This window comes from Barbus barbus, assembly GCF_936440315.1.
Source record: "Barbus barbus genome assembly, chromosome: 11".
NCBI classification, from domain to species: Eukaryota; Metazoa; Chordata; class Actinopteri; order Cypriniformes; family Cyprinidae; genus Barbus; species Barbus barbus.
This window is the reverse complement of record NC_136739.1, coordinates 16,418,352-16,562,530: the sequence shown is the minus strand read 5'-3', so window position 1 is coordinate 16,562,530 and position 144,179 is coordinate 16,418,352. Positions and strand designations below refer to the sequence as shown.

The 144,179-nt window shown below is 38.1% G+C and overlaps 4 protein-coding genes across 7 annotated transcripts in view; 1 reads left to right on the top strand and 3 right to left on the bottom strand.

Annotated features, from left to right (window-relative positions):
* LOC306877407 (mediator of RNA polymerase II transcription subunit 4-like) overlaps window positions 1-2,640 on the bottom strand; it is a 6,218-nt gene extending 3,578 nt beyond the window's left edge. Inside the window, exons 1-3 of one of the 2 annotated variants that reach the window (XM_079429181.1) lie at window positions 2,345-2,640; window positions 339-405; window positions 1-89 (exon numbers count right to left, since the gene is read on the bottom strand). The exon at window positions 1-89 is cut by the window's left edge and continues 82 nt beyond it. In XM_079429181.1, the coding sequence (XP_079285307.1) occupies window positions 1-89; window positions 339-405; window positions 2,345-2,415 (227 nt within the window). In that variant the 5' untranslated portion in view covers window positions 2,416-2,640. The remainder of the gene's footprint in view (window positions 90-338; window positions 406-2,344) is intronic. The other variant, XM_079429180.1, reaches the window with a different exon arrangement.
* A 3,414-nt stretch (window positions 2,641-6,054) lies between these two features.
* On the top strand, window positions 6,055-20,475 carry LOC306876966 (integral membrane protein 2B-like). 2 transcript variants are annotated; one of them, XM_079428452.1, is made up of 7 exons: window positions 6,055-6,259; window positions 13,830-13,961; window positions 14,339-14,401; window positions 17,759-17,959; window positions 19,105-19,215; window positions 19,347-19,497; window positions 19,694-20,475. In XM_079428452.1, the coding sequence occupies exons 1-7, from the start codon at window positions 6,185-6,187 to the stop codon at window positions 19,780-19,782; spliced, it is 822 nt and encodes a 273-aa protein (XP_079284578.1). In that variant the 5' UTR covers window positions 6,055-6,184; the 3' UTR covers window positions 19,783-20,475. The 2 variants fall into 2 exon arrangements, with proteins under 2 accessions (XP_079284578.1, XP_079284579.1); XM_079428453.1 differs by lacking the exon at window positions 14,339-14,401 and having other exon boundaries at window positions 6,056-6,259.
* Window positions 20,476-21,290: 815 nt separating this feature from the next.
* Window positions 21,291-44,965, bottom strand: LOC306876965 (enhancer of polycomb homolog 2-like). Of its 2 annotated transcripts, XM_079428451.1 has the most exons (15): window positions 44,583-44,965; window positions 43,045-43,194; window positions 42,657-42,816; window positions 42,395-42,540; window positions 41,241-41,447; window positions 40,775-40,923; window positions 40,425-40,554; window positions 40,133-40,342; window positions 39,944-40,027; window positions 34,507-34,646; window positions 34,041-34,342; window positions 23,399-23,520; window positions 23,155-23,293; window positions 22,618-22,906; window positions 21,291-22,200 (listed from the first exon to the last, which is right to left on the bottom strand). In XM_079428451.1, the coding sequence occupies exons 2-15, from the start codon at window positions 43,141-43,143 to the stop codon at window positions 22,128-22,130; spliced, it is 2,250 nt and encodes a 749-aa protein (XP_079284577.1). In that variant the 5' UTR covers window positions 43,144-43,194; window positions 44,583-44,965; the 3' UTR covers window positions 21,291-22,127. The 2 variants fall into 2 exon arrangements, with proteins under 2 accessions (XP_079284577.1, XP_079284576.1); XM_079428450.1 differs by lacking the exon at window positions 43,045-43,194.
* A 9,138-nt stretch (window positions 44,966-54,103) lies between these two features.
* Window positions 54,104-117,341, bottom strand: LOC306877217 (activin receptor type-2A-like). Its single transcript, XM_079428838.1, has 11 exons — window positions 116,230-117,341; window positions 88,413-88,623; window positions 81,753-81,904; window positions 72,133-72,287; window positions 62,395-62,538; window positions 60,869-61,012; window positions 60,173-60,306; window positions 59,797-59,911; window positions 58,736-58,874; window positions 57,484-57,614; window positions 54,104-57,389 (listed from the first exon to the last, which is right to left on the bottom strand). Exons 1-11 carry the CDS (start codon window positions 116,282-116,284, stop codon window positions 57,195-57,197), a joined length of 1,575 nt encoding a protein of 524 aa, XP_079284964.1. The 5' UTR covers window positions 116,285-117,341; the 3' UTR covers window positions 54,104-57,194.
* Between the last annotated feature and the right edge of the window lie 26,838 nt (window positions 117,342-144,179).

The following is a 144,179-nucleotide window of genomic DNA, read 5'->3' as shown; positions in this document are numbered from 1 at the left end:
TTCATCTCCTGGTGCACTTTGCCCTGCTCCACCGCCGTCTGCATGAGCTCCTGGAACTCTTTATCTCTCTGCACTAACAGCTCCAGTATCTGCTCACAGAGTCAGCATACGGTTAATTCATGCACTACACAGCAATTCACAAGGCAATTTTAATACTAATGCTAACTCTAATTAAACAGAATGCAAAATGTATTTCTTAGGATTTCTCAGGATTTTTTTCTTTTTCCCAGGCCAAATCAGAATTTTAAAACCTGTAAACATCAGATACAAATCTGTCTTCTTGAGATTTCAGTGATGTACTTTTGTCTGTACTTGTATGTGTAAACAGTGTCTCTCACATCCGTGTCCTCTCCAGGCTGGGGCAGTTTCTGTGTCCTGGACAGCGCCAGCATCTCTATCAGCTCTCTGCAACACAAACAAGAACTTATTGAAGGGGAGCTGTGTGTGAATAGTAGTTGTGTATAATGTGTTAACAGTTGTGAAAAAAGCAGACTCGAGTGGACAAAGGAGTCTGTGACTTATTTATTCCATTATGATCTAATCCAGCAACTGTTAGCAGGAATCACTGGGAATTTCATGAATGAACTAGCAGTTTAATATAATTCTGCTTTGTAACCACTAAAAAAGCAGACAGAAATTACATCAAAGTTTATTTCTTCTTGTAGATTTAATGGCGGTTGACAAGCCAACTTATGGTGTATTACAGCCACCAACTGGACTGGAGTGTGAAGCATTAACAGGAAGGAAAAAAATAAAATAAATTAAATTCTACTTTCTATTCTTAAAACACATTCTCCCTCTGACAACTTGTTTTTGGATATTGTATAAGTGCCTGCCTTTTAAATCCTTGTCCCACATTTCCTGCCACTTTTTATTCATGTGTTCTTTAATTCTTCCTTTTATTTCTACTTTACTCAGTGGAATTTGTACCTCAAGGTTTATATGTTTCATAGCTTGTTTAGCCAATTTATTGACTATTTCATTTCCTTGTACTCCTACAAGTGCAGGTACCCATAGGTACCTCAGGACTATACCAATTTCCTGAATTCTAAACTGATTTATAAGTACTTCATATATTAAATACTGTCTTGATGTTGATTGTTCACTTATTATATTATTTAAAGCTGACAAGGAATCTGAACAAATGACTACCCTTGTAGGCTTAACTTCCTCCACCCATTGAATAGCTAATCAAATTGATATAAGCTCTGTTGTAAATACCGATACATAATTAGTTATCCTTTTCTGAATGTTGACTTGTAATCTTTGGATATATACAGCTGCAGCTGAAATTCCTGATGTAGGATCTTTAGAACCATCTGTGAGATATGGAGCATTGAAGAGTAATTTAGGTGTAGATATTGTTGAACAATAACCTCCTTAGGTATAGATTTCTCATTCTTAACCATATATTGAAGATGAAAATCTACTTGAGGCAAAGGAAGCAACCAAGGAGGAATATTCGGTATTACAACACAGGGACTAACTAAGATTTCTTTAATATTCAAAATAGAAGCATCTCTAGTTGCTGTCCATCCAAAACTTTTGATTGTATTATTCCCATATTCCCAGCAATCCTTCAATATGTCCTTTACAGGATGTAATTCTGAATTACCTTTTACATTTATCCAATAATTCATAGTTAAATTCAACTTTCGTAAACTTATAGGCATTTCTCCCACCTCCACTTGTAAGGCTGATATTGGAGAATATCTGAAAGCTCCACAACATATTCTTAAAGATTGTGCCTGAACTGTTTCTACTTTTTTAATCAAGGATTTCGATGCAGATCCATAAATTATGCATCCATAATCAAATGCTGACCTAATCAACGCACTATATATTCTTTGTAAAGATTTCCTACTAGCTCCCCATCCCATTCCTGTTGCATTTATCTACCAACTTCTGTATATGTATCCTAAAGGTCCATCCATATTCCTAGATATCTAATCTTTAACTTGTTCAATTACTTGCCCATACAACTTCACTTTTATTTCAAGGATATTATTTATCTTCGCACAACAGACTAGTTGAGTTTTAGTCACTGATAGTTGATAACTCTTGTCACATGAGATATATTACGACCACTTTTCCATATCGCTCCATCGTCAGCATAGAGATACCTTCCTATATCTATCTTGACATTTTAGAAAACATAATTTAACATGATATTAAACAATACTGGACTGCACACACTTCCTTGTGTTGTACCATTATCTATTTTATAAATCCTAGAATATGCAGCCCCAACCCTTACCTGAAGAGTTAAAACATCTTTAATCCAGTTAAACATTCTGCCTTCAAAGTTTATTTCATCTTACGTGCAGAATATATGAAGACAAACCTGGATAAAACTTCAATATCATGCAGAGTGGATAAAAGCCTGTCTTTCGTCGGTTTCTCTGCCGCCGCCATGCCTGTTTCTCCTCGCTCTGCGCATGCGTGAAAAATAACACAGAAGTGATTCAGACAGGGAACCTCCGTGAAGTTGGCCCCCCACCCAAAGCAAAACGTCGCAAAAATAGTCTCATTCGCTTGTGCTCCTTTGGTTTGTTAGATATAAAACATTTATTCAAATGTCATTCTGAGGTCACTCAGCCCCCCACATGCGCCATGCACCCCAAATAGCCTCGTTTGTTTGTGCCGCTTTGGTTTTTTGCTTTGATTTAGCATTTTATTTTGGGTTCCTCACATTCACTTTCTTGCCAAATTATTATATTCTAGTTATGTTTAATACAACAGCAACTCTTTATCAAGGTTATTTTTTGTACTCGTTGTGTTTGTTAAAAGCAGCTCAATATTCACCTGCTGTCGGACTCTTTTTCCGTCACTTTCTCTCACTTAAAATGGTTTTGTGCGCGAGCGAGCGACATCAAGTCGTAGCTTTATGTAACTTCAGCGCTTTTGTTCTCACCTTTTTTACCTTATTTACAAGGAGTATCATCTGATACACTTCACTCCCACCACGAGGTCACACTTCTGTTCAAGATGCTCTTATGGAAAATGAGTTAGTGGAGGAAAAGTTGATACAGTTACAAACTCAAATTTCTGGCCAATGTAAGTATGTTTAAATGTCAGTTCACAATGTTATTAGTTACCCTTACAAAAAATAACCATGGTGTTAGTACAAATAAAACCATGGTAACCATAAATTAACCATGATTTTTGCTAACCATAGTTTAGCATGGTATATGTAGTAAAATTGTAATATAATATATAACATCCTTATATATTATCCTTATATTCAGGACAATACAGTAATACAGGTTTATACTATACATTACATTTTTGGAGTCAGGATTATTTAAGTGGGTTATGTTTTGCTTATGCCAGATGCCCAAGAAACCAGCAGTCGACAGGGATTCCATTTTCACAGTCCTGTGTTCATCAAAAGAGGACATAGTCAAAAATGGCAACATAGCTACTCCTAATCAGAGCATCTGGACAGAGCTTAGTAAGCTGCTACAGAACAAGATCACCGCAAAGGCTCTATACACTTTTGTTAAATTAAACAGACTTTAGGGTTTACTCATGAAGGTGTTAATGAAACAAGTGGCAGCAGTGATGACACTGACTTCGAGCCAGGGTCCCTTTCCCCCAGACCAAAAGATTGCTGGACTTTTGATCTTGAAGTTCCATTTCAGAAATGGATTGAATTTATGCCTGAAACAGTTCAATACAAAAACAAGATCTCTAAAACACAAAAAGGGAATACACAATTTTGAAGCCTGGCATCTGGACGCATGTGATAAATCATATCTGGCAAGAGGTGAAGAGTCCCTGCACATTTGCCTTTAAAAGAGCCAAGGTCTATCCATCAGCCACAGAGAAATGCATAGAAATCAGAGGCACGTGCACGGAGTGTCATGGCCACATTGGTAGCATTAAAGACATTGGACTGGGCAAGTTATTCTGTCACTATTGGAGTCAAACACAAATGTATATGTACAAGTCATTATCAAAGACATCTACTAACCTCACTATGAGTTTTGATGCAACTGGCTCAGTAGTGAGGAAACTACAGAGACCAAACGGCATGTCTGGCCATGCATGTCTTCTTATATCAGGGTGTTCAGGTGATGAGAGCTCAAGTGTTCCAGTCGTGCAAATGCTGTCAGAGAGACATGATCTTAATGCAATAACACATTGGCTGAAAGAACACCAACTCCAAAAGAGGTTGTAAGTGACTTTTCACTGGCTTTGCTCGGAGCTTTGGTCAAGGCTTTTACTCCGCATCCTGATTTAAAGACCTACATCAATGTGTGTTGTGGCATCTTACTTGGTAAACAGTCTGCAAAAGTACCACCTTGTTTTGTCCGGGTTGATGTTGCACACTGCATCTAGATGATCTGCCAGTGGGACTGCTTGAAGAAAAAAACATATCGCATTAAAGATTTCTTTGTGAGGTCAATGGCACAGCTTCTTAAGTCACAATCCATGGACGATGCTAAAGAGCTACTACGGAGCATTACTATTGTGGCTCTCAGTGAAGCAGAGGGCAATGACAGCTCGGGAGTCCCCCTCATATCAGAAAGGTGCAAGACATACCTGAAAGCCCGAATTGCAGAACAGAATGTCGTCATTCCAGATGTAGAGGGTGAGGACCAGGAAAAAAGCGGATCAAACGCTGTGGGTGGGTGACAGAAATATGTGAGGAAAGCAGGTCTCTTGCCGTGGCTAATGGAGATCATAATATGCACTTCCTCCCTGAGATCATTCCCAATATAATCTGGCTTGCAAGCTACTTACCACTCTGGACAGGGGTAATGATCCCTCACTTCCGAAGCACCAACATCATCGCAAGTTCAATGTTGAAGCCGAGTTCAAAAACATTAAACGTGGCCTTTAAGTATGACAACTTGCCAATTCGAGTGGATCGATTCATTGCTCGACATCTGTACTTCGAAGGCAACACGCGCATTTGTTCTGCAAAACGCATTGTGCGCATTTTTTTCTTGATAGTGGAAACAACTTCAAATACGACGTAATTTTTGCTCATAAAGGTAAGTCGACAGAATACGGGACGCATGGCCTATAATTTACTGCTGAAATGTTTGCGGGGCAAATCTCAGGTCAGTCTGAGCTGCAATGTGTGACAGCACATTGCATGCGCCACTGCACAGACGTAGCGTGTATAAGCACGGAGATACAGCAGACATATTATGGTGTGTATTTATGACATACTATTGTTCTTCACATAATGACATACAGTAACAAGTAAAAACATTTACCTTGGAGTTGGTGTTATTCCACACATCTGGTGATCTGTTGGAAACACACAGTCTGTCGGTAAGTTAGGGTCTTACTTCAACTGTATTGTTAAAAAAAAAACAAAGCAGCACAAACAAAACTTCTATCAGTACAAACCAGCACAAACAAAGCACTAACGTTTGAGCCTATTTTAGGTGAGTTTGGAGCGTGTAGGGGGGCTGGTGACGTCATCGCCTATAATATAATGTCTAATATGTAAAAAACCAAAGCAGCACAAACAAACAGAATGACCTTTAAATAAATGTTTTCTATCTAACAAACCAAAGCAGCACAAACGAATGAGACTATTTTTGCGACGTTTTGCTTTGGGTGGGGGGCCAACTTCACGGAGGTAGACAGGGTTGGCAGAAGGACCACAACAACTATCGCTCTCAATCGTTGGCTGCTACAGGGGGGCTAGCAGGTGCTCCAGCACCCCCAAGAAAAACCAAAGCACTCCCATAATTTTTTTTTTAAATTGCGTTTAGTCCAATAAGATGCAAATGAACACCATTATAATTTCCATTAAAACCAATACAATTCCCATTATAACCATTAAATCCATTACATTTCTTATTGTGTTTTGGGCAGGGTTCTGTTTGTTTCAGCAGGGACAGCATTGTGGTTCTCAAGAATAACTCCAGATGTTAGCTACCATAATTGTTTCCTTATATTCTACATTTAACTGTAATTAAAGTACTGGTCATTTTAAAATAATGAATTATAACAATGCATTGAGAAACAGAAAGTGCTTGCCACAGTGGTACTTTCCAAGTTGATTTTCTAGTAGTTGTCACTAGAGGCAGTGAGCTGCAGATGCTGTGATCTGACACACAGAGACATCGCTGCTGATCAGGAGACTGTACGCTTTCATTTTGCGCTGTCTTTTCTTTCTCGATCTCGCGGAAATAACCACTTACAGAAACTTTTCATTATGGTTAAAGTTTCTTTTAACAAGGCTTTCGCCATAAAGGATCCAAAGAAGGAAAATCTCATTTCTGGTGTACAGGTACAACGTTTCTAACAAATCTTGCTGTATATTTACTTATATTGAATTGCGTAACCGTATTTTAATGTTTGGGTTCAATATTATCTCGTAATTAAGACTTTTTATGGAAAAGTCCAGTTATATGTGCACATTGTTTTTTTTTTATATTATCTTGAGAAGTATAGAAATTATCCCAAATGCAGAAGTAAATGTGTTTCTTTGTTTAGGTTTGCTCATCAAACTTTGATCAGGTTGAGTGAAAATAACTAAAAATGGCTGACGGCCCAAAGTTTGTCAAAGACGGGTCTTGTAAACACTAATGCCCTGGTAAAAAGTTACCGCAGTTCTTTTCACCTCCTTAAATTGATATTAAATTTAACTACCTGCCCTTTTTATATAAAGAGCTGTCTTAGTCCACAAAGTAAAAAAAAAAAAAAAAAAAAAATATTCAGTAACTTATTTCCCTCTTTTTTTGTCTTTTTTTTTTTTACTTTAATATTTTATGTATTTAATTGTAATGTATTCCATTATATGTATTATCATTATATGTTTCGATAATCTAAAAACAAATTAATTTATACAAGCCCCTATGGGATCTGATACAAAGTTCACTTAGTTAAGTGAAAATAAGTGCAATGAGTTGCTACAATATTTTGACAGAAACCTTGGTTACCATAGTACGTTTTTGTAAGTGTAATAAAATGTTAATAAACACATAATTTCCTGCTATTGTTGGGTGTGAGACTACCTGAACAGACTGTACTGGGCTGCTTGTTTGTTGGCAGCTGACAGCCTGCTGTTGCCTCACTGACAGTTTTTCTATTTTCTTTATTATATTTGTATGCGTAATTACGGATAAAAGAAAAAAAAAGCTCTTCACTGATTATGTTTTATTAAAAAAAAAGATTAAATACTTGTGATACAAGTGACAGAAAAGAATAGAATAGAATAGAAAAGAATAGAAAGAAAATGGATGACAGACTTGACCCACATAGAATTTATGTGGGTGGGCTGCACTAGTTAAAAATGACCAAAACAAGGCTAGACTGGGCCAGTGGTGCGGTTACCTCTGGCTAAAAGGGGGGCTCTTACAAATGTAAAATTGAAATTGATAAGCAGTAGGTGCATTCCAGTTGACCAAGTGTCCTGCGAAGTAGACTTAACCATTTTGTGTGTGTATGTGTGTGTGTGATGGAAGCTGTAAACATGGTTGTTTCGCTGAATGGTATTCTTTCAGAATAATTGAACTGTGTTTCTCACAATACATTTTAGAAATACTTTACGCTCACTACCGGGAGACTTATATGTTATATGTGAGTGCTTTTCATGGTTTGTGGAAGACAGATGTGTTGAGACATGTTTTATGTGTGCACTTTCAAACATGTGATACAGGCAACTTTGAAAATTAGTGTATTGCATAAGGAGACAGAACTGCAAGCCAAGAATAAAAAAGTTAGACTTCAACTTAAAGGGATAGTTCACCCAAAAATGACAATTCTGTCATTAATTGCTCACCCTCATGTTGTTCCAAACCCATAAGACCTTCGTTCATCTTCGGAACACAAATTAAGATATTTTTTATTAAATCTTAGCACTCTCTGACCCTCCATAGACAGCAATGCAACTGAAATATTCCCAGACCCAGAAAGGTAGTAAAGGACATCGGTAAAACAGTCCATGTGACATAAGTGGCTCAACTTCAATTTTACAAAGCTACGAGAATACTTTGTGTGCAAAGAAAGAAAAAAAAAAAACACTCTCGGTTACTCACGTAACCCCGGTTCCCTGAAATGAGGGAAGGAGAATCTTGCGGCAACTAGATGATGTTGCGTCACACCAGGGGCGGAGTAAACTCCGGTGAAACAGAGAATGTGAAATGGTGGCGGCTTTGGCACTTTCACATATAGATTAGTTGAAATTTTTTTATTTAAATGAAATCATGTGCTATGATGCACGGCCGTAGCAGTGCTCAATAAGCAGAGTATGATGGTGATCAAGTCCTAAAAGACGTGGTGAACTATTGTGATAAACTGTTAGGGACATACAGGGTGTATACGACCTAGTCGAAACCACTGATACACATCTCAGATCATAGCTGAGGCTGAGTAGGCGCGTGCGCTGCTCCTACTGACAGCACATGCGTGGCAAGCGACGACACATCTAGGTTATAAAACCTCACGAAAGTGCTGCGTGACGACCAGCCTGCCGCCATATAAATGTCCTGAATAGACATGCCATTTGCCCAGGCCCAGGATGACGCAAGTCCGCGGGTTGAGTGGGCCCGAACCCCTATCGGACATTCCGCACCCTTAGAGCTGTAAGCCAAAGCAATTGCGTCGACGATCCAGTGTGACAGCCTTTGCTTGGACACAGGCAGTCCTTTTGTGCGTCCACCAAAACATACAAATAGCTGCTCCGAGAGTCTGAACTGTCTAGAGCGCTCGATGTAAGTGAGCACCGCACGTACAGGGCACAGCAGGAGTGTATTAAGCGGCTCCGTCCCGGTCGGTGTTTCAGGGCGGAAAGCAAAGAGTGTTATGACCTGCGCTTTAAGTCGAAAGCACTTTAGGCACATAACCTTTTCTAGGCTTCAAGGTGAGTCTGCAATCACCTGACCCGAATTCAATACATGAGTCGTCTATGCGCCTGCAGGTCTCCAACTCGCTTAACAGAGGCCAGCGCGAGCAGGAGCGCTGTCTTGAGAGAGAGCGCTTGCAAGCTCGCTGATTGTATGGGCTCAAACGGGGGTCCCGTGAGAGCGTCAAGCACAAGCGCCAAGTCCCAAGTGGGTAGAGTAGAAGGGCGTGGAGGGTTCAGCCTTTTTGCTCCTTTCAAAAAACATATGATCAGTTCATTTCTGCTGATCGGGCGACGTGAAAGGCTGCTATAGGGGCCACATACACTTTCAATGTGGATGGCTTACGACCACTATCAAATCGCTCTTGGAGGAAGGCAAGAATTATTGGTATTGGGCAGTTGATTGGGTCTTCGCCCCGTGATACACACCAACTTGAAATTTTTTTTCCATTTATGTGCGTAAAGACGCCTCGTGGAAGGAGCCCTAGCCTCAGAGATAGTATTCAACATGCGCTGAGGAAGTGCATCTGGTACTGGCAAGCTCAGTCGAGCGGCCAGACATGAAGGCTCCATGACTAAGGATTTGGGTGCCATATCGTTCCTTGTGCTTGAGAGAAGAGGTCTCTCTTCAGTGGGATAGTCCACGGGGGGGCTACCAGCATCTCCACCAGTTCTGGGAACCACGGCTGATTGGGCCATTTCGGTGCCACTAACAGAACAGATTTTGCAAAGCACGCGAGGCAGAAGTTTCACTGGAGGAAAGGCATACTTGCGTACTTTCGGCCAGCTGTGAGCTAGTGCATCCACTCCCAGGGGAGAGTGTGTCAGAGAATAAAACAGCGAGCAGTGAGTGTTCTCCGCTGATGCGAAGAGGTCCACCTCCGCCCTGCCGAATACACTCCAAATCATTTTGACTGTCAGAGGGTGTAATCTCCACTCCCCGTGGATTACCCCGCCCCTCGACAGTAAATCCACGCCATAGTTCAGGCATCTGGGGACATGTACTGCCCGGATGGAGAGGAGGTGTCGATCTGCCCACAGAAGGAGGTCTCTCGCCAGCCGCAGCAGTGGCCGCAAGTTCACACCGCCTTGGTGATTTATAAACGCTACCACTGTCATGCTGTCCGTCCTGATGAGAACGTAACTTTGAAGAATGTCTGGGAGAAAGCACTCGAGCGCTAGGTATACAGCACGGAGCTCCAGAAAGTTTATGTGCCATGACTTCTACGTTTCTGACCATGTCCCGAAGGCTGGTCTGCCTTCGCATACGGCTCCCCAGCCCGTGCTCGATGCATCTGTCGTAACATTCTTTCTCCTGATCACTTGGCCAATACGAACACCCCAGCGATACAGAGTCATATTGCACCAAAGGGTCAGCGTATGCGTTCTGTGGCACCCGGCTCTTTAGCCAGAGCTGAAGCGGTCGCATATGTAGGAGCCCTAGATTGCACACTGTCGAGGCAGCAGCCATCTGCCGAGCGTCCTCTGAAAGCATTTTAGCGGGGAAGAACGACCTAATTTGAAGACTGCGAGAGCGCTGATAAGTTTTTGTGAGCACTCCTCCGACAGACGTGCTCGCATATTGATCGAGTTCAGTTCCACTCCTAAAAAGGAGATGTTCTGGCTCGGTACCAGCATGCTCTTTTGCATATTTACAGTCAGCCCTAAGCTCTGAATATGAACGAGGAGCCTGAGTTTGTCGCTGAGCAGCGCGCTCTCTGATTGGGCTAAGACTAGCCAGTCGTCGAGATAGTTCAGGAGGCGCATTCCGCTCTGTTTCAGAGGAGAGAGAGCAGCGTCCATGCATTTCGTAAATGTGCAAGGGGCCAGACATAAGCCGAAGGGCAGGACAGTGAATTGGTACGCTATCCCCTCAAATGCAAATCTCAGGAAGCTGATATGTGAGTGGATTTGTCTCAGCGTAATCATTTTGAATGAGCGCTTTGAAAGTGCGCGATTCAGCGGTCTCAGGTACAAGATTGGGCGGAGTCCGCCGTCTTTCTTTGGCACCAGAAAATAACGACTGTAGAAGCCGCTCTCGCGGTCTGTGAGGGGGTACTGCCTCTACAGCGTGCTTTGTGAGAAGATTGTGCATTTCCTCCTTTTTTATCTCATCGTGCACCTCGGGGAAAAAGGGGCCGGGTCTCCGCGGGGTGTCTTTTTGGCCGCGATCCGACTGGAGGTACCACTCATCCAGATGGCTGTCCCCCGCGTCGCTGCCGTGGAGTGCAGTGTAATCCAGCGGTGCTGTTGGACCACTCCTCTCTCGCAGACGCTGCCCCCGAAATGGCATCCTCCTCCTCGTCAGCGCCTACCATAGCACCGAAAGACACCACATCTTGAGCGTTGGGGGAGGGGCGGAGATCAGCAGTCATGAAGCGCACTGGAAAGGGACCTGCAGCAGGGGGGTTAGGAGCACGTGGGCACTGAGCTGGCGCTGGCTTGTCACCTGATCCTGACAGAACCGCATCAGAAACGGCACTTTCCTCCTTGGATAGAAAGAGGCTGCAGAGTAAGAGCGCGGCAGAGTTAGTTGGGTGAGTTCATCGCCTTGGACGATGGCCACACGGCGTCTGAGAGTCCATAGACTCATATCCCCGCAGTGGGGGCAGTCCAACCCCCCCAAGCGCCACCTCTACGTGGGCGCGACCAAGACAGAAGACGCACGATTCGTGGCCATCAGAAGATTCGATTGGCTCCGTGCAGGAGAGGCAATCGCGAGTCATCCTTGATTCCGAAGCTCACCGCAACACAGCAGGGGACGAGAAGGCGTGTCTGCTGCAGCGTGTAGTTCGCGGTGAGTAGTTCTTTCTTGATAGGCTTCTTGCTTCTCGTAGAAGGTTGGCTGAAGAAAAAGATTCTGAATGGATAATGTACAAGCACTGCCTTATATAGAGTGGGATTCCCGCTCATATTTCGCGCACTTGAACGCCATTGGCCAGTTTCACTGGCATGATTCAATAAGGCTTCAGTAGTATTCGAGGAAAATGTATTTCCCATAGCAATGTAGAGTGACCGAATTGAAGGGGAACTTCAATGAGTAACCCTGAGATACCACATTGATTTTGTTCTGGGGAAAGCACATGTATACGTTGTGGTACTCTCCAACATGGCGAGGAATTTCCATTTTTGGGTGAACTAACTCTTTAAGCTTAGAAATAAAAACTATTCTACTGCTTGTCTATACCATATGATTGTTGCTGTTGTTAATTTTCCTGCTGTATCTCAACTGTAATGTCTTTGAGCTATGGAAAGGCGCTATATAAATTAGGCTAAACATTATTGTTAAAATAAAAGAAACCAAATTGCAAAATACAAGCATATAGCATATGTAAATATAGTGCAATTGTATCTGATTTTACTTTGGAACCAGGAAATGCCTGATTCATGAGGCATTCAAGAAGCATTAAAAAGACTCTCAATGGTAATTTCTGGTCAAGGCCATCCAACACTCGCCTCCATGTACTCAATAAAGGGCCGTGTGGTTACATTAATGAGAGAATGTGCCAATAACCAAAAACAAAAAACAAATCAACAACTAGGATAAACTATTTTGGCTATTTGGATTATATAAGTACAGCACAATGAAACAAGTAGCTCTGAATACATTTGGTGGCACTCTATCTCCTGCATTATTGCCTACATGTTATCTGTGTCTCACTTATATTCCCCTTCTGCTATTGAAATAGAAACTGTTTGATTAACTTTCTCTTTCAATTCATATTGCACTTAGGCGTGCAGTTATTGTTTGAGTGAAGAAGCATTTTTTTAGATTAGAATTTAAAGACATTTCCTCTTCGTGACTTTTTGCAGAAGTTGCTGACATCAAACTGTTTTAACGCCTCTTTGACTGAAAACCAGGAGAGATGCAGTGTGAATCTCACTTCTTTTTTTGTTCTGTTTGTCTCATAACTCCCATTTGTCATAATTTATGTTTAAAACAGACTCTGAATAGACTAAGGTTTTTCTGGTTTCATTTGTGGTGTGTCTCATGTCAGATGGCATCTGCTGTCTGTGAGCTGTGTGTGAATGTCTACAGGGACACAACTGAACGTTTAGGCTGAAGGTCAGGCTGGGGAGAGTCAGGCCCTGTTGTATACTGTATATTTTACATAATGCTTAAAATAAGGTATTCATTTGAACAAGGAAAATGAATCTCTATCCAGTAATATTCATATTTTATCCTTTATTGCTTTGAAAAATCACTCTCTGTAACTTCAATAGATGACTAATTCTCGTGTTGGCCTGTTCTTTTGATTTAAGCCTTGTTTAATATGCTTAAATGGCTGCATTTATTTGATTAAAAATACAGTAAAATTATAATTTGTTAAATATTATTGGTTTAAATAGCTGTTTTTTATTTTGATACATTTTAAAATTTAATTGTTATCTGCGATGGCAAAGCTGATTTTTTTTCAGCAGCCTTCCAGTCTTCAGTGTTATGTGAACCTTCAGAAATTATGATTTTTGATGCTCAAGAAACATTTCTTATTAATATCAGTGTTGAAAAGAATTTATTGGAATTTTTTTGTAACATTATAAAATGTCTTTACTGTCAATTTTGATCAGTTTAACGAATCATTGTTGAATAAAATATTAATTACTTTTGCGGGAAGGGGGAACTGGTGTGTGGCCAAGTATGGTGACCCATACTCTGAATTTGTGCTCTGCATTTAACCCATCCAAGTGTACACACAGTAGTGAACATACACCCGGAGCAGTGGGCAGCCATTGCTGCGGCACCCGGGGAGCAGTTGGGGGTTCGGTGCCTTGCTCAAGGGTCTCACCTCAGTCGTGGTATTGAGGGTGGAGAGAGTGTTGGTTATTCACTCCCCCACCTACAATCCCTGCCGGACCTGAGACTCGAACCCATGACCTTCGGGTTACAAGTCCAACTCTCTCTATCCATTAGGCCACGATTGCCCCTATAAACAGAAGTGTGTATGTATATTGTTATGTAATTGTTCAAATGTAATTTTGTAACCGTCATTTCTCTGCGTAATTTGCCCTGAAGGATGCGGAGGCAGCGGTGTTGGTGCGTCCGCAGTCTAAGGTGTGGTGCTGGTGCTTCTGTCTGGGATTGGCTCTCGTTCTCTCTGGCGTAGCGGTGGGAGGAGCCTACCTATATAGATACTATGTGCTTGAGGTGAGAAAATTGATGTAACCATAGTGATATCAAAAACATCATAACATCTAACATGTGCCATCTTGCATTGATGATTATCTTCATATTGCTTCATTTCTATAACATTTATTTCATAATCAGTCTAAGCCTTGAAGCAGTGTTTCTTGAAGCAGTGATTTTTAGCTGGTGGGTTGTGGCCCATAAATGGGTCACAGATTTTCTCTGAAATGCAAAAGCAACTCTAATCAAACATAGACTGAATGTAGAGAATGCAGACTCAGACACAGATACATGGAATGATTATTACAGCACTGAGCACACTGGCAATCAAGGTGGAGTATGCAGTTAATCAGGGGAGGAAGTACGGTTGTTATTAACTTGACTTTCCTTTGCTACAGATGCAGGAGATCGTGGATGGCAGGGCGGATGAGAGGAAGGATGCACATACCTCTTTGCAATTGGTGAGTATAGAGGTAATCCTTTTCAACAGGTTTGTAGCCAAAGAACACTGGAACACAAAGGCAGGGTAGACAAACTGCAGACAATCGCTAGAGGTAATGCTGGAGTTCAGGAAGTCAGGTAAGTAATCCACTTCGTATAAACGAGACCAGACAATGAGGTGAGACGAGGTGTGTGCTTTTGTAACAGTCCTTCTGGTGCTGGCAATCTGCCTTGTCCAAATACCCACACTTGCGGTCTTGGCCACTTGCGAGTGTGTGCGCGTGACAGCAAGTGCACAAGACTGTCCCAGGTCTTCAAAATACCAAAGCACAGTAGGGCTGCAACAAACGATTATTTTGATAATTGATTAATAACTATTATTAGAACGATTGATCGACTAATCATCGATTATTCCACTGATTAACCAGTAGACTTTGATAATTCAGCTTTTGCGATTAGTTAAAATATTAAGTTATACATATTCTAACATAAATAAAGGTCACTTCAGCTTTAGAAAAGCATATTATGTAATTACAGTTATTAAACAATTAATTGGCAACACTTTACAATAAGGTTCATTATTTAACATTAGTTAACATGGACTAAGAATGAACAATACTTCTACAGCATTTGTTAATCTAAAAGTTAGTTAATTTCAGCATTTACTAATGCTGTTTTTTATTAACCAACATTAACAAAGATTAATAGTTAAATGTAATAAATGCATTGTTCATTGATGTTAATTAATACATTAACAAATGTTAATAAATGATACCTTATTGTAAAGTGTTACCAATTCATTATAAAAATAGATGTATTTGGCACACAAAATGAAATGACAGACAGAGACACTCTCTCACCATATAATTAGCTACATGAAAAAGAAACTGAATGACACATTTTGCATATTCTATATATTAACATGTTCATCCAAACGCCGCTCAAGTTCGGATGCATTTTCTCTGAAGCGCTGTGTGTCTTCTTCTCTTGAATGCATCCAGGAGGGCTGAACTACAGTCTTGCGCTACAGTGCCACACTGGTCAAACCGCAGTATTGCAGGCTCTAACATTAGGTCATGTGAGATCAAACGACTACTCGACAACAAAAATATTTGTCGACAATTTTTTAATGTCGACGTTGGCGATAATGTGACTAATCGTTGCAGCCCTAAGGCATAGTGCCCTTAACGCACGCTAAATCCACACGATCTCGAATACCACTCATATTCACGAAGCTATTCCAGGCTTAGTGTATCCCAGCATACATCAAGTTTTGGAGTAAATCGTGAGATTTTTGCCGAGATCTTGCGAGAGGTCACGGAAACCTTTTCAATGCAAGTTAAATATTAATATAATAATTAGATTTTATTACATGTAATTTGGTAGAAAAACAAAGTGTTGCACATTTTATAGGTGCAAAGATGAGTAGTGGTGATCTTTATTTTGTACAACATTTGCAACTGCTTTTCATTACTTAATTACTTAACAGAAACAGGTGGGTGATATGGTTTATGGAGTGACGCATGGAGTGTTGAATTGATTCTGTAGTGTGCAGGAAGGTGCAGTTGATAAGCGGCCAGGTAAATCTGTCAGGTGATGGTGAAGGAGCTAATGCATCTAGGAATAAGCTTCTTGCATGGCAGGCACATCCTACCGTCTCTGGTGGACAGCCAAACATGTCCAGGCTGGGAAGTTGGAGTTCCATCCATCGGATGTCTGACTGGTTCCATTGGTGGCACACTGCCACTGTGAGCGAGTGTCCCAGACCCTTTCGGTCTCTCAGAACCACAAGTCAATAGATGGGACATGTGATGGTTTCCCGGACCACTGGAACAAAAGGAGGCTGGTAACAGAGCATGCACCGGAAGAGAGTGAGTCCAATGGCAGGCTGATAAAGGGAACTGGAGCATAGGAACTGGTTCCAAGAGTTCTGGCAGCCATGGCAGAAGGTTCGTAGGATAGGTCCAATCTCCAGGATCTCTCTTCCCATCTGCCCATTTGATTGGGGATGGTATCCAGATGAGAGGCTCAGTGTCACACCTAGGAGGGTGAAGAAAGCTTTCCATACCTTTGCAATAAACTGGGGGCCCCAATCTGATACTATGACCTCATGAATCCCGAAGACATGTTCTGCAGTTTCATTACAGTGGGAATCTCTTTGAGAGGAAGCAGACGACAGGATTTATAAAATCAATCATTGACAACAAGAATGCATGTGTTACCATCAGAGGGGGCCAGGTCTTTGATGTAGTCCACTCGTGTGACCACGGGCAATGGGGAACGGCAGCAGATGGAGCTTGCCTGTTGGTAGATGGCTTGGGCTCTTTGAGATGGCACAGTCAGAGCAGCCTTGAATGAACCTTCTCACGTCCCTGGCCATATTGCACCACCAGAAACAATCTTTAAGCAGCGAGAGTGTGCTGTTGGCTGCTGGGTGTGCGAGTGGGGTGTGCTGTGATCTGGGACACCCCAGTGGAGCTGTTTCAGAGGCATTGGAGGATGTAGTTAGTGCTGTAACCACTGGATGGGACTCAGAATCAAGTTGGGAAGCAAAATGGGCTCAGGTTCCTTGGTGATCTCTTCTGGAGCATGAAGACGGGCATCCGCTTTGACATTCTTGGTACCTTGACAATAGAAATTGTAAACAGAGAACACTGGAGACATGAAGGAATGGAAGACTAGCTGGAGTTCAGGAAGTCAGGTAAGTAGTCTACTTCATACAAACAAGACCAGGCAATGAGGTGAGACGAGGTGTGTGCGTTTGTAGCAGTCCTCATGAGTGAGCAGGATGAGTAGCAGGTGTGTGTGATCAGAATTCTGGTGATGATGAGCGCTGTGATTGGCTGATGTTGGAGCCTGGCAATTCTGTAACAGCAAATACTTCAAAATCATCTGCCACTTGGTAGAAGCTTGCAAAATTAGCCACAAGCCAATATGCAAAGATCACGTCACTTGCCCTCATCCTCAAAAAACATACAACTTAGACTGCATAGTACTGAGAGTAAACATGTATGTGCAACAGTGCAAGCCATTTTACATGTTGGCAAGTTGTAAGAAACTAGTCACTAATATTAACATGTGAAAAAACGTGTCTTCATTAAGTGAACACATCTTGAGAGAAAGTCACAAATATTCTTCCAAAAAATGCTAAATTTTTCAGACCGCATTTATAGATCTGTACTTTTAAATTCATTCTGTATGAAGCTTTCTTTTTTTCCCCTATGAAACTGCAATATTGTTACACTTGTGTCATGCACCTCCCACAAAGAGCAAATAATTGATTTGTCTTTTGAAAAGTGTACATTTTGTTGGTACCAAATTGCTCTTTGAAATGTTGTTGCCAATTTGTGTTAATGCTGCATTTTTATAACACACAGGAGGAGCAGGTGTTCGTCTGTGGGTTGACGTACTTTGAGGAAGACTATGAGTTTGATGAGGAGGTGGAGGTTGAGGCACCTTTCAGGCTGATTGAAGAGAATGTGAGCTTTTTCGAAGACGATGAGGTGGAGTTCATCAAAGTACCAGTCCCTGAGTTCGCAGACGGCGATCCAGCTGGCATCCTGCATGACTTTACCATGGTACAAAAATACACACACACACACACACACACACACACACACACACAGAGTGTTTAGCCATAACCACCATAAACATATTATCAGTCACACTGCTGTAATTGTATCTATTATAAATATAACAGGGATAGACTGGTTTTCTGAAATGATCAGTTTCTGAGATTATAGGTTGCAAAAAGAAGTTCATGAGTTTCCTGTTTTCGTGGTAAAGAGACATTAGTGAAATATTACTTTGTGACCCATTGTATGGGTCAAAATGATCGATTTTTCTTTTATGCCAAAAATCATTAGGATATTAAGTAAAGATCATGTTCCTACAATTTCCTACAATAAATATAGCAAAATTAAATTTTTAATTAATAACATGCATTGTTAAGGACTTCATTTGGACAACTTTAAATGTGCACACTCAGATTTCAGATTTTCATGTAGTTGTATCTCAGCCAAATATTGTCCGATCATAACAAACCATACATCGATGGAAAGCTTATTTATTCAGCTTTCAGACGATACATGAACCTCAATTTCACAAAATTGAACCTTATGACAGGTTTAGTGGTCCAGGGTCACATATTTGATTGATATGTGCTTCCTGGATCAGAGTTTTATTTTTTTTTGCTTTAATAGTATTATTCTGCAAGGTTGTATTAAATTTATTAAAATTGACAGTAAATACATTGGATGTGACATCACAGGAATAAATTACATTTTAAAATGTATTCAGATAGAAAACAGTTATTTTATATTGTAATATTATTTTACATGACTATTTTTACTGTATTTTTGATTAAACAAATGCACCCTTGGTGAGCATAAGGAATAAAAATCTAACCAGCTCCAAACTTTGAATGTTTTTTTGGTTATTGTAATCTTACTGTCACAAAAACTAATTATGTAAATACATAATAATGATTGATTGGTTTTCACTGCAAAAGTCCAACAGAACCTTAATAGGCTGACATATTTACATTACTGGATAATCAATATGGGTTTGTCAATGACTAATTCTATTGTTTTTACTTTTGGTCCTCCCTCAATCTTGATTATTTTGTTACATCTTTCTTTCTTCTAAAATAGTTTTCTTTAATTAATTAAACAATCTATATGTCTCTGTGTGAATAACTCTGTGTGTCATTCTGTGCCGTCAGAAACTGACTGCTTACCTCGACCTGCATCTGAACAGATGCTACATCATCAACCTGAACACATCTATTGTCATGCCACCCAGAAATTTCCAGGAATTCCTGGTCAACGTCAAGGTAACCAGCCACATTAATAACAGGAGATTCTGTGGATTTGTGTCAATGAGTGGTTCTTGTGTTGGTGTGAATGTGTTTTTCACATCAATGCATTTCAGAAGGTAAATTGATGTTTGTGTGTGTTTTTGCAGGCAGGAATGTATCTTCCACAAACATACCTTGTGCGAGAAGAGATGATGATTACAGAGAGGCTGGAAAGCACCAGTGATCTGGGCTATTACATCAATAACCTGTGCAAAGACAAAGACACGTACAGACTGCAGCGTAGAGAAACCATACTGGGTAAGTGTACACAAACAAACCATTTGATAAGACTTTGTTTACAGTAAACAGTGTTTACATCTTTCCACCATCACAGAGGAAATTATTTTCAAGTTGTAAGCACAAATAAGTGGTGGAGGCACAGTATTTCCTCTCATGTTCACCGTAAAAACAAGTACATTTCAAACTCCTGAAAGCTGAATGTGCTCCGCTGCAGGTATGCAGAAACGCGAGGCTCTGAACTGCCACAAGATCCGCCATTTTGAAAACAAGTTTGTTGTGGAGACTTTGATCTGCGAGCCATGAAGAATACAAATCTCTGACGCAGCAGCAGATCTTCAGCTCTTCCTTTTATTCAGAAAAAAAGAGTTTCTTTTGTGCCTGCTTGCTTTTTTCATAGGCCTTTTTTCACATACATTTAAAAAAATAATAATTTAAATGTGAAATTGTCTTTTCTGCACAAAGAGGTATATTATTTGAGTGTACATGTAATGTGTCGTATGCTATTTTATGAATATTAGGCCTAATAAAGGGACATTGTGCACAAGAACAAAAAGAGATTAACAATAGTGATTTTAGCCTATATATCTATCAATCAGAGTTTAGACAGTCATTTAAATAATTAAGTTTATTCCATGAGCTTGCTGAAAAAGTATGATTTTTTTGTCTTTATATAAAAGTGTCTGTTATATTTAACATTTGCAACATCTGCTGTGTTTAAATCAAAGTTTTCAGCAAATTAGTGAATAATCTGGATCACAATGTTGCAGCGTGACAATTTGAGGTGTTCTTGAATTTACATTTTAATTGCATTTATAAATCTTTTGTTTTTAATGAGAGTAATAACCATACAAACAGAACACTTCCTTTAAAATGACTAGAAATGGTCCAATCTGAAATGACTTTGTTCTTTGTTCATTTGTATATAAGCTAAACACTTTTCTGTCTTTTGACACAAGCTCCATATAAACAAGAAATAAACAGAAAAATCACACAAAATGGTTTTGTTAGGTTTGTCAGTATACACAACTATTCAAAATGTTTGGGGTGGATTTATTTTCAAAGAAATACTTTTTTCAGTGTCGAGCGACAGTGAAGACGGCGTTTCCAACCATTTATTTCAAACAAATGCAGGGTTTTTTGTTGATTAGTTGAAGGTGATGTTAAAATATTTCAGCTGATCCCAGCTTAATATGCGGAGATAACTATAAGTAAGCATTTTGTAAGTTTTATTCCCCTGAAATGTAAATACTGAGGCTGTGTGGCACTATAAGATTATCAGCATCAAAAAGTCATTTTCAGTTGATTTCAGATGTTCATAAGGTACGGCTCAAATGAACTTCCCTGAGCAAGCACGGCAGAAAGCAGGTCACAATACTTGTGGGGAACCTGCCAAACAACTGACTAAACTAGCAGCTTCCTCCTGGCAATACGGCTTGAAGAGCTCATTTGCCCCCCTCTGGTGGTTAAAGCCCATTCTTGCATTGTTAAACTACACATTAAATCCTGAAAAAAAAAGAAACAAACACAAGGAACTGATCATACTAAGCAGCACTCACTCACCAGCTGACCACAGTAATGCACCATGAATTGTTAAAATGGCTTTTAAAGATCCTTCACGTACACACTAGCGAGCCCCATGGACTGTCAAGTTAAGTTCATGAAGAAGGCCTGTAGGCTTATGTACTTTTTCCTAAACATTGTAAAAACAAAACATGTCTGAGTTATCATAACTGAAATGTAATTAATATACAGGAAACTAAATGCAAATGACTGGCAGCAGTAGTAGTAGATTCACTCATTTCATTAAAAAGGCCATTTGAAAAGGGGAAATTTATTTGAAGACACTGGACTGAGGATGTATAAATTTCAGCATTCATAAACAAGATGGCTGACAGTATTTCTGACCTGTAGAGTTCACTTTCAATACAACACGAGTCAGAACCCTGAACAGCTCCTTCAACGCTGGTTAACCAGCAACGGCTAAAGACAAATGACACGAAGGCTTCCTTCAGAAGAGCAGAATGTTGAAGATCTTCTGCTCGATTTCTCAAGGATCACATTCTGATAAAGCCAATTGGTCTCCAGAATTAACATACTATTCTTGGTAAGACAAGGAGAGGAAGGCAAGAAAATAAACCAATTAAAAATGGTTGACATTTGGAGAGGGAAGATCACCCCTTTAGAAAGTACATATCTGTGAAACCAAATTCAGCTTTCTCCCTCCTATAAAGAAACAAGCACAAAGCATGGTATACTAGCTATGTCTGCATTTTGTGGTCACAAAATTGGATTTATTTGTACAAGATACAAAAATGTAAACATTGCAAAATAAATAGTTAAAACAAGTGACGCAGGACCTATATTCATGCTCATGATCCCAACATGAACTGATGCACTTGTCTTGCTTGCATTTTCAAGTGCAAAAGCATGATGACAAAAACAAAAAAACAATCTAGGATTCAAGTAACAGAAATGACAGGCTAATGATACAAATATACTATTTTACAAGGTAGTGAATTCCCAATTTTACAAAATGTACACTTATAATATTGACAAATTTCTTAATATTTTGATATGCTGTTATTGGGTATAAGTCCGTGTAGAAGCGCACAGCTCTCAGCACTGAAGTCTTTGTGTTTTTGGAGGGGCTATGTGACCTCCATGGCGACTGTGGTCTCTGATAATCCGTTGAGAGCCAGTCTCTCTGGTTCGTGATTCTCCCTGCAATAGCAATAGAACATATATATTATTTTACATTTTCATTCTATATCTGAAAATGAAAGATACACCAAACTAGATTTTTTTAAACAATACATTTATTCAGCAAGAATCCATTAAATGTCATTACTGTCACTTTTGAGGATTTTTATTATGTTACTTGTCAAATAAATTCTGTCCTTTGAACTTTCTATTCCTAAAAAAAAATAATGGGTTCCACAAAACTATTAAGCAGCAAAACCATTTTTAACATAAAAAGAGCATAAAAAACATATCGAAAGCATAAAATAGCAAACTTTTGAACAATAGTGTATATTTTTTATTCTAAAAAAAATAGTACATATTGAAATTAATTTTTCGCCATCCAAAAAATAAAATAACTAAAGTGAATAAGAATAAGCGCTGTGTCTGGGTTCAGACCTGGCAATGTCGATGGCACTAGTGGGGGTGACTTTGGGTACCCGGTCCAGACTGCTAGCAACACTGGCCAACTTTAAGGCTGAGGGTGAAGGGGTGCACAGGCGTGCACTGTGGTGCGTGTGGGCAGGAGACACAGCGCTCACGGTGCTCAGGTGCCCATGGCCGTGAGGCAGAGACTGAGGGACGGGCAGCTGTGGGCTAGATGCATTCGTCATCCGTACTAAAGAGCCTAACTCGCCACCTCCTCCACTCTGCACAGAACGGTTCAATTTGGCTTGTCTAAAGTTTCCTGCAGGAGACAGAAGAATCATTTAAATAATCTATTGAAGTTATCAAATATGCTTAACTTTCTTTAAATTAACCACCAAACAAAAAGTTTGATGCAAGTCTCCAAATAAATGTAGGTCTCATTAATCGTTTTGTTATTGTTCCCCACTAAGTTCTATAAAGCATTTTTAGTTTTAAAATATTTGGACTAAAACATAGCAATAGAACTACTGAGAATTTTAGATTTCAATGACATGAAGTTGCTCTTGCCTGAATTGGGAAGGACGCCATTGACACTCGCAATCTGGGGCCTGTTTTCATTGTTGGGAGTGTTGACCACAGCAGAGGCAGCAAAGTGTGCACTAGCCGAGTCCAGAGTCTTAGACATGCAGTCAGATGACGCCGTGTTCTGTAGAAGAAATATATATATTTTTTTTGATGAATTCATAATTACAGAACAGAATGGCAGTGAGGTTTAGCACCATAATGCCAGTCATTTAGTGTATATACTCACAGGCAGGTGTGTGTGCAGTTCTGGTGCTGTCGAGTTCTGCTGGAGTTCTTGCTGCTGTAACTGTTTGTGCATCTGAACCAGCTGCTGCTGATGGGAGTGAAACTGTTCTTCTGTGAATCCACCTGCACGTGCAAGAATATGGAGCATAAATTGATGCTCTACAGATTTAAAGAGCTTTAAACCAGCTATTTCATTTTGTTTCCCGCTAGGTGGCAGTAAAGTAACTCATGTACTAAGGAAACCATGAACACTAACATTCAAGTTTTTTTTTTTTTTTTTTTTTAACTTACCACTTCTTTAGCAAAGATGCATTAAATTGATCAAAAGTGACAGTAAAGACATTTATACTGATACAAATGTTTTTCATTTTCTGTTCTTCAATGATTCATGAGGAAAAATGTATAGGTTTCGACAACAATACGACAAGGTTTTTTCAACATTAATAATGATATAGAGGTTTCTGGCACACCAGGTCAGTATATTAGAATTATTTCTGAGGAGTCATGTGACACTGAAGACTGGAGCAATAAGTGCTGAAAATATAGCTTTGCCATGACAGGAATAATCGTATTTTAAAATATACAAAATTAGATTTAAAAATATATTTAAATAGAAATTATATATTTCAAATTGTAATATTTCAGAATATCATTCGTTTTACTGTATTTCTGATCAAATAAATGCAGCCTTGGTGAGCTTAAGAGGCTTTAAATAAATGAATAAGATAATGATCGGCATTGCACTCAGCCATTTAATGTAAATACGTGCAATTTTGTTTGGTAAATGACAACGTGTTCCAGGAATTATGACGTAGCTCAAATAGATTCAAGGTAAACTATTTGCATAAATACACTGATAGGACAAAACACAATTGAACGCATGAAAATAATGTAGCTGCATTATTGCCAGAAAAATCTAAAAACTTACTATGCATACAGATTTCGTCCACTACTGAGAGGTGAGAGTTGAGTTTTATGCATAGTAGGGCTGCTTGATTAAGACAAAAATCATAATCAATGCTGTAATCACGATTATTTAACACGATTATTAGTAGGTCATAAGACCAAAACTTTATATGAAAGATTTAAAGATAGCAATATATATATCAAATATATTTTTTTCTGTAAATAAGGCCGCTATGACATCTACATTTTAGAGAGACCAGCGATTCACAATTCTCAATACCACAGCAGAGTACTAAGGCATAGTCTAATTTACTTTAATCCGATTTACTGTTACACATGTATTTTCATTCTCATCCGTTTACGTACATTTATAACTGACGAGGGTTTACATGAATAATAACTAAGCACCACATTTTTGCATGTATTTGACCTTTTAGGTGCTAAAAGATGACTTTACAGTACGTGTACAGTGTTTTGTTCCGTCTCGGAGCACACGCACACTAATTTGAGTGGTACGGGTAGGTTTTCGTGGGAAATTCAAGCATGGCACTGCATCATTACATCACGTCTGTAAACATAAAGAAGTTGTCCCGGCTAATAGACTATATCGCATGCGAGGATCCTGCAGGTTGAGGATCGTTTATAGCCTTTCCTCACAGCAGCGAGAATAATTAAATGTATCATTTTGATGATGGAATGTAATCCAGAAAGGATTTTGTGTTTATGAAACACATGTGAATGAAATTAAATTATATTCGTTTTAAATGTGCTTCTGATTACAGGTAGCCTGGGATTACACAAGATTTGTATTTTAAAGAAAACCAGTTCGAAGTAGGGCTGAGTGATTAACTGCATTTGCGATAATATTGCGATATGAAAAAACGTGATTTTTCAACCGCAGAGGCTGCGATTACACTCTGTCACGTGACACGCGAGAGTAAAGAGCAGGGCTCGCAAAATTTCTAAATCCCTGGTAGCCCTTCGGGCAGGTACTCTTCAGATTTTGGTAGCCCGAAAATTATTTAACTAGCCCAAATAAGATAAAGACCATAAATGTCAATCAAAAACATTTTAAATACACAAATATCAACGAATATCAAGGAAAGAGTTTTATTTTACGATTTACAAGGTATCTGCAGAATTCTTAAAAAGCTATTTAAGGCAATTTGAAAAATAATTTCTTATACCGTTTAACGTATTTAAAACTGTCTAAGGCCTTAAAAACTCTTCAGTTTAGTTGTATCAAATTTAAGGACCCGTGGGAGCAATGTTCATTCTATTTTTTTTTCTTGCTGAGCAAAACCTCTCTCTTTTGGGCAATACACTGCAGTTCAAAAGTTTGGATCAATAAAGTTTCTTATGCTCATCAAGGCTGTATCTATTTGATAAAAAATACTGAATATTATTTCACAAAATAATATTGTGCAATATTATTGCAATTTCAAATAAATGTTTTCTATTTTAATATACTTTAAAATGTAATTAATTCCTGTAAAGCAAAGCAGTATTTTCATTGTCACATGATCCTTTAGAAATCATTCTAATATGCTGATTTTTAATCAATGTTGGAAACAGTTGTACTGCTTTTTTATATATATATATATATATATATATATATATATATATATATATATATATATATATATATATATATATATATATATATATATATATATATAGTATTTTTTGGGACCCGTGATATTTAAAAAAAAAAAAAAGTTAAAAAGAACAGTGTTTAGTCAAAATAGAGATTTTGTGTTACAATATAAACTATTAAAAATGTTGGGGTCAGAAATTTTTTCTTTCTTTTTTTAAAGATACTTTAAAAAAGTTTAAAGAAAGTTAAATAAACTTTATTCAGCAAGGATGTGTTAAATGGATAAAATTGATAGCAAATACGTCTATTGTTAGAAAATATTTCTATTTTGAATAAATACTGTTCTTTTAAACTTTTTATTAATCAAAGAAAAAAGCAACAGGTTCCAAATAAATATTAAGCAGCACAACAGTTTCAACACTGATAATAAATCAGCATATTAGAGTGATTTCTGAAGGATCATGGGACACTGAAGACTGGAGTAATGATGCTGAAAATTCATCTTTGATCACAGGAATAAATGCTATTTTAAAGTATAAGTATTAAAATAGGAAACCAATATTAGAAATTGCAATAATATTTCACTATATCACTGTTTTGTTCTGTATTTTTTTAAATGAATACAGCCTTGATGAGCAAGAGACTCAAAGTCAAAGACTCAAAAACAAGGTCAATTATTAATCAGGTTTATAATATAGCCCTAACATAATATATTATCAAAACAAACTATTTAAACTGATAGAATAGAATAGAATAGAAACTGAAGCAAAACTTAAGCTGAGATCTGTAAGTTAAACATAAAAAAACTGAACATATGAATTCTTCTATAGCTGTCTAAACATCGATATGAAGTACAGTTTGTACAATACTCTTGTGTGTGACTGAACATGTTTCAGAGTTTTCTTACCGTTCTTTGCCCATCCTCTGCTATTTCCAGCACTTAATCAAGCCGCTCTTCTTTAATACATGAGGACGTTTTATTTCACATGTCATTGCGTTTGCGTTGTCTCTCGTGTTGAGCGCACCGCAACTATTGAAGTATTCAGTTTCTACAGCGACTCATTTGGTGCATATCGTTCGCTTTCTATGAAACCGGCTCTAACTAGGTCGTGACATCAGCTCTATAGCGGTTTGCCCAAGCATTGCTATTCCTTCCCTTTTACTGGCGGCATTCAATCAAATGGCTTCCCAACTCATTTTTGTGTGCGCGAGGCACATTATTTCTTCATTATTTCGCGCACTCAGTTTAGAGGGAACACTGCGTGGGAGCCCTGTATTTAAGGTAGCCCGTCGGACAGGGCAGTGATACATTTTGGTAGCCCGACTGGAAAACACAATAGCCCCGGGACGTCGGGCTAGCGATTTTGCGAGCCCTGAAGATCGATCGGTGTATGACATCAAAGAACGGTGAGAGAAAGCATAAGGAGACGTCCGCTCTCTTATAGCTCTCGCAGTATTTGATGACACAGCGATCGGTCTAGCTGCAGTCGAACACATCTAAGCAGTCTTCAGAAGAAGCATCAAGTTGGCACGCTATGTTGCCAAGTCCGCAGTTTGCGGACTTGGCAACATATTTTTCCTCCTCTTTTTTATATATCATGCAGAATTGACGCGCTAACTTACATGTAAATGATATCCTTTGTTGTATTTTCCTGTCAAAATAACGGAGTTCCTTTGGAATTCTTCAGCTTTTAACAACTGCCGGGTTTTCCGGTAGTGGGCGGGACTAATGTGCAAACGGCAATCTCATTGGCTGGCGCTCACCTATTATCCTCCCTGTTTTGATTTCAACGAATCAGTTCGAGCCAATGCAGACAACCTGATTAATATTCATGAACCCAGCAGCTCAATAATGTATAGATAATAGATATAATAATAATATATCAATAATAATGTAGTTTTTTCCTCCTCTTTTTTTATAGAAACACTAAATGACAAACAATATCTTAAGCTCCACCACGAGACCTAAGTTCAGTCAATTAGGGGCCGCTCACATATCGCGTCTTTTGCGCGGTCAAGTTCGTTATTTCAAATGGAGACGCGCGGTATGCGCGCTCATAATGGAAGCGACGCGGTCGCGGTGCGACGCGCTCGTTTTTTCCAGGCGCGTCCGCGCCGCATCGAGATAAAAACATCTCAACTTTTCAGAATGCCGCAAGCGCACCGCGGGTCATGTGACAAGAACCAACCAATCAGCTTCCTCACCTTTTCCGTTACTTTGAAACCTCAGTAGCGTTTTGGAAGTATGGGGTGCACCCAAACACTGCGGCGTTCTTTACTTTTCTTAGTAAATAAATCTTGTAACAGAGTTACAGCAAGTGTTTTTCGGTGTTGGAAATCCATTGCTGAAATTTCCTTGTTGTAACGGAGAGCGCAGCTGATGGTTGCTTAGCAACGACAGACGCCTCCGGAGCGCAACCGCCGAGCACTTTGGAAAAACTAAAAACTTGTGGAAAACGCTAGGCGCGCCGCTTTCTCTTTTTTTCCAAAGCGCGGAGGCGTCTGTCGTTGCTAAGCAACCATCAGCTGCGCTCTCCGTTACAACAAGGAAATTTCAGCAAGAATTGGCTTTACTGGAGTGATGAATCCTATGCAATAGGTTTATTTGCCCTTGTTTCATGTTTTTGCACAGTTTTGCTGCACTTTGCACTAAACCTACCTTAAAAAAAAAAAATGTTATTCATGTTGTTCAAGCAAACTGTTCTTTTTCGTGATTATTGGGATCAATACCCGACGCGTTGACCTGGGCCAGTGGTTTTGATAGTTGGGCCAGTGAACTTCAAAAGACACTGGCCGCAAATTTCCCTTATTGTCTACCCCTGTAATATAACTAATTACTTTTTTAAAGTAACGTGCCCAACACTGCATACTATACAATTATTTATTACTTTTCTTTGTTGAATAATACAGAATATAAAAAGCCTTAAAAAAATAATTGCATATTAAAATCGCAATTGCAATATTGGTTAAAAAAAAAAAAAAAAAAAAAAAATCGCAATTAGATTATTTTCCAAATTCGTTCAGCCCTAGTTCGAAGGCAGCACAGCTTGCTTTTTGGGTTAAAATAATTTCTTAATATGAAATTCGAATGGTATGACGATTAGATTAGACTGTACAGAAATTAAAATCTACACGCTAATACACACTATACTCATTGTCACGCAAAGCTGATGTTGTTAACATTAATACTTTGAGAATATAGTATAACAATAATAATAATAATTTGCACGGTTTGATGTGATATAACCAATCGTTAGATTGCCAACAAATGGTTAGATTTAATCACCATTGGTAGCGCAATTTATGGTAATGCTTTTTTCCTCAGTTGGGCAGAACAAACTTGGCAGACTTGTTACTTGTTCAGATGACAATATACTGTGAAAATTCTTATTTGGGTCATATATTGCAAGACGTAGGCTAGAATCTGTGATTCCTAAGTACAATATCCACACCGGTGCGGTGACTGACAGCTACACATACTCCTCAAAACATTAGATTCATCCACGCTGGAGCCGTGCCGGAGCACAACTCATGCAAGCAAGATAATTCCGCAAGTAACTGAAATTCCAGGTTTTCAAACAGAGATGGTGACAAAGAGGCAAAACTTACGGACTGCAGCTTTAATGAAATGATCCTCTAAATAATAAACTAAAACTGCCAGTAGGTGGTGGTAATTGTCTTAATGATCAAGTCATCAAGTAATTTTTATTCATTCATTTGATTCGTTCAAATGGCTGATTCATTCAGGAGTGAAGTAAATGGTTCTTTATGAATGGACCATTGAATCATTAGACTTGTTAGACTTGAAGCGGATCATCACCATCAGAACGATCGGTGTGTGACATCAAAATACCGCAAAAGCTATATAGAGCAGATGACTCCTTATGCTTTTGAATCACTCTCGCTGTACTTTGATGTCATACACAGATCGATCTGATGATTATGATGATCTGCTTCAAATACAACGCGCCTATGGCCAATGGTTCAACGAGCCAAATGATTCACCCAATTCGTTCAAAACGGGCATTAATAAATGAAATGCTGTTGTGTGTTGCTCGGAGACGAACAGTTCTGCTTTTTCTTTATATTTTCATTGGAAAAATTGAGCAAAACAGACAACATTGTGTCTAAAATAACACAATATTAACTTCTTACTTACTGAACTGATGTATAAGATCAGTACCACATTTGCACTCGTGTGATATTGCACTTACCCTATTGCTCGTGTGATATTACTTAGCTATATGATGTAAATATTAGGGATGCACGATATTATCGGACTGATATCGGAATCGGCCAATAATGAATTTAAATGCAAATATCGGCATCAGCCTGATATGAAAAATGATGCCAATATGTCTTGCCGATAAGAAAAATGTGTTAACTCGCATGTGATCAGGGTTTGTTAGCGATTAGATTATGTCACAGGGCTCCAAACTGCGACTAAAATGGTCGCATTTGCAAAAATATTAATTTGCGAGTGAAGTTTTTGCTGAGGTCGCCACTGGCGACTATATATAATTTGCATGAAAGGACTTTTTTCCCGATTGTTTTGCGCTCACATCTTTTGTTATGTTCACGTATTAAACTTACATAAGACGATGCGCATCAAAGTTTTACTGGAAAAGAGTGTCAAACAGTCCTCGTCTCTGCCGCACACAGTCTGCTGAACGCAGTGAGAGAGACCTGAAAGGGCCTGTTTACACCTGGTCACTTCATGCATTTTCTCTGATCGGATATCTATATGATTTGTTAAAACGTTTCCCCATTTACACTTGGCCACATAAATGTGTCTTCGCAAAACGGATATAAATCCGTTCTTCAATTCCCGCTTCATATGCAAATATAACGGAGTTCACGTCAATGAAAGCAACGGATAATTTTATTAATTATCAGCTAATTTCAATATCAAGAGAGCGCGCGGCATCAGCACTGGAAAGATAGGCTAGTCTCGCTACTTTTAATGAAGAAGATTGTGTGTTGAGCGTCTGCGGCTTACTTTCAGGTTCATTCAGTTTGCGCGTCGCTTGCTAAAGAAATACTCCGCTACTCATCCGCGGTGATGCTTGTTGCATTGCGCTGTCATATCTGACTATAACATGCCATATAGCCTATAAAACGCTCTCACACGTCTATTATTTTAATATTATGGGAGGAGTAAAATTACCATATGTGGTTTCAACAACCAGATGCATTTACACGTGTCCGGTCGATCTTCTTATCGAGATCTTAGTCTATATGCTGTGTTCTGTTAATGCATGGACTTCCTGTTATTTGAAGCGCACTTGCCATCCAGTAATCGCAAAAAGCTTTGTGCTGTCTTACTTTTTAATAAACAAAGTATCAGCTTTAAAATGCTACGAAATTCAAATGATGCGGTTTGGGTGCTCTTTAATGCGGACCACAAGCGCACACTTTGGGTAATATAAACACCAGTACCCCGCGTCCACACGGTCCGTGTATGCGTCCGGATCGCGCGAGCGGAGAGTATCGCACTTAATGCTCAGGCGCGATCTCTTTAGCACCTCAGTTAAAGCAGCAAGTGAACCCATTATATATTTCGATTTACTACTATAGTATGAAATGAACATGATCAAAAGGTAGGCAATAAGAAAGCCTATAGTACAACTTACTGTTGTACTCATTCAGTGTTTCAAACTGAGGAAATGTATAAAGCTTGTAAACATTGCATTGTAATACATTTACCTCAGAATAACCACTCAGTGTCCATAAACTCATCAGTTGTAAATGTTTTACAAACTTTATGGTTTCCAGTCGTGTGTGCGTAAATATATATATATATATATATATATATATATATATATATATATATATATATATATATATATATATATATATATATATATATATATATTCACAAACAACCTGTAACCTGGAAGGTTTGTAAAACATTTACAACTGATGAGTAGTTTACACTTTAGATTAGGGGATGCAGAAAGCTTTGTAAATGATTTATAATGTTTATTGAGATAATAGTACAATGTTGACATTTCAATGATTTATAAGTGATTAATAATATATTAACTAGTAACTATTAACCATTAAGGATTTGTTTAATTATTTCATGATGCTATTTATAAAGATAACTTATGACAGATTTATAAATCGTTAGCATATTACTTAATCATTTGTGAATGTATAGTTATGTTTTGTAAATGATTAGTTCATCATTAGCTAATTACTTGTAAATGACTTTTAAATGAATTAACAAAACATACACAAATTGTTAGCATATCACTTATTAATCGCTTATGAATGTTTTGTAAATGATTAGTTAATCATTAACTAATCACTTATAAATGACTTATAACTGGACATTATTATAAAGTGTTACCGTGACAACATTTATAGGATGCACTGCACTCAGTTGCCAAGTGATGCTTATGGTCCATGATATTGGTATAGATTCTGTGTAACGAACAATTCTTTGTGACTGTATATTTCAAGTTGTAAAAGACATTTAATTCACACTTTAAGTGAACCTTAGTCCCTCGGTTGACCTGATCATCTACAAGATGGATTAAAATGCTGATAAAGCCTAGAAAAGATAAGACAAACACATGACAAAATGATTGAAATGTTAAAATAGGGGGGAAAAATAAAATGATAATAATAAAATAAACTACTTTTATTCTGTGGCACCTAAAAAAATAATTTGGCGCCTAAGTTTTTCTTTTATAGGAGCCAATGGCTCCTTACTCGATTTTTTTGTCTGGAGCCCTGTGTCATCAGTGTGGCTCATTCTTGAAGCAAAATTTTGTCTGAATGATGATTAGTTTCACTGATTTAGATAGCTGCACTTAATCTGATAAACAGTAGCATGTGCAACAGCAGCAGTGACAGCCTCCACCGGGTCCTCACGCCCGTTCGGTAAGGAGTTTTAATCTTTAGGGGGCGCTGTTGGTCTACAATTAAATTGAAAGTAAAATAGCCTTTACAAATAACACTTGGACTGCGTTTCTGATTAAATAAAGCAGTAATTGATGTCATAAAATAATGAGTATGTTTCGATTTAATGGTCAGAAGCTATAGTTTAAATGGGGAAAAAAAAAAAATCAAACATGACACTTGTAAATTAAATATTTTTTATATATACTGATTTATTTATTAAGGTGTAATATTTTATTTTTTAAACAAATCATGAGCTATAAAAAAAGCAGAATTTAGAACATCTACAAATGTTTCATCTTAAAATAAAATGGTAGGGTTAACACTGCATCTTTCGGGGGGGAAAATGCAGCGATTGATATAGTTTATTTATAGTTATTTTCAAAGCTTCAATGTACTGTCAAAAAACCTTAACCTTAAGTTCTTGTTAAAAACGAACCAAAATTGAAAATATTTTGCTTACAATTTTAGGAGAGACTTGGTGTTGTTTCCAGACAAAAGGAAATATATCGGTATCGGCCAAAATTAGATGAAAAATATTGGCATATTGGCAAAATCCAATATCGTGCATCCCTAGTAAATATGAGACAAAAACTCAAAGATGCATTTTTGCCCCATATCTTGAATTTTAGGGGCATTCTAACTACGTTCTCTAGGCTCCATCACGCAGTGAGTTGTTGCCCTGCATCATATTTGTCATCAATCAACTATGAAATGTCAGATGATCCACATAGGTCTGGGGCGGGGTAAGTGCATTAAATGCGTTAATTTTAACGCGTCATTTTTCACCGTAATTAATTAAATCTAATTAACACGTTAAATTACCAGCCTTAGAATAAATCTAATCAACTTCAATAAATCAAGCATGTCCCATTTAGCAAAAGTCATGCCACATGATTTTACTGATATGCACGTGAAATTGGGCTTTTATGGATCGAAAGCGCACCGCTGAAAAAGGGGGCGGAATGGGGTGCAATAATTGTTTTATATTGATTATTGTATTTTCATAATCGTTGTAGGCCAAAATCTAAATAGTTTTTCGATTAATTGCACAGCCCTAATGCATAGTGCACTATCATGTATCAGGGCAGTGCAGAAATAACCAAAATCAACTGGCAAGCCACATTACAAAAAACTGACAGGCTAGATTTGTTGAAAAACCCTGGCATGAACTCAAAGTTATAATTTAGTTGATTGACCTTCTGAATCCTGTTCAGCTCAGATATCTCACCTGACACACTGTTAGAGAGCGGCGTCGCTCCACCTTTTTCCACCTGCGGAGTCCCTTTCTTGTCCTCACCCCTTGTGTTCTCCTGTAGCGGCCGAGGGCGGAAAAACTTCCACCTGCAGGCCTGGATGTCACTCAGGAGCTGAGTCAGTGAGCACTGAGGGCTTGATCTGGAGTTTTGAGAGTTTGTGTTTGTGTGGACGGGGAGGTCAGGCACAATAGAGTCAGCGGATGGATAAAACATGTCAGGGTCCAGATGCCTGAGGGCACGGTCCAGATCTGACGAGGTGCGATCCAAAACAACCCTGTTGGAATACAACAGTACTTTTAGATTTATACTTTAATCTGAACTAAATAAATTCACACCACACATTGTCTCGACAGTGACCCATACTTCATTACAGAAAACTGAATTTTTACAAAAGATGAAAAGGGCAAATGAGAAACTGTAAATAGAAGAGCGACATACCTGCCACCTCTGCCCACCCTCCCGAGAGCCACTGCGATGCAGCGTCTGGGCACAGAGAGAGCGGTGAGACAGTTCCGCTGCCACAGCTGGTCCGGACCCGTCTGCTGCCGGTGAGGAGAGCAGCTCTGATCCACCAGCGGCTGCGGACACACACCACACATTTAACAATGACCAAAACACCACAGAGCCAAATAATATGCTTCTCTGTCATTATAAAAGCGGGTATACCATAGTCGATGACATCTAGAAACAACTACATATAATAGTTTGGTTTAGTTTCATAATATTCACATGCACTAAAACTAAGCACAGTTATTGTCCATGTGCTTTATTTACATGCCAAGACAAAAAACATCCCTTCCTGTCTCATGACCCACGTGTTTGAGAGTGTTTATTACTGCGATTCAATTCTTTGTGGTTTCAAGAATACATTAAAAACAATGATCAGATGCCATTAACAGTCACACTAGTTTTTAAAAGTCCTCAAACAGCATTTTCTCAAGCTTAATGTTTTAGTACAGTGGTCTTCACTATTCTTTTCATGAGAGCCGCACCTATAGGACAAAATCAATAGGAGAGCCACTTTTACCACAAAGTATCAAAATTTACATCCAGTAATAAATAGCATGTCTATTTATCAATCTGTTATTCCTGAACATACAATATGCAAAGCAATACAAAGAGGGTTATTTTTATTTAAAGTTATTTTCTTCTACATTAGCCCATCATGTATAACCATCCAAAAGCACATTCGGCATTAAGAGCTGGAAAGATTGGCAAAACTGGCAACTCTGCAGTGAGTCAGTCAGTGTCATGGACGTAAGGGCAGAAGTTTAAACATCTATAGTATATACTTCCATCTATAATTCCGCTGTTTTGGGTGTTTTTTTAAAAATAAATTATTTGTAAAGCAGCAGACACTGACACCGTGTCTACATCGGAAGTGACAGTTGTCGTGTCACGCCATGCTGGAACATCAAAAGTCTGTCTACACTGGACGCACAACCGTTTGTGTCAGTTCGTCATAAATAGAACAATCAGCATCCGTTTACTGACGGGGGTCGTGTCACATTGCGCCACATACAGTGTAGACAACATCACTCATAATGTGTTCTTTTGTCTTTTGTTGCGTCGCATCGTGATGCTCGCATCCGGTGTAGACAGAGTTTTTTTTTTTGTATTATGCTATAGCTATGCTTGTTTTTAATGTTTTTATGGAATATCTGTATTGATCATATAATCGTATTATTTACTGCCAAGAGCGACACAATGAGTAACACTATATTAGTAGAACAACATGCACTTACACTCACCGGCCACTTTATTAGGTACACCTGTTCAATTGCTTGGTAACACAAATTGCTAATCAGCCAATCACATGACAGCAACTCAATGCATTTAGGCATCTAGATGTGGTGAAGACGTCTTGCTGAAGTTCAAACCGAGCATCAGAATGGGGAAGAAAGGGGATTTAAGTGACTTTGAGCATGGAATGGTTGTTTGTGCCAGACGGGCTGGTCTGAGTATTTCAAAAACTGCTGATCTACTGGGATTTTCACGCACAACCATCTCTAGGGTTTACAGAGAATGGTCCAAAAAAGAGAAAATATCCAGTGATCGGCAGCTGTGTGGAAGAAAATGTTGATGTCAGAGGTCAGAGGAGAATGGGCAGACTGGTTAGAGATGATAGAAAGTAGGGGTTGACCGATTATCGGCACCGATATTAAGCATTTTTATGATAATCGGTATCGGTCATTTTCAAAACCTATGTGCCGATAAAATTATTTAATTTTGAAACGCGCTATTTGGCTCTGATGCAGCCTGTCGGAACTCACCACTCTGTGGCCTAGAGCAGTCTCCGCCCACCGCGCATCTGATTTGTTGAGAGTCAGGAGTCCGACCAATCAACGTGGAAGACTAAAGGCACTCTCACACCGAAAGCGCTTGATAACTGGTGCTGCTTCATCACGCTTCAGTTATCTCTCAAAGGCAGCAGCAGACGTTGCTCAAGTTGCAATAAATTACAATCCACTACACTGAAGTTGTAAAAACCTCAATTTTATCTATTTATGGTTTCCGAGATGGGGGAAACGCAGGGGGAATCGCGGAATCCAGTCATATAAATGGAATTTACTGTATAACGCGGAGTCACGGAATTAGTCAAAGTTTGGATGAATTAATCAAAAGTAGGTCAGTACACTTAAATCGACTCACAATATGGACTAACTGTAAACATTAAGCTGCAAAAAGACTATTTAAATATGAATTCTGCATGTTCGGCGTGTCTCTGTATATGTGAATGGCACAGACGCGCGGTTTTGACACACACACACACACACTGAAGTGCGCGACGCTCGCGGTGTTTTCCGCATATGCCATGTCACTAAATGAGGACATAAATACATGAACATCATCCCCAGAACTGCTCTGAGAGTTACTTCATGAGCATTTGACTGTTTCGTTTGAGTAAAATGATCGTCATATCATAAATAGGCTATAGAAACTTAGGCCGTTTCTCAATACCAAGTTCGCAGAGTCTGGACTTCCGTCCTTTCGAGTTTGGACTTGCCAAGTTCGACTCAGAAGAACGAACTCTCGAGGACGGGAGGACGAACTGACTTCTGGGTTATGGCCCGTATCAAGTCCGCACAAGTCACCTCTCGATGCATCCTCGGTAAAAGGGGCGTATCAAGAACACATCCGGGGATTTGAACTGTACTTGGCTAGATGTGAACTTTGAATTGGAACAGTACTTGGGCAGCGACTGATGACGTTTCACAAGTCCACAAGAACACAAGTACAGACAAGTACGCATATTGAGAAACGGCCATAAGAGGTCCTCATGGCAACCCGTCAAAATAAAAGTTCGGTTTATTTACTAATACTACTACAATTATTACAACTTTTGTTTAAAAGAACAATCACACACACAATACGCTATTTCTTCCATGTTTTAATTTTAATAGTAAACCCATTTGTTTGCCAAATTTGAGTTTAACTCTCATTTGATTAAAAGATAAATTAAATTAATGTTTTATGCCTTCATTTGCACTGCACTGTAAATGAAAACTAATGGAAATTACTGTCACATAGGCCAAGATTAAGATACTGTCACATAGGCCAAGATTAAGTTACTGTCACATAGGCCAAGATTAGGATGACGGAAATTGGGACATTTAAATAGGCTATTGAACCAAGTGAGCCTATAACAGGCTATTAGTGTTATAGTTTCATTAAAATAGTTGCGGTCTTCTTCGCAACTTCTACAATGGAGCTATGAAGACAATTAAATTATTTACACTTATTATATACATTGCGCTTTTTAAATTAATCAATTGATGTGCATTAGATGATGAATTGAATAGTCCCCTCTTGTAGGTTATGATTTAGTCAACCGAAAATAATTAATGAAGAATTATGAGAGGTTATGCTATTACACATACATTTCTAACATGTAAATTATTGAAGCCAAATACTTACATTTCCCCAAGCTGTTTAGCTTTAGTATTTAGTACTCATAGACTTAATCATGAAGCATACAGTGGCCCCACTTTTAACTCTCTCTTTATATATTACCCTTATTGTAGATGGATGCATGGGGGAAGACAAGAGTAAGAAGTGCAACCAACACTAGGGAAGGCCATTTTTGTCAGAGCCCTTGTTATTCTTAATTCTTAACATTCATTTTAATTTTTACACCAGACATATATATTGGTTCAATATATTGGTTATCGGTCTACTTGGTCTGTAATAATCGGTATCGGCATCGGCCCTGAAAAACACATATCAGTAACTCAAAGAATTATGCAGAATACCATCTCTGAACACACAACACGTCAAACCCTGAAGCAGATGGGCAGCAGAAGACCACACCGGGTGCCGCTCCTGTCGGCTAAGAACAGGAAACGGAGGCTACAATTCGCACAGGCTCACCAAAATTGGACAATAGAAGATTGGAAAAACGTTGCCTGGTCTGATGAGTCTGGATTTCTGCTGCAACATTCAGATGGTAGGGTCAGAATTTGGCGTAAAGAACATAAAAGCATGGATCCATCCTTCCTTGTCTCATCGGTTCAGGCTGGTGGTGGTGGTGTAATGGTGTGGGGGATATATTCTTGGCAAACTTTGGGCCCCTTAGTACCAATTGAGCATCGTTTAAACGCCATAGCCTACCTGAGTATTGTTGCTGACCACGTCCATCCCTTTATGACTACAGTGTACCCATCTTCTGATGGCTACTTCCAGCAGGATAATGCACCATGTCACAAAGCTCAAATCATCTCAGACTGGTTTCTTGAACATGACAATGAGTTCACTTTACTCAAATGGCCTCCACAGTCACCAGATCTCAATCCAATAGAGCACCTTTGGGATGTGGTGGAACGGGAGATTCACATCATGGATGTGCAGCCGACAAATCTGCAGCAACTGCGTGATGCTATCATGTCAATATGGACCAAAATCTCTGATGAATGTTTCCAACACCTTGTTGACTCTATGCCACGAAGAATTAAGACAGTTCTGAGGACAAAAGGGGGTCCAACCCGATACTAGTAAGGTGTACCTAATAAAGTGGCCAGTGAGTGTATATAAATAATAGAAATAAAATACAAAAAAAAGAAAAACTATTTGTGCTTATTTCAAACATTTTAATTACAGTTAAATGTTTAAAATAATTTATTTGCTTGTTTTTATTATCATCACCTCTGGCTAAATGTTTTATATAAGAAATTATCTACTTGACAATGGCAGACTGAAATTTGAAAATGATTTGGAGGGCCTCAGCAAATGTGTGTATATTATACATATTTGAAAAAAAAGGGATCTTGCAATTCTGTATTTATGAGGTTGCCTAATTTTAAAAATGAGATTTATAGATCTAAACTATAGACTATTTTTTTAAATCCTTATGCAATAAATCACAAACAACTGGGAGAAAGTGAAAAATACTTAGCTCCCAGAGTAGTAGTATATTTTTATTTAATGCCATGTCAGCATCTTTGGCTATTTTCATGGCAAAAACTATTTAAAAAAATACAAGTACAATAAAAAACTACAAAAATACAAAAAAAATTACACAAGATTTTTACATTAGTATAATTTTGACATTACATTAGTATAATTTTTGAAGTTTTAGAATTCTGATCATATGTTAAAACTCTTTAAGTGAGTTCACTTAGCTCCTAGAAGTTTTGGAATAATAAAATTAAATAAATGTTTTTTTTTTTATTACAGAAACTATAGCAAAAGTGGTCATGGTTTAAAATACGTTTTGAAAACAAAACTAGGACTATGGGGCATTCAAATATTTTTGCAGATTGAGAACCACTGCTTTACGCCATTTCAATGCACCTTAAAAATCAAGACAATTTTTCAGCTATATCACCCAGCTCTGGCATAGTCTACAGCCAGCATTGATGTAAAACGGGAAACTCACAGCATGGTAACTGCAGCCAGCTTTCCGTCTGAAGGCAAAGATTCCATCAGGATCATTCTCTTCATCCGGCTCTGAAACTGGAGACTTCAGAGAAAAAGGAGAAACAAAAGACATAATGTCTTTTAAGTAAAACCACTAAATAAAACATCTACATGAGCATGTGTAGCCAAACACTGACTGTGCACTGACCAATGGGTAATCCTCCTCTCCAGAGCTGTGGAAGTCATATTGTTTAATGTCTGCCTTGTTGATGGTTTGCTGTCGCTCTAGCCGACCAGGCTGGCGAAATGCATCAAGTCTGGGCCTCTTGTTGTACTTGTTATAGGAACGCACAAAGTCAAAGTGAGTCTCAGGCTTGACTGTGAAAGGGTGGAGGTGTTTGGGACCAGATTTGTATAACTAAAGGAAAGACATAGAAGAAATATTTTTATAATGACCATTGAGCATTTAAGCTATTTCTTGCACACAGATCTTTCTTTACCTTAATTTTGCTCTCTGTCTTGTTCCGACTGCTCATGGGTAGGGATATGGGCGAAGGGTAAATGGTTTTCTCTGCCAGAGGTACAGTGACCTCATTCAGAATCTCTCCTGAAAAGTCTCCAATTTGATATCTAAACACAAAACATGGAAAACAAAGTGTAAAAACCACTTTGCACTTTTCAGATGATTTAAACCTTAGCGAGACTGGTGATAAGAGAGATGAGACACCTTACACACAAACCATTCTAGCAGTTAGTGACGCAAAACACAGTTTTATTTATATAGTGTATGTAACAACAGAAATCATCTTAAAGCAGCTTTATAAAGAAAGCAACGTTCACACACACACACCTTTTCTCAAACACTTCCAGCGTCAGATGCAGCAGCTCTCGTTTGCTCTTTTCTCTTTTCTTGATCATCTCCAGGATGCTCATGGTTCGGCTGAACTCTCTCCTCAGCTTCAGCATCTTCTCATAAGACACCTCGTCATTCTTACGATTCTACAGAGAGAAAAAGACACACAGACAGATGGTATGAATTAAGAAATATGCTGTACAAAACAAATACATTGGGCATTTAAAAATTTGTATTAGTCACCCACTTAATATTAGCTAGAAAAAGGTAGACCTGAATGCAGATGTCTTCAAAAAGCTGATGCATAAATAATATTAGTAAAAATAAGATGCAACATAAGGAGGTCAGTTTGACACAAACATATAAAAAATATTTCCATTTGAAAAGCAAGAACTACTTGTCTGAATGCCCTCTAGCAATACTGTTTGAGGAATGCATGACAAAGCACAGAACACATGTATACCTTCCTAGTCTGCATCTTCTCTGTGCGACGCCTGAAGGCCACGTAAGCATCATTGTTGGTGGAGCCATCCCTCTTCTCCTGCTTAATCTGAGGGATGAGCGATGGGCCTCGGCAGTTCTTCCTCTTCCTCACCCAGTAGTCATACACGGACTTCAACAGGTAGTCATCTTCATTTAGCAGCAGCTTGGCCTCCTGAAGAGTGACCAACTACACAACAATTATTGAGAGAGAGAGATATAGAATGTGTGTGAATAAAAGCTAAAAATTAGGTGAATTTTTAGATCTGCATCATTTTTGGATAAGTGTGCATTAGAACCCAAAAATGGGTCTTGGAGAGTAGGGAAAAAATTATGCTAAAGGCAAATAGTAACTATAATAAAGCTGAGCATAGGTAGAATAACAAAATAAAAAATCTTTTTTTTTTTTTTTTTACAAAAATAAGCATACTTTTACAAGACTTTATACCTTATTTTTTTATTTTACAAAACCATGTGTCACATATATGATATTTAGGACCAAGATAATTTGCCACTTGGTAAAAGCTAACTAAATCAGACAGGTGCTGTGAACAAAACAAAAATATGACTAGGACAGGTTAACTTATAGTTGCAGTGAGAATAATGGTCTGTGTCGACTACAGTGTGTTTTCTGTGTTGAATTACTGCCCAAGTAATTAATTATTTTATTCATTAGTGAAAAAAATGTTGTAAAAAAAAAATGTATCACAGTTTCCAATAAAACCTTACAGATGATTGAGAATGATTACTGAAAGATCATGTGACACTGAAGCCTGCATTAATGGCTACTCAAAATTCAGCTTTGCTACCACAGGAATACATTTCTTTTGAAAATATATTCAAATAGAAAACGGTTACTTGAAATTGTAAAAATATTTAAAAATTTGTGTTTTTTTGCTGCATTTAACTATTGTAAATAAATACAGCCTTAATGTAAATAACACATACTTTTACAAAGGTTAAACCATCTTACAGACCCCCAAACCTTTGTATGGTAGTTTACGGTAATATTAATTTATTTCACCGTTGGCTTAATGAGATTGTTACTCTTATACAATTCTAGTACCGTACTGGCTCGACCCTTAATGTCCTATGTCCTGCAGCAAAACCGCATAAGAAGCACTGACTTGTTATTACCTGGTTGGTGCTTGCTTTCTCTAACCGATCCATCATGGTCTCGAACTGCACAGGTTTGAGCTCCATTTTGCGGTTGAGTCTGTTCAGTAAAGTCTCGTCCTCTGAGTCCATATCATAGTCAGGCAGCTCGTTATCCAGCCCCAGAGCTGGTGTAAAAGATTGAGATTCAAATTCAAATCAAACTTTATTTGTTTATTTAAAGAATAAGAAATTAAGAGTATCCAGTAGGACTATCTTGAGTTTGAAGCTGAGGGTCACTCACGCTGGATGTGGATGAGCTGTTTGGGGATGCGGAACTCTCCTTTGTAAAGGCGGTCATAATACGTGATGTTACTCTCAGCCTCTGGCACAGGGATGACCATACTCTCCTTCTTCTCCCTGAACACCTGCTGGGCAGAGATGGCCCTCTGGAGATGGTGCTCCTGAAACACACCGTGAGAGAGAGAGAGAGAAGATGAGTAAACGCAATTCTTCATTCACTGAGTGGGACAACTCAAATTTGCGAAAAGGTTACACCATATATGCCACAACAGTAAAGATTTTATCAGCTCATACATCACACAAATTATTTCCATTAGCAAGTGAGGCCGGTTCGTTAAGCTGAAACTGATGTAGCTGGACTCAGCAATAAGAAAAAGTTCAAAACTCACAGAGACGGAAATAAGAATTGGGCAAGTACGACTTCTAATGCAGCTGAGAACAGCAACGTGATGAAACCCACAGCAATGGCTCACACAGCTCGCAAGCATACAAACGAACTCCAAGTCGTTCCAATGACTTCTGGATTCATAAGAGACTCACTGTGGTAGACGGTTCAATAATAGAAAGGTGAGCAGTTCATTATCAGGTGGGTGAGGAGAGCAAATGCAATCTGTGGCACATAAATCAAGTTTTTAACATGTAACTTGGTCTGTACTGTACTGTATGTCTGTTCAACACAACCTCTTGATCTTCCTTGATCAACATGGCAGTTCATACTTGTGTTTTAATAAAACTCACTTCACTAACAAATAAAATGAATCAAACTGAAGAAATCTCGATCTGCTGCACATCTTTCAAAACAGCCGAAGATGTCCTGACAGTTGTGTCAAGTGGTGTAACCAAGTAATTAATATACATTTTTGACTGAATGAATAGCATCATGATGTTTTCTTTCCCAAATGGAGGGTTACTTGATTTGACCCGATCAATTTATTTTTTTATAAAAAGTTTAAATGTTTTTTAAATTTGTGTAATGTTTTAAAAGACATAAAATGTGTAACGTTTTAAAAAACAAAAGAGAGATAAGGCGGTTGTTTCTCTTTGATGGTTTTCTTGACAAGTTGACAATGTGAAAACAACATTAAGGCTTTTTGCCTGTTGGTTAATAAGACTTGGACATTTTTCAAATATTATAACTGTCAAAACAAAAATTATTTTTTTTTTCTTTTAAAGAAAATTTAAAAGTTGTATTAATAATATAATAGTAATACAGTAAAATTATTAATAATAAAATATATCTCATATGTAACTCCATAAGAGATGGTATACACTCACACATACATTTATGTACAATATTAATAACAACAACAACAACAACAACAATACATTTTAAACCAACACTAACCAAAAATATTTTAAATAGTTCAATTAAATAACATTTCACATTTTTATTTGACTTTTCATTACAAGATATGCCGTGGTAATATCGTGGTAACGTTACTTTGAAATATACAATGATACTGAATGATTTCCATATTCATATGCCACTGTAATAATAATATGATGTGAAGTGTGGGAGGTAGTCATGCTATACTGACGACTAGGGCCCGGTGCGGCAGAAACTAAACATCAAAAGAATCAGATTCAGGCTTCAGAAGCACGCCGTTCAGCTCGTGTATTCCTGTCGTAACATACGTAAATCTCGAACGCATTTACGCAAAAAGGCTGACGTCAACGCGCATTCACCACTAGCAAATGTCTCACGTAAATAACCTTGCTCACGCCACTAGTGTAAAAGATTTCCCACGACTACGAAACTGTCGTAAATTGTATACGTAACCTAGAGCATTAGAACGCTGCTTGCGGATCCCTTCGAGCAGCGACCGAACTTACGTACTAAAACGTGCGTAAGAGATAAGTGAATACCAACACCCTGCTATGCACCTGAACCTCATGAAAAATTATGATTTTAAAACCATTTACATACCGACTCCTCTTCCTTTTCCATCCCGGTTGGCATCTGCGGAACCGCTCGGTTGATGGAGACGCAGTCGGTGAGGTCCGGGAGGTCTTTATTGCGGTAGATCGGCAGCGGTTTGGCGGCGTCTAGCGCTCGCGCGCGGAACGAGAGTTTACTCATTGTTTTCAGCGATCACAAACACACTAAACACGGATCATTCGGTACAAATACACACACGAGCCGACGGTTCTCTCCGCGGCCGCGCTCACTGACGTCCCTCCGATCGAAATCTGACGGTTAAAGGCATCTCTGAGCGAGTTCTGGTGTTTTTTCACGGGCCTTTTTTTCTCGGCTGGTGTGAAAACATGGCGGACATGATCCCGACAGTCCGCGCGACACTGCCAAAGAGCGTGGGCGGGAGCGCGCGGGTGCCTCTGCGCGCACACGGTGTTACGACACACGGGCACGAGGAATCCATGCGTGCGTCGCAGAGCTGTCACATTATACATTTGTAGACAGTCTGTTACACATCCCCAGTGATGTGTAAAATGTGTTCACATATGCCACTCAGTCAAAGATGGTCTACAATTCAAACTGAGCCAAATATTCAAGATTTTTGGCCGCAGAATGTTTTGATTGAAAATCCCAAAGGCCTATTGAACGACAGTTTATGTGCATTTGGGGAAGGAATGCTCTTAATATGAGCCTGCTAATCCAGTTTTATGAGAAAATGTTACTGTTTAATGAGGAGGCAAAGAGATTCACGTGGAAACAGGCCTACAAGTTTTAGAAAAACATAAACATAAGGGTCCATCCCCAACCCTACCATTAAACCTAACCTTCAGTGGGGCTACATACTAAAACATATACCCCCGGTTTCACAGACAAGGCTTAAGCCTAGTCCTAGACTAAAATGTAAATCTTAGCTGTTTCAAATGAAATAAACTTGCAAAAAAAAAAAAAAAAAATCACTTTTTATTGTCACATCACCACAGCACGTGTGCCTTCGTGAGTGAAATTCTTGAGAGCGTGCTCCAGACACTGCAGAAACAATTTACATATAGACAATTTACATATAAACAATTTACATATAGACATTACCATACATACGTACAGACTTATACAGATGACAATGTGTAATATACACATACATATACTCAGTACACACAGTGTACTATTTGACAGACATACAGTTATCGATACACATTATACACAGTATGTAGTACACATTCTACGTTATATACACACAGTAATATGCGAAGATGCAGCAGATTATATATAAACCGGATGTGCAAATGTCATGGATGTGCATTGGATGGTATCCAGTGCTGGCAAAAAGATTGTTGTATTTGTGCAGTAGTGTACTGGTAGTCCAGTTTGAACTGTATTGGAATTAAAGTGCAGTGCGTGGTATATTGTAAAGTGGGAGTGTGCTGTAGGGTGTATTAGTTTTTACTGTTCATTAGCCTGATAGCCTGAGGAAAAAAGCTATCCCTCAGTCGGCTAGTGCGGGATCGGATGCTGCGGAGACGTCTTCCTGAGGGCAGCAGAGAGAGCAGTCTGTGGGACGGGTGGCTGGAGTCATTGATGATCCTCCGGGCTTTCTTTATACACCGCCTGGTGTAGATGTCCTGGAGGGAGGGAAGCTCACCTCCAACAATGTGACGGGCAGTTCGCACGACCCTTTGCAGAGCTTTGCGGTTGCCAGCAGTGCTGTTTCCAAACCAGGCGGTGATGCAGCCTGTCAGGATGCTCTCCACAGTGCAGGTGTAGAATGATCTGAGGATGCTGGGGCTCATTCCAAACTTCCTCAGCCGTCTCAGGAAGAAGAGGCGTTGGTGTATCTTCTTCAGCACTGCATCTGTGTGAGCGGACCATGTGAGATCCTCAGTGATGTGAACACCGAGGAATTTGCACTGACTGATCTTAAAATATATCAGTGACTTTCTTTTGTCTCAAGATGCGCCCCAGTAATGTTTTTTTCTAAGCATGTTTATAAAAATTACTTAAATGTCCTAATTGAACTATGGCCTAATCCTGGCTTAGTCTAAGCCCTGTCTGTGAAACCGGGCCATAGGAATTGTACCAATTTTGTACAAATTAGTCACCAATTTGCCAAAATGTAAAATATATTTTTGAATTGCAATGAGATTATATCTTCACACCGTTATTCAGGTTTGGCACCATATTGAATTTAACATGAAAGTTTGAAAACACAAATTTTCACAACTTACAACTTTGAAAATTGTTTATAGATTTCTTATCTAGAAAGACATTTTGCTGGCTGAACAACTGGTGTGTTGTTAAACAACAGTACAATCTATTCAACGCATTGTACTCCTTAATTCCTGTCAAAAATTAAATATGGCGTACTCTGACTAAGGTCTATAGTCGCTTTGTTACCAATAAAGAAAGTGAAGAATTGGGCCTGCTTGTTTTACAACTTATACAAACTCATTCCAATTCCATTAAATACAAGTAAAATCCATAATTATATTTATGGTGGGAAATTTACAAAATATCTTTACAGAACATGATCTTTAATTAATATCTTAATGATTTTTGGCATAAAAGATAAAATGATCATTTTGACCCATTCAATGTATTGTTGGTTATTACAAATATACCCGGGCTACTTATGACTGGTTTTGTGCTCCAGGGTCATATATTCAGTTCAAATGCAATTATTTTGTTGCTGTGTTTTTATGTGCCTAGCTCAAATGATCAAAACGTTTTCCACATATTTTATTGTGATTATGGTTACTCTGCTTTTGAGTATACTGTAATCACAGTAGCCTATTCTGTTGACATATGTTTCTTAAATAAATATCATCCATCCTCCACCATGTTTGATTTTTGATACTGGAATTGAGATTCATGTGCAGTCTGGTAGCAGGCGCCCAGTCTGCAGAGAGGAAAGTGTAGCATAAGGAGCTGCTTGGAAAAAGTTACCTGCTAAGATACAAATCATTTTTAATGAGAGGAACAAGCAGAACTTAGAGCGCCAAGGCAATCCTATAAAACAGTGGTGGATGTGAGATGGATAAGTGTAGAGTGTCTGAGAGCTGCAGGGGCTGCACTGGGTGTTTCTCTAGAGAACATTGCCTATATTGCTTGCACACACCAGGAACAGTAAATTAATTGGAGCATTTATGTTGTATGCTACTGTTTAAAAGTTTGGGGTGAGTAAGTTAGTGCTTTTTTAATTTCTGTTACAAAAAAATTCTGTTTCAATTAAATGCTGTTCTTTTGAACTGTGTATTCATCAGAGAATATTCCCTGTTGGAAAAAACAAAACAAAAAAACAGCATATGTTGGTTAGGTATGTTTTGAAGCATGGTAGCTGTTGGTCATAAGCTGGTTTAAGATGGTTAAGAGCTGGTCCTGAGCAGGAGCTAGTAGCCAACTAAAGTGACCAAAACATACCTAACCAGCATTTGCTGGTTTTTACAACAGGGTTACATTTTTATTTGACAAAAATATTAAGCAGCATAACTGCAAAACATCTCAGTGCTTTGTATGATTAGTCCACCACTGTTTCAAAGAATGATATTATCAAGAGGCCAACACCAATGAATTGAACAAAAATGTTTAACTATGAAATGGAAGGAAAAACATCTAATTGTAACCATCAGTGAAATCCGAAACTTAGACTTCATAGAAAGAAGGTGTCATGGAAAAATAATGTTCTGGAATGATTCACATTTCACAAATGACAGATTTAATGCCCTGTATGCATGTGTGATGGGTTACAAAGAGTTATAGAGATATTGTTTGCTTTAGTCATATTAATCACTGACAAATGTTCATTTATGATGTTTACACACACACACACACTGCAACCAACGTGTTAATGTGTTGTTTTACATCTAAAACCAATATTGAATGTGTGTCTGATTTGTCTCCTGACTGTGTTTTTCTCTTATTCAAGACATTTCACCACTCATTGAAAGGGAAAGAGAAGTGGTGTGTGGCCAAGTATGGTGACCCATACTCGGGTCCCCATACCCATACTCGGAATTTGTGCTCTGCATTTAACCCATCCAAGTGTACACACAGTAGTGAACATACACTAGTAGTGAACATACACCCAGAGCAGCGGGCAGCCAATGCTGCGGCACCCGGGGAGCAGTTGGGGTTTCGGTGCCATGCTCAAGGGTCTCACCTCAGTCGTGGTATTGAGGTTGGAGAGAGTGTTGGTTATTCACTCCCCCCACCTACAATCCCTGCCGGACCTGAGACTCGAACCCACGACCTTCAGGTTACAAGTCCAACTCTCTGTCCATTAGGCCCCAACTGCCCATACAACACTGGTTATGGGTGTGATGCCCCATCATTTAAGCCTAAAATACACAATCCCGAGTCTCAAGACAATTCATTGTTGAACTCATTGCAGGCATTGAGATCCCAAGTGTGAATTAGTGTAAACTGCTAGTCATCAGGATGAAATGTAAGTACATAAGTAATAATGTAGCTTCACAGGCTTCAAAGATGGCTGTTTCACTTTGTCACAAATGGTCATCTTCCTTTCTTAAATTACCCCTTTCTTCTCCAAAACTTCAACTGGAATATCTGTGTATGTGTGAACCTTGTGTTTTAGTGTAGTCCGGAGGTGTTTCAGCCTTTCTCTGCTGCGACAGCTATGATGTCCCTTATTACTGCACTCCATATTTTGCTCTTCTTTCCCCTCAGGGCCCTGTTCTTTGGGTACACCGGGTCCCGGACCTTCTCTGCCAAGTCCTGGGAGTTCTGGATGTGATGTTCCATGTCACCAAATAATGGTGACAGGAATGTGGCCAAGTGTCTCGCAGTGTTGTATGAGTAGGAGTTTATACTGCTGACATTTGGTCTGAGTTGAACTCCCTTTTTATTTTTGATTTTCACGAATCCTGGCCATGAACTTCCATTCGTTCACCACCAGAGGTCACCCACTCACCACATGGACTTTCACACTACACAGCACACTGGACTGCATTTCCCATCATCCATTGCACTGACGACACACACACACACACAGCTGATTACACTAATCAAGCTGGAGCACACTCACAAAATGGCTGCTACAACAACACCCCGTCATGTCATCACTGCCAGTCATGAGTCCATTCAAGTCACAACTGAGGTCAGAGAGCCAAATCACGTCACAGCCGATGGTACAAAAACGAATAAAGTCACAACTGACATTAAGGAACCAAGCCAAGTCACAGTTGATCCTCGTGAGTCAAGCCAGGCCACCGCTGGTCATCCAGAGTCTCTTCACGTCTCTGTTGACCTTCCAGAGTCTCACCACGTCTCCGCTGATCTGCCAAAGTCTCTTCACGTCACAGCTGAGCAGCCAGAGTCTGGTCTCGTCTTGTCTGTCACACCCAGATATTTAAGGTCAGTCCTTCGAGTTCCCTGTCTGGTATCCAGCGTGAGAGATGCACAACTGGCGTCTGCACGCGCAGATGGTACTCCCAAATCCATTCATTCTGTCCCTTCTGTTCCTGAACTGATGCCCCTGTCTAAAGTGCTTCCCATGATGGGGATTGCTCTTTGGTGTGTCTGGGCTGCGTACACCACCACAGAACTCCCAGAGGCGGCAGCGTCTCCTGTGATGTTTCCAGAGGTGGTGGCACACACTGCAGAACCTCCCAAAACGGTAGTGGTCGCTTCAGCTCCTTGCGTGGTGGTGGCGCCTAGCAACGCACCTTCAGCCTGTCATGTCATGGTCAAAAGAAATGTAAATGAGCGCTGTAGTTGTCCGGGTAATGAACTCTCCCTATTTCCTAACGGTACTGCTGTAGAACCTCTAGAGGTGGCGGCTTTTGCTGCAGAACCTCCAGAGGTGTCAGTAGTATCCATTCACCAGTCCTCGTCCTGCCCTGTTACGGCTATGGAGGTCGTCTATGAACCCTCGTCCTGCCCTATCACGGCTATAGAGGCCATTTATGAATCCTCGTCCTGCTCAGTCACGGCTATGGAGGCCGTCTATGAATCCTCGTCCTGTCCTGAACCGGCCATGGAGGCCAGTCATGAACTATTGTCCTGCCCCGAATCAGCCATCTAGTTCTGAATCATCTGTATGTCCTGTTCCAGTCCATGAGTCTAATCCTGAACTGCCTGTCATGAGCCCCAAAATCACTAATGCACTCTATGTCTGTCCTGTTACCCCCGTTAGTACCAAAGAAACCACCAAGGATCTGTCAACTTGTTTAGTGTTCCAGCGAGTGTTTGATTTCCCTGTCAAGAACTGTCTATCAATAACGCTGATGTTGAACTGTCAGTCTACCCCATATCACTCCATGAATTCGTTCGTGAGCTACCTGCCAATCCAGTTCCCATCAATGATCTTGACTTTGCTCAATTTTTAAGCTCTATTCTGAGTAATGAGTATGAACTCTTAGCCCAGGAAACCCTTGATGAACTTTTTGTGTCTTCTGCCTTGGCTCTTGGGGCCAAAACTTCCCTGTCTGTTTCGTGTGTCTCAGTGTTCCCTAGGTCCCAGTCCCTGCCGTGGTCTTGTGCATTCAATGTGCATTCACTGTGCAGTGTTTTTAGGCAACTTCTTTTTGGTCACATGCTATTGACATTTCAGTCTGAAAGAGTAAATGGAGAAAAGTAAGTCAACACTTCAAGATTCAAGCGGCTTTATTAACATATAAAGGCTTCTCATTGCCAAAGTATTGGTAACTTTAAAGACATACACATTTACAAACAATTAAAAACACAAATTAAAAATGAGAGGGGATATTCAAGCTTATCTTAACAGTTCTATATAGCTGCTTATGGGTCTATTATATTCATCTGTACTGCACCACTTTATGAGTTTAGGGGTTATAATTTTCCTTTTTGCCTGAGAGGAGACAGTTTTACTTTTTTTCACATTTATTCACCAAACACAGAAATATGCCTTCTGGATTGGATATAAAATGTCCTTCATAAAAACTGGAGACTGCCTTTTACATATTCAGTGGTGGACTGATCATGGTGGTCAAGTAAAATACATTTGTTAAAAAATCAACTAGTTGAATACTGAAACCAGATCTAAAAATTTTTTTGGGGGGGGTCATGGTATGTGTTTATGTTGTATTCTGTCATGATATGAATTTATGCACGTTACTGATAGTTTTTAAGCACATTTCCATATATCTCTAGTTGTGGTTTGGACAGTTGGATTGCAATAGATCCAATATGTTGTGGCTGAATTAACATTTGGCTTTTCAGACAGCTGTCTGTTCTGCCCAAGACAAATAAATACAAATATTATCCAATGAAAGGTTAGATTTTGTGATTTTTTTAAATAAAAGATCAAAAGGATTAACAATGCAGATTAATTTTTCGTAGACTTCTTTGATCATATTTACCAAGGGTGTCGATATTTTTGGCCATGACTGTATATATATATAAACATTAAAAACGCATGACAAAATTTCTAAAACATATATATACTGTCTATATATATATATATATATATATATATAGATAGATAGATAGATAGATAGATAGATATACAGATATGCAAGTTGTTTAAGTTCTTTTGGTCTATTTTATTTCAGCTTAATTTCAACTGAATCTATTTTTAATAGCTAGTTTTAATTAACAATAACAGCACTGATGTAAAAAATCCTCAGGTGCATCATGTGGAACCTCCTGTGACCTCTGGAGAGGCAGGTGGCAGATGTGCATAGAGCACATTTGGCTTTGTGGCTTTGTGTTTGGGGAGCTGCCAAATGATTCTAGAGACACATGTTTTTCCCAAGAGGAGCTCAATGTAGATGTTAATTTTCTCCTCCAGGGATAATGGCTCTCTCTGATTAGGTTATTATCAACCTCTCAGTCTCATAGGATGAGATGCTGAAGTAACTTGATGTTCTTAATACAAATTTTTAATTCTGGACTGTGAAATTCAGAAAACTGATCTACATCTGACTTTTTGTAAAAGTCACTATAGGTCAGCCTCACAAAAATATATTTTTTTAAAATATAAAAATAAAATACGTACAATATAAAACTATAAAGCAAATTCAAAACATTAAAAAACTATAATAGTATATAAATAATATCAAGATGGCAGCCTTGTTATTGTACTTATTCTTAGACCTTAAGGCATGAACACGTTATAGTTTTTCTTCTTTTAGTTATGTTAAAGTCAGTGAAGCACATAGCAGTGTGTTAAGAGAATGATTTGTCGACTCCCACACTGTTATTCAAGGACATTTACAGCAGCCTGATCAGGTGCTTCAGTTCAACAGCTCACAGAGAAACAGTGCACTTCATTTTATATATAACCTGTAGTGGTGGGCGTTCAGTCCCTGCTGGACTTCAGAACAGCTGCTGACGTGCCGCTGGAGCGCCAATCCATTTTGAAGAGACTGGGACAGCAATTTTAAAAACACCTGCAAATCAGTACCATTTAAAATAATTATTATTATTAATCGGGATGTATGTCGGTGCAGAGAGCCTTGTGGGTGTGTCCCGAGTCAAATATCTCAGCCAAATATTGTCCTATCATAACAAACCATACATCAATGGAAAGCTCATCATCAGCATTCAGATGATGTATAAATCTCAATTTAAAAAAAATAAAAATAAATTACCCTTATGACTTGCTTTGTGAATAGCTGGAGAACACATGCAACTACCATTTAAAAGTTTGGGTTCGGTAATAAAGTTTTTGAAATCTCTTATCAGTTTAATGCATCCTTGCTAAATAGAAGTATGAATTAATTGGTCATTAATTTATTAAATGATCAAATATTAATAATTAATTTACTGAACATTACTATTAAAAATAATGTTACCTAGCTAAAACATTTTACATTTAGGGGAAGAGGGAAAATCGAAATCAAAATGGGTGTACACAGAATTAGGCCAAATGCTGACATCTAGTGGTGTGTTCAAACATAACAGCTATTCATCAAAGACCTATCAAGCTGGACAGTACTGATCCCAGCATCGAGAAAATATGCATGCAAGTATTTTCAGGTAAGTTCAGTGAGACACAGCACACATTTGAGAGCAGTCAGTATACTTTATTTGAGGGGAATAGTAGCATAAAATTTCATCTGTACATTATGTAACAATTACATCTGATCAGGCCCTGAATGCGTTAAATATTCGAGAGAAAGGTGGACAAAAATGGCATGTCCAGCACAACAGTAATACAGCTGCTCGCACCTAAAATGGAGAGTTTTGGTAAAGTGGAGACATTCACTCAATGGTGTAGTTGAGAAGAAACATGGTCACTGAAGACCAAAAAATTGTGTCTGAGAGAAAAGACAGAGAGAAGCTGCTGGTTGAATCCCAGGAGCAATACTTGCAACTCTGAACCATGTTGTCTGTCGTGCTACACTGTTTGTTCAATCTCTTGAACACTGTGAGTGGAAGTCTGAGGTAAAGGATTGATTCTTTAGTAGTGTTTTATCAGACCAGTAGCATCACTTCTCATTGATCCAGAAAAGAAGAATGACAGTTGGGCCATGATATAAATTAATAAAACTAAAATACAGATGTACAAAATTAACATTAAAATATTTAATAATAATAATATTTTTTTATTTGAGACATTAAAAAAAATGCATGCTCTTTTCACAATCTAAAACAACATTCATATGTACATACGGTGCATTATCATCCGAGTCTTCTACTAAACACGGGGCTTTTAAAGTTTGGCTTTCCATCTTATTCAACCTTCCTCCCAGATTCCCCAACTAGAAAACCAAAAACAGACAGGGAACAGGACAGCACCAAGTGAAAACACTCTACAGGCCAGCAGCAGTCACTCAGCTTATTGAATCATCTGTAGTGTTTAGTCAAAAGGGAATCACAAGAACCTCACGGAGATGCTCTCAGACCAGAGCGAACCAGGTACTTCAGCTTGATGTTATAAACAACCTTAAATGCAATGACCTTTGCATCTACAGAGTTCAACTGAGGGCCTTAAAAGATGGCACAGGCCCCTGTATTAATTTACCATCAGATGAAGTAAAACAGAATGAGCTGACTGACAATGCTACAGTAGAGACAGATAGAGAGCTTTCATTGAAAGGCTTGATTGCATACGATTGTATGGACCTGAACATTGTCAAATGCATCACACTGTAAAATAATTGTGAAAGCAAAATGAACCACTGAATTATACTTCACGATTTGTTCAGACAGGCAACAGAAATTAGATTTTGTATCAGACTCAAATCAGTTCAGATGTTTGTAGTCTGAATGGATGAAAAAAACAAACAAAAAACAAACATGAAATGCATTGTTTACAAACTGAATTCAAACAGCCATGTGGTTTGAAATCAGATTAAAATCAGGTTTTTACAAACCTGTGTTGAGTCTGAATGGTCAGATCAGATCTAAATACATTTTTCATTTTTTTGGATTATTTGTTCAGACAGGCAGCATATGATTAAGTATCTGATTCAAATCAGTTTAGTTGTTTGTAGTCTGAATGGGGGAAAGCACACATGAAATCAGACAATTTTTTACAAACCTGATGCAAATCACATGAATATGTGAATCAGATTTTCAGAAATGCGTTCAATTGTCAGTTCAGATCTCAATAAATGTGTCACTCTTTTGGGGTGCAATGTAACATTGAAAGCAAAATGAACCACTGAATCATATTTCAGGACTTGTTCAGACAAGCAGCAGAAATCCAATTTAATATCTGATACAAATCTGATTAATTGTTTGTAGTCTAAAAGGGGAAAAAAAAACCCCTCATAAAAATCAGATTTTTATCAGATTAATATCAGTTTCAGTGTGAATAGTCTGATCAGATTTTAAGCAGTTATCTGGAATAGATATTGACTACACTGTAAGAACAAATGAAGCAGATTTCTCGCAAAATGATTCTAAAGATCGGATTTTAAAATCAAATTGGATTCAAGCGCAGTGTGAATGAAGCCAAAGAGCAGCAGCAGAGAAGCTGTTCTTTTGAAAGACTCTTTCGGCCTGTTGACACAGAGTTACTGCATGTGTTCGGTCCCCATTACAGCATATTATTAGTTAATACTCTCAGACAACCGGGCGTCATAACATATGCATAGCCTGACGTCGACTTCAGTTTGTGATGTACATTATGGTCTAAGCAAACTGCTAGGCGCTTGGATTTTTACCACACTGGAAGTGGCCTGTGAGCTGTGAAACAGTCCCTGCTTAGGATGTTATTGCACATAATATGACAACATTAACAAGGTGTTATATTAAGGGCCCTTGCATACATAATACAACAAGGGTCACCAGAATGGCACCAGAGGGCTCAAAGCAAAGGGAAACGCTTCCTGAGACATACTGAGATACAGTTCTTGTAGAAGTGTGTAGAAGGTCGCCTGGCTACTGATCTGAAACCAGTTTGACGGGTGAGTTCGGGCTTCATGAGGAGACTGGCTCAAACGCAGCGCACAAGAAATGTCTTCTACTCGCAGCACGACAGACGTGGACAGAGAAGACCGTAGAAGACCAAGATTGGATGATTCCAAATGGAAATGAAACAAAAAGAGTGACGCCCTGAAGACAGGAAATACTTCAGGTTAACCAATAATGAAGGGGTTTCCATGACTGCTAAAGGGATCTCATGCACAAGCTCCACATGATAAAGGTTTGAAAAGCTAAGAAAATTAAAAATGAACCAAAAAAAAAAGCGAAAGAATTGAAAACAAGGCATGCACATACGTCAATGTTGTGAGGACACCGCAAACCTATATTGGTAAGTGCTTCTGTATTATGTTCACAAAATTCATATTTTCAGGGATTTTTTTCTTCTCAACAGGTGTCGATAAAGGTCAAAATTTGTTTTAGCAAACAAACGATCACAATGCTAGAAACAAAACAAAAGTATCACATTTTAAACAGCAGGGCAACACAGAGAACAACTAAAAGAAAGAAGGCAGAACACTGGTTTATGAATGGCCATCGTTTCTTGGCATATTCTGTCATATAAAAAAAGTTTTCCCCGTATTTAAAAAGCTTCCGTGCCAAATGGAGGTCATCGAAAAGCCTCTTTTTTTATATCATATAGTTTTACAAAACAAACTTATTATTAGGATGAGAAACTGAGGTATACCTTGTCGAGAGGTTGGTGGTTATCTGACAGAAACTCTGAAAGCTTTCAGAGGAAACACGTGTTGATTTGGGTTGTATCGTCACCCTTTCTGTTGATATCTGTACAGCAGCGTCACACTACACATTCAAAGCTGTTTCTTATTGGCATTACAATAGTCATTCATACGAACACATAAAATGTGTCTTTTTTTACATGGACGTTGCCCTTTTTTATACTGAAATGACACGAGCGCTGTGCTGCGGAGGAGTCTCGTTTACACCGTGATTGGAAAAGTTTATTCTCCGAGCAGAGAAACGACAACAAAGAGGTTCGTTTTTGATGTCGGCTTATAATCCATCCGTCCTTACCAGAGCGCCCCGTGGTACTAGTTTATATATACATAACACATACAATAACGTAGCTGGCTCCAGGTAAACCTGTATTAAACCCAGATTCGGCACAAAATGCATTGTCTGCATTTGCTCCAGCCGTAAGTACAGGACGATCATCCAGAATGTCTGAAGCCAGCCGTCAGAACAGCAGTCCACCACCATCCCCGACACGTCTTTTCTGTTCGGTCAGCCCGCAATTCACATGCTGATATCCTCTAGTCATAGGCTGGACTCCTTAGGGGGATAGTCCACGTTGGTCACCATTGTTACAACGGTGACTATTTCCTCTGGGGAGGAGACGCTGGTCTGCCGCTGCATTTGGATCACACGTTCCTCGACACAGCCTGCAGAGAGACGCGCCTCAGCCTCGTGGTCCCAACACTCCTCTATAGTCTCGCACAGCATGGCCAGACCCTGAGAGACAAATTGAACGTGTTTTATATCAAGTATAATATTCACTTCATTAAAAACTTCAGAGTAGCGGTACGGTTTAATGATGATTACGTACCGGATGTTTCTGCCAGCACTCCCTGAGAGTGGGCCGAAGCTTTTTGTGGACCACCACCTCCTGCATGTCCTCTAGATTGGGGTGTTGGCCCACCTCCTCCTCAAATGGAAGCATGTACTCATCCACTGGACCTTAAGAAGCAATAAACAAACATCTGCTCAGGAAGTTCTACCATTGAGGGGTAACAGACGTTTTCAAACTAAGGTCCAGAGAACCCAGGGGTAAAAGGGGTACACAGAAAATTTGCACAAAAAGTTTTTTAAAGAATGTCTAAATTTATGTTAACTTTAGACATTAGATAAATGTGGTAATGTAACCATTTTTAACATTTACTAAATTATTACCGTTTCATTTTTGATTATCAGCCCTAGTTTTTAATAATTTTGAGCAGTATAAAAATAATTTAAGATCTTTTTTTTGTTGGGAAAAGAATGTGTTCAGCTGCAAAAATGAAAATTGTGTCATCATTCACGTTGTTCCAAAACTGTATGACATCCTAATCCAAATAAGATATTTTGAAAAATGTTGGGAACCAAACCATTTCTCAAAGTATCTTTTTACATTTCACAGAAGATGTCAGGCTCTTTCAGGCTTTGAAGGACATAAGAGAGAGGAAATTATGACAATTTTTCATTTTTGTATGTACTTTTAGTGGCTCTTGGCATTAAAGTTTTTAAAAACCCCTGGGTTAGAGTTTTGATGGGAGAATAAGAATACATATTTTGCCATGCCCATCAAAAATGAAATGAAATAATTGCTGATAAAAACTGAAACACCCAAGATAGGATAAAATATTTCAACATCAAAAAAATAACATTCTTCTGCATTATCAACAGAAATGCCAAACAAATGAGGGAGAAGACACTTTGGAGAAGAGGTAGCTAGACAGAATGCCATTTAACCACCTGATCTGCCATCATACTCTGTCATCCATTCAATCCCATCATGCACTGCCCTCAATGAGGTCGTCACACATGATGACCCTGTCACAATAGCCCCTGAGGTCTGTTTCACTGTCCACTCCTGATCAACATTGTTCCATTAGACCAGACACCAATAATCAATAATAATGAACTTATTCAGGCCCAAGTGACAGGAAAACATACTGGAAATGTGTTTGTGTGATCAGGGAGTGCTGCCAGACCACATTAAACTCAAATGTCCATCAAATTTATACTATAAAATAACAGATATAACTGCACAGATTGATGTCAAAATGGTCTACGAGGAACAGCAGCTCACGTATACGTACCATCAGATGCAGTGCAACGGGCCGCCAGCTCCCACAGCACCAGTCCCACCGCATACATGTCTATCCTGAGGAAAGCATTTCGCTGGAAGTTGATGGCCCCTTCCAACACCTCGGGGGCCATGTAACGTCTGGTTCCCACCTGCAGCGCACAGAGAGACCCCCATCTGGTTAGCATGACAGTTTAAAATGGAACATGTACATGCATATAGTATGCCTTGATGAGTAGCGAATCATGGGCAAGGGTCCAGCTGCCAGAGCAACTATTACATTAAAGTATATGAGAACGTTTCAATGATCTAGATACACACCAACACTTGAACATGCCAGTAATAAAACACTGTATATGTAGTGGGGAACTACCAGCACTTCATTATCAAGTGAATAGTCGTAGAAGTCGTTCTACAATCTTTCTGCTAGCACTACAGTCAATTCATTCATGGTTTAAATATGGAGGGCCCATCCAGCTGTGATTTATAGCCTAATAACAAAACAAAAAGTTGAATTTTATATTTGATTTCTTTTGTATTTAAATAAGTTACTGAATGTTTACCTGAATACTTTCAGACTGCTATTAAAATGTGAAAAACTTCCATTTAATTTGCATCCTAGTTCTATTATTTTAATTGTTCTATTTGTTCATGATTTTATTACCACCTGTTTACTTGAATAATTGCTTGGAAAAACTTCAAGATGTGATTACTTAATTGAAAAACCCTTGAAGGCAACATGCCATGGTTTTAATTGAATTTGTTAGCATTTATATTACTACTTAACTGTTTGCACAAAAGACTTTTTGTGCTCAATAGCATATACATTTTTGTTGAGGTACTGAGAAAGAAATTTCACTGCTGATATGGTATCGACTACTGACATTTTGGTGTCGTGACAAGTCTTTTATATAGGCAGCACATTAGGTTTTGAGATACAGTCTCTGATACACCTCTATAGAATCATATTCATATTTAAACACACTTCACACAGCCAACCCTCGCACAAAGGGCGGCACTTTACGATCAGCACAAAGCTTTAAAGGATCTGAACAGTTGTCTTTCAACACTTACCTGCCCATGTGTGTCCCCAGCTGACTTTCCTGCCTCAAACCTCAAAGCCAGACCAAAGTCAGCTATGCAGGCCGTCAGGTTAGACTTCAGCAGCACGTTCTTGCTCTTAATATCTCTGTGCACATATAATACAATTTTAAGTAAGTAAAAAGGTTTAAAATGCTCACAAAGATCCTTTCAATCCTTTCAGCTGTTTTTGTCTCTATAATGAAAGTCAGTGGGGTCCAAAACTGACTTTCATTGACTTTCACTACATGGGCAAAAAAAATCCACCCATTAAAAATGTGTTCCCGCACAAGAAAGCAAGTTATACAGTGTTTTCTGTTCAATATATCCAATGACCATACTGGTTCTTAAAGAGCTGCACATTTCTAACCTGTGTGCGATGGCTGGTTTGTGTCCGGGGAAGTCAGAGTGCAAGTAAGCCAGTCCCCGAGCCATGGTTTGAGCGATGTGACACAGCTCATGCCACGTCACTACGTTTGCCTTTAGGTAGTCCGTTAGGGAGCCCTGCAAAGAGACAGCACAGAAAAAGTGCTAAAAACTAAAAGTATAAACTCAGTAATAACACTGACTGTGGATACTTTGGGTGCTACCATGTCACATATTGACTCGAAAATCTTGAATAATCTTTTGATTAAAATTATTTATTTCACATAATTGCATCCTACCAGGTATTAACATGACAAATAAAAAATGTTTCTTTTGTAATGTCCCTTGAGAACATATCAAACAGAAAACCTTCATAACAAAATTGAAAAGTTATGGATAGATGCATTTTACTACATCAGTAGCATTCAAAAAGCAGCCAGTTCTCTTTCTCATTGCTTCTCAGTGTTCAGCAGCTGGGATTGATAATTTTATAAAGCATAAATTAAAGTATCTAGTATGATGTCCAAAATTTATATAAATAAATAATAAAAAAACTTTTTGAAGTTTATTAGCATTATTTTTCAACATTTGAACAATAATACAGCACGTAATCCCTGCTGATTATCATAGCAGAAATTAATTTGCAAACTTTCAGAAACTAAAATGGATCTAGAACGTTTCTGCGAATACATCTCCACACCTTCTCATGGTAAACTGTGATGAGCCACAGCTCAATGTCCAGGTTGCTTCCTCTCTTCTCTGCCCCGATGAATTGCAGAATGTTTTCATGCCTCATGCCAGGGAGATTGTAAATGTCATACTCATTCTGCCATGACAGCTTGTCCTGAGAAAGACAAAGTACATAGTTATTACAGCACACCAGCATGCTGGGCAATCCCTTAAAAAAAACACTGTGCTCCAACAGAAACACTGATCCAGCAGTAAGTCGACAGCATTAGGGCTGCTAACTGACCATTCAAACAATTGATACGAGTTACAGAGCTTTAGCTAACATTCACAGACAACTCACATTATGTAAGTAAGCAGTAATTTACCAGAGCAAATTATTACAAGATTGATTGATGGATGAGACAAATGATTTCCCTCACACCAAACTCTAAGCTGTGGAGCGAGACAGCTTCTGTTAGCTCTGTTTCTACTAAGGATGTACATTTTTATTTCATGACATAAATATTTATATTTTTACATATTTAATTAATGTATATTTAAGGAAGGAAGTCTCTTATGCTCACCAAAGCTGCATTTATTTGATCAAAAATGGAGTAAAAACACGGTCACATTGTGAAATATTATTGCTATTTAAAATAATGATTTTCTATTGTAATATATATATTAAAACATAATTTGTTCCTGTGATGCAAAGCTGACTTTTCAGCAGCCATTACTCCAGTCTTCAGAGTCACACAATACTTCAGAATTAAAATATGCTGATTTGGTGCTCAAAATCTTTTATTTGTATTATTAATGTTGAAAGAACTTGTGCTGCTTAATATTTTGCAGAAACAGTCATACATTTTTTAGGAATCTTTGATGAACAAAGTTCAAAAGAACAGTTATATGAAATTGAAATCTTTTGTAACATTATAAACCTCTTCACTGTCACTTTTGATGAATTTAATGCATCCTTGCTGAATACCAATTTATTTTAAAAACAGCGCCCACTGAACACCGTTCTGTTCATATTCTGTTTAAAGCCATAGTTAATTTTAAAAAAGTTACAATATTTATTTGACAAATAATTATATAATGTATAACTAATATATATATATATATATATATATATATATATATATATATATATATATATATATATATATATATATATATATATATATATATATATATTAATATATATATATATATATATATATATATATATATATATATATATATATTAAACATTGACATATACAGCTTTGACAAGATATGTTTGAATACGGAAGATGTATAGTTTTCGGTTCATATTCTGTTTCATACGATTGCATCTTCTTAGCGGTCAAGTATCATTAATTAGAAATATTTTACAATACTCTCAAATTCAGTTGTGTCTAAATCACATTATGTGCTAATGTTGTACATGCAGTGCACATACATGTACTTCACAGGCCGACACATGGCTCAGCTCTACGTTTGGCTGTGTAATGGTTTAGGCAGGTTAGATTAACTCATCAGCTTTAGGAGCTGATTCTCTGGTCCGCGTGGTACCTGAATGGGGAAAATCTTCACTGCCACATAGTCATTGAGCAGCTGAGCTTTCCACACACAGCCAAAGCGCCCCCTAGCTTTGATTTCCAACAACTGCAGTGGCTTCTGGACCAGGGTGGGAGACGGTGGCATGGGTCCAGGGTCCTGCAAGACAATAAATAAGGAAGTGTAAGCCATTGGGTTGGTTGAACAGACCATCTGTAGGTGTAATAACTGCTGTAAGACTTCATCACTATGGAGACCATAGTCACCCAGCTCTTTTCACAGCAACTCTCTAAATCTCAAGTTGGCTGTGCTGATTTCTGAACAACTTACGCATTGCCATCACTAACCACCATAAGGTTATTTCAATAAGATGCGTGTACAAAGAAGGGCTATTCAAAGTGGCCATTACAGAAGGACACCATAAGGAAAGAAGACCCTGGATTAACCCATGACTCTTTAAAAAAAAAAAAACCCACTCTGTTACGTTGATTGCTGGTGCCACTGGTATGTTTTGATTCCCACTTTAAAGGAGTTAAGGGTTGGTTCATGCTAGATTTTATATTCAATTTCATATACTTCCATTCATTTACATGCAAACGAAGGGTACACAAGCACATGCAAAGATTTTGTCTTCTGCTACACAATAAACTCTGACCTGTGAACTGGCATAGAGAAAATCTGTTTGACCAATAAAGGTTTAAAACATCCAACATTTTTCAGAAATGGTGTTTAAAGAATAATGTTAAAGTGAACAAAATATTGTTCATTCTAAAATTATGCACATAGTTTTTAAATCACATCCGGTCTAGCCGCAGAAGTTCAAATTGGATCCGAATTTTCCGCATACGCACATGATCGGAACTCCACGCAGCTCCCGCACTACTCTCCATTGGAAATGAGTGACTTTCGGTCTGTCGCTTGTCATTCGTCGGAGATAGAGGAAAGGCGGTTTTTCACTTTAGATGCTGCGGCGTGACACGACAGCTATCGCGTCTGGTGTAGACAAGGTGTCTGTGTGTGAGCAAAGAAAACGATCAGTATAAATATAACGATCAGTATACTATACCTCGCACATCATGCGATGTGGCTATCGCGGATGCGAACGATATATTGTGCAGCCCTAGAAAATGATTCATTTGAAATAGAAATCTTTTGTAACTTTATAAACGTCTTCACTTTAAATTGATCATTTTAATGTGTCCTTTCTGAATAAGAGTATAATTTATAAAAGTATAATTTCTTTCAAAAACAGAAAAAAAACCCTGAAATGTTTTGTTAGTGTAAGATAAGTTCAAAACAACAGTTTCAGTTCAGAAGAGAAACTGCATGAATTTAAGCCATTAATCACCAACAATACAATTGTTACTATCGTAAGAAAAAAAAATAGAAAAAAAATAAATAAAACTTGAAGTAAAATTAGCACTTTACAATGGACCACACCCATTGTTTTAGGAGAAGGGAAGTGAAAAGAGTGTAAGCCCAGCAGAAGACCTGTTCATTGCATTAGGATTGTAACAAGTTGTGTGAACACTGAGGGGTCTCGTATGACCATTATAAATACTATTGTGACAGATAACTTATATGAAAAAACATGCAAATAATACTGGTTGTGGTGATGTGTTAAATGGGGTAAAGGTGGACCATGTCATGCAGCTGAACTGCATAAAGCTTGGACAGAAGGGGCTTATGGGAGTTGCAGTTCAGAGCTTGTTAAACACAATCCATAGCTTCTGTAAGTGGACCACAGAATTGATAAGCAGCTGACCTAGTTTGTGGGTGCCGTGAAAGACACTGGCATGCCATTACACCTTGAAGGCTTGAACCTTTCTGACCATGCCTCATGTAAGCAGAGACCATTTAGTAGTTCATCTAAATGTATGAGAGTGCACTCAAACCTTGTCTTACACCCAACATGACCTTTTCTGACCAATTACCCTTTGTCAGCAAAACACAATAGACTGTTTCCCGCTTATCAGATAAGCTAATCCCAATTATTCAAGTGAATCAGTGCAAGAAAGCAATATAGATGGCATCTGCAGGCACGGATCCAACCCCTGCGGATGTGCTTGCTGTACTTGGCATACAATTCTCCTAATCCTCAACGCAAAGAGTGAATCCACAAATTTCACATTCAAATTTTTTTTTGCAATATATAAATATAAATAGATACAATACAATACATAGTAATACATACAAAAATGAATGAATAATAAATAATTGTTTTTCTAAATAAAAAAAAAAGTACAGATATGTGTTATATAAATACCTAATGTGTTTATTTATAGAAGATAAAAATATATAAAATATTTAGAAATGCACATTAAAACAACAATTTGTTTAATTAACAATGCCACACTGCAACACTTTCTTTATGGTCCAAAAACCTTAATCAAATATAAGCAAAATATAGCTGGAAGACAAATTACCCGAATACAACCTACTTCCCTTTGTTAGTCGTAAGTGCTCGAATAGAGAAAAAAAGAACTTCATTTGGCCTCCTTTTGAAACAAATGCCCAATAAGTAGGTAGGATGAAGAAAGACTGTCCACAGAGCACCTGCTGGATTTTGGTTTGGAGTTCAGGCAAAAGTAGGACAAATGCAGAACAGGCATGTTTTTATATGTGGCCTACATTTCCAACTGAACATGGGGGGGAAGGCACGGTTGTTCTGAACTGAGACTACTTAGCATATGGATCTGGGTTGTTAAGTAACTTTTTCCAAGTCCTCAAGGAAACAAATGCTGGAGAAAAGTACATTGCATGACTGTGGGTGGGTGGAGACAAGGTTAAAGAACAGAACATCCATCACGCAGAGAAGAAAAACACGAAACGGTGAGGACGCAGGTGGGAAAGCAATTACTTTTGAGATGGCAATGCTTTGCTGTTACACAAACCGAGAGAGTCGACACGTAACGAGGGAGGATGGAGGTACGGGAGGGACTGAGCTCCTGAGGGGGACAAAAAGAAAACAACCCTCACCCTGACCTCACACACCTACACCCACACGGGTCAGGTTCATGTTTACTTTTCCATTTGCCTAAACGTCAGTCACTAAACAGACACCAGTCATAAACATGATGACAATAGGTCTTACGGGAAGCATTTGCCCCTGAGGCAACGGCCGTGGATGGAGGCACAGATTGACATTTTTAAAGCATTCCTTTTCTAAAATAGAGAAAAAGAAAAACAACAGGTAATTTAAGAGGGCTATCCGTCTACCCAGATGCCTGTGGCAGATATAGTATGTCAGAGTGCAGGTTACTGGAGTTGCTTGGTTTATTCAATGCCTGAAAATGAAGAGACCAGTGGAAAAAGTCCAGCGGTGACAATTGTTTTGCATGTGACTTCTATGTGAAGCATTCATACAGGTATTTATTCATACCACTGATGTCCTTTATTCTCATTTCTCAGCCTATACTTTGAATAACTGGCTTTAAAAAAAAAAGGTAATTTAAGAAATACTTAAAGATATGTCATTTGCTTTAATTTATACACAAACATTCTGTATCAATCAGGTCACATTCAGTTTGTTTATTAATTCAGCATACGAGGACAACTCAAAGGCTGTATTTACACTGCAGGTCTAGATGACCAATTCCGATTTTGTGACTATATCCGATTTTTTTAGACGACATGCTTGCATTTCTTTTAAAAGTGACCCGTACCCGATGTGTGCATTTTACACCGCATTTGGTGAAACAAGCCAAAAATAGCATATGACATCACAAATCAATTTGAATAGTACATTGAGTTTAATTTATTGACATGGTATTCATATAGAAACGTTTTAATGCAATAGTTACATCTACATCAAAATAATTACATAGCTAAGAACAAATTCTTCAGGATAGTGATGTATGCAGCTCTGCTGAAAGCTTGCGAGTGGAATAATAATCTGTGGTAGATATTGTTAAGCATGTCACATTGTCTGTGTTTTTTTAGTAATTATAACCAAATGCGTCCATCGGTGATTGTATATCAAAAAGGCAGGGACATGTTTGTGTGCATTTTATTTTGTGGTTTCAATGGAACGAACAGGACTGAAGCGCTTGTCTGTGCACAAGTGCTCGTCACTGACAATAGCAGCAACGAGCACTCAGTGTGATTTCAAAAGCAACACATTTCAGCCTCAGATCGCCTTTTATTTAACACAAACGAACAAAATTAATACTCTGCTACTCAACTAGAATTAATTTCTTTTTTTTTTTTTTTTTTTACAGGTATGTCTGTACCGCAAAATGTTTTAAAAAAAACTCACTTTGCAATGATGTAGGAGTCACATTTACAGGGGAAGATCTGATTTGTCCGCTTACACAGCAGGCGCAAATGCACGTATCCGATTCATATCGGATTTATTTCCACATATGATTGAGGCCTGGAACCGATCGGAAAATATCGGAATCCATGTGACTTTTTTCTGCTTACACGGTCGTGGGCCATATCCGATCTGTGCCACACGGGAGAAAAAAAAAAAAATTCTGAATTGGGTCACCTGAACCATGCAATGTAAATGCGGCCAAAGATGTGGCTTCGTTATTTTGTGATATGTCAAATACCGAATATTAAATAATGAATATTGATTCATGTCTGAATAGTTTTAATACATTGAATAAATTAAACCTTTTTTTTTATTGTTAGGACTGTTATTAAGTCTACTATAAATATGTATGGGAAAAAAAAGATTTATCTCACCTAACAGAAAGCCACCCTAAGGCCCATGACTGTTTACCAAGACTATCCTTTAAGAAGAACGCATAGAATGCATCTGGGATAACTTGAAAATTTGGGGCCTTGAAAATTTTGTGGGTTTTTGATCTCTTGTGAATTATTTATATACAGTAATTAATTTGGAAGACACATTTAGACCAAAGCAATACACAATGGTTTGCTGTAACAAATGGAAGCGTAGGCAGCATATATACAATGCAATGCAGAGCTAAATCCTAACAGAACTAAATTGACTTCTTAGTGCCAGAGTGTTTCTTATCAGTACTGGCACACAGGGGGATAAAAGCATCAATGTGATGTTTTGTATTAAACCTTCAGGATGGACTAAATCTCAAGAGGAATCAGGGAACAATCTTTGGCTCCAGAAACACTGAATGACCAGTTGATTTCCTTTACTTGGTCTTGGGCTGCCGAACATTACTGTTCAATCACCCTCTGGGAACACAAAGCGATTTAAAAAAAGTTTTAAAAGGGCAACATCTTACACTTTTGCAGAATTTTATTTCCCCACTGAGGTCCACTTATAATGTTAGTCAAGGTTTCCTGGTCTAAAAGTTAAATATCCTGGTCATAATTCAGTTTTTCCTGACCGTTTTCAACTTTTTTTCTAGCCCCAAGAAAACAAGAGTTAGTGTGATATAGAAAGCGATTTCTGAAAGAAAAAAAACAAACAACAACAAAAACAGTATAATCTATATAATCACTATACCACTGCATTGCTCGCTGGGAGGGAAAAATACAGTTTTACATAACATGACCCTTTTAAAACTAGCAAGGCAAAAAAGCACATTCATGCAAATGTAAATACAGCTCAGGACTCATCAGGGAATAATCTTAGTTCATTCCAGTTTTTAAGAGCTTTGCCTCTCTGGCCAAAACTGCAAATGAGTGCTGCAGAGACCCACAGCCTCACAACTTTCAAAAGTATCAAACCACTGATTTTTCATGTGTATCTTGTGTGTGCTGAAACGGAGAATGTCCAAGGGGTAACACTGATGCAATGTGACCGATTGCCATGAATCTTTCAATATGACTGCAAATGTTTTATAGGTTAAGTACAATAAAAGCACTTTAAGCTGTTCTCCATTCCCACATTCATAACATTCATCTTTGCATACATTTGCTGCATGCTTGGAGACGTGCATTTTTAACCTCAGTACTGCCATTTTCCCATGCACCTAAATCAAGGGATCTCTGCCTGAATCCCCTGAATCAGAGAGGATTTTGTTTTTGTTATCCGTGCACTGAAAGTCAGAACATCACAGATTGATGAGGCAATGTGCAGGGATAAACGCAAAATAAAACCAGTGGGATATTATAGGAAAATGTGCTAACACAAACAAAGGGGTGCTTTTGATAGCAATGAAGAAAAGGTTTAAAAAGAGGATCCAACATAATCTTGAAAAAAAAAAAAAAAAAAAAAAAAGAAAATAGATGAATGAGTCAGGCTTCTCTTACCTCTATCATTATATGAAAGGCGTGCTAGTTGAGGAAGGAAAGAGGAAATCAAGTGTTAGTTTTAGTTTAACGTATATGAGATGGAAAGACGTGATGGGGAATTTAAGGATTTCTTCAAGAACGAGGTAATGTGTTTTTCACTATTTCTGTAGGTATTTTCACTTGCTGGCCAACACAATACAATTTTACAGGTTAACCCAATTAAGTCTGTCCAAAAGATTTAACATTTATGTTGAGCCAAAAGATTTGACACTACTTTGTTATACTTTTTTTTTTTTTTTTTTTAAGTTGAAATACTTTCTTCTACTTTAATGTGTGGAGACTAAGGCATTTAGAGGTTGTTCTTGTCTGAAAACGTCCTGACATAGCAACATTTACTCAACCAATGGCTTGTGTTTGGGATGGGACAATCAATTTGTCCAACCAGTGATTTGTTTTTATTTATTTTATTTTTGCAATTCTGTTTGGTGCCAGTTATGCTGCTAAAAGCACTTTACATTTTTGTTTGGCTTGTCTGTGATTTTAACTTTGTGTAAGTGAATATAACTGGAAAGAATGAACCTTCAGCCCCAAGGACAACACTCAACGGTTGCTGCTTATACCTGAGGCCAAACCTGCATGTTACAGCAACTGCCAGACTTCTACAAGATTCTGAGAGACTTTACCAAATAAAATTGTCAAAAAGGAACAATTCCGAATATTTCAAAAGAAAACAAAAGATTTGAAAGAGTTCAAAGCAAAAGTTTAAAGAAAATTGGGCATAAATTGTTACCAATCAGGAAGTAAAACTGACCTGCATTCCCATTTATGTCTCTTGTCAGACAACCATGACTTAAAAACAAAATGACAATAATAAAATAGTGTTTTCATAGCTGTGGTGCAGTAGTTTGCACGTCTTCCCTCCCCATATACCAAAACATTTAATGTCTAGTGCAATAAAAAATCCAAAGTACAAAAAAAGGTGAGTAAAAATAAAAACCGTGATTTAAATAAAGATAAATGTGGAATGAATTTAGGCACATGCATAAGACCTAAAATCTGAACAGCAAAAAATGGTCCTGCACATGAATACAGGATCTGACCTAATGACCTTTTCTGTAAATTCTGCAAAATGCATGCAGCTGCCTGAATGCCCTTTCCTTCCAGAAACAAAAAATTCCCATCCTCACAGTGAAGCCAAGAACTTAATGCGGTTAAAGCACACTGTGCTCTCTCTCCTGAGGGGCATGTTAGGTCTTGGGTCCTAGTAAGAAAACCGTTAAATAATCAAGAAGCTACTCTCTGCTTTCTAAATGGTATGAGACTCTAAAGTGGAGGCTGGGGGCCAAATGTTTCAAAAGACGACATTATTTTTAACTGCATGCTTTAAAACGGCCTGAGAATTGATGGAGAAACATTTCAATCAGCGCCATTCAAAACAATATTGATGACAACTGCTAAGGGCATCATAAAATGTTTCTCATCTATGTTGATAAAGTGCCCAATGTAAATGCACACAGCAACCACCACCAGGCCACCATGCACAGTTAAAGATGGGCCTATCTAAATGAGATATATCATGCATTTCCAGCTTTCAGTGTAAATGTTTATAAAGACCATATCAGTGAGTAAAAGGAGAAACAGGAAGACAAGAGAGGAGTCTTTAACCAAATAGAAAGAGCAAATAGTAATAAACCAAGTCAGACATCTCTCACGTTACTCGTATTTAGCTTGAGCTGTACAAATACATTGTGAGAGTTCTAGCACTGAACACTAGAAAGAAAGGTTATATCACAAATGTAGCAACCACACTGTAATAATAGCTCCTCTGAAAGTCAGAAGAAAGCAAAATGTTATTTATCAACAGACAGTGAGCAAGCTTTTGGACACTAATGGTTTCATCACTGAATAAAGAACGAGAACTAAAGCCTTTTTCTGCACTCAAATGTCTTAGTTGATGAAACAGATTTTCAAAAAAATTACATTTCTAAGCATTTCAAAACGAGCAGATTTCTTTGTGGCACTTTGCGAAATGCCACATTTCCTGTCAACACGTTACAAAATCGTTTCTGGCAATCTTACAATGTTTGTGAGGCAGTAGAATTACAGCTAGAACCAGAATTCTAGAGGAAATGATCAATCAAAACAAAAAGTACACTAGTATATAAACTACAATTTAAAGGATTGGGGCCAGTATGATTACTTTGCTCACTAAGACTGCATTTATTGGCTCAAAAATACAGTAAAAACAGTAATATTGTGAAATGTTATTACAATTTAAAATTGCCATTTTATATTTAAATTTATGGTAAAATTATTTTTTTTATAATGTGATGGCAAAGCTAAATTTTCAGCAGCCTTTACTCTAGTCTTCAGTGTCGCATGATTCTTCAGAAACCATTCTAATACACTTTTTTTTTTTCCTTTTCTTTCATTTTTCAATATACTTTGATGAAGAGCAAGTTCAAAACAGCATTCATTTGAAATAGAAATCTTTTGTAACAATGCAAAATCTTTACGGTCACTTTTGATCAGTATAATGTGTCCCTGCTAAATAAAAGTATTAATTTCTTTCAAAATAACAACAATGAATAAATAAATAATCAGAAAATAAAATGTTCTCTTGCTCCAAAACAACTTTCTTTTTCACCAAACTCCCCCATGTTTCCATACCTCCTGCCCAACCACCTGTCAAACCCCTACAATTTTTCTAGTTGATATACCATTAGGGAAGTTGCAAATGCAGTTTCATATTAACTAAGTGTTGTAACAGTCCCTGAGGCCTTCTGACGGCTGCTAATAAGAGCTAATAAAGTTCCCTACATATCAAAAACAAGTTTGGGCTGGTCATGACACTCGATATTAGCAGCGCTATAGGGATGTTTCATCTGTCAGATCTGGCCTACATAACACTGAAACTCAATCTGCGAATTCCAAATTCTCACTTGACACTAAAGGTAACCCATTGTGCCCACAGACACCATTTATCAGCCCAGCACACGCATCTACTCTGAGCTGATGTCCTTCAAGGCTATGGATAAATGGTATGGATTTTTTTCACGCTGACCCAGCAGTTCAGATTTTGACTTCACTGGCTAAATCTATAAAGATCTATTGTGTAATTCAGAAGTAGATGTGAATCTCAACACTAGTCTCACACACAAGGGTAAAGGTCACCTGATTGCTCATGTCTTGTGTTATGTCAGCTCTGTTATCTCGTCTTTCTGGTGGGAGAAGAGGGCACTGAAACATAACCGTGTCCTGACAGATCTAGTTTGATTTCAGCTGACAGTGTGTTTGAGCTTAAGTGAGTATGACATTGAGCAAATTAGATCCCTGAAATCACTATCATTCACATCAACACGAGGTGCTGCCCAGGGGAAATAACAGCTCCCAATAGCACCGTTTCTAGTGGCATGAAAATGTTCTGATAAACTGAAACTCAAGAGTTACAGTGATAAGAGCAGACATTGTGCTGCATGTGATTCACTGACATTAGTGTTTCACTTCAAAATATGGAAATACTTCTCTCATTTTACTAAAAGTGAATCAAAACACATGCATTATACAGTAGATATATCAATTTACCTGGGTAGGCACCAGAACAGGTGGATATGCCAGCTTGTGATGTCGATACATCCAGAAGGAGAGCAGGACGATGGCCGTGATGCCCATGATGGGCACGATGGAGTACAGAAGGGTATTGAACAGTGGTGGCTTCTGGGTGAAGGGGTTTGATGTTGCTAGGGAGAGAAGAAGAATGAGACAGTTCAGCACAGATCAACGCTTTTTAATAGGTGCACGATTACACTACTGTTCAACAATTTGAATTTGGTAATATTTTTTACAAAGTCTCTTTTGCTCACCAAAGCTGCATTTAGTTGAACAAAGTACAGTAAAAACAGTACTGCTGTGAAATATTACAACTTGTAATACAAAAAAAAATGCTTTTAATATGTTTGAATATATAATTTATTCCTGTGATGGCAAAGGTAAATTTTCAGCAATCATGACGTGACATCATCCTTCAGAAATCATTCTAATATGCTTATTTGCTACCATTTCTCAATGTTGAAAACAGCTGTGCTGCTAAATATTTTTATTTTTCATTTTTTAGAGAAATCTTTGATGAAAGTCAAAAGTGGTTAAAAAATCTTTACTGTCCCTTTAAAAAAGCAAAGAACAACAAGAACAACAAAAACAAATTGCTGAACACAAACTTTGGAACCAAAGTGTACATGACTAGGAATAACTGGGAATTGACTTTGAGGACGTTCACACAAGACACATTCCTATATATGGTCATGAGTACCATTTACATTTAGTATTCTAGCAGTTGTTTTAGCTGTGCAAATAAATCAAACAAATAAGAAAATATTTTGAAGGATTTCTCAGATGTGCATATGACAGTTTTCATGTATACAAATATGCTTGCTTATAGTTTTCTACCAGTTACGACTGTTACAATATACTGCTATGATTAATTATAAGTCCAGAAATATTGCAGTTTCCCTCCTAATACATATATGCTATTTTGGAAACCCACACTATTACGATCTCTATTGGCTTAATAAATGACATGAATGTGAAAAGGGATGACATCAGCATTTGACAGAATGACTTCAGCTTACATTAGCATTACCAAGCAGAACCTCAAATGAGAGTTTGCTCCTAATTCCCTCAAGAGGAACACAACAGATGATGGATGTAAAGTCTAGCACACACCTTCTATACTTCACATTAACGAGATATGCGGTGTACGCTGAGAATCTCTCACTGCATACTTATGTCACACACCTTTTGAACTCGATAATTGCAATTCTTTCACAGCAGCCTTGAAACAAGGTTGGTCTGATTCCCTGAAGGCTGCTGACAGATTCCGCCTTATGCAAACATCTTTATTCCAATGCACATGCATCTATGCAAATTCCCGTTAAGAGCGGTTCAACAGAACTGCACCAGTGTGCACTTGAGGGAGAATAGCACGCATGCTTAGTCAGTGCACACGGTGGCCCTCAGTTTCTCTGCATCTAGTGCCAGAGATCGGATTGGGCTGTGGCTGCTGGCCAGAGATGCAGCGATCCCTTGCTCTTATGTTATGATAGAGCATTTCCCATTCGCCCAGGCTGACCACAGGACCATGTGCGCGACCCACCCGGTCGAACTTCAGCTGAACCCGTATTAGCTTCGGTCCAGCAGAGAGAGATCTCATTCATGATGCCATTTCTTCTCTCTCGTGCCAGCTATGGACTTGGAAGTGGGTTAAGGACTCTGGATTAATCCATAAGTACAAGAAGAAAAAAGAAAAAACACACACACAAACACACATCCACCCCCAACAAACCCACTCTCATCCGACCCTACTCTACCCTTCCCCCACTCAGTGGGCAGAATGGCCACACGCAGCCGTGGGGTATGAGAGTACCCGGTCACAAGGTCATAAAAAGCACACAGCTCCATGCTCGCAGAAAGCAAATTTTGAGAAACTCCAGTGTGCTTTGTGCAACTCTTCATGTCCCTGTGGGTTTTTGCATTACATATCAAGATCATTCCATATGGAGTGAGTCAGTGCTGGAAATAGACCCATTACATAAGCACGAGTGAGACCCCCCTCCCCTGCTACTGAAGTACTGAAGACTCTTCTACCCACTGCATTTGCACTGATACCAACAGTTGTAGTGTCAAAAATCATCAGGCAGAGCGCAACCAGTACTGCACGCTACTAAATCGGGCCAAGAGACCGCAGGCAGATAATAAATCATGATTGCTGAAACGTACAACTGCCCCCCTGCAGGGAGCTGAGAGCACTGGGCCAGTAGATTAGAACCGCTGGGTCTGTATTCGCTGACATGCCTCCATCCCTCATTTAGTTAAGAGGATGTTGATGTCAGTGTTTACTCAGGAGAGATAAAGCGACCAGATCAGCCTCGGTAATCTAAAAGACACGGTCATCTCTGGGGCTGCGAGAGCACGTTATGCTGTTGAAAACCTAAAGACAGCAAAGCAAACTGATGTCTTCTATATGATATGCGGCACGATCTTCTAAATGTTTCATTTTAGGATGGATGGATGAAAGCCAAACAGCTCCGAGTTGCCAAATTACAGAATCGCTCAATATAGATGGTTGTTCAGAAGCCATGCTCATGTTCAGTTTTATGTATTTTGAGGATCTACTGCAGCGGATGAAGATGGTTCAAAATCTGTAATGTTACGCTTAGACATTTCACAAGAGAAACAATGTAAAACGGAAATACTGCTATTTATTCAATCACTCTGTTCCCAAACGCACATCAAAATTCAACATTATAGCTGATTCAGCCTTACAATTTGGTTTAACGATGCTAAACAATAAGTAGTAGGGCTACTTTTTGTAAAATATAAAGTTGCCTTGCATTTTTTTTTTTTTTACAAAACTAATGTGAATATACAGTTTACTTAAAGGTAATAATAATAATAATAATAATAATAATAATAATGAAAGAAAAAAGATGCATTTCTGCCTCTAAAACACCTAGCAAACATTCTGATAACTTTTACAACTACTCCATGATTATTTTCAAAAGTATGCTTAAGCCAGATATTTCATGTTCATCGCTTGCATCTGCTTTAGCTCCATCCAATGTGTCTGAGCTTGTAAACACAGGCATGCTTAGTTTTTTTTGCGATTCTGATATTAAATAGCACCTGAATTTATAAAAGCCTCCGTTTGCAGCAACATCACAAGAATCAATTTCGATTTTACAGAGAAACCTCCCGCTCTGAAAAGAACATCATCCACATTGAAGTACAGCTAAAAGTAAAGGTTATGAAACATGAAAAAGCCTGATCAGTAAGATAACATACGAGACAGACAACAAGCTCTTCATTCAAAAGCAGATTAATCTGCAGCCACTGAGCTGTGCAGTGGTGCAGAAATGAAGATATGAATACGAGCCAATGTATAGAGTAATTAACAGAGCTTTAGTCGGTGGTGATTTGGTGGCTAGGGTCAAGATAAGCATATCTTTTCATCAAAGAAATATAAAATTATCTGAACAAAACGAATGAATAAATCCAAGTACCTAACATCTTTTGCTTAAAAGCAAATCTGTAATTTGATATTTCCGAAACAAATGTTAAATTCAAGGTAAAACTGTAGAAAGAAAGAAGGCACAATGAACTACCTGGAACATCTATTCAAAAGCTAAATTGCACACCCATGAGATACTATCAAACTCAAATAGCTCACAGAAACCGAACCTCAATGTCACTTTCTTAGAAGGATACTGAAAATAGACCAAAAAACATGCAGAACCATCTTCAGTGAACATTTACACCATAACACTTTAGAAAACCAGTACCCAAACAGCCAGTTAATTTAATATAAACATCATAACACTGATATATGATGTTTTGCTAAATGCATAAAAGGATGGTAAATATCACAACACAGTAAAAGTGAAAACGTTGTAAGTGGTCTTCCTAATGTGCACATTTTAATGAAATTTTTTCATTAAAGATTTATGTTCATAAATAACACAGGGCTCTAGACTGCGACCATTTTTTGAGAATGTGCGAGTAAAAATTTGACGTGGTCGCACTTGTGCGAGTGCATGGTCTGCGTTGCTCCAAAGCTTCTGGTTCATACAGCGTGCGCTGCAGAACCGCGGCACATTGTAGCAGGCAGTAATGTTCACGAGTCTTTAACTTGGAGTCCGAGTCAAGTCTCAAGTCATTTAATGGCTCGCTAAAAAAAATCCCATTCAGAATCCTCATGTATTGAAATCTTCCTATGTACGAAACTGTTTAAGCTATAGACAAAATATATGTATTATGTAAATATATTTTCTTTTTTTTTTTTAAGCGGTGTTAAGATGTAAGGTTAATGTACATCCAGCCTGTTACTTATGTTTTAAACCATTCTCATGTTCAAAAGTTTTTCTGTAATCAAATTCTATAATAAGAGTCCTATCTACCATGACACAGAAGGAAATATGTGACACAGAAATTGCAAAACCATAAAAATCAAGTATTTATTTTTGATAAAAGTCAGGGGTATTCAATTAAAAGTTCCAAGAGGTGCGGCCTCTATATTTTCTTCCAATCAAAGGTCCGGACAAAAATAAATAAATAAATACATTTTTACATGTAGGTCTATGGTACTTTTACATGTAGATAAATTGAAGGCCATGTGACAAAAAAAAAAAACACTGTTTCTGTTCAGGGTTTTCCGCCTGAAATCTATACTATTTAAATATATTATAAGTATTATCTACAAAAATTGTCTACAATAATCAAAACATTCTCATGCGGATGTGTCTCACTCATACTGGAAACTGAAGCTGCAGGCTCTATGATCGCCCCCTGGTGGCTGGCTGCAGTACAGGTCATAAACCCCACCCTCTCCATGTAAACGAATGGGACTTGAGTCATAACAAAAAAATGTATTACACTTCCAATACAATTTTCCAAAATATGATTTTGGCCATTTAAGGTAGTTGTTATCACGCTTATATATGTTCAATTGTTCGTTTTTGTGGTAAGTTTGATTTTAGCTAGTAATTTGATGCTATAAAAATGGGGCGTGTCATTATGGTTGATTGGGTCTGCAGGAGTTTGGTTCCGCGGCTCCGCCTCACGACTCTACTGCGCAGACTTGGGCTCCAAACGAATCTCTACTGCGCAGACTCGGGCTCCAAATGACGTCATTTACTCACAATGGCAGCGGCCATACTGAGATGTATTCGCTTCACTTTTCTATAAATGGAAGGAAGCGGAGACACGTCGTCCATCTTTTTTTTACAGTCTATGGTCTGGAGAGAGAGAAAGCACACAGAGCTGAAAGGGCTTGAATTAAGCGCGTTTGGCTTTAGATAAAAATACTAGAGTATATAGCGCTTGAAATATATTTGCCATAAACGACGCTTATGTGATCCGCGCCGCTGTTTTGACGTGCCGCTCATTTGAAATGGTGCTTCTGTTACGGCGTCATGCACTCATTATTATTGAGGGGGCACGTCGTGACACACAAGCAGCCACAACAGTATGCGTTTTATTTATTTTTCCTTTTTATTTGAAACATTTCCAAATGCATTAACTATATAATGAAATATCTTGATTCTCACCTTTATAGATTATGTTAGTTGATCTATAGTGGGCGATGCTCAAAGTAACCTAATGATGTAATCTATTAACTATGCATAAAAACCTGTTTACTTAACAGATATGGGTGTCATGCCATAACATATTTTAATACCACTGACTTTATATTTAATGTGAATTTAACATCGAAAGTTAATGTGAATAAAAACATTGTTAGGCTACTAATCATAACACTTTCAATGTACAGAAAGAGAGCAAAGAACATTTACATTATCAAAGCATATTTTTACTGACAGTCTAGAGTTCAAGCACTCTCAAAAACTCCCATTAAAATCACTGAAGCTGTTTACACTATGAAATTAATATCTTACATATTTGTACACACATTTGCACTTTGTTGCTGACAAGAGAATTCGCCAGAAAGAGGTATTCTGTCAGCGAGTGAGTGAAGAAAACACCGGCATTTTAGCGATGACTCATCTGAATGCCTCTGATTGGCCATTGCATTCATAAGCTCAACAGCATCGTGTGTGATTGGTTATAATGCACAGTGCTGTAAAAACTCGTCTGTATCTGGCTCAGCGCCAGCCAGCGAACGCAGATTTGAATTTAGCAGCTGATATGACGCGCTGAATGATCTAATCACGCCGTGTGATTGTATTAAATATAGAAAATATTAATCAGCTATTTTTTGTCTTTTAGAAGCTGCATTCAAAATCCACTTGGCTCAAAAATCTGACGGAGCACGTGCCCCCTCACTTTGAATGGGCATGACACCACTGGGTGTATAGACAAGCAAAACAGACAATTATATTTTCTTGTAAAACGTGACACCAAGATCGCAAAGTTGAAAGTGAAAGCGCACGAAAAGAGGAATTCCTGTCCACAAAATTTAAATCACAAATAATACTGATGAAAAAGGGTTGAATGTTGAACACATTCGTTACCATATAACTATAAACTATGATAAAAGTTCATCAGCATGCATTGATTAAATGTTGTAGCAAAAAAATAAAAGATAATAAAGTGCGACCAACTGAGAAAGTTAGTCGCAAAAGAGCGACCAGTGGGAAGAACGAGTCTAGAGTAGAGATCGACCGATATATCGATTTACCGATATTTTCCCGATATTTAAGCATCTTTTCATAATCGGATATCGGGTTTGTAATATCGGACCCCGATAAACACTTGAGACAATCGGATTCCCCGATAAACACTCAAAACAATTGAGAATTGCGCGCAGGATCGCAATTGCAGCGCATCTGAGGGGAGACGAGACAACAACAACAACGGCGTGCAGGTACTTGATTTGCTGTAGTTAGTGAACTATTTAATATTACAGTCATTAATGCACAAATTAGATGTATTACATAAATGCCTGATATGTAGCTTATGCAACTTGGCTCTAATATGATAAATAAGATGCTCTATTTATATTAAACAGCTTATGACTCCTGTCCTTTATTTATTTTATTTTCTCCATTTGAAAACATTAGACATTCTACGTTTATTTTGCTTACTGCTAATATTAGTGTTGCTGCTAAAGCTTTTTATAAATAAATTTATTGTTGTAATACGAATAGGGATGTAACGGTATGAAAATTTCTCATCACGATTATAGTGACCAAAATTATCACGGTTATCAGTATTATCACGGTATTGTTAAAATGTGCTGGAGATGTTCAAAAAGTACCGATACATAAATCACTTCACCAAATTTTATACTTAAAAATCAACAAACAGCAAATAAAATGACTTTTTGTTTGCATAATCACTAAAACAATAACATTACCAATGAGGTCTGGATTTTAAATGACAACTTGACTGACACCAGTTTAATAGCATGTTCAAATAAATAATGTAAATGTTCAAATAAAGCTTTGAAAAAGTTTCATATAAAGGTAAACTGAATTGTTTAAATGTGTAGAATCCACACAAGCTTGTTTTTCATCAACCGGTTAAAATTTACAGCAGGGCATGCAAATTTGGTCCGTTTTTTGGCCAGACAGAAACTGCACACAGGCTGGATGTAAATAAGTGTCTGTAAATCCAGTCTCTGACAGCAGGTGGCGCTTTATATGGAAACGCTGAATTACAGCTGATTCACGTGAAGTCCGCGAACAAAGCAGTATTGTGTTTAAGAACACTTCCTTTAGGTCTTATATGGAGCTAAGATGAAAACAAAATGCCATCGAATCGTTTCAGAAGACAGTCAGATCCTTCAGAGGTACATTCATATAATTAATTCACTGATATATTCATTTGTATAATTCCCTCAGCACTCTTTTAAAACCTCCCATCTTTTCCGCCGTTTTCTCTCAGAATGAAACTCTGCTGCCGTGCGCTCGTGACACTGTTAACACTCTGCTTTATGCCGGACAGTATTTATTTATCGTGAGTTGTTCAAATCGTGGTAATCGAATACGGTTTTAATGATAATTAAAATATGAAACGGTAATACTAACCGTGGGGAATTTTATCATGATTTATCGTCAAACCGGTAATCGTTACATCCCTAAATACGAAGATTCAATTTAACATGACAGGGCTCTAGACTGCGACCAAAATGGTAATTTTTTGCGAGTTAAACTTTGACGTGGTCGCACTTGTGTGAGTGCATGGTCTGCGCTGCTCCAAAGCGTCTGCTTCATACAGCGCGCGCTGCCAGCCGCAGCACATTATAGCAGGAGTCAGATTTCACTGATCACGTGAAGAGAGGTGCTTTCAGCGCGAGCGCTTCTTGGGTAGAGCCTGGTTTGCTCGGCGCGTCAGCACGAGCACGAAGGTGCGCGTCGCGCAAGGAGCGCAATGGAGGATTTTGTTTTCAAACTAAAGTAAAAGACCGCTTCTTAAACCAGAGAAGGTGAACATGGTGGTATTCTTGTAGAAAAAACATGCAAGTCCTGTCAGCGACAGCCAGTTTAGGTTTTACTTTTCTTTTTGTTTTCGTTTTGAGAAGCTTGTTATCTTTGCTGTTTACCTCACGTTACGCTATGGAGGCTTTCCTTAATTAAAAAAAATATATATTAATATTTATTTGCTTCCTCAAGAGTTTGCTAAACATTCTGTAATATACTCGGCATATAGTACAGCATGTGATGTGTCCTATGCCATGCCTGGTCTTATTAGTTTTTGTTGATAAATGTTATGTAAGCTAGTTAGTCATTGTCAATGTACTGTTTTATTGTTGTTGTGCTTTTTAATTAAGAATAACAATGAATCCATCTTTTGTTTTAGTCTTAAAAAATGAAAGGTGTATAGATATAAGCAAAACAGACAATTATCTTTTCTTGTAAAATGTGACACCAAGATAGCAAATTTGAAAGTGAAATCGCACGAAAAAAGGAATTCCTGTTCACAAAATTTAAATCACAATACCGATGAAAAAGGATTGAATGTTGAACACTTTCGTTACCATATAACTATAAACTATGATAAAAGTTCACCAGCATGCATTGATTAATCAAATGTGCAAAAACAAAAAACAAATTGCAACCAAATTATGTGCTCGTGCGACCAACTGAGAAAGTTAGTCGCAAAAGTGAGATCAGTGGGAAGAATGAGTCTAGAGCCCTGCATGAAAGACTGCTAATTCTCAAAAATAATTTTGTTAAGTGAAGTATGGACTTGCTTCACGCAGTCATTTATTTACTTTATAACAGTAAATAAATATCGGTTCTGCACATCGGTTATCGGGCACATAAACATGAAAATAATTGGTATCGGTAATAAAAAAAATCAATATCGGCCGACCACTAGTCTAGAGCCCTGTAACATGTAGCACACAACACTGATGTACAGACTCTACATGCACTGTACAGTTATACAGCACTATGCATTGAATTGTGACAGAAAAAAAAAGGTTGCAGCACAAATAATTCAGGAAATGAAACGCACTGACCCCCCCCCCCCCCCCAAAAAAAACCACTACAAGGGAGAGGAACAGCAGTGAGCCTGTTATGATTTTTGACATGAACAGTCATGAAAAACGCCTGAGAGGTTCTTCGAGGTAATTGATGATTTTGATAATGAGGTAATATAGGTTATGAGGAGACAAAGACATAAAGGAGGGATTCACACCGACAGGACAATTACATCAGAGGAAGGGGTATAACTGAAGAACTTACCCTTAAAGACTTTGCTGTTTGTGACGGTGAGGGGAGCCTTTCTCTGAACTGGCTGCATGTCAGGGTTATAGAAGAATTTCTCGTTGCACATGTTGCCCTCGCAGCAGCAGAAGAACACATCCGGGTCCTCCTTCTTATCAACACACTCAGTGCTGCAAGACAGAGATCAAACAGATCTGTCAGCCCATAACGGTTTATGGACATTTGCAGAATTATTTCAATTTGACACACTAATAGAACAAAATACAAGTAAATGTTTCAACCACTGAAACTTCTAGGGGATGACATTTTCAATGTTTCATCAGTTCACCAAAAAACACAATGAAAGTGCACAACAGTACATATTGATTACATGTAATTAATTTGATTAATTAAATATGTTATGTAATTCATTTAATTTAAAAGCAATGAAAAAGATTGTTCGGCAGCACTATTTTTTCTGAATTATAAAAATAATTTTGGCAATAAAATAAAGATGGTAACACATTTGGAGATAATTAAGATATGCATGCTGCAAGGTTTATTTGGATTTTGCTCGGGTTAGAGAGCAAACAAACGGATAAATACACATGGGTGGAAAACGCCTGTGCCAAAGAGATACTTTTTAAAAACTGGCAGCCCACATCAAAGCAGAGCTCTCAGGTTGGCTTAAAGAAGATAAACAAAGCTAAGCAGCACACCAATAATCCTTAAGATACACAAACACAGGTGCAAATGAACAAATAAAAGGGGAATGGAAGACATTCCAAAGGCATTTAGTCAGAAAAGTGAGTCCATTCCTGCTTGCGACGCACACGTGCCATAAAGCATTTGCAATACTTAGCTAACTAAGCACTTGACATGGCAGTGCAATGTGCATGAAACAAAAAAAAAATCCTTCCAACGAACGAGGTAAATGGGTTCAGCAGCATGTTAGGACAAGAGAAGTGCTGTTGCCTTTGCACGCTATCAAAACACCTCCGTTCAGGAGAAACACTTCCTGATCTGCCAGCAGTGCTACCTGTTGCATAAGGGCAGATGGGCTGATAAAACTGTTTTTAATATCTCCCCTATTATGGATGGAGATTACAAGGTTCACACAACCAAACCTCAACATGGAAACATGTTTACACAAGCCTTTATCTGAAATACTGTGAAATCTTGAGAAGGAAGTATTTGGTTAAATTAATGTGTGAAGTAATCTCTCTGTAATGTCCGTAGCATTGATCATGGACAATACACTACTTTTGAAACACTTGGGGTTGGTATGATTTTTAAGTTTGTTTTTGTTTTTTTGAAAGAAGTCTCACGAAGGCTGAAGTTATTCAAAAATAGTGTAAAAAAAAAGAAATGCTGTGAAATAATATAACAATTTTAAGCCTTCAGTGTCAAATTATTCTTTGGAAATTATTCTAATATGCTGATTTATTGCTCAAAAAAATTGGTTTTCTTATGCTGTTTTTTTTTCTTCAGGGATTGACGAACAAAGTTTAAAAGAACAGCATTTTTGAAACTGAAATAATTTGTCAAATTATGAATGCCTTTACTGTGACTTGATCCAATGAAATGCATATTTTCTATATAATAAAATGTATTAAAAAACGTATTGAGTACAAACTTTGAATGGCAATGCACCAAACAATGGAATATTTATAGCCCTTTAGTTAATACATTCATCTAATTTGACAATAATTGCACAAATGTTACAGATGTCAAAACAAGTGAAAAACTGCACGTCAGCTGCAAAAACATCTTCACTACAGTCAGTTACAGCTTTAGAAACAACGATACAGTCAAAAATAAAAGCTGATCATATGTGCGCTGCTGAAAGGTTCAACCACAGCCTCTATAAGTAAAATCAAATCAATCAATCGTTATTTGGAGGGAAATTGGTGATCAGACTACAGAACCTGATACTTAAAATTAGGGATGCACGATATTGGATATTTGCCGATATCCGGTATGCCGATATATTTCAACCCTTTTTGGTCGACAGCCGATATACAGTGGTGTGAAAAAGTGTTGGCCCCCTTCCTAATTTTTATTTTTTTTTGCATGTTTGTCACACTTTAATGTTTCAGATCATCAAACAAATTTAAATATTAATCAAAGATAACACAAGTAAACACAACATGCAGTTTTTAAATGAAGGGTTTATTTATGAAGGGAAAACAAAATCCAAACCCACATGGCCCTGTGTGAAAAAGTGTTTGCCCCCCTGTGCATAACTGTGGTTTATCACACCTGAGTTCAGTTTCTCTAGCCACACCCAGGCCTGATTACTGCCCCATCTGTTCGCAATCAAGAAATCACTTAAATAGGACCTGCCTGACAAAGTGAAGTACACTAAAAGATCATCAAAAGCTACACATCATGTTGAGATCCAAAGAAATTCAGGAACAAATGAGAAAGAAAGTAATTGAGATCTAACAGTCTGAAAAAGGTTATGAAGCCATTTCTAAAGCGTTGGGACTCCAGCGAATCACAGTGAGAGCCATTATCCACAAATGGCGAAAACATGGAACAGTGGTGAACCTTCCCAGGAGTGGCCGGCCGACCAAAATTACCCCAAGAGCACAGCGACGACTCATCCAAGAGGTCACAAAAGACCCCACAACAACATCTAAAGAACTGCAGGCCTCACTTGCCTCAGTTAAGGTCAGTGTTCATGACTCCACCATAAGAAAGAGACTGGGCAAAAATGGCCTGCATGGCAGAGTTCTAAGACGAAAATCGCTGCTGAGCAAAAAGAACAAAGGCTCGTCTCAGTTTTGCCAGAAAACATCTTGATGATCTCCAAGAATTTTGGGAAAATACTCTGTGGACTGACGTGACAAAAGTTGAACTTTTTGGAAGGTGTGTGTCCCATTATGTCTGGCGTAAAAGTAACACAGCATTTCAGAAAAAGAACATCATGCCAACAGTAAAATATGGTGGTGGTAGTGTGATGGTCTGGGGCTGTTTTGCTGCTTCATGACCTGGAAGACTTGCTGTGATAAATGGAACCATGAATTCAGCTGTCTACCAAAAAATCCTGAAGGACAATGTCCGGCCATCTGTTTGTGACCTCAAGCTGAAGCGAACTTGGGTTCTGCAGCAGGACAATGAGCCAAAACACACCAGCAAATCCACCTCTGAATGGCTGAAGAAAAACAAAATGAAGACTTTGGAGTGGCCTAGTCAAAGTCCTGACCTGAATCCTATTGAGATGCTGTGGCATGACCTTAAAAAGGCGGTTCATGCTCGAAAACCCTCCAATGTGGCTGAATTACAACAATTCTGCCAAGATGAGTGGGCCAAAAATCCTCCACAGCGCTGTAACAGACTCATTGTAAGTTATCGCAAATGCTTGATTGCAGTTGTTGCTGCTAAGGGTGGCCCAACCAGTTATTAGGTTTAGGGGGCAAGCACTTTTTCACACATGGACATGTGGGGTTGGATTTTGTTTTCCCTTCATAATAAAAAACTTCATTCAAAAACTGCATGTTGTGTTTACTTGTGTTATCTTTGATTAATATTTAAATTTGTTTGATGATCTGAAACATTAAAGTGTGACAAACATGCAAAAAAGTAAAAAATCAGGAAGAGGACCAACACTTTTTCACACCACTGTATATCCTTTTGTATGGAAACAACACCAAGTCTCTCCTGTGTGGAAATTATTAGCAAATTATTTGTAATTTTGGTAAGTTTTTAACAAGACCTTATTTGTTAGAATTAAACAATAATGAAGTTCTTTTATAATGACAGTACATTGAAGCTTTAAAACTAACTATAAATAAACTATGTTAGCCTGATGGGAACAAACTTCCTCTGTAAGTGATTTTAAAATATAAGACAGTAGATTACCCAGATTTGAAGGCTACAATAAGATTTCACTTCTACTGATAATTAAATTTTGCTAGGCTACTATGAGATGGATAGCCTAATTGTTATATAATTCAGATGGGCTACCTGTTCTTTTTTTGGTATATCAAAAAGTGTATATTTCAAATGTGATTTTTGGTACATTTTACCAGTATTTACCATACATAAAAAAAAAAAAAAAAAAAAAAAAAAATGAAAAAAATTTAAGAATGTTTTTCTTAATAAAACACAAGATTTGGTTTTCAAAATGCCTTTTCCAAAAGGTAGATCTTGAAAAAGGAGGGGTCGTCTTATATTCAGTTCAATACGGTATATATCAAATTATTTAATTTGCAAGTGTCATGTTTGTGATTTTTTTTTAAAATTCATGTAGGCTACAGCTTCTGAACTTTAAATCAAAACATACTCATGATTTTATGACATCAATTACTGCTTTATTTAATCAGAAACAGTATAAATGTTATTTGTGTATTTTACTTTCATTTTATTAAAAGTAGGCCAACAGCGCCCCCTACGAAATTAAAACTCCTTACCGAGTGGGTATTAGGACCAGGGGGAGGCTTCCGCTGCTGCCACTGCAGGTGCTATTACCATTTACTCTTATTGCACACCGAACACGTCATTCTGTACTAGGGCTGGGCGATATATCGAACGCAATTTTCATGCGCATCTCGTCAGTAAATCCGGTTCCGTGATTAGCGGTAAATCTCCATCACCTGCTTTCAAATGGAGCGGCATTTAATACACTATTGCGTAGCTTGTCTGTGAACTACGGCTCTGTGTATTAAATGCCGCTCCATTTGAAAGCAGGTGATGGAGATTTACCACTAATCACAGAACTGGCTTTACTGACGAGATGCGCATGGTAATCGCGTTTCATATATCGCCCAGCCCAGTTCTGTATGTGCATTCTCAGTTTAAATGCAGCAATCCAAAACAGTGAATCTAATCACAATTCAGGCAAAACTTTGCTTAAAGAATGAGCCACACTGCTGACGTGATCTAATCGCTAGCACACCCTGAGCACATGTGAGTAGGGCTGCCGCTAACGATTATTTTTATTGTCGACTAATCTATCGATTATTTTTCAATTCATCTATTATTTTCTTATCAGTTGATGAATTCTTTAGTTAAATGATCAATAAATAACAGTAACTTCTGCTATTAATCTTTATTTTATTCAAACGTTTTCTCATAATTAATACTTTACAAAAATAAATAATAACAACAAGAAAGAAAGAAAATAACAATAAATAAAGAAAATAATAAGAAAAGAGAGAAAAAGAAAGAAATAATAACAATAAATATGAAAGAAAGAAAATAACAATAAATTAAAAAAAATAATAGCATTAAATAATTAAAAAAAAAGAAAGCAAGGAAGCAAGAAAGAAATAGGATAACAATAACAAGAAAGAAAGAAAGAAAGAAAGAAAGAAAGAAAGAAAGAAAAGTGATGCAATCAATAGAAATGCACATTATGGCTGCATTCACAGTTGCTGTTTGGGACTGACAGCAGTTGCTTACAGGTGAGAGACTTTAAATGTTTTATTTATTCATCAGATTAAAACATCTGCTTGAATACATATCTGTATGAATGAACAGCTGAAGTCACAACTGCATTCAGGACATTAGAGCGACAGAATCAAAAATGGCGTCATAACACTGGGAAGTTTTATCACAGTTGACTGCCCGTTTTTAATAAAGGAGCCCAGTCGAAGCCTGTCCAATTCAACACACAGTTAAACAGCTAACAAAGACTAAAATCCTTTGTTAGCGAGTGTAGAGAGCGCCTTTGGCACGCCCACGGCACTGATGGCAGCTCCAGTGGATCTTAAGATGAATGCGAATCATTTCTCTGTCTCTGTGGGTGAATTAAACCAGTCATGATTATATAGGCAACTCGATGTCCCGTGCTGTTCCGTTCATTCAGCGCGGCTGTGAATCCTGACAATGTAAAGTGAAGTGATATTGCCATACTAGCCTTTATCTTCTGCTCTAGAGTCTTGTTTTGTGTTAAACATGGCAGAAAAACAGTCTCAAGTAGGGATAACTGCAGGCTTGCACAATGGGCGTGGCTAAAGGTGCAACTCGTTAACGCATTCCATGCTAATCGATGCATTTTCATAATCGACGTAATTAACGACATCGCCGAATCATTGCAGCCCTACATCGGAGTTAACCCATTCCTCTTATCGGCAAGACATACTGTATCTGCATAATTTTTTTGTACATTTAAAGCCATTATCGGCCGACTCCGATATCGGTCCGATAATATTGTGCATCCCTACATAAAATGATGTTGATTAACAGTGACAGAGGTCAAAAAGCCTCATAAACTGCTGGATTAACAGTTTGAATCATTCTTGAATCATTGTCACATGGACTATTTTACCAATGTCCTTGATACGTTTCTGGACCTTGATCATGGTAGTATCCTTGCTGTCTATGGATGGTCTGAGAGCTCTCAGATTAAACAAAAAATATCTTAATTTGTGTTCCGAAGATGAACGAAGGTCTTTTGGGTTGGGAACGATAGGAGGGTGAGTAATTAACGACATAATTTTCATTTTTGGGTGAACTAACCCTTAAATAAAGTTAATTAAAGTTAGTGCAGTTAGCATTCAATGGACCACATTAAGACAATGAATTAAAAACAACAACAAAATCTATCCAATTTTTTCAATGAATAAATAAATTTTTTTACCAGTCAATTAATCAGAAATGGGCCTTTTTTCCTCCCCACTTCAGTTATTTGTATCAGACTATATTGGCTTCTTGGCAATGTCAAACAGGCGGAAAACAACTAGAGATTACCTGTCATAGCAGTTGACATCATCAAGCCAGCAGCCTTGCTTTACTATTTCAACCGATCCTGACACATTTCGCCAAGTTGCGAAGCAATGAAGCCTCTTCTCCTTCTCTCCCACGCAAGACTCAATACCGCTGCGATTTCCTCGGTTCTCCGAGCTGGGGTTGTAGTTGTAGAACACACATTCTTGTGTCTCTGATCGGCCGAGAATGGCACCTGGAAAAGAAAACCGCAGGGGAGGCCGGTTAAGAAATGGACTGCCTGCAGTGAGAGCGGAGACCTGCTTCACTGATCACTCACAAGACTTTACACTCAACCCAAAGTATAAAGCACAAACCACAACCAGCAGTCACAGATTGGCAGCTGAATATCAATTGAAGATGATAGACATTGGAGGTTTATAACAGATATAAAAGTGGTTTAATATAACCCAAAAAAGTGAGATCCACAGATGGGACTTCATATTGTTTGCAGAAGCTAATTCACAGGCAACCATATGGCTAAGAAAAACAAAACAAAAACAAAAAAATACACTAGCAAGAGTTGTGGTTAACCAAAACAACAACCGTGAAGTAGTGAGCATGATTAACACAGAAGGGCTCTAAAACAGGATGTGGTGGAGGGCGGTTTCCCAACTTCTTCCTGAAACAACCGCAACTAAGATTGTGTTTGAATATAGCACTGAAGTGATGTAATGAGTGTTGTGAAAATATTCAAAAAACACACAGTGTCATCACCATCACTTAAGAGACAAGACAAAAAAATATATAATGATCAAAACAAACAGCAAATAGTGGAATCAGATTTTTACTTCACTTGCTAAGCTTGTTCAAAGACACTAGGAATCTTGTGCAGGTTGAGCAGTCTCGTCTGAATGTTTACAAAAGATGCGTTCTTGCGCTCAAAAATATTGCGACGGAGCGTAACAGAACAGAACGGAAAGTCAAGAGTTAGAAACACTAGTTTGCCAGCAATCTTGCATCTATGGGAACCCTCTGTGATCCAGACATTTTGCAACGCTTGAGCTGCTGCTATATTGCAGCACAAGGAACAGTTTACGCTTTGGGCCAGGTATTTGAGGACTGACTGCACAGGTTTAGTGCCTGCACCATGCTGGGTACAGTTGAATGGAACAGAAATCAATGCACGTACACAGCAATAAAGCATAATGTCACAAACGGCACTTTTGTATGCTCCAAAAATACTTAAGCCACTTCTTTCAAGAAAAACAATTAAGCGTGTGCATTCCATGACTACATTTACGGCATCTTCAGTCCAAAAATTACATTGCACGTCAGTGTTTTTATTACCGCAATGACAACAGAAATGGCTCATTAACACATAGCGCAAACCAGTGCTTCCAGCATCACTATTTAGGAGTGGCACAGTGAAATAAACAAACTGAATATTACATCAAATAAAACACATTACTGTTAAAAAGCTTGAGGTAAAGTTTTACTTTTTGAAAGAAATGAACATTTATTCAGCAAGGATGCATTACATTGAACATAAGAGATCATGCATTGTATCATGGTTTTTCACAAAAATATTAGGCAGCACAACTGTTTTCAACATTGCTAATAATGAGAAATGAGCACAGAATCAGCATATTAGAATAATTTCTAAAGCGTCATGCTACAATGGTAGTGTATATATGTAAACGCATTCAAAATTAATGGTGTGGTTCTATAACAAGAATTAGACTAAACTGAATCTTGGACAATCACAGAAAACTGTACTGGAAAAGCTTGGATGACAGATTTGCCAACCGAACTTAACTGAATTTTCCTATTACTACAACTGAAAGTTGGTTAATGTGTCCGATTCGAAAAGATATGTTACTCAACTGTTACTGTTATGTGTAATTTTTACATCTGACAAAATGTAAATCAGCCTATACTAAACGGCAGTGCATATGACAATGTATAATTAAACATATCTGCAACAAGTTTTGTTTTATTTACTAGCATTTTAATAAAATGAAACAATTTGTTGGAAAAAAAAAAGGGTATTGTTGCTGTTCATCACACTACAATAACAAAATTATTTGGTGGGAATTAATTTGCTAATTGCCTTTAGTGGGGATACATCCTCAGGATTTGTTCCAGAGACACAAGTCACCGTTATTGGGATTAGAAGGAAATCTGCTTGAATTACTGTCACATCAATGTAGAGAAGAACGGCGGTGTACAGGATGCACATCAATGATCAGAGGAAGAATCACATTTCCCCATTTTAAATAACAAATGGAGCACCCCAAATTGCTCCAAAGCCTTCAGCATCTGTTAGGAAACATCTAGAATAAATAAAAAACTAATTACAAGTGGCAAACATAAGAGAATTACTCACCTGCCCTCCACACTAACAAAGAGATGGCTCAATAAATCTTTGACCCATATTCTGCAACTGCTCTTCCTGACAACAGCTCTTGCCCCTCCGCTGAGCTGCTCCCGGTTTTTAATATGAGACGCTGCGATACACAGACTCCTCTCAGTCAGCAGGGTTATACGAGGTAAAACGACAGGGTAAATATACAGAGCTGGTTGAAGAGGCAGCTTAAAAACACTCTGAACATGGCCCATGAACAACAGCCAACACAGTGAGTGAACAGACCGTACGCCGTAATGTTAATGGATCACTTATGGTGGTTTCCTACACAAAATAAACTTGATGACCAACACTTTGCCTGCACATTAGAAACAAAGGTTTTTTGAAAGGTTTAGTAGTGGGCTGCTGATAGCATATTTGAAGTTCCTCATGCTTGCATTTTCCATCTCTGACACATTTAAACTCTTAGCATGGATAGAAAGAGAGATTACAGGTTAAACATAACTGCATTATTGTACATTTGGATTCAGGTACATTTGTAATGTATATACAATAGGGAAGTAATATCTGTGACCAATAACGAACATGCTTCTATTACGCATCCGTTTTCACCCTGTGGTGAAAATCAAGTTTTTAACATTGTTGTTTACTTTTTTATCTGTTTTTTTAAATAGGCTATAAAGATGAACCATGATCAAAATCATCAGCCAACCCTACTGTTAAGCATTTTCTCCTTAAAACTGCAGTGCACCAAAGACAGTTTCAAAAATGTGGTTTGAAAAAGCCCAGTTTTCTACGTCACAAACACATGTCAGTGCCGTCAACTTGCTAGAACATGGTTTGTGCAACATTAGCAGCACATTATTAGCTGTTTGATAACACAATCAAGCCAAAGGCTAATGTTATCAATTACCGCTACGGATTTTAATGGAAGAACAAAATCTGACCAACAGTACAAAAGTTTCACAAGATTCACAAATGTCACAAATTTGATTATTTGATTAGTGGTAAAGTGCAGAATGTGAAATATTTCTTCATTTTACGTCATAACGCTTCAGTTTTTAAACTTCTTGTGCTGTAACAAATGACTTACTGTGAGTGAGAGTGAGACAATACACCCAATTTCCTATCAGACCCTGCTCGATGTTTAATTAATTCACAATACAACTTGCTCTAAATCGCACACTTCAGCAATAAAGAGAATTACGGTTTTGTTTGTTCTGTTTTTTTCTTTTAATAGAGGAACTTGTGCCCCTCAAAATAACCTAATGCAGTCAAATTTCCATTCCTAGCAGTCTTTCTCCATGAAGCATTATAAATAATTATTTGAAAATACTCTATTAAAAGCACACTGCAACAAATAAATCATAAAAGTTATTTGACAGGTACTCTTTAGATTTTGGTAGCCTGAAAATTAATTTAGCTAGCCCAAAAAAAATAAAGACCATAAATGTCAATCAAAAACATTTCCAAAACACAAATATCAATGAATATCAAGGAAAGAGTTTTATTTGACTATTTACAAGGTATTTGCAGAATTCTTAAAAATCTATTTAAGGCAAATTGAAAAATTATTTCTTATACCATTTAACGTATTTAAAACTGTCTAAGGCCTTAAAAACTCTTCAGTTTAGTTTAGCAATGTTCCCTCTAATTTTTTTTTCTTGCTGAGCAAAACTTTTCTCTATTGGGCGGACACTTCGGGCACCTGAGCAAAAGCATTCTTTATACCAGACCTGTACAGCATGCACACAACAAAGTGTGTAACTTTTAACTTTAATGTGCTATTTATATTCGATTTGACCCTTGATGTAACTAAATGATGTACATTTTAGGTTACCTGAGAAAACATTTTTACTGTACAATACACTGCAGTTCAAAAGTTTGGATCAACGAGGGGGGGATTCTTTTTGGTTTCTTTTTAGGTCTGCTGCTCTCTCTCTCTCTCCCTGTCAGTGTCCTCATCTGATGTCATGTTTTTTTTGCTGCAAGGCACAAACACACACACTTTTGTCACTAAGCACATAACTTTGCACTACTTTGCCAACTTAAATGACTGGTGAATAGGCAATCTAGCTTGAAAATGATGTAGTGTTAGGATAACGTTATTCATGTTAAATATTTCCCAAAGGTCTGCACTCAGTCACATACGACAGCTGCACGATTCTGGATAAATTGAGAATCACGATTTTTTGTGTCTCAAACAGAGATCACGATTCTCCCACGAAACAAAATAATGTGACAAAATATTATTGCTGCAGTCTATTTAAAAGTGTTTAATTTGAACAAAGTATTAAACATTTAAATATGTATTTATAATATATGTAGTTAATATTAAAATTATGAAAAAGTGGTTTGAATGAATGATTTAATGTCTCCCTCATAAATACTTCACTTGTGTCTTTACTGGATGAATCAGCATTTTTGAACGAATCTCTTGATTCAATCACAAATACATTTTTTAAGTCACTTTTCGTCACCTAGTGGCAAAGCAATGCAATCGACACAAACGTTATTTGAAGCGCCAGTTAACTTTCAAAAGGTCTATTTTGATCGCTACCATAAACATCAGTGTTTATATCTGAACTATTAACTTTGATACCCAAACATGGTAACTGTCTGCTCTGTGTCAGCAGCTGCGCGAACGCAAATTTGAATGTTCCGGTAAGACTTTTTTAAAGGTTTATTAGACACGGGTGAAGCTCTAGTGCAAATAAATCTGTATTTATCCAAGTACGCACACTTTTTTTGGACTAAAAGCCCTAATATTAGGACGTTGTTCAGTGAGTGCAGCTATATGAACACAAATAAACCGCAGCAGATCTGGCTGAATATGAATGTGCGCTTTTATTCGATTCACAGTCGTCTAAAATATCAATGCCATCACATCGACTCCAGAGGATTAAGTTAACTCAGCTCGATATTTTAACTTTCCACATCCACCCCAACCAGTTTACCTTAGTTGTAAGTACCGTGTGTACTGTCCTCTTTTAAGAAATCAGATGGCGGGAGTAAAAAGGTACGATACAGAGCAGGATTTTGTTTTGCTGTCTATTTGCAGTCTCTTTTTAATGATAGGTCTACGCATTTGTCAATCATCCCACTTGCTAGATGGGGAATGAACCCAGTGCTCTGATTGGTCGAAGTCCTCTTTCATTGCTGTAGCTTGATTTAAGTAGGCTACTGTGCGTGCACAGCACAAAGGAGTCACCAGGTTTTTGCGTAGTTTAAAGTGACAAATCGTACCTGCATACTTTGAGGTCAAAATGCGTGCCCACTACGCAAAATGCGTACAGGTTGGCAGGTCTGCTTTAGTGCCTCAGTTCAAGCGGCAAGTGAACCCATTATATCCTTCTCTTTGCTACTATAGTGCACAATGAACATGAATTAACATCAAAAGGTAGCCTATTTTTTAAGAGAGCCTACAGCAGCTACAACTTACGGAAATGTCTCATGTAAAAGCTCGTTCAGTGTTTCAAACTGCGGAAAACGTGTAAACCTTGTAAACATTGCAACGTAACGATACATTTACCTCAGAATAACCATTTGGTGTCCATAGCTCATTATGCCAGAAAAATAACTATAAAGAGGAGCATTTTGCTATATTTATGCACTATTGCATATTAATATTTTTACTTAACCTGTTGTCTACATGATTCAACTCCTCCTATAAAATTGCATGCCAATTAAGAAAGACAGACTGAATGTGTGAAAAACATATGACAACATTTATAGGATGCATTGAGGAGGAGCCCAAACTACACTCAGTGGCCAAGTGATGCTTATGGTCCATGATATTGGTACAGATACTGTGTAATGACCAATATTTTGCAACTTTACAAGTTGGAAAAGACATTTAGTCCCTACTTTAACCTAGTTCCCAGGTCATCTACAAGATGGTTTAAAATGCTGATAAATCAAGAAAAGATGAGACAAACATAGGCTATATAGGCTACCGACTAATAAATTACAGAATGCTTAGCAAACACTGAGGAATCAAATAAATAATAATAAAAAAAATGAAGGAACGCCTCCATACCGTAACGTGAGGTAAACAGCAAAGATAACAAGCTTTTCAAAACAAAAAGAAAAGTAAAACTAAACTGGCTGTCTCTGAAAGGACTTGCATGTTTTTTTCCACAAGAACACCGAATTTTATAAGTAGAATAATCTGTCTTTTACTTTAGTTTGAAAACCAAATCCTCTGTTGCGCTCCGTCCGCTGCGCGCACCTTCGCGCTCGTGCTGACGCGGTGAGTATAAACCAGGCCCAAACCGCTCGTGCTGAAAGCGCCTCTCTTCATGTGATCAGTGAAATCTGACTCCTGCTACAATGTGCCACGGCTCTGCAGCGCATGCTGTATGAAGCAGACGCAGACTATGCACTCGCACAGATGCGACCACGTCAAATTTTTACTCGCACATTCTGAAAAAATGGTCGCAAATGTCTAGAGCCCTGTCATTAAAACTTACATTTAACAAAAGGAGGCAGAGTTGTGCTTAATGTCAAGCTTTATAGTCGATTGCTACTTTCCAGCATACACCATGTCTATGTAAGGATACTGTGGCGGTGAAAATGCAAGCTGGATCAGGGCGTTCGGTCCCAAATCGTACCGTACTGTACTGACCCGTACTATTTGGAGGAAACGAGCCAATAATGACTAGATGAACTCTGAGAGAGCATTGGTCACCAATGGGCCTCATTACCTTTGGCATTAAAAAGTGTGTTGAGTAATCAGCTGGTTATAAAATTGGCATTCTATTGTTTAAAGCACATACAATTGTCCATGTAAACACACCCATGCGGTTTATGCGGTTTGAGACAATTGAATTGCAATCAGATAGCTACCCAATTACTTAAGATGCAGTTCCATGGCAAGAGCAAACAAGACCAAAGCAATGGAGGAGGGTGGCATGAGGCACTCTGTTTAGGGCCACCCTCAAAACTGGCATCAATAAAGTATAAACATCAAAGCGCCAATTCATGAATGGTCAGAATAAAAGGAAACTACATGGAAAATTTTGTAACTCAGGATGGTTTTATTGATATAGAGCTCTAGTGATTTCATAGTCTAATATTTTGCTTTGCAATCTCTGGAAATCTGGATTTCAATCATCTACTAATGTGAAGGTGGAAATCTGATTCCATACATTTTATGTTTGCTATTCTGACCACATTCAAATAATCATTTGACTGAGATATTCAAAAACCGATTTGCACAGCCACTCGAAACAGAGTATTAAGAGTCTGTGTCCACTGCACATTACCCATTTACTGATGGCTCTGCTGTGGTACGGCCAGCTGAATACACTGCTTCTCTGCCGCTCCCTGCACAGAACAGACGCCGAGAGAGGCGACACTGACTGTAGAGTCAGAGCTCGCGCTCACGGGGCAGTACTGGCGACATCTTCCAACGGAATGAAAGCTACGGTTTTTACAAAGTCGCTAGGTTTGTCACTAGATTTGTCAGCTAGGTTTGTTGAACGATTAAGCTACTTTATAGATAAAATTGCAGGGCAGCGCTAAAACCGCAACGCGGCCGCAACGTGACCTGTGTGAGTGAGTGAGCGTGTGTGTGCATTAGATACAGCGAAGACAGCACATTAGTTTAGAACTCCTCATTTTTATTTTTTTTAAATGTAGAGAGTGTGTTAATTTGTGCAATGATAACCAGTGTTGTGCAAGTTACTTCAAACTGTAATACATTACAGATTACTTGTTACTGTTATTTAAAAGTAATCCCTTACCTTACAATATTAGTCTCAGAATTGTAATGCGTTACATGACTCCTGTATTACTTTTGAGTTACTTTCACCAAAATAGCTACAGTAGAACTTAACATTCTAAAATGACAAAATGTACTAGAGCCCTGCCCTAATGGCAAATTGTTTATATTACTTTTTATTAATATTTTTTATTAAATTCATTTAGAAAAAACGTTTGGAGCATTTTTTGTTCATTAAATAAGTTTTTTCTTTCTTAAAGTAACGACCAAGCGGTCAGCGGCAGACCGGCAGGCTGATCATAGCTTATGTTTGATCAAAAAAAGTAGGAGCCCGACTTTAAATTAAATAAAAAAATAAAATAAAATAAAAAATTGGGGGCTAAAAGTGTGTTGTAACGCAAGCGTTACTGAACATGTACCGAGTAAAATATTACTGAAAATTGATTAGTAATGCCTTACACTACTGCGTTACATCAAAAAGTAATATTTTACTGTAATGCATAACCTACATGCAATGTTAAGATGATTTTTTTTAAATATATTAATATGAGTACATTAAAATATAAATTTATTAGAACGAGTACATTTTTTTATTTATGGGCTTAAAACAAGATGCAAACAATCAGAATATTTTACCTGGTGGGGAGTGCCCAACGTAAATATTAAACCTATGCCATTACCTATATGGTACTGTGGTAGAGTTATGGAGGACCTTCATAATGCAGAGGTCAACTGCCTGCTCTGCCTAGTTAGCAATGTCCCTATAGTATGCAGTGTTTAATAAACAGCTGTTTTACTAAATTCTTCTGAAGTGAAATTCAGTGCAGTCCCGTATCGTATCGTGGCCTCTGTATCGTGATACGTATCGTATTGTGACTTTGCTGGTGATACACAGCACTAATGGTTGACAAAGATAAGTAACACACTAAGCTAGAGATGCACGATTAATCGAATGCGATTGTCATGCACATCTTGTCATTAAAGCCGGTTCTGTGATTAGTAGTAAATCTCCATCATCTGCTTTCAGATGGAGCAGCATTTATTACACAGAGCCGTAGTTCTCTTGACAGTCAACAACAAAAAAATACAAATATTTGCACACGATATAATCGTACGATTATGAAATCGAAGAAATCGTTCGCGATAATGACAGCTGTTTGCGTAGCTTCTCGGTGAACTAGAGCTCTGTGTAGTAAATGTTGCTCCATCTGAAAGCATGTGAAAATACCACATTTAATAACATGTTTTTACTCCAACCTCACTTTATAACGTCAGCCAAGTGTTTGAAATAATTATTTCTGTGACATGATGTGGCTTCTTACACAGAATAAGGCACGCAACATATTCCATCTTTGTTTCTAAGCAGTGATAAAGGCTATGTCGATTAGCATTGCATTATAGATATACTTTACGAAAATTATAATAAAAACTCAGATCATCCATATATTTCCGTAGTTGTGTGTTTATTAGTCACGTTGAAACAATGAAAGCATTTAAATCTTCTGTTTATTCAGCTACCGCTATAGGGTTTTCCTGAGTTTCTTCTGGAGGGCATATTTGGAGTTTCTGCACAAGAGCGCCCTCTGGCCTTCGGATGGATATTTACTACTGATCACAGAACCATGCTTCATTGAAAGATACGCGTGTCAATCGCAGCTTCTGTCTAATTGCGATTTAGATTTCATTCGTGCAGCCCTACACTTAGCAGATATTTACGTATTATGCAAATGTGAAGCTCTGTTTTGGGGATTATGTCTCTTTATATCAGGCAACCCAGTTGTGTTCCTCTGCAGCCAGATTAAACCTTGTTGTAGCCTATATTATGCTCTATTAGTTATTTTTTAGAAACCTTGCAATTTTCTACTCCATTTTAAACAGTGTTCTTGTATTCAAATTAAGCGTGGTCCACTGCTGCACACGTTCCACAATATCGATACAGGGCCAGCTGTATCGATACTCGTATCGTCAAATCTCTGTGAAGACACATTGTCGTATCGACGTATCGAACACAGCACTACTGTACATTGTAAGTCAGTTTTCAGCTGTTCAAAGGACTGAACTTTAAATATAATGATATGAATAAAATATATCTATACATATGCAATGTTGCATATAAATGCTGAACCTCAATTATAAACACTCTCAAATAACTCCATAAGAGCTTTTAAAGAACTTTTCTCTGCATAATTGATCATCTTAGACTATGCTCCTATTGAGAAGCTCAGACAAAAGCCCTCTCAAGCAGTGTGAGACCTTGCCCTTCACCATAAACACACTTCCTGGCATTCAAGACAGTTCTTTCCGAACTTCATTCACGGATATTGTAAGAATGAAGCAAATATTTTAAGAATTCTTACATATTCTTGCCAATTGTTTAGCCAGTCTTTTACTGAAAAAACACTGTTTTATAAAGATCTGCAATGATTTCTTCAGCATTGTAAATATAATACAGCACAAAAGTAACTACTATATTTAGTCCATGGATATTTAGTAAAAAGATAAAACTGAATGTAAACATTTAATCATTTAGGGAAAAAAAAAAAAATTATGAATATCATGAATGGTAGTTAAACAAAACAAAGGTCAAATTATTTGACATTAAAAAAATTATTGAACTATTACTGAAATTATTGAAAACAGTAATGAATGTCTATAGGGATCCTCTCTGTGATATAATTTCCTGTTTTATGGTTCTCTTAACATCAACATTTGTGCAAAACAAACTTCTGTATTCCGCAAACCAGGCTACACTATTTAGGTCCTCTGCATGTGCTAAGTTTCAATAAAGATACCTTCAGGAACTACACAGCAGAACTCATTAGCCGCTTTTCCACCGAAATTACCTGGAACAATTTGTCCCAGGAACTTTTCTTTCCCCAAGACCTGTTGTTGTCTGCGTTTCCATTGCGGTCTAAAGTACCGATTATAAAGCAAGAATAGGCAAATAGTCTGGTGACGTAGGTCTGCACACGTTTCTCAATACCAAATACGCAAATTTCAGACTTGCATCCTCGGTTCGGATTTCGCAAATTCGACTCTGGAGTGTGATCTCCCGCGGACAGGATGACGCAAGTCCGGTAATTCTGCAAACAGCAGTGTACTTAATAACACCAGTCAGCTCACCTTGGCTACTGCAATTTTCCTCACTGTATTTACAATAAGACGAAATACTACATCAAACACCACTGCCTGTTTTCGTTTTCATTTAAACATATTAATTGCAGCAGAAATGTAGTTCAGGGAACGTACATGCATAACAATGACAAACTATTATATCAAACAATATTGCCTCTTGTATTTTATCGAGTAAAATTATATTGCGATAATTATCGTTATCGAATTATCGCCCAGCGCAAAATCTACAACATATAGATAAAATTTATTTTAACGAAAATATAACAAATGAAAAAATATATAATCTTAATCTATGACAAAAATACTATTATAAACTAGGTTAGTGGATAATTCAGTAGCAAAAGATATAGCAATAATTTTATAAAACCTAGTGAAACTTTTTTTTTTTTTACAAATAAAAAGTGAATAAGTGTACGACTAAATCTGGTAAAAATGTTACACATTGCTCTTTGTATTGTTGTAAAATACATTTATGAAAAAAACAAGCAAATACATTTATATATAAATATCAGTGTTTCCCCTGCCATTATCTTAGGGGGGTGGCCCCTTTCCAATAGAACCGGTCTATACCTTGTTCTTTTATTAAACAAACTAACTAGCCTTACGTTATTTGTCTTATTTACACGACCGCATGTTATTTCTGTCTCTAACGTTACATTACATTCGCGCTCTCTGTACCACAATTCAGATAAGTTATCTTGAATTACTTTTGGAGCAGATAAAATACATATAATCATTTATTAATCAATTCTTTATTTAAAGGCTGAAATGTGAGGTTTACATTTTTATGAAACTTTTTCAAAGCTTTATTTGAACATTTACATTAGATATTTGAACATGCTTTTAAACTGTTGTCAGTCGAGTTGTCATTTAAAATCCGAACATCATTGGTCATGTTTAGGGGTGTGCTCAAAATATCGATTCTTAGATACATACCGATATAATAAAAAAAGATACAGTATCGACATTCTAGCCCTTAGTATAGATACTCCGCCCAGCCATTAGGGGGCGCAGCTGCGCCCGTGAGTTTAAAAAAACTCATGGAAAATGTTAAAGCAAGATGTAGCATTTAAGTGATTTCATAGTGAAATATGTTATGGCAGTACATGGTGTCACAAAAAAGAATTATAAGAAGATTTAATAAGAAGTTAAGAATAATAAGAAGAAGATTTTGTGCTTGTGTGAGCTCAGACTGTACCCTTGGAAAGTTAAATGTTGACTTGTGGTAGTTTCCAGATTAATACAATTTGTGTACAATTAATCAGAGCACTTAAAGTTGCAAATATTTAAGCAAAATGCACTGTTATAATGCACTTTTGTCTTCAATAAATTGAAGAAAAATGCAGAGTTCTGTTTGTTGAGTAAATGTGTTCAGCATTAACTAATTGGCTCTGGCCCATGTATTTTTATTGAATCGTATCGAATCGTGTATCAAATTGTACCACATTGTATCGAGACAGCTCTGTATCGAGGTACGTATCGAATCGTGACCTGTGTATCGAGGTATGTATCGTATCGCCAGGTTCTCCAAGGTATACAACCCTAGTCATGTTATTGTTTTAGTGATTATGCAAACAAAAAGTCATTTTATTTGTTGTTTGTTGATTTTTAAATATAAAACTTGGTGAAGTGATTTAGGTGTCGGTACTTTTTGAACATCTCCAGCACATTTTAACAATACCGTGATAATATTGATAACAGTGATAATTTTGGTCACTATAATCGTGATAAGAAATTTTCATACCGTTACATCCCTATTTCAAATATTAATGTTTTTATACCAAGATACTAAACGTCTATTCTGTCTGTATGAATTACATTTTTCTGCAAATAAATCTGGACACACCACTGACTCAATGTATACAATTTATAAGTCAAGTCAATCAGCGGTCAATCATGTTTAACACTTTTTGCTGCAAATGCCTTAAATCTGCTTTGATTTCCCTCCGCCCCCCTCAACCAAACACCACCACAGGACTGTCTGAAAGCTCTGGTGTGCTCCTCCTGACAGCACAAGATCACAGATCCATGATGCATGAAATGAACGATCACATTCAAATAAACAAGCTGGATCAGCCTTTGTTCCTGTGTCTAGCTGTCAGAAGGCAACTTGACTTAGTGTCACAATCAAAGTTGTTTGCAAACACATTGAAAGTATTGATTCATGTACAGATTTGCAATGAAACAACAGTTTGGAAGAAACTTTGAAATCTTGTTCAGGGGTTGACAACCCATCCAGGGATGACAGGTTTAATCTGCCGTTCTTTGAAAAATCATTCATATACAGAATATTTAGGCCAAGCAGCTCTTAGAGCTACAAGCCTTAAACGCATCTGTTACAGTGAGAAACAGATATATTTACTAGGGGTGTTACAAAATATCGATACACGTGAGTATCGCGATATTTTGTTTGCTGATACTGTATCGATTCTCAAAAACGGAATATTGATATTTAAAAAAAAATATCATACAAGATTGATGGCAGTTGTTTTGAGTTCATATCCCGACAGCTAGATAGCAGTCTTCATCTCTGAACATAAACAGTGACAGGAAACACTAGCCATTAATGTTAGCGTTACTATAGTTCGCCGCCAGTAATGGAGGATGAAAATGGTTCCAGTTCCCGTTTCGATGGCGTCATTTGGGCTTTTGTGTTAGCGTCCGTCTCGGTTCCGCCACTTGCCGCGTCCCACGTTGAAGAGTCTTCGCACGGACATGGCAGGCAGTAGGTTTGCTGCGCGGTTGCAGCTTTCTCTTCGTGTTGGGGCGGTGCTCGCGTCGCGGTCTCGGCGATTCCACGCGGAACATAAATACAAACTGAAAAACCGCCTTGTTGGAAAAGGCTATTTACACTAACTGCGCCCACCAACATGTGACTGGGTTAGTCAACACTAAGAAAAGACGCTTATTCAGCATCTGTTTCAGTGGCGTAAATGGTGAGACACATGCTTTTTAACGCGATTGACCAGAATTCAAGCCCGCCTTTTGCCAAACTTTTTTTCTCCCTTTTCAAATCTCATATCGCATCGGAAAGACATTTATTTTCAATAAAATGAAGGAAATGATGGGCATTTTCCCAAAATGTTGCATTCGAATATTTGGGCTCATAAAAAAATGAATATTTGTTTATTTAAATGAGGTTTAATGAGAAAGACGTTACTTTTAATTATCAAGTTATCATCACGATTTCTGAACAAGCTTATGATTAGCCGTTACAAAACAATGTTCTACAACAACGTTACGTTACATCGCAAGGTTTTATTGTGGTTGAAAACTTGTGTAAACAAAAAAAATTAAAAATACATTAAAAAAAAAGCATTCAAGATCAAGCAGAGAAAACTGAAAAATCAAGCAAACTGCCAATTATAGTACAGAACGTAGGCTATAGGCTACTCGAGTCAGCCTATATTTATTGTGTTTACATTGTTTCACGTATTAATTCTGAGGGAAACAATAATATCCACATGCTCGGGTGAAAGTTTGTTCCTCAGTCTGATAACAATAAGAACGCACTGTCAAAGATAACGTGTGCTAACAAGTTTCGGTCCCACTTTATATTAAGTGGCCTTAACTATGTACTTACATCAAAAAATAAGTACAATGTACTTACTGTGGTTATATTTTATTGCAAAACACTTTTGCTGCTATTGAGGTGGATACGGGTAAGGTTAGGGACAGGTTTGGTGGTAAGGGTAGGTTTAAGGGTGGGTTAAGGTGTAAGGGATCGGTCAACAGTGTAATTATAAATGTAATTACAGAAATTAATTACAGATGTAATTACATGCAGGTATTTTTCAAATATAAATACAATGTAAAAACATGTATGTACACAATAAGTGCATTGTACTAAATGATTAATTTAAATGTAAGTACATAGTCGTTAAGGCCACTTAATATAAAGTGGGACCCAAGTTTCTTAGCGCTGTGTGTTAAACCACTCTCTCTCGAAGAAGAAACTTTATATAATTTGAAGATCAGTTCACTATCAGATGCGCTCTATTCTCGGCTCAATCGGAGTACAGCTGCGCTTACCTGCAGTCGTGAATGCAGTGATGGACAGCTGTCTTTCCTCAGACGACTGTTTTTGGATTTCAAGATTTCTCATTGTGGTGGTGATATTATGATAAATCAGTTTCACCAATTCATTTGATCAGAAGTAATTACATTTTGTCAGATCATTTAGATCAAAGTAAATCCAAACTTCGCGAGGCAGATGTCGACATTCTGTGATCAAATACTATCAACTTGACACACTACACAGCGCCACCCAGTGCACGTAGTTATAACTGCTTAGGATTTATCATGGATTCCTTGCATTTACAGCCAGCAAATTAACACACAGTAAAATTCAAATAGTGTTTTTATTGTTCGAATAGTAATTACAGACCGAATATTTGAATGTTCAACTATTCGTGCACACCCCTAAAGGAAATAATCAAAAAGTTTAAAATAAAAGTATTGGGTAGGGTTAGGGTAGGTGTAGGGAGGCTTTATTGTCCCAATAAGGTGGCATCCATTTAATCATTTGAATTAAACCTATAATTTACACTCAATGCATTATTATTGCGTACTGTTTTATAATGTACTACAATACTGAGGTGCAGATAATTGCAACTATTTGCAATAAGTAGTTAATAGTATCTATAGCTATTTGCACTTAGTGTAAATAGCATATCATTAAAAAAATACTGCTATTTTCACTTGGGGTAAATAGAATCCTTTGCTATTTGCACTTAGTGTAAATAGCCGCTGCCTGTATTTTATTGTTTTACAATTGTTTTGATTTCTTTTGGAATCCTGCAAGCACTTTATTTTTTATTGATATTAAGTAGATGTAATTTTTTGTTCAGATCAAAATGTTATGACATTGTATGTCACAATTTTAATTGTAAACAAACTGAGAACCTTTAAAGCAGGGTCTAAAATGTATATGGTCTTTTTAGAAAATACATTTTATACATATACATTTACCTAAAGAATCCTGCAAGCACTTGAATTTTCCCCCCTTGACTCATACTGCACAAAAAGTGGTTCAATAACGTTGAATGTTACAGGGACTAATTATTGCAAATGCAGATCCCAGTGGGTTCTGGTTAAACAATTTTTATTTATTTATTTTTTGCTAAGGTTTGCATATGGTGGTGTGACAGCTTTCCGAAAAATATATCATAAAATAAGAAATATCCCAATATATCGCCTTGCTTACAGTATCACAATATATCATATCGCAACCCCTGTATCGTGATACGTTTCATATCGCCAGATTCTTGCCAATACACAGCCCTAATATTTACTCCATCACGATTTAACCACACAAACGTCTGTCACAAAGAAATAGGAAAACTATGGCACAGGTCAAAGCATACCATTAGAGGACAAAGGCAGCACATTTGATTTCAAATAGCCCTTCCGTCAGCAGTGGTCAACCGTGGTTGTAAATTATTCACAGAGGCATCTGCACCTTGGGCAACAGTGGCTGCAACCTGCCTATGTCATGGAAGTCCAGTTGGCGAGGATCAAAATACACTGCAAAGCAACTCAAGGTCAAGCTATCAATCACACATTAGCGCTTTAGGCAAAATAAAATATGGGAAGAATCAAATTATAACGTGTTTGTATCATCAGGATCACAGGGATCAATACGAAATAACTTTAATTGAAGGACTTTCCATTTTTGAGCCTCTCCTCCTGTGTATGGAAAGCCCATTCTTCTTTAGTAGTCCATCTAACCTGCTGTTTAAATATTAGCGATGTGATTTTACTTAATGGGGTGAATGAGTATTGTTTTATAACAGTGTGACAAACTGAGCGCATGGGTTCATACCGACATTTGATATTGGGCTGAAAACATCCGATTGGCATTAAATAAACATGGTGCAGCCGAGAACGCTGATTACATCTGAGTAAAGATGCTTTACTGAGATAAACCGACTAAACTAAGAAAGACTAAGGTCAAGTACAGTAAGGCAGAAGTTCTGACACCTACTTATGCTGTCTTTCATAACGCAACAAGAGTGAATGATGTACGGCATGCCCACATTAATCAGACACTTGATAATCTAAGAACAAGAATGAAAACAAGATGAAAATTATTGTAATAAAAATCATTTTTGGATGTCTTCACTTCCTTCTTTCAAACATCAAAACATAAAGCTTCTCTTTTGTTGACAATAGGGCCGGGCGATAAGGCCTAAAATCAAAACCACGATTAATTGAACACTTTACCTCGGATTACGATTATTGAATGATTATTCGAGGGGAAGTCGTGGCCTAATGGTTAGAGAGTCGGACTCGTAATCCAAAGGTTGCGGGTTCGAGTCTCGGGCCGGCAGGGATTGTAGGTGGGGGGAGTGAATGTCCAGCGCTCTCTCCACCCTCAATACCACGACTGAGGTACCCTTGAGCAAAGCACTGAACCCCCAACTGCTCCCCGGGCGCCACAGCATAAATGGCTGCCCACTGCTCCGGGTGTGTGTTCACGGTGTGTGTGTGTTCACTGCTGTGTGTGTGCACGTTGGATGGGTTAAATGCAGAGCACGAATTCCGAGTATTGGTCACCATACTTGGCTGAATGTCACTTCTTCAAAAAAATGTTTTTTTTTTGCCCTCACAGTTCATTAAAGGTTTACACTGTAAATATACTCAAATATTGAAGGTGGGATATTTTTTCTACTGAAAGTGCGCACTTCTTTGTGATTTTAAAATAATTGAAGGAAACAAACTATTTATGGTTATTCGGCTGCACAATAAATAGACACGCACACTAGACTCGCGGTAGTATGTTTTCAAGGGGAAAGTATTAATAGGATTAAAAAAAAACAAAATTACCGACATAGGAAAATTACGTCGGTTAGAGATAATTTTACGCCGTCATTTTTTGTTTGTTTGTTTTTTTTGATAAAGGTAAGAAAAATACATCATTTGGACCTGTAAAGGGTCTACTTGTATTTGTGTGCACTCACAATACCAACAAAAGGAAGTTCTTTTATAAAACAAAGAAAACAAACATGATGTGCTTTCTGCCGTCTTTAACAGGAGCGCTTCACAAAAATGAACCGAAACTGAGCGAATACATGCCTCACAGACATGATAAATGATAATATCACTTAACGAAATAAAAAAATTGAAAACAAAAACGCTTTTATTATAATCTTAATCATAATCAATAAAGATGCATATTTCTCTCTAAAGGCGCGTCTAATGAGGAGACGCGAGTCAGGATCAGCAACTTCATCCTTGCGACACTGACTCAGAAAACATTAGTTTATTAGTAAATGGTTCAAACATCTCCTTACTATTTCCCGCAGACACATTCATGGTTATGTTTGCTGGGGTTTTGCGTGCATTTGAACGCAGAACTATTCCGCTGCGCTGAAGTCACCTGCTGCGGGACACTAAACACCATCGAGCTGCTCTCAGTCGTGTGGTCTCCTGTTGTTTCCACCAGCGCGGTGATTTTTTTTTTCAATCACTAATCGATAGATGTCTACAATATAAAAATAATTTTGCAGGGCTCTAATACTCAACATAAACCGGTGCATAGCTTATTTATTCAGATCGGCTGGAGCAATGCAGAAATGGAAAATCAATCAATAGACTGACAGAATTCTTCATTTTCATATAAAGTTAGCCAACATATTAAAACAAAAGTAAAATAAAAAATAGGAACGTTTATCAAGGAATAGCATTAAAATGGCTTTAAGAAATGTACTTCATGTTGGCTATATTGTCTAAAAACAAAAGAATGCTAGTTTTACTTACTCAGACCATGCACATTTGTTAACGTGGTCTGGCGAAAGACTGGACTAGACGATTCTGCACCTGAAGAAAAAAAACAATTAATAATAAAAAAAAAAATAAAAAAACTTGCTCGGTAGGAACTGAAGTCACAGGCACGCAGAGAGTTTCGAAAAGAGCCTGGAAATCCCGTAGCACCACCGAAGTGGGTCTTCGTTTAGAAGAATAGATCGCGTGCATGGGATCACGGACCGCAGCGACGTATGAAAGATTGACATTACTGGCTCTGGCTAGCCTCCAAGCTAACGCATAGGTCTTTCGTGTGGTCATTCTAAGCTCGCCGCAAGGCATGAGAGGTCTGAGGTAAAAATGTAGTTTCTGCCCAGATATGCTTTTAAAAATATTTAAATATTTTGATATGTATTCTTTTTCAAAAGTTTTATTTTAACTTATTTAAAATTAGGGCTGCAACTAACGATTATTTTGATAATCGATTAGTTGGCCGATTATTCTTTCGATTAATCGGATTAAAAAATATTGACCAAAAAAAACACTATTCCACATTCTGCCCAATGTCCTTCAAACAAACGTGACAACTGAATGCTATGAAAACATACAGTGCTTAATTTATTAGACCACTTATCATAATAAAGAGAAAACATATTTTAGAAATTTGTCAAAAATTTGTTTAAATTTAAAAATGTTATTGTCATTTATTGGACATAATAATAAAAAATGGCCTCATAACAGCTTGCATTCTTGCTGGTATTGTTTATGTACTTTTTGACTGCAATTGGGTATCGTGAAAAAAAAAAACAAATAAAAAATACAAAAAAAAAAAAAAGTGCTCTGGTTTTCTTTCATAGATAACAGCAATAATGATATTATAGCATTAAAAATAGCCTACTACTGTTACTAAAGAGCTTACACATATTGGAGTACTAACCAGTACAGAAAGCCGAAAAATGATTTTGGTTATCACCAATACTGTTACTTTAGAGCAGCAGTGGCACAAACCTTACATAAACACATTGTTAAACTTACATAAATTTGTTAAGCATTGTAAAAATTGAATATAGTTTAAACCTCTATTAAAAATTAAAATAATAAAGATAATAATAAAGACGAATAAAAACACAAACTCAGTGTTAACCAACAGGTAAGAGTAATGTTCTGCAGGAACTACTTTGATCACAGTCACCTCGTCATTTCTTTATCTTGTAAAAGGCCGTTATGGAGCGTCTCATGTTTATATTCAGACAGACAATTACACGCTGTTATCCCTTTAAAGTTCCTACTCTCATAAAATATTCGCACTGCATGTTGACTTTTAAACCTTAAATGAACTTTCAACAACAGATAATTCAGCACAATGGATATGTTTGCGCTGAAAAGCCTATTAATTGTCTCCCTCTCTACTGTGTTCTGTCCGTCTGGCGCGCCCGCCGCGCCGGCGCTCATTCGGTATTTTAAACTTAACACAGACTGTCAGGACGGACCTTTATGCAAAAATGGAAATGCTCGCGTGAATTTGTGGCATTTATAGATAAGGATATGACCGTAAACTGAACGTTTTTGCGCTGAGGACGCACACGCATCTGTCAAAGCGCCTGACAGGGCAAGCCATTACTCTTATGCATTAACTTAAAGCTTAAAATAAAGAATTATCATGTTTTGGGCAGCTTGGATCACGTGCTTCTCCGGCAGAATCTCATTCTGTTTCCTCCACTATTTTTAGATGCATTTTTTCCATAGAAATGCATTATTCAGTGCCGTAATTTGACTAACCAGCTGAAGTTGGACGTACACTGTGGGCAGACCCGATTAATCGATAATGAGAATCGTTGTCGATGATTTTCATAATCGATAATAATCGATTTTATCGATTAGTTGTTGCAGCCCTATTTAAAATGTTTTAAATGTAACGTTAAAATGATGGTAATTTGGATAAAATGTTTTTTTTTTCTCTCGTGTAATCGACTATTGTTTTCAGTGTCGACTAGTAGGAGCTGTACCGTTTAGTCGACTAGACCCGCACATCCCTAGCCGATACCGATCCAATCCGATACCAGCGCAGTTTTTGTTTTTTTAAATCGATGTAGAATTTCTATACTTCTGTGTGTGTTACTCTTCTGTGTGTTAAACACAATCTACTACATATCGATAACTTCATTTTAATGAAAATTAACAAATGAAAAAATATATAATCATAATCTATGACAAAAACACTATTATAAACTTGGTTTAAAATACAGCAAAAGATACTCTAGAAAAATCATGGGTGCACAATAATTTTATAAAACCTAGTGAAACATTTTTATTTACAATTAAAAGTGAATAAGTGTAGGACTAAATCTGGTGAAATTATACACATTGCTCTTTGAATTGTTGTAAAATACATTCATTAAAAAACAAGCAAATACATTTATATATAAATATATAGCCTACTATAAAATTTAAATATTTCTTTTAAATCTATAGCACAGTAATGAAGGCAGCAACATATGATAGATAGGACAGAACAAGAAAGACTGTTAATAATCATTCATTGAGCAAAAGTAAGGCCAGGGCTCCAGACAAAAAAAATCGAGTAAGGAGCCATTGGCTCCTATAAAAGAAAAACTTAGGCGCCAAATAATTTTTTTAGGTGCCACAGAATAAAAGTGGTTTATTTTATTATTATCATTTTATTTCCCCCCCCCCTATTTTAACATTTAAATCGTCATGTGTTTATGTCTTATCTTTTCTAGGCTTTATCAGCATTTTAATCCATCTTGTAGATGATCAGGTCGACCGGGGGACTAAGGTTCACTTAAAGTGTGAATTAAATGTCTTTTACAACTTGAAATATACAGTCACAAAGAATTGTTCTTTACACAGAATCTGTACCAATATCATGGACTATAAGCATCACTTGGCAACTGAGTGCAGTGCATCCTATAAATGCTGTCACGTCTTTCACACATTCAGTCTGTTTTTCTTCATTAGTAAAATGCAATTTTATAGGAGTTGAATCATGTAACAGAATAAGTAAAAATATTAATATGCAACAGCGCATAAATATAGCAAAACGCTCCTCTTTATAGTTATTTTTCTAGCTGACTGATGAGTTTATGGACACTGAGTGGTTATTCTGAGGTAAATGTATTACAATGCAATGTTTACAAGCTTTATACATTTCCTCAGTTTGAAACACTGAATGAGCTTTTACATAAAACATTTCAGTAAGTTGTACTATAGGCTTTCTTATTGCCTACCTTTTGATCATGTTCATTTCATACTATAGTAGTAAATCAAAATATATAATGGGTTCACTTGCTGCTTTAACTGAGGTGCTAAAGAGATCGCGCCTGAGCATTAAGTGCGATACTCTCCGCTCGCACGATCCGGACGCATACACGGACCGTGTGGACGCGGGGTACTGGTGTTTATATTACCCAAAGTGTGCGCTTGTGGTCCGCATTAAAGAGCACCCAAACCGCATCATTTGAATTTCGTAGCATTTTAAAGCTGATACTTTGTTTATTAAAAAGTAAGACAGCACAAAGCTTTTTGCGATTACTGGATGGCAAGTGCGCTTCAAATAACAGGAAGTCCATGCATTAACAGAACACAGCATATAGACTAAGATCTCGATAAGAAGAAGCCATATTAGTAATGATTATAAATGAGAATTGTTGACGATATTGCCAGTATGCACAGAGCTGATAGCTTTACCTTTTGAAGTTTGTTCAAGTTGTGCACGAAATAGACACGGCTTTTCTGCACTTGCACTTTGGGGCTGTTTACACCTGGTCACGTCATGCATTTTTTTCCTGATCGGATAGCTATCTGATCCTGAAAAGACCAGGTGTAAATGCCGTCCGAAACGCATTCGAGACGGATATAAATCCAATCGCTCGAAGTACTTCAGGAGGTGGTCTGGGCGAAACCGGACAAGTGTAAATGCATCTGGTTGTTGAAACCACATATGGTAATTTTACTCCTCCCATAATATTAAAATAATAGACGTGTGAGAGCGTTTTATAGGCTATATGGCATGTTATAGTCAGATATGACAGCGCAATGCAACAAGCATCACCGCGGATGAGTAGCGGAGTATTTCTTCAGCAAGCGACGCGCAAACTGAATGAACCTGAAAGTAAGTCGCAGACGCTCAACACAATCTTCTTCATTAAAAGTAGCGAGACTAGCCTATCTTTCCAGTGCTGATGCCGCGCGCTCTCTTGTTGCGGTCTCTGATATTGAAATTAGCTGATAATTAATAAAATTATCCATTGCTTTCATTGACGTGAACTCCGTTATATTTGCATATGAAGCGGGAATTGAAGAACGGATTTATATCCGTTTTGCGAAGACACATTTATGTGGCCAAGTGTAAATGGGGAAACGTTTTAACAAATCATATAGATATCCGATCAGAGAAAATGCATGAAGTGACCAGGTGTAAACAGGCCCTTTCAGGTCTCTCTCACTGCATTCAGCAGACTGTGTGCGGCAGAGACGAGGACTGTTTGACACTCTATTCCAGTAAAACTTTGACGCGCATCGTCTTATGTAAGTTTAATACGTGAACATAAAAGATGTGAGCGCAAAACAATCGGGAAAACAGTCCTTTCATGCAAATTATATATAGTCGCCAGTGGCGACCTCAGCAAAAACTTCACTCGCAAATTAATATTTTTGGTTTCGTTTAGTCGCAATATAAAGCAGCAGAAAGCGCTTGAGGCGACACGGAGTCACAGCGCGCAGCCCTCTGAGTCCGCATAGAAACGTTCAAAGTACAAAGGGAAGAGATATTGATGCATAGTGTATTAAATCTGTGCGTAAGTTAATTAAGACTTTTCTTTTAACCATTTTAAACCTGTACTGTAGTTTGACTGTAGTAACCGAACGCGACACGCAGTTTGAATGCTGAATGGAGGATGACAGACAGTCGCGGCGGAGAAGAGTTTACCTGAACTTGAATTTAAAGACTTAAATATTAATCTGTACCTCAGATTAAACTATGGAACAGCTTCAGAACACTTGAAATATAGTGCACGAAAACTTTATGGTGCTTTATAATGTTCTTGTGCCTTTCGTGGGGCTCAACAATAACACAGAATAGTATACGCACAATATCGGATTGTCTGACCGATCCCCGATCCGCAGAAAATGACTGTATCGGAGTCGATACCGATCCTGAGTATCGGATCGATGCATCCCTATTTCACATGGCCCGTCAGAAAATAGACCTTTAACACAGTCTGCGTGTCATCACATCCGGCTCCGATTAATAGCCAATTTTGTGAAGAAAATTAAACTAATTAAACTAGTTAAAACTGCGCATTTATACTGATTTCATACCATGTAATCGTAATTAATGTTTAAAATTTTTGGCTAATTCTAATGCTTTTTAATGTGATATGTTGTTTGTATAGTTTTCTCGCTGTTGTGTAATGAAATAAGGTGATCAGACTGTGAAAAATTGCCTATACACATACAGTATGGCTTGCACGCTCCAGTTTAAGTCCAGTTTAAGTTCTTTCACACTACTATTTGAATCTTCCGCTTTTCGAACGCGTAACTGTGAGAAAGGCCTATATGGAAAATCCCTGGAACACTTCACATACAAGCCAACATGAAAACATGCTAATTTAAAATTACAATAGGTGTTACGATCTGTTCCTGATCATCAATTCTGTGCAATATCCCTCAGGATTTCCAGAAATACAGATAACAGATCATAAACAATAAAAGCACTTAAGCACACACACAATCCACAGATCTAATCAGCTGCAGCATAAATAGTGAACCGACCCCCGGCTAACTATTCAACCTGAAAGTGTAATACACTTTGGACTATGAACTTATTTTGTTGATCCAAATGAATCCATACAGAAAAGATTAAATTAGTACATTATTCCAGAAAGTTTTCCAAAATCAGGGTTGTGAGCAACAAACTTTCCTATTCTGTAAAACAGGTCACGTTGCTTCCAGTTCAGGTCTTTTGGATGTGCTTCGTTAAATATGGAGCTGTTTTACTCAAGATGCCTTCAATAGAGAGAACAAAGATGAGCATAATCAATGTCCATCACCTATGCAGACTGAGATCTGAAAGTTATTTTTTAATTATTATTGTTTTTCTTTTTCTTACCAACATTCAGATATTTAAACTGAAAATAGATATCACCATCACTTCATAAAAACGGATGCGATAAGACATGTTTGGTCAGGTGATATTTAACTGATACCCCATGAAAATGAGAAGACGAGAGGAACCAATAGTCTGTGACCAATTTACTTCTGCACCTACATGACAAACAATAACAAGCCTTGCACTAGTACGTTCACTCATCGCATATGTACAAGAGAGAACAGAGTTAGATGAAAGTAAACACTTTTTAGTGAACATCGTTTTTATGCCATCTTGTAGTCTCACAGCTACTGTATAATCCAAATGAACATTTATCGATTTGCCCATCAGCGACCCTGTTCTGGCTGCACAGAAGAAGATTTCTAGAGTAAATATATATATTATCCATGACACAAAAAGTCCTTTGTTTTGGGGATTTGTTTCAGAAGTTGTGTTGCTGTGCAATGACCCAGCTAAGCTGTCTGGGTGTTATACAAGGGAAATAAATGTACCCACAACAGCTGTGCTGATAGATTACAGTGAATAAGACACTGGAAGAGGAACCAACATTACTTCCATTCTGCACTAACACTAACACAATCACAAGCGCAAAAAACACTGTGCATAAATGTGTCATTTTAATGCAAACTGCCAAATGATAATGCGTTCTGTGAGGAACACAAACTGATTTTTGCTTGCTTAAATGCTAATCTTGCAAGACACTCAGTTCCACCAAAGCGCTCATGAAAAACAGCTGACCATGGCATGTACTTTTAATAGCTGGCAAATATTTACATCAAAAACAGATACAGCAAGCGAAGCCACTGAACAAAGTTTGTAAGTTTAACTAAGATGTTTGCGGTCAACAATCTAAGGTCAAATAAAGCACATTACTTTCAACGTCTAGTATATCATCCATTACATCTGAGGTACTGTGTAACACTCACAAAGTGATGTAAAAAAAATAAAAAAAAGTTAGCAGTTATTAATCATAATAATAAATGTATCTTGCATCCGTTGTATCTGTTCACAAATTGCTATTGCTGCTAAAATATAACTTGTCTCATGCCAAAACTACAGTGTAGCTTTGTAATGCATCAATATCAGACACAACTGTAAGCTTTGTTTTCACTCTAATGCTCCAATTAAAAAAATAAAAAAAAATAAAAAGCATATAGTTCAATCTAATCGCTCCTAAAAGGATTAGCCTAGAAATTGGAGGGGGACAAAAACATTTAAAATTATACCATTCATGTTACCTTCTAAAATGGACATAATAAATCCATTGGAGAATAACAACAAAATAATACAGCACCAACTAAAATAAATATACATCTATATCTATAACCGTTTCTGTCATTCATCATTGAAAAAGCTAAAGAATTTCCATTAAATAAATACACAAATCAAATTCCTCTTTATGCTTCCTATTTTTCTGTGTGCTTTGGTCAGATGTTGCCAGTTGTGATTTATTTTAAGAGTCGTGATGTTTAAGGCATAATTTACATTCGACTGGGCAAGTGCTCAGACTTGATTCTCTCAGCAGTCATAAACTCATGCCTGGGCAAAACTTCTGTGATCGCCTAGATGTAGCACACAAATGAAACTGTTCATTTATATCCGGTATATGAACAGTAGCAAACAAGGTCCAAATACAGACAAAACATCCACTGACATCCTGAAGTATCTCTAATGGACATTCAGTTGTGTAACACAGCAATACAACACAACACAGTGACTACAATCTTAATTGTGGCTCTAAAAAAACACAACTACAAAAAAAAGGTCTACAATGGTTTATATGCTCATCCCATTAGTTTACACCAATTCCTCTGAGAGAGCATGTGCAATGTGACCCAAAAGATATGGTTTCTTATGTTACCCAGATGCTCCTGAATACTTCTGCCTTTAGACTGATATAAATACAGAAGTGATGTGCTCAAATATAACATTGTATTGATTAATTGACTCTGTAGCTAAAAGAGCGCAGGGATGTGTGGGCAAGAGCGATCCAAGATGAGGGATGTAGTGGGAACACTGAGCACACTTATGCATTTCTCAATAAAGGCAACATTCAAACCTTGATCACAAAATCTGTTGAGAGACATCTGACAGTTGCCTTGCAGTTCCTTAAATATTCCTGAATAAATATAATAATTAATGCTGATGTAACTCCAGCACTCACCCATATCTTATCTTATCTAATGTTCTCACATGCAAATATGACCTTTGGCTTTGCTGGCCTCATCAAATATTTTTTCTCTTTTTTTTTTAATCACTCATATACTAACATGTAACAGTCCTCATCCATGAATAATAATAATAAAAAAAAGAGCTACCAGTAGAGGGGGTTTACATGCAACATATAAAACATGCATGCATGCACGAGCAGCAGCAGCCAGCAAAATGTTATTGACACTAACAGTCCGCCATTAAACTAAAAGAAAACGACACTAAAAGTAGTTCAATGCATTACTAATGTTTTCTCAACTCCACCGAACATGTCTTCATGTTGGGGACTCGTCAGACCAGTTACTGAAGAAATAAACTGCAAACTCCTGGCAGTAAACGGTGCTCCTGTATGGTGCATGCTCGGATTATATTCAGATGGTATTATGTAGCTATTTACGAGAAACCAGTGAATTCGATCTCAATGCGGAGTAACACGAGAAACAGCCTCCGGTGGCACATACATACAAAAAGAGACATGTCATGATACAAATATACACTCTGTATATGCATATTGCATTTAAAGGGGTCAAAGCGTATTAACACCCACCTGAGGAGCAGGAAATGAGGAACACTCCAAAAGCCAGCTTTGTTGCAGGTCCCATTTTTCAATTTTCTGACTTGTCCTACAAAATCCAAAAGTCTTTGCATTCAAGTGTCTCCTTGATCGGCAGTCAGTGAAACACGACCGAGTCAGTGATATATGGCAGTGCAAAAATCCAATGCCAGCTTAGTCCTCAGATTCGGTGATAGTTAGCAGACGAGCTTTTAGGAATAAAGTGATCTATGACTGTCCATGCAGTTTGCTTTAAAACCCCATATCAATAACGAGGAAATTCCAATGCGTACGAGTACTTTATACAATGTTGCCCTGCCGCGCGCTCAGAATAAACGAGCCCGTTCAATAAACTCGTTCAGCAAATGGGCCAGCTCCCAACCCCAGTGATCAGAACTGGACAACCTATGCATAGAACCTGCCATAAAATATATAGATACAAATATAGTTGTTAATGCAAAGGAACTAAAAGTTCAAACAGAGCAATGTCTCCAAACCACCTGGAAAGTCTATGGCAGTACACTAAATACATGCACATTTACGGGCATAAAAATGGAATTAATATTCCTAAACGATGTTTCCACATCACGCTCACTTCGTTTTATGCTTAAATATAGTATATGTAGTACAACATATCATAGATAAAGTTAAATAAAAAGGGGTCACGCGCACGATTCAGCGCAAGCGCGAGCTCAAGTTGACAGTGAAGGACTTAAATATGGCCAAACGCGCTATATCCACATTTCCTTCTGGTGTTAATGACTCAAACCTGCAATTCCCAGCCTCACAAAGCTTCTCCAGAGCTGCTAAGGTATGTAGTTACAACAAACAGTCGTTTTAAACTAAGACATGTCGACGGCTGAATAAAGCTTAGCACCTACAGCCTCTGAAATAACTTCATCAGCCCCGTCGGGAATATGACCCCAAAAATGAGACGGAATTGACAGATAACGTCACTAAATGTAATCCTTCAATATGAATTGTCCCGGTGTTCGCGGTCGGTTGACTTTTTGGAGCGGTCGGAACTCAATTTATAGCGATTTCCCCCTCCGTTGCTGTCAGTCACCGTTGGCTTACTGTATTCAAGATGGACGCCGGGGTGGATTGTTTTTGTTTTTTCTGTCCTCCGCTGCCTTTACCCGCCCATTTCTTTACGTAAGCGCGGCACGTATTGATTGACAAGCGGTTTACCCAATCAGAGCAACATATGTAAATAATTGAAACCAACCATAGAGCTGGCTCCACATAAAGCCATGAGGGGTTTGTGTGTGGCAGAAATATTCACTGTATGTTAATAGTAGTGTAGGATACTATCATACTTGTGATGTAACATCCTATCATTTATAAAAGGCGTACAACACATTATTGTGTAATTATGTTGCACTGACATATTGGGTAGACCAGGCTAGTCCAATTATGAAAGTGTGTATTTTCGCTATAGATTGTATATGTTGGTTTTACCCAGATCAAACCCACAGCTATGGTAGCTGTTTATTGCATTTATTAGCTGAAATAGTTTTTGCCCAAACTGATGTTTTTTTGTTGTTGTTGCATGAATTGTTTCATAGTAGTTATACAGTTTAAATTTAGCTGAAAAACACATAATCCGGTTGTTAAAGGTGGGGTATGTAATTTTTCAAAAACGATTTAGAAAACCGAGTCGGAGCCGAGTACCAAAACAAACTTGTAGCCAATCAGCAGTAAGGGGTGTGTCTACTCGTGATGTGGAGGAGAGAGCGTTCAGTGAACAGCCGAGCCAAGCAACAGAAAGATAGAGACGGCAGACAAAAAACAAAAGAAGAAAACGTCTGTGGAACGATAAGGCAAAAAATAGGACCCGTGTAAATATCGGATCAGCTTTCCAGCGCTGGAGAGAACTCAAGGAGCGGAAAACCTGCGATCGGATGCTGAGGTTGCTTTGGTTCTTCTCGATAGGTTAGTAACACCATGGCCGTTTCTCAAACGGACGGCTGCATCCTCCGGAGGTCGCATTTGTAGGCTACATACATCACCAAGCCTGGTTTATTTTTAAATAGTTAAGTTAACTGAGCATTACATTCGTGAGTCATAAGCATATTACAACAATTTACGCTTAACTAAGAATAATGGTCAAATTTATAATTTTTAATATTCTAAAATAAGATCTTCTTTATGACGTATGCAGCCTACAAACGTGACCTCTGGAGGATGCAGCCTTCCGTTTGAGAAACGGCCTGTGTCTACACACTGGACGCGATAAAGCGACCGTTGAAAATCATTTGAAATTTGTGTCAGCACGTCATAAATAGAACGCGGCAGCAGTTTTCTGTCGGGGATTTGTCGTGTCGAACCGCACAGCATCCAGTGTAGACAGCATCACTCATTATAATGACTTCTATAGTATTTTTTTGCGACGCTCACGTCAGGTGTAGACACGGTGTAACTTTGGTTTTGCTTTGTTTCACAGAACTAAGCGTTGCCTGGGTTGCGTAGGTATGTGTGGGGCGGAGCTATCAAAATAGGGGTGAGACCCTTTTGGAGTAGGGGCGTGTTTGTTTTGGTGATTTCAAATATCAACATTGGCTTCCAGAAATCGCTTACCCCACCTTTAAAGGGGTCATATGATGCTTTTTTAAAGATCATTATTTTGTGTATTTGGTGTAGCATAATATGTTGACATGCTTTAATGTTCAAAAAACACATTATTTTTCAAATACTGTACATTATTGTAGTTCCTCTATGCCCTGCCTCTCTCAAACGTGTTGTTTTCTACAAAGCCCCTCCTTCCGACAAGTGCAGTCTGCTGTGATTGGCCAACTGACTTAGTGCATTGTGATTTGGCCGAACAACACAAGCACACGTTGGAAATGTAACGCCCCTTACCCTAAACAGCTTTCAGTAGTGATGGGAAGTTCGGATCATTTTACTGACTTGAAACTTTGAGTCTCGTTCAGCAAAATGAACAAATCTTTTTTCGAGTCATTTCGTTCATTTTAGCAAAATATAATTAAAATGTTACATGTTACTTCCTTAACACATCTACTACTTATGCAAACGTTGATCACACTACAAACAATACAAAACTATAATGGTATAAGAAACAGAAAAAAATGATTCATTGTTTACCTGGGTTTTTAGTCTATGATTAGCTCACCTCACCTCTTATCTGACAAGTCTTCGGGTTTGAGTCGTTCGTTCATCACGTGACAGCCTCACAAGCTAAACCTATGCAGTCAGAGCCGGAAAGAGAATTGATTAGTTCATCTCTCGAGTCGTTTGATCTTTTGTCACGTGACATGACAGCATTGGATAGAGAAATTAGTTAATTTACTACCTTCCTTACAAACGGGTGAACATTTGGGCTGCATTATGCAAATATTTCCACATCATGACGTAGACATGTGGGGGCGTGTTTGAATGAGCCATTTTAGGGGGCCGTGGACGAATCTTAACTTTTATAAAGAATATCTCTTTGGGTTTGAGACTTTAGTCTTTGCAACTTTAGGGATCTCATCTATGCACGAACAGCTTGTAACACTCCAAAGAGAAAAGAAAACTTGAAATCGCATCATATAACCCCTTTAAATCTGATGCCACACTTCACCAGTTACAAACAAAACCAGATGCTTAAGGCAAAAAACAAATGGTTCTAATATATACTCACTGTGTGCTGTAGTGCTACTGAACAATCACGATCCTAACTTTTATCTCCATACTGAAATCTCAGTTGGTCAGAGAGTGATTCATCTTTTCTGAATCATTAAAACATCGGTGTCCAGGACACAGTGAGTTTGGAGACTGTAGTGTGTACCGCCCGATTTTAAAAGCTTAGCTTAAAATGAATAGTGCTCATAAATGGCTTTTGTGATAGTATTCACACTTGAAGCAGAGAAAGAGGACTTGGTATCAGTCGGATAGGTTGTTTTAATGGCATGTTCCGTTGTGACAACTTACCCCATAATTTAACAACATGCCCTGCTATTGATATGTGTTCAATAACAATATCCTTTTCCCCTGGTCAATAACAATGATAATGTTAAAATGCTTCTTTTGTAGACACGATTTTAAGATATCTGCATATACAGTGATTAATTTTCTGAAATAAACCTACCTTAGCAATATTTGTAATTCATGAACAGGAATCACGAGAGAGAAACCGTTACACTTTTGTGAAAGACAAAGAGGCAGTGAGTGATGTATTGTTTTATTCTTACTAAAAACCATTAAATGCCTGCATGGTTAATGAGAAATCATCCGCTGTAGTTGTTGTCAGCCTTTGATAAAAGAACGACAACTGGATGTTTCTCCTTAAAAGCATTGTTATTGATTTGCCTTTCATCAATGTATGAACCCAATTAATTTTGTTTTTCAGTCATTTATAGGTCAGGCATTTTGACAGGCACTTCTGAATTTATAACAGAGATGAAAGTGCACTGCACTCATACTTGAACATCTTGACATGAGTAGTAATACTAATTTGAACACCTCTATGCTATACAGTAAATTATTTAATTATGCTTTTGTACATTTTAAATAACTACTGTGGTGTTGTCATGATCAGTAGCAGCTAATTGTCTAATATAATGCAAAACATTTTTTATTCAGACATTTCAGACATAAATTCAGGTACAAATACTATAACAAATCATTAGTAGCATAAGATAATTACTAACCAGACCATTTTTTAAAATGAAAACCATCATAAATCTCCATCACAAGGTCTCCACAGAGGACTGCTCTTAGTGATTTGTGTTCTGCTCTCATTGTAACATAATAGCAACTCCCAACCTGGCCCAATGCAGCCTATGTAATCTGATCCACAAATATTCACACATAATCCTGATGCCCTATTTAACCATAAGCATTTTTTTTCCCCATTGCTGCAGTGATCTGAACCTTTGTTGAAGTCCTTCAGTTTCCACATTCAGTGTCGGCAGTGAAAAAGCTGAAAGTTTTGGAGCTGAATGTATGAAAAGAGCACTCCGAAGCATATTTCACAATGAAATGTCAATTTTCCACCAACCAGAGGTGACTTTGGAAATCTCCAAACTAAGCTACTGTGAAGGTCAAAGACATGTGATCAATGACAGTGCCCACCGCACTTTGTCTCCCTCTCCTGATATTTAAAACCCGAGAGAATGCTGAAGAACGCTCTTTTCTACTAACCTCTTCTTTCCCTTTTAAAAGTGAACCAATGCAGTCCCAGATAGATAGATATATAGATAGATAGATGATAGATAGATAGTTGGATAGATGGATATATAGGATGACTGTATACATGCATATATATATTGTAACGTAATAAAAAACATAATATTAATATGTAATTTAAAGCAAATAGTTTAATTTAGCTCAAAGGGAATCATTTATGATTTTATAGGGAATTTGAACAGAATCACTGTTTTACAGCTGATCACTGAACGAGCCGTATAACAAACTCTGCACTGGATATTAAAATCAAAAATATAGTGAAAACACTATTAAATAGCACAGTAACAAGATCGGCAGATTAAGACATTAACTTGTGAGCACAAAACACAAGATACTTCTCTTTTCAATATAAATATGATTTTATTTATATAAACCTAAGACATAAACTAATCTAACACATGAACACAAGCATTCACACATTCACACGTTGCAGAAAGTGAGGATAGGAGGAGTTTAAGAGAATTGAAATATGATATCCCAAGTTTACAGCAATATGTTCAATTGCATAGACCTGAACAACCATCAAGCACTTATTTAACCCTCACTTTGAGTTTCTCGATGAGGCTAAAATTTATATTAAATACACCGATTCAGTTTGAACCTGGAGGTGTTACTTGCTTGCTTTGCCTGTGTTAATGGGTTTTCTTTGTGTCGTCGTCGTCGTTGCAGTCAGGGGTGTTCCCCGAAGTGTCTGATTGGTTGAGAGTTCAGTAGTCTTTGAAGTCTTGGGTGTTGGCTGAGGATGCGGAGTTGGTCTGGTTGAAGTTTGAAGCGAGTGCAGTCGGAGCTGAACTTTGCAGCAAACTTACATTAGAACACGAAACTCCACGGAAAGAAAAGAAACTAAAGTAAAAGAATAAGAATAAAAGGATGTAACGAGACTAGGTTGGTTTTCTTCTCATTGTGGTAGCAGCTGGCACGTGGGCCAGAGCACGCTCAAAGAGCAGCGTCAAAACGCGGTGGTAAAAGAGAAGAAGAGGAGAAGGGAGAGGACCAAGAGGTTGTAAGAGAGCATTTTTAAGAAGAAGAGAGAGTTTGATGGTGTCCTGAGTTTTTAAACTCGGCTTTCAGACCATCCCATCTGGACGTCTTGACCAATTAGATACTGTCCTTGCTCAGAGTATTGCTTTTTTCCCCCACACAATCAATAAATCAACATGTTATCTGTTCAGTCAGAGGTCCGAACTTTACAGGCTCTTGCAAAGTATACTTTTGAACATGATTTCTATAACAAGACTATGATGCATTTGACAAAGAATTGATTGGAAGAAACATTTAAAGCATGATTTTTCAAACTCATACATACCAAACACACATAGGAATCCTTCAGCTATTCAATAATGATTAAAAAGACATGCATAATATTTGATTAAAACATGATAGTCTAATATGTGGGTTACAAACATAATATAGGTTATTTCTATGCAGATAAATAATTCATAAGTCCTTTTAAGATGATTTTTAGTGCATATGAACATATTGTCTCTAGCGTGTGGTTCTATGGAGAATAAGAGGCATGTTCTGTGACGACCAGAGAGAAGTTAAAAGGTCTCCTAAGGAATTCAAGTCTTTGTCTTGTATGGGGGAAGACCCGCCGAAGAGAGTCTGTAGCTCGTGATTTTCTATCACAGGTTTACATGTGACCATCATTCTTGATTACTTGCCCCAAATTTGACAGTCTCCTTCTTGAATTGGAATTATCAATAAGTGTTCCTTTGTCTCAAGGTTGTAAGCTGTTCTGTGAAAGAGGCTTGCTGGTTAGTTTGCTTGCTTCAGACTAGTTGGAGCTAGGAATCTGATTTACTGCGTCCTGTTTCCTTGGGGCCTCTCTGAATTCCAGCTCATCAGGTTTCAATGTTCTGATGCATCTTAAATTTGCCTGATTCAGTCTCTGATATTCTACAATATATATATATATATATATATATATATATATATATATATATATATATATTCTACAATATATATATATATATATATATATATATATATCAGTCAATAATCATAATGCATAATTGCATAATGGCTTACTAAAACTAATTTATTATTATTATTATTACTTGCATATTCAAGGAAATCTACTTTTCACATCTGTTTTACACTATTGTGAAAAGGCCATGTCAAAAATAATATAATCTACTTTTTACCACAAAATAACTAATTATAGTTGTAATAATAATAATACATTATTATTATTATTATTATTATTGTTGTATTGTTATTATTATGTGGGGTTTTATTAAGGATAATATATAATTTTTTGGCCATGGTTGAAATTTTTCTTGCAATTGTGAAAAGGAAATTTACAGCATGTTCAGACTACAGAGGATCATTCCTACCATCTCGTCACATCTGCTCTGTGCTGATCGACAGGAATTACTTCTCAATTGCTCAAGGCCAGAGCAGTGTTGTCAAACAATTACAAAGAATCCTTGCCATTGTCATTACCAGGAAACCTAGTTGGTCCATATGCAGCTAATGATTTTGGACTTGTGGTTTATAATCTAGAATGGAATTTCTCTTTTGTGGTCTTTGAGGGATTGTCAGCTTGACCATGAGAGGCTGTTAAGTGTTTATCTTCTCTTCAGCTCATCGTAATTAAGAGCTAGAAAATCGGAATTTATCTACAGCAGCCGTGCACTCCCACTGAAGGTCATCAGAATAACCCATTTAAGCGACATTCCCTCACGTGCCATTTTATCGGCCTTGTGACACACAGGAGCCACTTTGCTAAGTCAATCATCCACACCGCACAATGCTGGAACGGATACTTAACACATACTTCAACTGACACGTTGTCAGCACAGCGTCTCAGGGATACCAAGCATGCATTCTCTCTACTGGAACATGAAGAATATTTTGCCATGCTGGAATTCTACAGATGCCTAACATATCTTGTCCTGTAAGTTCATTAACTTTTAATCAAAGTTCTAAACATGCCGGAGATTATCCTGATAGATTTCAAAGGGAGCATGTGAGACATCCCCGTCGAACCGGGTGTCCTTGGGCAGATGGACATGTGGCTCTTCTGTGTGGCTAATTAACATTTCCCTTGGTGCTTTGTCTGCCACTGCTGCACAATAATTATGCACAACCTACGATCAGGTGCGAAATCCCAATCACAATGGACCTGGGTGTGTGTATTTGTACCAACATCAGGCTAAATCAATGAATTACTGTGTCAAAAATGAAATCAGCCAGATTGGGTGGTTGATGCAAACATAACCCCTGCTTGGAAAATGAGCTCTCAAAAACTAAGCCACATTCTTACATCTTATATTACCTCTTCCTGCTGGTGGCTAAGCGCACAGCCTAAGAACGGGCAAATCACATTACATCCTGTTCTCTTAAAGCACATTAATGTTGAGCCTTGACACGTGGCAAGAATACCCCTATTCATTCACCATAACAGCAAATCAAGGCATCATCTTGCATTTCCCTTTCATTTCATGATGTAATTATTTTATGGCAGCCTTAATGAGGCCCTATCATTTATCTCTGAAACTGTAATCAAGTCTCAAATGCTAAATTACAGCTATTTTGCTGACCGGCGTTCAGCGATAATATAGCAAAAATCTGAAAACAGTCCTGAAATGTATTCTGGGGGAAAAGACTGTATGTATGATATATGCTTAAGAGATCCACGGTGATGTGGATGTAACCATGCATATGATACTGTGGTGAATGCATTGTGCACAACAGCGTCATAGGATAAGACTCTGAAAGCATATATTATGTTCCCACCTCTGTATTATACAGTGACCTTTAAAAATGCATGCATCTTAGAAGGAAGATGAACTTGCTTTGAAGAACATCTAGACTTTGAATGAGGCAATTATATAATTTCAGTTTTTTAACAAATGCACAGTCAATTTTTACATCAGTTTTAGCTTGTACATAGTTTTTTTTGTTTGTTAAAATTAAACAAATTATGAGAAGCAAAATTTGTAAGAACTCACATCTCGAATTAAGTTTATTCTCTTTAAGTTTAATTTTTAGGTTTTTCCTCACAAAAGTTTCTAGAGTTTTGAGTAACCTGTCAATAGGCTTTCATTAGTTAACTACATTAGTTCACATGAACTAACTATAAAAAATACCCCTAAAGCATCTATTAATCTGAGTTGATGCTATTATTAAATAAATAATGTGGTGTTGTTTTGCACTCCAGTGACTTTCACTGTATGTATTAAAAAAACTGTTGAAACATTCTTCATAATATCTTCTTTTATATTCCATAGAAGAAAGAAAGTCATACCGACATGGAACAACATGAGGGTGCCTAAATGATGAATGAATATTCATTTTTGTGCTAATTATTCCTATATATTCTCCGTAAACAAGGCTTAATATGTGTAATATAATTTCAATTTCAAATAAATTTTGTTTTCAAGACTCAGGAATTAAGACTGATTAAGCAAATAATTAATTGCAGTACTGCAGTTTTACCACAAAACCAAAAAAGAAAAAGAAAAAAAAACATTAGATGATCACAGGCTCTTTACAGCTGGACCATTTCACAGCAGTGGCTCTCTTCTATGCATCTGTAATGTTATGCTATAAACACAAAAATATATATGGCAAACTCAAAGCAATAACTAATTGACCAGCATTTACTAGATGAAAGAAGCACTGTTACTGCATACTGCTGTGAAAGAGTAGTGATTAACGTGTGCATGAAACAGATTTGTTTTAAGAGCAGAGGCTTAAGGTTGTTGAGTTTGATCTCAGAGACTAAAGGTGACTAGAGATTACCTGAGTGACCCAGGCCAAAGTGACACATGCCCAATTAACTTTAATCTCACTAGTGGTGTGTGTGTGTCTGAGCACGTGAGTGATGGGCGTTTTAAAAAATGTTCATCGAGGAATATTTAAATAATTCAAACCCAAACATATATCAATGTTCCAAGCCTAAGGCATTAAAATGCAGCAGGGTCTTTCTAATGAAAGCAGAGTTTCATTCTTTGCGTTTTCAAATATCACTGACCTTGTCATTGTCCTGCTGTCTACGTCTCTAGCTCTACAGTGTGAAGCTGTTTTAAATAAATCTGAAAAGCATATGGAGAAGCTGGTGCCTTACAGCAAACACATAAAAAGCAGAAAGAGCTCTTAATTATTTTTCAGTTCCTTGGTTGGAATCAATGCCTCAGGGCCACAGAAACAGGAGGAGGAATAAATGACTTTCCCCTTGAGGATAAAACGTCTCATGAAAAGGTAGGAAAATAGTCACAGCATATGGTGAAATAAGAGCTTGCATGCCCCACAGTTTGACTTCACACTCAAACATACTCTCACATTACATGTTGTATCCTCTCTGTTTTTACTGTTAGAGCTCATAATGTGTCATAGCAAGTCATGGCCTAGTGGTTCAGCCACATGCTTCAGCACATTGAGACGTGGTGGCATGCAGTGTGATGTGAGTTTCATTCCACTTTCAAATCCGGTTTCGACGGAGCTTCTTAGGATATAAAATAGCCCCTAAAATATCAAATGAGAGCAAAAGGGAGAAATGCGTTTTCTTGCAAAACTATTGTGTTTCCACCAAGAAACTTTCCATTTGATTGCAAAACATTTGCGTTCTCTATAGAAACTTTGCACTCACTTGCAAAACATTTGCATTTTTGTACCATCTTGATGTCCCTTTAGGGTTCTCTTGGTTCCACCTTCTTCAGTCATGTTAAGCAAAACGCCTGTTGTTTATTGTCAATAGTGTAGCGTATGAAGCACAGCTCACTCAAAGTCACTTTCAAACCAAGCAGGATTGAACACACTGCAAAATCTGCTCTGTGAAATCTTTTGGCCTCTGATTATGTGGATTCATTTTGGAATAACTGAATCTTGCCCACAAAAATTCAATGATCAAAGGTAAAAATGGCCGCACCTTTACACACATTGTATAATATAATTTTATACCAACTGACATGTACTTTCATATTAAATGTGAAACAACAGTAATTTATAACTTAATTAGGGGTTTTGATGTATGACAAATTATATTCATTTTAATATGCAATTAGTTATTTTAAGATATGAACAAATTCCATTATCATTTATATTACATTATATTGTTACTTAATCGGTTTACGTATGTGTCCGTGTTTGATGACATTGCAGGCCAAAATGAACAAAAGTTATCAAAGTTCTACAGCTATCCTCTTCTGTATGTGTAGAGAGTCCACAGATTATGTTTGTACCATTTATTTATTTATTTTACCTGTTTTGTGTAAGACAATCACAGCCAATCAATCCAAAGTTCCCTTTCAGAGAGAGACTAACTGCAGGTTTCACTCCCTGATGGTTTGGTTTGTCCGTGGCTGAAATGAAAAGCTAGTGGCCAGTGCCAAGTGGGGTTTCATCCAAAGACTGGCAGCTTGGCTGGGCAGAGACTGATGGAGCCATAGTGATAAATTCCTCACAGCACGAATGCGTCTGCCACTAGACATGCTGTTCCACTGGACAGCTTCACTTCATTGTTATCTTGACCACTACTGACAAACAGTGAAGCACGGAGACCATCTATCTACTAATATATTATAATATTTTATATAATGGTGTTTAATCCATATATTGGTAATATATTCCTGCATGTAAATTGAACCACTGTAGCTTCATATTGTTTAAAGTGATGTTTTCCTTAAAACTCTCATAAACAGCTCACATCGGGAAACAGAGTGGTTGTGACAGCATGACTTTCAAGGAAAACTTGCCTGATCTAGCACCGCTTTAAAGGTTGTGAGCTGCCCCCTGCTGCGGTGTCGCCCCACACCTGGGCAAACCGGCAGGGGGTCACTTTTGTGTTTGTCTTTACCTGGTGGTACTGGGGTTGATGGCTGTGTTGTGACTACACGACCTGAGAAAGCGTTCCTAGCTGTGCCTCTCGACATCCACTAGACCCAACATAGCTAAACACTTCAGACACTGAAGCGCTCTGCCCTCATCTTCACTATTTCAGCTCTTCAAGAGGGGTGAAAGAACATTGGAAAATTCTGAGACATATATTACACAAGTTATTAAACAGTACTAGAGCTGTAAATCGATTAAAATGAATATTGTATTAACTGCATGATGTGTTAATCACATTAATTGCAATAAATTGCATAGCAATGTTTGCACTTAAAAAATGCCTTTTGAACTGCTTAATTATTATTATTATTGTTTTATATGATTCATTTTAGTAAATAATCATCACCATGACAATCTATATGTTACATATACTACACAAAAATGAAAGCAGTCACAGACTCACAGGGAAGGTTGTAACAAGAGGATGTGGCGTCTGTGGGTAACAAACAAGACGTGGGAAGTGAAATGGAAAGATATTAATATCTAGGTCAGCATCTGTGGAGTTCAAGAGAGAAGTTAGTTGTTGCTTGAAAACATGAGCAGTAGAGACCAGTGTGTGTGAAATCATACAGTATGTGTTTGTACTTTCATTGCTGCTGATTTCTTTTGAAACCACAAACCTTTCACGGTGAGTACTAATGATTAATGTAGCATTGTAAAAGTGTCATTGCACCTTGTGACTCAAATGTGGTCATAAAGAATTATTTTATTGAATACCGTGCAGAACCTCACATTTGAACAATTCTAAACAGGCAACGCTTTTATTTTACATGTGTGCAGTAATTTACATCATTGAACTTTTTCATGTGTGATGAATGAAACTGAACCAGACAGAATCTCTCTCTCGTTATCTCTCGCTCTCCCTCTCACAGTTTCAGTTTCTGCATAGATCTCTTATCGGTAGCTGAAAGCCTTTCAGTAAACAAACATGCGGTAGAACTTTGTAAAAGACAAATGTTCCAATTCTGTGAAAATCTGCAGAGTTTTGTGAGCACAGATTCCACGTGGACCTGCTAATGACCTTCAAAAGCACAGCACAGATGGTACTGCACATCCCCCCATTACTGCTGCAGTCTTTACACCACATTTTTAGATTTACAGAACATCAGGAAATAAAGATCACAAGATGCTTGTTTTATATTACAAGAAAGAAAGAATAAATAAGGAATCTGTGAAAATGTAAGCTTAGCAAGGCATTGAGGACTTGAGGTTTCTGTACATTACCACACTTTGAAGAGTAAACCAAGGTAAACTTTCGAAAATGCCACATATGACAGAGTTGACACGTATAGCAAATGACACCAGAGTAAACTTTTCAGGAACATTTTGTTTACCCTTCTTGCTCTTTGTTTAGTTTTCTGATACCATTACATGTCCCCACATTTCATCTTGCCCTTTTCTGTAATCATCACATCTACTTACTGTGAGTGAATCTCCCTGCTGTTTTTATTGTCTTTCTTGGCTTTTTTATGTTTTAATTATTTATATAGATTTATTTGCAGTGAAATGTGGTAGCGCTGGCCGAGCAGAGCTGGTTCCGCGTGGGCGCATCAGTAATAGCCTCTCTCCTGCAATTAAAAAGCCACTTCATTTGATCTCCTTCAGTTAATGTAATCATTGTTCACTCTTCAATGTGTCCAGCCCGTCAGGACAGAACCATCTCTGAATGGCTGGAAAATGGCTGTCCTCCAATGCTCTTCCTCTTAGGTCTGTACATTTTGCACTGGGCACAAAATAAAAGGAATAGTTCACCCAAAAATGAAAATTTGCTGAACATTTACTTACCCTTACACCATACAAAATGTATTTATTATAAACACACAGCTTTTTGCTTCACAAGATGTTAACCGATGGACTGGAGTCATGTGGATTATTGTGACGTTTTTATCAGCTGTTTGGACTCTCGTTCTGACGGCACCCATTCACTGCAGAGGATCCATCGGTGAGCCAGTGATGCAATGCTAAATTTCTCCAAATTTCTCCAGTTTTGAAAATGTGAACTATTACTCAGCCCGATCTCACAAGGAAACGTAACTATTTTACAAAGTTTCAATTTCTTATGAATTTGTTTGTTGTGATTTGTGATTTTTAGAAAAAAGTAAGCATGAAGGTCCACTCCTAAACCAAACCGTCAGTAAGCCATAAGTAGATTGTACAAAAACAATTTGAGATTGTACATACTCATCTGAATTTGCCACCAATTTTCCAAAAGCATAAATTAGTCACAGATTGCTATAAGAGTGTCAGCTTCATGTGAGAAAGCAATCATTGAATTAGTGGACTACATGTTTAGTCAAGCAATGGAAGATCCAAATAGTTTTCAGGTAAAATATGTTGAGTAAAAGATGTTTGAAAATGTGAAAGTAAAATAGATTAATAATTCTATTAATGACATGAAAATGAGAATGGCTGACCAAGACCGATTAATTATTTTTTGACACGTTCATGTCCATGCTTTGAGGCGAGTAGTCTCAGCGTCAGACGACACGCCCACGGAACGTTAGCTAAATGTCAGATGCATATGGCACACAAAAGTGGAAACACTTCAGGACTTTCAAAGTCGTCGTCGGATTGGTTGAATTATACAGGATTTCCGGGAGACGTGTGTCGCATTCTTTAACGTTCTGCCTGGAAACAAAGATGAAGGTGAGGAAATAAGATGGTTATTCACCTTCCTGTGATGAACTCTTTCTCTGCTGAATGTACTTACAGGAAAATGCCAAATTCTTGAAGGACAAACTGAGATTGCTCAACTCATTCACAGTGCTGTGCAGAATGCTTCTTGAAGGTGCCACACAAGAAATGAGCCACACAAATTTAAAGGTACAATCAAAACTGCAGAATAAATATTGGAGACTATAAATGTTCAATAAGAAAATAAACTGTAAGAAAACCTGTTGATTGACCAATAGCGCTGAACGATGCCAAACGTTTTGGGACTGCATCCTCAAAACGCAGATTCTTTTCCCTCAGGCCAACCCTATCGTGTTTCTCTAGAGGAATGTTCTGGGCTGAATCCCCATGCTACTCCTGTCCTCAACTGAACCCAGTTACCAAATCGGCTATACTCTTACTCACATAAACACGCTTCTGAGAAACTCCTGGCAGGCTGTCCTGATGTCTCTCTCAAGCATGGCCAGCATCAGATTCTCTTTAATCTCAGCCCATCGATCAACCAGCACTTTAGTGCTGATAAAAGAGCCATTTCTCAAGTTCCTGCTTATCCCCTCCCCTCCTCGTACCTTCCTGCCGAAGTGGTTTTGTCCAAGGTAGTTGATCTAAATCACACTGAATGCATCGAAGTGCTCCATGTGAGAGCAAGTGCCAATGGGGACTGGTGGGGTTGACAGGCCTCAACCATTACAGCCATAGGTTGAAAAAGATGTTGTTCAAGATGTCAGAAGGACAGGCTTAGAAAATTGCATATGCCTCCGCTGTGTTGATTCATCGAAGCTGTTGCTGTCAGCCATGGCTGCATTCTGGAAAAGTGATATTGTCAAGTCTAAAGGGTTGCCATATGGGTTTCAATTCCCCATAGTGGTTCAAATCTGTTTTCACAGATTCACAACTGTTTTATTTCAAATGAAACTATTTACTGTGAAAAACAAACCAAAATTATATATATACTGTAAAAAAATATTATAGAATATTGATTATAAAATTCTGAATGATCTTTTAGTGGCCTGAAGTATTGCAACATAAAAACAAATACTTGGTCCTGAAATGCTATCATGAGCTAGGACAGTGGTTCCCAACCACATTCCTTGATAACCCTAACACTGAACATTTTGCATGTTTCCTTTTGTGAAGCTGAAGCTGTGATCTTTTGTGTTATGAGCTGCATGATGATCAGGTGTGTTTGATTAGCAATGCAAAATGTGTAGTGTTGGGGGGTTTAAGCTGTTGAACGGTCTGCCTTCTTGAATAGTGCTATTAGTATGGAGCCCCTAAAGGAACATGGCAATGGTAAAAAAAAAGAAAAAAAAAAGATGGAGGGAAATATTATATTTAAGTGCTTTTGAATTCTTGCACAAAACTTTTGTGATGGAAATAATATGGGAGGACAAACTATATTTCACTGCTTTTCCAAGCAAACATGAAGTTTCTAAGGGGAACGCAATAGTTTTGTGAGAGAACACAAATGTTTTGTGAGAGAATGCAAATTACGACATATAAAATTATGACAAATTACAAATTACATAATCTAGAGCCTTTATACAGTGTGTCCCATTGTAAAGACTAAGCCTATCCCTCAGAGCAGGGATGGAAATTAACTTTTTTGTCCACTGGCCACTGTGGCTGGTGGATTTCAAAATCTACCAGCCACTCAATGTTTTTACCAGCCACTTTCTTGTTTTTAACCGACCATGTGTAACTGTATGTGAAAATTAATACTACAAGATCTACAATACTTAAGCAGTTTATTTAATCTCAAGTCTCAATGAAATACTGACATTTTCTCTTTCTCTCTTATACACACACAAACCATGAACTGATATACATTTCATTAAATGAGTAGGGCAGATTAAACAAAAAACTAACATTCCTCCACCCATCCTCCCCACTCCCAGTCCAATTTACGCCTGCTCGGATGATTCGTGGTCTTTTATGGCTTCCAGTTTTAGGTTTTTAGTCCCAACAATGAAACTATTAGTTTTGGCATCTTCTGAAGCGTGTTGACGACATACCGAGCAGAACATTGTCAGACTTGTCTCTTCGTAAACTAACCAATCACGGGACTCCCCATTGTCTGCTTTTCTCCATCGTTCTTTAAAAAAACGTTTTTTGACCTTCGCCTCTTTGTCCACTGGCTCCTCCTGAGATGTTTTCTCTCTGCAGACCTCTTAACGCCTGCGATGTAACGCCACATTTTTTTTGAAGGTGTGCCTCCTCTAAAAGTGTCCGCCGTCCGGGTGAAACAGTATGCTATTTTTATTTACCCGCCACGGTGGCCGGTAGGTGAAGCGAGTTTACCCGCCACAACACAAAATCACCCGCATTTGGCTGGTGGCGGGTGCTAATTTCCATCCCTGCCTCAGAGCCTTGTTGTCATCTTTATTTTTTAGTGTTCAATATGGCATCTAACCTGACTATACTTTTGTGAGAGAATGCAACATTTCTTGAGGGAATGCAGTGGTTTTGTGAAAGAATGCAAAAATATTGAAATATAATTTTTCCTCATCTTTTTTCCATCAGCATGTCCCCTCAGGGGCTCCTTGAGTGTGAGGAAAAAAATGATAAAAATTATGTTCTCTTCCTGACCTAAGTTTAAAGGGGTGGTTGATTGCAATTTCACTTTTTTAAAGTTAGTTTGTGTTTAATGTTTCTGTTTGAGCATAAACAATATCGGCAAAGTTACGAAGCTGAAAGTTCAATGCAATTGGAGATATCTTTTAAAATTATGGCAGTTTAATGCCTACAAAAATGGCTTGTAGGGACTACAACGAGTTACTTTCCGGGTTTGTGACGTAACAAACCCAGATAAACCCTGCCCCTAGGAACACGCAGCAAAGGGGGCGAGGGTGAGGGTTCATATATGATTCTGTCTTCTAACAATTCTAATGGATTCACAAGTTTCAAAATCAATGTTCTAAAGCAGCGTTTCTTAATCCTGTTCCTCGTGTCTCCCTGCTCTGCATCTCTCTCTCTCATTCAGATCATCAGCTCAGTGAATACACTTATTTTCACATAGCTATGAGAAGCGTTATACATGGACGCTTGTGCGGTTGCCGTACTGTGTTAAAGCTTTAATCAGAATAAAACCGTATATTAAAAGTATGAGACAACAACAAACAAAAAAACTTAGGCCTACCATTAAGAGCCGTGCTTGCACAGGTTCTGCGCGATCCTCTTCACTAATATCCTCTGCCTCTCAATCGGGCTCAAATTGATAAGCAATATAAATAACGCCATTGTTTACAATACAACCAGAGCACATGCTGCTGAGGTGAGGGGCAGGATGTATAGATGAGCACTAGAGGCGGTTTAGCCAATCACAACACACTGGACCAGCTAACCAATCTGAGCCCATCATGTATTTCTGAGGGAGGGGCTTCATAAAAGCAGGAAATGATCAGAGCGTTTATCAGAGAAGGGACAAGAGCGGTGTGGAAGGTAAATTATGTGAAAAATGCTTTTTTTTTTTTAAACAATGCATTAACACATGTTGGACTGCACCCCATAAACACAATCAAGCCTAGAAAAAAAAAAAAAAAACAGTCAATTCCCCTTTAAAGGTCTATCAAACTAGAAATAATTAACGGAAAAAAAAAATATTTTGCTTTTAGTGATACTGTATTGTTACTGGTTTAAATTAGTGAAATTAGTTACCGGAACCAGTGCCTGTTAACAGAACTGAAACCACTTTATGGAACCACTAATTTTCTAATGAAAGCTGAAATGAAAGTGATAATGTAAACTTTTCTTAATTTTCCTTAACCTTTTAAATTGTTACATATTTAACATTTTTCATGTCTCATTTTTCTATAACAATGTTAAGTATTAATATTAATGTTTAGAATGTATAATAAATAATGCTAAAGGTTATGGGAAATTAATATAAAGAAAATAAGAAAGTTTTATTTTTTTCATCTTCCATCTCTGTGTTTTTAATAAAAAGACATCTCAAAAAAGGATGCATTGAGACCTAAAATACTGATTCTGGATGAGTATTTGCTCATCTTTTCCTGATGAATGTAATTATTAGGATGCAAAAAACTCCAAAATCAGCACTATTTGAGATTATTATTATTTTTTTTTTTTACTTAATGAAAGAATAGCAAAATACAAGAACTGTGACTGCTCCTACTGAAACAATAGAAATCTTTGTTCAGTATGAAATGTTCTGTATGCTAGCCCAGTTGTTCCTGAAAATGACACATTGGAAACAACTTTGGGGTACATTTTAATTGCTTGTCTGCGTGGTAATGATTTTGAATAATGAGTCAACAGTTATGAATAATGTGATTTGCCAGAGGACATCAATGCAAAGTCAGTTACCAGACCTGAAAAGATCAGTTGTCAAATTTATTGGTGTTTTGTTTTGTTTTTGGCAGAAGAACAAGTGCTTCGCTGTAAGCTCGTCAGACAATGAAATGTTGGTATTGACAATTACAATAGTATCTTGGAGCAGATGCTGTGAAATAGAGGCCTGTTCTCATGAGCTCTGGAAGTTATGAAACCTGATGTCATAACCTAAAGCAGGAGTGGCAAAGTCATTTTAGGTTGATTTTTGATTTCCATTGTAAGTGTCTTACTATAACCACAATTTTGCTTTATAAGAGAAAAATCTAAAATATTTTGTTTGCTAATCAACATTATGCCGTGTTAAGGCAGAGCTTAACTTCTGCTGAACCCGGAAGTCTCCTTTAACGATTCAGTTCTGCCCTGTAGCTACATATAATCCCTTCTAGAGAGATAAAGTCCTCAAATCTGCACAGCTCTTTATCCTGAGGGGACCGACAGCGGGGACGACACACTGACAGCTCCTTATGTCATGGGTAAACACTTATTCTGTGGCAAGCTTTTTGATGCCTGTCTCTTTTTACAAGAGCCCCTGATATCAGATTCTCACTGCGCCTGTGATCAAATGCCACAGACCAGGAGACGAGATGGCGTCTGCACATTATTTGTAGATAAAATCCTGATCAGAGATGCAAATGAAACCTGAGCTTGGGGCCAGTGTTCTTAACTGCTGAAGCTGTCTGCAGGAAATGTATGATATATGGTACATGGTTTATGTGGATGACTCAAGGGTATTTTGAGATGTACAAAAACACATCAGATCAACCAGAACTTTTTAATATCAGATATCACTTGCATCACTGAACATGCATTGTATGATAAAGATGAGTAGCACTATTTTTTTTTAATTCACATCATATATTTATATACAATATATCAGTGTTATGTCTTGATCAGTAAATACTTAAACAGTTTACAGAAGGTTTTTGATTTTTCTTTAAATCAAATTACAACTTAAAGTACTAAAGGATATACAGTGTGTGTGTGTGTGTATATATATATATAAATAATATACATACATACAGTAACTAATATAACTATATTAGACACAGATGATAAAATTATGTTTATTATAAGGACAAGCTGCACTTTTGAAATTTTCATTCATCAGATGTAAACAATTGTCAAAAGTGATTTGAATTAAATAGTTTCTGTGGTATTCAAACTTTATAGTTAGTTGTCCTTATAGTTATGGTCCTTGGTGTGAACAGGCCTTTACTTTGTGCAGATTTGCTTCACCAATGAAAAGTGTTCCAAACAAAGTCCCAGCAGAATTGACCATTGCGTCTCCAAGCAACACATTAGTTGTTTAGTTCCTGAATGAATCAGAGGTTTTGATCTAATCGATTAGATGAATGAGTAAATGACTCATTCATACAGACCATCACTGGTTTCATTCCAGGATGAATCAAAGGTTTTGAACGAATTGATTAAATAAATGAGTAAATAACTTACTTATGAAGGCAGTCACTTGTAACAGTTTTTGAAACTCAGACAAGCATGGTTATTTAGAACTATCAGATCACTGTATGACCAATTGAGAACCAGAACTAACTGTATAATATGACTTAAAAGTAACACATTTCTGGTTTGATTGTTTAAAGGGTATTTGAGACATACTGAAGGGGCTGGAGTGGCAGCATGAGACAAAAAAGCTGGAAAACACTTAAAACATATGTAATCGCCATAACAATAAACAATTAATTGTTTTAAAACAGTGTGACATTGGTTCAGTTGGTTTTTGAATCTCTCCACTGGCACCGAGGAGATGGATTTCCTCACACCTTTAAACTTCTCACTTCACTTCCAGCTTCAATTTATCACTCCAGTCACCTCATTTTCATTTCGTTCTGCTCACACACTCACCCTGAAGCTGGCAAAACCCCTTTTGAAAATGTGCTTATTCAAATCTCACTGAAATTATTCAAAGCAGAGAACTGTTGTTGCTTGGCGAGAGCTCCAGCGTGACAGCTGCTGCGGATCTTTGAGGCGGCGTGCGTGGGCCCCTCTGACGGACGGACCTCTTTGTGGCTTGTCCCTGGGAAACCCTTTCAGTCTGCAAGGTCGAGAGCCACTCTCCCACACTGCGCCGCTTGCACCAGCCAAACCTACTGTAGAAACCGGTCACCAAAAGTGTGCAAGGCAGCTGTAGAGAGCTCAAACAATATTTTTCGCGTTCACATAGCTGCCTCTCACCATGCCTTTGTGTGGAGCCATTGTGTTGCCATTGAAAAGATGTAAAGCTAACTGTATTGACAGCATATAAATAAAAGCCTTTTATTTTGAAGGTGCTGTGGCGGTCGTGCATTATGTGTGTGCCACCTTTTAAATAGTGGCTCACATTTTGTTGTTGTTGCTCAGCTGTGTCACCCCCCCCCCCCCCCCCCGATGCGTCGGTCCATTTACATCACGGCTTTACCATAACCTTGGTGCTCCTCGGCTATTTATCTCATTAAACAGACCGTTGTGAGTGAGGACAGTGTCATGAAATGAAAAATGACAGAGTGTTGCACCTGCGCAAGGCCTTCTCAGAGAAAGCATACAAAACACAACTTATATATCTAACAAATGTCCCTCACTATTCCCTTAACCATCTCTATAAAATTAATATTCCAGTGCATGTTTTAAAAAGAAACTCTTTCAGCATGAGGACATGAGGAGATAGGAAAGTGTATGGGAAATAAACAGAACATTATCCACTTTCCACTTTTCTTTTCTGAAAAAGCCCAGCAGCTGACTGTTGTTTATTTTTGTAAAACTGAGAGCCGTGATAATTTTTCATTTTTATGTCAATCAAACATCTGGAAGACTATTTTTTCTTTGTAAAAAGGAGCTATAATCTCCCACTCATTTGAGCGATATGTGTCCTTTTTTACTTCAGCAGTTCCCAGAGCTGATAGACATCAACTGAAGTGATTTGGCGCATATTGCTGATGTAATTGAGCAATAACCCTGAAGTTATTTGCATATTAAATGAACAACTGGTCTAAGACTGTCGTTTTGCAGCATGCGAGCAAGTCTCTGATGTGACTGCAGTACAAACAGGTTAAACAGGAAATAACCAATATGGCTGAGCTTAGTTTGGAAGGCTCAGGGGTTCTTAAAGGGATAGTTCACCTAATAATTACAATTCTGTCATTATTCACTCAGCCTCATGCCATTTGACTTTATTTATGTCATGGAATGAGTCATATGGACTATTTTTATAGATATTTTTGTCATTTTGGGGGCTTATAGACTGAGTTCCCATTTTCTTTGAATGGGAAAGAATGGCTGGTATATTCTAAGAACTCTGAAGTGTTTGTGCAAGTAGTCTGTTCATTCTTAGTGAATTTACCGCTCCGCTGTTGAAATGTTACCTGCGATGGTTCACATTTGACTGCTAGAGGCTGAGCTTTCATGAAATCATTATGTGCCAATAGACTCTTTTCACTTCCTGATTTAAAATGTATTAAATATACATTTGACAAACTTTGTGTGACTAATAAACATTTTATTGATCAAAATATGTTACATTTCAATACCTTTTTTAGTAAGTAAGTAAAGTTTATTTATATAGCACATTTATCTCAGCAGAGCTGACCAAAGTGCTCAACAAAGTCAAAGTTAAACATAAAATAAAACAGATGATACAGTAAAACAATACAACATAGATAAATCAAATTAAAATGCCTGGGAATAAAGATATGTTTTCAACTTCATTTTAAAAGTTGTAATAGAAGGTGCAAGGCGAATGTCCAGTGGCAGTTGATTCCAAAGACGAGGGGCAGCAATCGAAAAAGCTCTATCGCCCTTTGTTTTTAAACGTGAACGCGGGACAACTAAAAGAGCCCTGTCAGAAGATCTTAGAGATCTGGAGGATGAAAGTAGAGTAAGATGATCTGTGAGATAAGATGGGGCTTGACCATTAAGTGCTTTAAAAACAAACAATAAAATTTTAAACTGAATTCTAAAATGGACAGGAAGCCAGTGAAGAGAGGCTAAAATTGGTGTAACGTGATCAGTTTTCTTAGTCCTAGTCAACAGCCTCGCAGCAGCATTCTGTACCATCTGTAAACGTGCGATGGATGACTGAGGAAGATCCAAATATAATGAATTACAATAATCGAGACGGGAGGTAATAAAAGCATGAATGACTTGCTGATCAAGTCATTTTAGATAGCTGATCCACTATGATAATCACCAATTTATCAAATTTGATAAAGATATAATGATATAACAAATTAGTATGTAATTTACAGAAAATTAGATTTACATGTTAATATCAATATTAATTGATATTCATTCATTTATATTCACTACATATTCATACTTGACATGTCCAACTGTTCAGATTTTTAACTTTATATTAATACTATTACGATATATAAATATAATCATTGAATTCCTGTACAGGCGGTGAGAACCAGTTTTTAATGTCACATTATCCTGAAAGCACTCCAGCTGTCATGGGACACCAATTTCCCTCCCTTGTGAGAAGTGCCAATATTGTCTAACTAAGTGCTTTCTAAGCACATATGAAGAACTTTGGTGTCATAACGTTAGGTCGCATATAAAAGAATACGGTGTATCAATTGCATATCCTGCTTTGCTTTTAGGCAGATGGAAAGGCGTTATTTCAGGGCAGTTGGCCCACATTTCTAGATCAATTACCAGTATTTGTTTAAAGTGAGAGGAGGAGATTAAGCAGAACTGCTTTACTGGAACATAACCACAAATGCAATCACAAAATGGGCTTTTGCAAATTACAGAGATTAGTTTTCCAGAAACTACCTTTCAGTGTCAGCAGTGACCAGCTGTTGTCTTGTAAGTATTTGGGTGTATGTGCTGTTCTGGTTATCTGACTCATTTGGAATCAATAGTGTGTATGCTTGTCAATAGGAATAGCTAAACTCATGCTCATAAATGGGGTGTAATAATAGTCACACTGATGTGGGTCGGGGGGTAACCCTCCCTCTGGAGTAGCTCATTATTGGCTGGTTGTAATTAAGGAGCAATTTATACAAAGATTACTTTAATTAGCCAATTAGCTGATCATTTGCAACATGAGAGTGCTGAAGCAAGTGCCATTTGCAGAGCTTTGGTCTCAGCAGAAGAGCTTACTCTTACCAGCTCTCTGTTGAGATCTCTTTGATCGAGTGAACGGCTGTTCAGTTGATGAAAGCAGTGCGCTGACATTGTCACGATCACGACAAATGGCTCGAGGACACTTCCAAGGCCGTTAGCGGAAGGGTCACTGAGTTCAGGTTTGCTTTTAATGTGGGCTCCAATTATTACTCTATCTACATACATCTGACATATAGTTGCACGCATTAATCTGTGTAATCATGTGTATGGCAGGGGTTATCAACCTATTTGACATGAAATTCCATTTATATGTACATTATGTATGGCTATAGTGTGTAGATGTATACTTCATGTTCTATTTTCCTGATATTATTTGAAGCAGTGTTGTTTTAGTATCATTGAGTTAATGTGGGCCAACTGCCCTGCCTAAAAGCCACTACTGCATCTCGCCCACAGCGGAGGCGCTACAAGCGGCGTGAGAGGAAGCAGAAGAGGGGTAAGCGCGGAGGTATCCGAGCTAGGCTAGCGGCCAACCCACACAAGCTAGCTATCCCCACCATCGTACTGGCGAACGTACGCTCTTTGGACAATAAACTGGACTACATCCGACTACTCCGCTCCACTCAGAGGACTGTAAGAGACTGTTGTGTTTTTGTGTTTACGGAAACATGGCTTAACAACAGTGTACCGGACTGCGCCATACAGCTCGACCAGCTAACATGCTATCGAGCTGGCGGCGGGCTTTGTGTTTACATCAATGATGCATGGTGTCGCGACGCTGTTGTGGTCTGCAAACACTGCTCACCCCTGGTGGAGTTTATGATTATTAAGTGCCGGCCGTTCTATCTACCGAGGCAATATTCAGCCATACTGCTAGTTGCTGTATACATCCCTCCCAGCTCCAACAACAACAACATCAGGAGTGAGGCGCTAAATGAACTGTACCAGCACACCAGTGAGCAGCAGACAGCCCACCCAGATGCTTTTCTTATCATGGCCGGGGATTTCAACCACGCAGACTTAAAGAGTGTGTTCCCAAAAATACATCAACACATAGACTTTCCAACAAGAGGAAAAAATACCCTGGACTTTGTTTACACCACCCAGAGAGGAGCTTACAAGGCCCTCCCCCTCCCCCACCTCGGAGCCTCAGACCACATCACTGTCATGCTAATGCCTGCATACAGACCGCTCGTCAAAGTCATCAAACCAATACACAAACAGATTCAAGTGTGGCCGGAAGGGTCGTCAGAGGCACTTCAGGACTGTTTTGACACCACTGACTGGAATATGTTTAAACAGGCTGCCACATACAGCAGCACTACAGACCTCCAAGAGTACTCGGAGACTGTCACTGCCTACATCTCCAAGTGAATTGATGATGTAACAGTCACAAAGTCCATCACTGTCCGGGCCAACCAGAAGCAAAAGTAGAGCTGTTAAAATCATCAAGGACTCAAATCACCCTGGTAACCGTCTATTCACTTTGCTTCCATCTGGTAAGCGCTTCCGTAGCCTGATGGCAAAAACTGAGAGACTTAGGAGGAGCTTCTTCCCCCAGGCCATCAGGCTCCTAAACTCTAACTCTGTGTCATAATATCACTTGACTCCATGTAATATCACCATATCAACAAGTTATTCATTCATAATTTTTTCTCCATGTAAATATCATATCAATAAGCTATTCATAATTTTTCTCTACCTCATATTGCTGCTATTCAAATACCCTGTACAACTTTTTGCACATTATTTTTTGCACATTCCTCTCATTACTATTTGTCAACAACATACTGACCTGCACATTTATATTTATATTTTTTATCTTATCTTATTTTATCTTATCTTTTATTTTATGTTTGTACTTCTTCTTAATATTTGTATACTTTATAATTGCACTGTCCTTGGAGCGGACCTGACCTACATTTCACTGCTGGTTATACTCTGTATAATTGTGTATGTGACAAATAAAACTCTTGAATCTTGAATCTTGAATCTTGAAGCCGTGGATGACAGGGGAAGTCTACAGACTGCTGAAGGCTCGGAACGCTGCCTTTAGAGCTGGAGATGAGGAGGGCCTGAAGACAGCTAGGGCCAACCTATCCCGCGGCATCAGAGAGGCCAAGAGACAGTACTCCAGCAGGATAGCCCATCGTTTCAGCGACAGCAGAGACACGCGGAGCCTGTGGCAGGGGATACAGACCATTACGGATTACAAGCCCCCACCACAGACCTGTGACAGCACCATCCCCCTGCTGAACGAGCTGAATGCCTTCTTTGCTCGCTTTGAGGCACAAAACAGCACCACTGCACAGAAGACTCCACCTCCTCCCGGCGACCAGGTGATGACGCTGTCCCCGGACAGCGTGAGGAGGTCCCTCAGCAGGATCAATGCACGCAAAGCTCCAGGTCCTGACAACATTCCTGGGCGTGTACTGAGAGACTGTGCAGTGGAACTCACTGATGTCTTCACAGACATCTTCAACATCTCGCTAAATCAGGCCGTTGTCCCCACATGCTTCAAAGCTACCACCATCATTCCAATCCCGAAGAAGTCATCTCCATCCTGTTTCAATGACTACCGTCCAATAGCACTCACTCCTATTCTCATGAAGTGCTTTGAACGTCTAGTCATGGACCACATCAAGTCTGTCCTCCCCCCCTCACTTGACCCCTTCCAGTTTGCATATAGGTCCAACCGCTCGACCGATGATGCCATCGCCACTGCCCTCCACCCAGCCCTCACACATCTGGACAAAAAAGACTCATATGTCAGGATGCTGTTCATAGACTTCAGTTCAGCATTCAACACAATCATCCCTCAGCAGCTCACACACAAACTGGTCCAGCTGGGGCTCAACACCTCTCTGTGCAACTGGCTGTTGGACTTCCTGACCGGGAGACCTCAAGCAGTACGGGTTGGCAGTAACACATCCAGCACCATCACACTGAACACTGGGGCCCCCCAAGGATGTGTGCTGAGCCTCCTCCTCTTCACTCTGCTGACCCACGACTGCACACCGTCACACAACTCTAACCTACTGTGGTGGGTCTCATCAGCAACAGAGATGAGACAAACTACAGGAGCGAGGTGAGCCGCCTGGCCGGGTGGTGCAGTGACAACAATCTCTCTCTGAATGTGGAGAAGACGAAGGAGATTGTTGTTGACTTCAGGAGAGTACACACTCAGCATGCCCCTCTGACCATCAACGGTGTGACTGTGGAGAGAGTGAGCAGCACCAAGTTCCTGGGTGTGCACATCACAGAGGACCTCTCCTGGACTAACAACACTGTAGCACTGGCCAAGAAAGCACAGCAGCGTCTCTACTTCCTCCGCAAACTCAGAAGAGCCAGAGCCCCGACCCCCATCATGTGCACCTTCTACAGAGGCACCATTGAGAGTATCCTAACCAGCTGCATCACTGTGTGGTATGGCGCTTGCAACGCATCCTGCCGCAAGTCACTTCAGCGAATAGTGAGAGCAGCTGAGAAGATCATTGGTGTCTCTCTCCCCTCCCTCCAGGACATCTACAGCACCTCCGCATTGCAGGTGATCCCACCCACCCGACACACAGCTTCTTCAGTCTGCTGCCATCAGGGAGGAGACTGCGGAGTCTCTAGGCGAGGACCAGCAGACTGAAGGACAGCTTCATACATCAGGCTGTCAGGAAGCTGAACTCCCTGCCCCCCCTCCCCTCTTTTTACCCCATACAACACTGAACTCTGACACTATGAGACCCCCCCCCCCCCTACGGCTCCCCACACCCCCAGGACCAGCCACCCCCACCTACTTACAAACTGAGTAACGCAATTTCAATTCTCTGTAT

Excerpts from the sequence above, each read along its gene's own strand:
- LOC306877217 (XM_079428838.1), bottom strand. The coding sequence starts at position 116,284 with ATGGGACCTGCAACAAAGCTGGCTTTTGGAGTGTTCCTCATTTCCTGC. Across the intron at positions 72,288-81,752 it reads AAACAGCAAAGTCTTTAAGG|CAACATCAAACCCCTTCACC; the intron begins GTAAGTTCTTCA and ends TTCTCTCCCTAG. Across the intron at positions 62,539-72,132 it reads CTGTTCTGGTGCCTACCCAG|GACCCTGGACCCATGCCACC; the intron begins GTAAATTGATAT and ends ATTGTCTTGCAG.
- LOC306876965 (XM_079428450.1), bottom strand. The coding sequence starts at position 44,735 with ATGAGTAAACTCTCGTTCCGCGCGCGAGCGCTAGACGCCGCCAAACCG. Across the intron at positions 40,555-40,774 it reads CTGGAAGTGTTTGAGAAAAG|ATATCAAATTGGAGACTTTT; the intron begins GTGTGTGTGTGT and ends TTTTGTGTTTAG. Across the intron at positions 40,028-40,132 it reads GAGAGGAGGATTACCCATTG|TCTCCAGTTTCAGAGCCGGA; the intron begins GTCAGTGCACAG and ends TTTTCTCTGAAG.
- LOC306876966 (XM_079428452.1), top strand. The coding sequence starts at position 6,185 with ATGGTTAAAGTTTCTTTTAACAAGGCTTTCGCCATAAAGGATCCAAAG. Across the intron at positions 17,960-19,104 it reads TCCTGCATGACTTTACCATG|AAACTGACTGCTTACCTCGA; the intron begins GTACAAAAATAC and ends CTGTGCCGTCAG. Across the intron at positions 19,498-19,693 it reads GCGTAGAGAAACCATACTGG|GTATGCAGAAACGCGAGGCT; the intron begins GTAAGTGTACAC and ends GCTCCGCTGCAG.